At 40.1% G+C, this 121,896-nt stretch overlaps 1 protein-coding gene across 4 annotated transcripts; it reads right to left on the reverse strand.

Moving 5' to 3' along the window:
* Nucleotides 1-27,223: 27,223 nt before the first annotated feature.
* melk (maternal embryonic leucine zipper kinase) lies at nt 27,224-121,517 on the reverse strand. Of its 4 annotated transcripts, none has more exons than XM_060846594.1 (18): nt 121,290-121,517; nt 109,442-109,525; nt 107,049-107,134; nt 105,876-105,992; nt 104,851-104,994; nt 96,762-96,830; nt 88,855-88,947; nt 85,455-85,553; nt 83,565-83,633; nt 77,044-77,142; nt 65,202-65,288; nt 61,159-61,287; nt 58,780-58,899; nt 57,760-57,991; nt 56,530-56,626; nt 46,768-46,936; nt 35,981-36,084; nt 27,224-28,202 (listed from the first exon to the last, which is right to left on the reverse strand). In XM_060846594.1, exons 2-18 carry the CDS (start codon nt 109,500-109,502, stop codon nt 28,025-28,027), a joined length of 1,953 nt encoding a protein of 650 aa, XP_060702577.1. In that variant the 5' UTR covers nt 109,503-109,525; nt 121,290-121,517; the 3' UTR covers nt 27,224-28,024. The 4 variants fall into 4 exon arrangements, with proteins under 4 accessions (XP_060702577.1, XP_060702585.1, XP_060702593.1 ...); XM_060846602.1 differs by having other exon boundaries at nt 121,234-121,517; XM_060846610.1 differs by lacking the exon at nt 121,290-121,517 and adding an exon at nt 121,146-121,208.
* Nucleotides 121,518-121,896: the final 379 nt, after the last annotated feature.

The raw sequence follows: 121,896 nt of genomic DNA on the forward strand, positions 1-121,896 counted from the left end.
GTTATGAGGGGTCTGGGCAGAGTAGTGAGTAAGAAGCTGTTCCTATTGGGATAAGGATCGAAACTAAAGGACACTGGTTTGGGGTGATTGCCAAAAAGCAGGAAAGACATCACCCTTTTTTATGCAGCATGTGGCCAGGCACAGGAATGTACTGTCTGGATACAGACTCCAGTAAAGCATTCAAAAATAAATGGAAATTGTATGTTGAGAAAAATGTGGAGGCTAATTTGGGATGGCAAGGTGGCTCAGTGGTTAGCACTGCTGCCGCACAGTGCTAGGGATCTGGGTTCAATCCCTCCCTCAAGTAGCTGTCTTGGTGGAGTTTGCACATTCTCCCTGTGCCTCTCACTTGTATCCTCCAGATGCTGTGGTTTTCTCCCATGGTCCAAATCTGTGTGGATTGGCCGTGCTAAATTCCCCCATGAGAAGTGCAGGGATGGGTCTGTGAAGGATGCTGTTTGGAGGGGCTGAATGGCCTGATTCCACACTTTGGGGATTCTAAGATGTTTTGGAGAAAGGTAGGAGGAGTGGGACCAAGTGAGTTATTTTTCGAGAGATCTGACACAAATATGAATCTGTTCGCCAAGCTGGGAATTTGTGTTGCAGACATTTCGTCCCCTGTCTAGGTGACATCCTCAGTGCTTGGGAGCCTCCTGTGAAGTGCTTCTGTGATGTTTCCTCCGACATTTATCGTGGTTTGTCTCTGCCGCTTCCGGTTGTCAGTTCCAGCTGTCCGCTGCAGTGGCCAGTATATTGGGTCCAAGTCGATGTTGATAGGATCTGTGGATGAGTCTCTAGGAATTCCCTGGCTGTTCTCTGTTTGGCTTGTCCTGGACCCAATATACAGGCCACTGCAGCGGACAGCTGGATCTGACAACCGGAAGTAGCAGAGACAACCCACTATAAATGCCAGAGGAAACATCACAGAAGCGCTTCACAGGAGGCTCCCAAGCACTGAGGATGTCACCTAGACAGGGGACGAAATGTCTGCAACACAAATTCCCAGCTCGGAGAACAGAACCACAACAATGAGTACCCGAGATTACTTACAGTGTGGAAACAGGCCCTTCGGCCCAACAAATCCACACCTACCCGCCGAACGCAACCCACCCATTCCCCCACATTTACCTAACACTACGGGCAATTTTAGCATGACCAATTCACCTGACCTGCACATCTTTGGACTGTGAGAGGAAACCCATGCAGACACAGGGAGAACGTGCAAACTCCACGCAGTCAGTCGCCTGAGTCGGGAATTGAACTCGGGTCGCTGGCGCTGTGAGGCAGCAGTGCTAACCACCGTGCCACCGTGCCGCCCATCTTCTCACAGACTTTGAACAAATATGATTTAGTGAAATGGCCACACTGTACTGTAGCAATTCTATGATTCTACGTTGCTTGTGAAAATCACTGGATAACTTCAAACCTCTCATTTTATTATTGTGCTTGTAGAGTGCAGTATCTTATTGGTTTTGTTGATTGCGGCTCTGCACTGATCACACATAGCACTCAGCATGACTCTCTGAAGTCTGCCAGGCCTCTTCCAACCTCGGCAATTCCAACATCCTTCATGAAAGAAGTGCATTTTCTCTCCACGGGCAGCTGCTCACGCCTTCCTGGTCAACCAGTATTCCAGCTGCTGTTCCTTCACCATGAGCTGTTTCTTGGGGTAGTTCCAGTTGCAACTCATCCATCGCCAATACCTTCAGCATCTCCAGGATTACCTCACTTCATGCTGCTCCATTGTCAAGCCTTGAGGTTTCTCAGGACTCACTGACTTTGTTCAACAACTGCCAGCCCGATCTATTTGCTTTGTGTTATCTGTACAACCACAAGTCCCTTGTTCAAATATCTCTTTAAGGTAATTTAACGTGTGACAATTCATTAAAATTACCTTTTATTTCAGCTTTTCCTGGTGGATCTTTTGTTATGTTTGAGAGAGAATGCATGCAGCAGTAATAGGAAAAAGTGAGGACTGCAAACACTGGAGATCAGAGTTGAGAGTGTGGTGCTAGAAAAGCACAGCAGGTCAGGTAGCATCCTAGAAGCAGGAGAATCGACATTTCAGGCATAAGCCCTTCATCAGGAATGCAGTAGTAATAGCAAACACTGCTAACTTGTCCATTACACTCTCCAACCCAACCTCAACTTAAGTTTATCTTTCTGTTAATATCTCCAAACAGCATAACATTGCCCATAATGAGTCCAATTGAAGTGCTTGATGAATTAACCAGTGCTTATGATCCTGGTTCAAACTGACTTCTGGTTTAACAGTAACCACCAAGGCAAGTATAATCTAAAGAGCCTGCGGCAAGGTTGATTAGCTGCATTTTAAATGGTTGAGTTATTGGAGGAACAGGGCAAACTATCCTCCATTTGCTGAGTTTGAGAAGTCTTTGTGCACACGAGGAATTGGATTGTTAAAATAAATTCCGTTAAGGCACTAGGCTCAGACGTCGCAACTCGTCTAGCCCTGACGGTGACAATAATTATTAATACTGGAGCACAGCTTCAGCAAAGATCACATTCAAACAGTGCCATAAAAATAAGGTTTGAAACATCAAGGCTATAATCAGAGACAACATAACAAATACCAATACAGCTAAGAATATGAGGATAGATTGTATGAATTATCACTGGCTTATATTCAGGATTTGGGATTATAGGTCAGTGCTTTCCGTGCTGTAATACAGATAGTAGGTCACGCAGGATGAACCCTGACTTCTGCCCTATATTCCCCATTGCTCACTGCTCTTAACCAAAGCTCCATAAGTGGATCACTAATTTTTTAAATCAACAGCACAGTCCAGGTCCAGCAGTGCTGAAGTTAGGCCCTTAAACTCCAGAGCTGATCAGAGTTAACATGCAAGATCATTTGAGGTATCCCCCCGTGAAAAGCAGCAGGTCATTTGCAGCTATTGGGACAAAACTGCAAAGGATCACCAGAACGGAGGTAGGCTCCTGCTCAGAAGATTAGATGGAACGGCCCAAGTGTATAACGTTGGTTATGGACACTTGTTTCTATAATGTGTTTCATGAAAGCTTTTTTATCATTCTATGTTGGTTGTGGAAACGTTATGATGAGGGGTATGAGATAGATGAGTCAAAGGTGATCAGCGGCTCCATATTTAGATGGAGAAACACCAAATCCCTCAATCTCAGGTCCATCCACCGACAGTCTACCTTGCCTGTTATGTTCTTCTTCCCCTTTGCTTACTTAGTAGATGGCAGGCACAGTAAGGGATTGGTTAACACAAAAATAGATATGGCTATTTATTAAGGATTTGAAAAGCTGGTAGCATCATTATACAAAAACGTTCAAAAATGTCCGAAGATGTGCAGGTTAGGTGGGTAAGCCATGGGAAATGTAGGGTTACAGGGATAGGGTAAGGGGGTGGGTCTGGGTGGGATGGTCTTTGGAGAATCAGTGTGGACTCGATGGGGAAAATGGTCTGCTTCCATATTGTAGGGACTTTATGGCTCTATGATACAGTTAGAGAATATTATACACATGCCTGAGGTAGTAGCATCTTCAGAACAATTACAACTAAGGCCCAGATCCTTACCCTCTATTAAGTTAGAGCTGCAAGGAAGCAATGACAGGTTAAGTGAAGGGGCAAAAATATGGCAGGAAAAATAAATCAGGGATATGCAAAGTTATCTTGCACATGTTGTATAATGTCATGGTTCTGAAGGGTGAAGAAGGTGAGTTCTATTCTAATTTTGAAGGAGGGAGATGCATTCTGTACATCTGAGAGTTCTGGTAGTTATGTCTAATTAGTACTGTAGTTATAATTATTGTTTTTCCATGTATACTTAACTGATCATCATGCAGGCCCGAGAAAAAGATTGGTGGCAGCAAACTACCTAAAACAATCCTGCTATGACCAGATGAGGAGGAAGAATCAACTACCTGCTTTTAAACACCTCTCAGACAATCACAATGAATAGTTTCTTTGTAGCAGCCGTCACATTTCAATCAAACATCAATTTAAAGATTTTCTTGAGTGAAGGTAAGAGTTCTTTAAGTATGCTGTATACTTTGAGAATACATTTTGTTGAAGTTATTCGTCTAACATATATCAGAACAATTCACAGGAAAACCAATTCAAGGGAAAGCCAACATTATATTGCATGAAAGGAATGGTCCAAATAGTTGGAAACTGGACTCTGAATATTGTAAAGAGGACTTTATTGCCTGCTGATCCTAAGAAAATACAATAAAATGCAATATCATATCCATATAAGCACAAGAAGTAGGCTTAAAAAGAAGAGTGTCAGGAAAAATAAACTCTACACTATTTAAAATTCTTAAAGTTTTTATGATTTTTAAAGTTATGTTCTAAGATCACAGTTGTTTAATTGTTGACTGGTGTCCTCAGCAGTAATAAAGTATGTAGATATCTTTGAGTTCTTGGTGGACAGTTTTCCCAATTTGCTTTTTCATCGGTATCTGTCTTCTGAAAAGATGAAAGACACTGGGACAGAGACAGTCTTCCAGTCCTTTTTGCTACTCAACCATATTCCTTTTGCCTTTTGCTGCTCAAAAACAGCTATTTAAATACAGTTTATTTATGGATTCCCAAGTCAAGTCTCTTTATCATTCCGAGTTGGATACTCCACAGGCAACCTTTCACGTGTGAAATTATGATACATGTCTGAATTGAAACATTAGATATGAATTCTTTGATGCTACCCCATTCGCCTGGCTTTTATGACTTCAGACAAGGTAGCAATTTTGGTGCAGACAGTTTGGTTTAACAAGTCCAACCATGGATCTCTGACTTGCCTCTGACAATCTATGGGCAGGTGATCATGGCAGTCATTTTAGGAAAATATTTGCCCTTTTTAAAATAAAAATACATTTTAGACCATTAAATGTCTCAATTGTAACAGCCAGATAATGCAAAGTAAAACATGATAGTCCACCTTTACCAACATCACCACAACCTTTAGTCTGAACCACAAACAGGCAGAGGTGGCAAATAACATAAAATGCCTGTAATAGCAATCACGCTAATAAAATTATGCTGAAGTGGCACCAATTTGAATTCTGTGCAGATACATAGAACATAGAACATAGAAAAATACAGCGCAGTACAGGCCCTTTGGCCCTCGATGTCGCACTGATCCAAGCCCACCTAACCTACACTAGCCCACTATCCTCCATATGCCTATCCAATGCCCTTTTAAATGCCCATATAGAGGGAGAGTCCACCACTGCTACTGGCAGGGCATTCTATGAACTCACGACTCGCTGAGTAAAGAATCTACCCCTAACATCTGTCCTATACCTACCACCCCTTAATTCAAAGCTATGCCCTCTCGTAATAGCTGACTCCATACGTGGACTCCATACCTTCTCCCAGAAGAAGATCCAAAAGAGAAGAAAAATCTGAAGAGGTGTGAATTTATCACTTTCAGGACATTGCTGCTAAAATAAGATGCAAACAGACTTTCGGCAGCTGAAATGCAACAACCAACAAAGGGAGACAATAACATGGAAGCTGCAACAGGGCAAGTTCGGCACTCAAAACGCAAATCATCTCCAAGAAGCTGGTAAAAGGGGTAGAGACAAAAATGTGGCCTAAGGAAAGATAGAAACATTAGCCAGGCTTCGAAACACACCGCGGCTTCATGAAGGAACAGGAGAAAGTTCTATGAATAAAAGTAGGTATCCCAATGGAAAAAAGGGGATAACTTTATTAGTAAAATGCAAAGACCAGAAAAGAAGAAAGATAAAAGAGAATTCTCACCTCTTACAATGAGCATTGCTGCCTTTGAGATGAGGCTTCATGGGGCACAGATGCATGGGACAGTAAAAAGGCCAGAACTAAATTTGTGGTTAGGCTGGAGAATCAGGAAGGCCTCAAAATTAACAAATTGGAAAAGAGCAAAGTTAGAGAAAACTAATGAAGGGTCTAGCAGAAGAAATTTCATTAGAAACCAAAGATGTAAAAGGATAAGTCTCAGTAAGTAAACCAAGAAAGTTTATAAAGCCCGCAATTCAACCAGTTGTTGAACAGCAATGCAAGATTCTCACTGGTGAGTGGCAAAATACCTATTTACATTCATTAGAATATATTAATATCTCATTATCAGTCTGTTTTATCTCATTACTATATAGTTTCCAAACCACCCAACCATCAGAAACAAACTGATGACTACATCTGATATGAAATTCAGAGCAGTTACCTGGTGACTCCATCTTGTCACCTGCTCCTCCCATCCTGCACCTTGGACACCCAACAGCAACATCTTAGGGCATGCTACATGGGCAGTGACTAAATGCAGTCTCTATCCATACCAATTGGTATTTGATACGTACCAACCTCACCACAGCATCAAGGTACATTTCCAATCCACTTCCAACACAGTTCTGCTCCTGTTGAATTCTGCAGTTTGGATTGCACCAGTAGTTTTCATTGTAACGCTGCTGCCACGACACTGTGTGCTCAGGGACACACATCCACCTCATGGATTGGACCAGATTGTATCCCCACTAGGCTCTCTGCTTTCTAGTGTCCTGAGCACTCATTCACTGGCTATTTCAATACCCACAGTATGCTGCTGTCCATAGGACTTGATGAATTTCTGCAGTGCATCTTGTAGATATACAAACTGCTGGTATTTATCGTCCAGAGTGGAGGGTCTGAATATTTGTGGATATGGTGTCAATCAAGTGGGCTGCTTTGACCTGGATGGTTTCAAGCTTCTTGATTGTTGTTGTAGCTGCACTAATCCAGGCAAGTGGGGAATATTTCATTACACTCCTGACTTCTGCCTTAGAGGTGGTAGACAGGCCTTGGGAAATCAGGAGGTGTGATAATCTGACATGCTCTTGCAGACACAGTATTTATCTGGTTAGTCCAATTCAGTTTATGATCAATGGCAACCTGAAGGATGTTGATAGCAGGAAAATCAGTGATAGTAATGCCTTTGAATTTCGAGGGGTAAAGGTTACAGTCTGTCTTGTTGGAGGTGGTCGTAGTCTGGCGTTTGTGTGCCATGAATGATACCTGTCACTTGTCAGCCAGCCCAAGCCTGAACTTTGTCTAGGTCTTGTTGTATTTGAACATGGACTACTTCAGTATCTGAGGATATGAATGGCGCTGAACATTATATAATCTTCAGTGAATATCCCCACTTCTGACCTTAATATGAAGAGAAAGTCATTGATGAAGTAGCTGAAGATGGTTGGGCCTAGGACACTACCTGGGGAACTCCAGTAGGGATGTTCTGGAGCTGAGATGACTGACCTTCAACAAATGGGAGAAAATAAGGATTGTAGATGCTGGAGATCAGAGTCAAGAATGTGCTGCTGGAAAAGCTCAGCTGGTCAGGCAGCATCTGAGGAGAAGGAGAGTTGATATTTCAGGCATAAACCCTTCATCAGGAATGAGGCTTGTGGGCCAAGAGGGCTGATCTTCCAAAGTGCCAGGTATGACTTTAACCTGTGTGGAGTTTGCTCCCTGATACTCCATTGATTCCAGTTTTGCTCAGGCTCATGTTGCCAAACTTGGTCAAATGTGATCTTGATGTCAAGGAATGTCGCTCTCTCCCTCCACTCTGGAATTCAGCTCTTTTGTCCATTTTGAACCAAGGCTGTAGTGAGGTCAGGAGCTGAATGGCCCTGGCGGAAGCCAAACTGGGCGTCACAATGAGCATATTATTGCTGATGTCTCTTGATAGCAATGTTGATGATACCTTCCATCACTTGACTGATTATTGAGAGCATGCTGATAAGACGGTAATTGGCTAGGTTGGAGTTTTCCTGATCTTTGTGTACAGGGCAATTTTCTACATTGTCAGGTAGATGCCAGTGTCACAATTATACTGGAAGAGCTTGGCTGTGGGTGTGACAAGTTCTGGAGCACATCCCTTCAGGAATATTGCTCTTAGCCTTTGCATTATCCAGTACCTCCTTTCTTGTTATAAGGTGGAGTGAATTGAATTGACTGAAGAATGGTATCTGTGATGCTGGGGATCACCTGAGGAGGCAGAGATGGATCATCCACTCAGCACTTCTGGCTGAAGATTGTTATAAATGGTTTATGTTTTGCTCTGATGTGCTGGGCTCCTCCATTAATGAAGTTCAGGACATTTGGGGAACTTCCTCCTGCAGTGTGTGGTTTAATTGTCCACTATCATTCATGACTAGATATGGCAATGCTGCAGAACTTAATGCTCATCTGTTGGTTGTGGAATTGGTTAGTCCTGTCTATCGCTTGTGGCTTACACTGATTGGCACATAGTTAGTCTTGTTTTGTGGCTCCACCAAATTGACATCTCATTTGTATAGATGCCTGGTGCATTCGCCACTGAACCAGGTTAATCCCCTGGCTTGGCAGTGTTGATAGAATGGGACGTATGCTAGTCCATGAGACTGCAGGTAGTGTTGGAGAATGATTCTGCTGCTGCTGATGGCCTACGATGCCTCATGAATGCCTGGTCATGACTTGCTAGATCTGTTTAAAGTCTTTCGCATTTAACACAGTGTTAGTGCCATATAACTTGATGCTGGAAAAGTGCAGCAGGTCAGGCAGCATCCAAGGAACAGGAGATTCGACGTTTCGGGCATAAGCCCTTCTTATGCCTGAAACGTCGAATCTCCTGCTCCTTGGATGCTGCCTGACCTGCTACGCTTTTCCAGCAACACATTTTCAGCTCTGATCTCCAGCATCTGCAGTCCTCACTTTCTCCTCCATATAACATGATATAAGGCTCCAGACTGGCAGCACTTGACTGAGTGTACAATGGCCTTTTATACATGACATTGGCACCAGGAGTCAGGAAATGTCCCTGCCTACAGCAGGGCAGGTCCCTTAGGGGTATGGTGTGTAGGTAATGACGTAGGTTTGGGATGATAGCACAAGAGAGGACCTTGCGGAGAGAAACTCTCCATGAAATGCACCAAAAGTAATTCCTAGCCAATTTCTAATAAGATTCAGCTTGTATTTTCAAAGAGGTCAGCAACTCTGAACTAAGATGTGGAGAATTTACTTCACTCAAAGGGTTGTGGATGTTTGATCATTTACTGCATTTAAGTTGGAGCTAGATAGGTTTTTTTGAGCCCTAAAGAACTGAAGGAAAATTTAGATAATGTGGAAAAATGGAACATGATTGCTTTCAATGACTGAACAAGTTGGTACTCATACTCCTGCTCCAGGTTCTTGTGAACTCCTCATGACAGTGACAGGAGGGTTGTTCTGGCAGGTCTGCCAGTTTGCCCAGTAATTCGGTGTACATCCTTCTCCCATACACTACGGGAATCTTCATCTGAGGCACCTTTTTCAGATCTTACTAAACACTTTTCCCTTGTTGAGTTGTCTAATGAATGTTCCTCTGCCCCAGTCTGACTGAGATCCCTGGTTGAGTTCAGTGTTCCTGGGGACAATTGCTTTCAAGCTCATCTGGGAGGCTGATCGAAATCCAGCTGACAGTAACCAGCCACTCACTAAACCATGACACTGTTGTCAGGGGCACTTTGGTAATTCTCCAGCTCACCTGCCTTCCATCCCCACCAGCCGGTTACATCAAATTTTACCCCTGTGGTTGCATGTGATTAATCTATTCCCTAAAGCTTGGGACCAAATTATTCACAACCTTTATATCATGTTAGGCTGGAGACACAACTCGGACTAATTACTTTAAAACCTCCTCAGCGTATATTTTCCTCAGTATCAGGAGAGTCTTTGGACTGGCAGATCATTCACGTATCTTAACAGTGCACCCTTGACCTGGACCAGTTTTCCCACTGCAGGGTGCATTAACTAATTTGGCTGAGATTCACCAAGAAACTGCAGCAGTTCTCACAAGGTCTGCTCCAACATAGCGTTGATGGCCATTGAATAGTTGAAGATCATTTACATTGTTTCAAAAAGAATTGTAAATAACTGGACTCCTTTTAAAATTCACACTCAAGGTATGGGCCTCATTGACAAGCTTCCACTAATTACTCATCTCAAGTTGCCTTGAAAACATTTTGTAATAATGAGTGGATTGTAAAATAGGTGTCCAATTTGACCCAGTGAGTTTCCCGCAAGGTAGATCAGGTTGAACTATCCCCATGCCATTCCTAAATGGGTAGGTAATGCTTGGTGTTGGGATGGTTAGTTTGGATCAGTCTTTTGACCCAACTGAGACACTGCTGTAAGATGCCTTTTCTAAAGATCTGCACGCTTAGATGGAAATGTTGAAGCACAGGAAAGCTCTGGTTGTAGTAAGTGCAAAGAAAAGATGCATGCCTGCAAGTTGGGATGGATTTTCAAATTAACACTTCATGTATCAAGACACCACACTGAGAACTGGAGCGCACAAGTCATGATCTACATTTCTTACCCATATCTTTATTGATTATGATGCACATGTGTGTACCTAACTATAATAAATACTCAATACCATACTGTCACCTAACCTCAGAATTCACATGATGATTGAAGGCACATTTTCTAATATCACTTGGATATAGTCAATTGGCTGACTGAGTAAATCATTTCCTAAACAGCAAATCCCTATTATATGTGAAAAATAGGGCTGTGAGTTTGACAATTTTTTTTCTGTTTCTGTGTAATGTTATAGTTATGAGGTTTGTGAGATTATTATACTTTGTTAGTAATAGCTTTAAATTTTGACAGATGGTGGGAGGTCGTGTGGCATGTTCTGAAAATAATAAGTCTGGATGCATTTGATTATCAAAGATGAAAGTAAGGCTTAGATTGTTTTAATGTGCAGAAGGTGCAAGGTGTTTATATTTGGAAACAGTAACAGTCTCTCAGATTACAATGAAATCTTCCAAGGTCTCAGAGATGTTGGAGATAACAGGTTAAAAACCTTTGTGCTATTAACAATTACTTCTAAGAATGAAATGAGTTTGGATTAAGAATGGCTAATCAGCATCTGTACCTGGTTGCAGAGTTAATGTGTTGAATGTTGCCATGGGGAAGAGTAAAGAAAACAAAAAACTTTAAGATCAGGTTACAGGCTTCCCTAAAACTCAACGAATATCACGGAGAGACAACAGCTCTGCGTGGTTGGCAAAAAGTAGAGGCTGCTTAACTTTGTGAGTTACCGTAGCCTGATATGGGACAGAGACAGACCATTGTCAAAGTGACACATCCTGTCGCCAACTCGGGATCCATGGGAAATTCATCCTGGCAAGGGTGAGGTGAAGAAGGATCATTCAGATTGGCTTTACTGCTACTGGTAAATTTAAGAAACTGAATGAAATCTGAGGAAAGCCCCTGAGTTATGGGAAAAGTTTTAATAAATGGGAATTTTGTTATTCTTTCAGCCAATTGTAAATTTATTTAAAAATTATTGCTGCCCACAGAGATCATAACAGTGTGTGTTTGTGCTTACAGTACATGAGTTGCTTATAATATTGCTGTACATAAAAGTACAGACATGAGAAAATTGTTCTTCTGCATTAATTTCACACAGACTGTATTTGAGAGCCTTCATTCTAGCTGGAATAATCAGCTTCACACACTTCAAAATCTCTGAGCACTAATTGCAGATATTTTGGTGATCCTGACAGGATCCAGGTTCACAATTAATCCAATTTCCTGGTGAAGTTGTTTGGCATTGAATTACTACACACTTCTTGTTTTCTGCTTGTTTACTGGTATTCTTGACCTTAAATCGTCTGCAACATTAGTCATTTTTATATAAGTGAAAGAAAGACATGAAGAACATGTTTTTAGCAACACTTAATTTTTTTTTATTATGAACTAAGTAATTCTGGAGATTCTGGACTCATTCTCTGCAAAGACAATCTCTGAGCCACTGGGGACCTACCTACAATATCCAGCAGTGGCCAGATCTGACGGTTTTACCATGCATGCTAAGAGTCGAGATAATCAATTCCCTAGTCGACACTTTACATCGAATACTCACTTTTTCAGCTTGATAGCAGAGCTAAATTAGTTGTTTAGTGACTCGGTTCTCATTTAGAAGGGATGGGTGCTGTTGAAATCATCACACGGCCTTCCTCCTTCACTTTGTGATAGGCAGCCTATGAGGCCGGGAAGGTGATAAATAGACAATTAGAAAACAGATATATTTTGCAAAAGGAACAAAGCTCCTTGCAGTGACAGCCTCACAAAGAAGCAGGTCTCCTTAAATTGGTGGACGATGAAAAGCAGCTGTACTATCATCACTCCAAGAGACACAAAGCCATATGTGGCCATTTACAGAACAACTTATGGAATAGACTATACCAATAAGACCAGAAGAATCTACAAATCTCTGACAGTCTGCTATTCATCATTAACAAGAATAAAACATCTTATAGTGTGTAATGTACACAGTCAATCATCAAGTGCATCTGCTAACTCTCTGAATATCAGAATGTAATCACATTAAAAGTTGCTTTTGAAAAAAAGATGGGTTAAGAAAATTCTTCCTTCTTGTTCAGACGGTTGTCTGGCAATGAAATTTTTAAATTGCATTTTATAAATATTTGATGATCATATTCTGGCAGAACAATGTGATGCACATTTTTGCTAAGGTATACAAAATATGAATGGAAATGAGGGCAAAATAATTATAAAGCCCTCATGCCATTGTATTAGAGAACATTACAAACCTGGAACATTTTTTCCTGGTTTGGTGATGATCAAACATTGCCACTTTAACTGCATTCAAAACTGTTGAAATGAAAATGACGTTGCGTTTGAAATAACCAAGCAGAATTTATGCCTTTGTATATTGCCAAATCTAAAAAACATCTCTATATTCCTTCACATGATGTTATGGTGAAGCACATTTTAAAGGTGGTAAATGGCGTAACATTTAGACAAAACGACATTTCTTGAAATGACACAATGGCTGAGATAGCTAACTTTCAGGCATGTCAAATAGGCTTGAGGGGCTGAATGGTCTTCCTATCTTAGGCAGCAAGTTTTAATTGCAAATACAGATCATAATTTTCAATATCATGCCCATGCCATCACAACTGCTGCAAACCGGGATAGCAAGTCTGCTCGGAGCGGGCTTGATTGACGTCAGGTTCAAATACTGAGAAGAAGCATTTTACACACAGAGAAAGAATTGGCAGATTGTGATCTGCTGACTCGCAGTTCAGACAGTGGCTGTCTCCCCCTGTCTATCTCTCTTACAGCTGCTGTGAAATTTGAAAACATAACCATCTGTTAATAAGGAATAACTTCAAACAGATTATTTACAAAGGACAAATCATTTGGCATTGTAACAAAATTAATTGCAGAAAGAGAAAACAGAAAGGATTGCAAATATTGGAATCTGAAACAGAAACAAAAGGAAACTCAATGAAGGTCAATCAGCTTCTGAATAGAGAAAGCCTAATGATGGTTTTGGGTTGGAGTGCAAGGATAGGCTTGGCTTCATGAATATACAAACTTTATTTAAAATGTTATTGTCAAGTCCATGCAATTGAAAGGGGAAGTTGAAGCATGGAACAAAATTAGCTTAGAGACACAAGGTAGGCAATAGTATAGCGATGTATAAAAAAGTATACTGTGACATCACCTTGGAATTCATGTTAGGATTACGCTGCCCTATCAGATAGATAGTAACTAACTTTGTTTGGGTGTTTCAGGCAGAATCTTAACATTTGCAGATGAAACGAAAGATGTGGGGTAATTCTTCCGTGAGTGCTGAACAAAAGAACAATGGTGTAAGATGTGGTGAGGACAGTAGAAGACTTAAAGGGGACATAGTCAGTCTCTTGAAAATGAAAAGGTGCATAGGATATGATGTTTAATATGAATAAGTCTGAAATGATTTAACTTTTTAATGAAGAATGAGAGGCAGAAATATAAATGAAATGGCACAACTTTTAATGGGACTGCAGGAACAGTTCTGGGGTTCACATGTGAAAATAAAACAATTAGAGGGTTATGGGGATACAGCATGGAAATGGAACTAATTGGAAGCTCTTTTAAAGAGTTTGCACATGCACGCTGAGTCAAAATGTCTCCCTCAGTGCTGTAGGATTCAATGACAATGTAGAAGAAAAGGAGTGACTCAGTACAATATACGCAGGCAACTAGTCATTGAGGTAAAGATCTATTTGCAAAGTCATTTTCTCCCCCAAATGAAAACCTGGATCAGAAAACATAACTACAGTACGGATCTATGAGTAAATCTCCTGTAGTGAGTGAACTATTCATATAGCGGAGGGGGGTGGTTTCTTGTTGTATAAAACAATTTCTGTGATACTTTCCTGCTACTGTATTGTTCTGTGAAAATATACTACAGATAAGGTATTCATTCAGTTTATCAGGGCCATGCAGCTAGTTTACTCCTTATATCCAAACTAATGAAGTAGCCAGACACATGGCAGGCACAAATCAATGAAAAGAAAAATGAAGAGATTCATTTTTGTGGGAAGGACGAGAAGTAATCTGAACTAATGGTACAATAATAAAGAAAATGTAGGAACAGAGAGACCGGAGTATGTACAGTCACACTAAAACTCCATCAGCAGCACCTTCCAAAGGCATATCTCAACCACTTTGATGGACAAGGGCAGCAGATGCATGGGAACACCATGGAAGTTTCAAGGCTAAGGGCCTAGTGTGGGAATGAGAAACCAATGTAAATTGAGTCTTATTTTTTGATGATAGAGATTCCAAGGACCTCTTCTACACTGTAAGCATTGATAACAAATAGTCATTTAAACTCCTTTTGGACCTGATACTGATGATGCAAGTTTGTGGTTACAACGTATCTGTTTGATTCAAACCCAATTTCCAACCTCAAATAGTGGTTCCCTTGTACTCGTGCATTTACCTTGTCACTTGGCAATTACATCTGCTCTTGCTGTGGCAATCCTGTTAACCGGTGGTGACCACTTAAGAAGAGTCAGCGGTGGGTGAAATTGACCTGACATAAGCTTGGTTGGTGCCTTTCCAGTCAGTGTGGGGAGATTGTCCTTTATCACCCTGTTTTTCGATTGTTGGTTGTAGTGTGATTTAAGGTGGTGATGAATTTGCTGCGAATTGACTGGAAACTAACTGCAGCCCATGGTCTGCATTAATCTGTATTTTGTAAATAACTTGACTAGAATGTCAATGACAGAAATCATTGTTTTGGAGTTGTTAATAGTGACTTCTGGCTATTTGCTATGTAGAGCATGAACAATAAATATAAACATTGTTGTCTGGGAGCTACTTATACTTCTTTAAAGACATCTATTTGGAGTTGTTGCCATGGTGTTGCTGACTATGGGAACAGTTGCAGAGATGTTGGACACAGTTTAGCCGATTTCATTGTGCACTAAGCTGTGCAGTTACTAATGAACTCTTCTGTTCAGCAATCTACTGCAGGCCACTAGACTGCTTCATAGGATCATTGTTTCAATACCTGATGTCCTTCCCTCTTTCAACTTGAAAATATGTTTGAGCGGGCTATTTTCAGGAATTTCTGAATATTTGATGGTATGCCTTGGGTACCAACATTTGTAACATTGAGGAATGTACTTAAAATGCCGGTTTTTTTCTGATTCTAGTCCAGAGAATTTCCTCTGATGTTGAGAGATAAACTTTGCAGGCTCTTCCAACAAATTCACCTGCAGAAGTGCAAGGCTCTTTTAGACATTTTAACCTTTGGCAATATTCTTAAATGTAATGAAGTAGAATTCAATCTCCTCTTTATTAAATTTGGATACTAGCCATAATTATTTTGAATCTGAATCAGAATTTCTGGTGACCAATTTCAGTTTTACCTTTCAAACTCAAATTTCCAGATGTTCCTCTTGCTGCATCTTTCTCTCCTCTTTTCGCATTCACATTTGCATTTCTTTCCTCTCTTTTTCCAATACTTTCTCTTTATCCATTTTTATATTTGAAACTGTAATTCCATTTCTCACTTGGCAATTTCCACATTGGATTCTTGTTAACACAACTTTGTTACTTACTAATGTTATGGCTCTGAGGGGAGGAGCGGACTGGAAATGAAGACCTACTACTCTATGAGCCATTCCAAAAGCATAAATATCTTACTTTATATATTTATATATTTCTGTTGTCCACAGCAAAAGAGAGTTTTGTAAGGTTCTTCGATAAACTCAGAAATATCTTGGTTCTAAGAAGCAAACCCACGCTTGATCTATGTTGCCCCTTTGATTATCAATTCAGCTACCATGCAGAACTAAACTAGTCCCATTTTCCCAAACATACCTGCATCCACACACAGTAAGGATAAGATGACACAGTATTGAGTGGTAAGAAATAGGCAAAAAAATGAAAAAAACACCTATGCAGGTCAAGTGTTCAACTCCACTAGACTGGATTGACCTTACAGTTCCTTTGGTTTCCTGTTGACGAGATCCAATTGTTGTCAGTGTCAGAGCAATGAAAGAACCTTATTTCAGGAAGGAGATCAGTTAAACCCAGATCCTTGCAACGAGTTAACAGTTCAACATTCAGAACTTACGAGGAGCTCAGAATTACTGATTTCTGAAACTTTCTTTAGTAGCCAGAAAATACTTCACTGAGATACAAAACCTTAAATGGTTGGAAAAGCTCAGCAGGTCTGGCTGCATCTGTGGAGAGAAATCAGAGTTAACATTTCGGGTCACGTGATCCTTTCTCAGAACGATCTGTTTGGCAACTTTTCTTTCATGGTCATATTTTACTCACTCAGAGAGAATTACCTGCTTGCAAACCTCTCCTGACTAATTAACTCTCATGTCTGTGGCAAAACAGAACTCAAAAATCCAAAGGCTGTTTTGAGGCAACTTTCAGCCCAATCCAAAACTCAGACTGTTCATCCATCAATTATAGCCCATTAAACATTCTCTTTCCTCTCTTTTCGATCTTTTTCTCCTAAAGTCAGTTTCTTTGAATAGCAGACAATCCTCAGTGTTTTGAGTTCCACAAAGTCACATGGTAAATTATTTCCAACCCAGGATTTGTTAAAATCTTCCATTTTATAATTCTCATACCCATAAATGCTTGCTCCAACACTAGGTCTATATTTATTCATTCTGCTGCCAAATCTACATCAAAATTATTAGCAAGAATTTGGATGATTTTGGCCTTTCTTGTTTTCATATTAGGATCATGTTTAAGTCTATGCACCTAGCAACAGCTCTTAGTTCCTCAATATTAATGCGTTCAATACTGCCCAAGTTATCTCATTCTGATCTACAAAGATTTTTGTGTCAAATGTTGCCATCTTAAATACTTATCATAGATAGAAGACAGTCTGCTATTGATTTTTCTTATTGTGCTTTTTAGTTCATAACAAAATTTACTTCCCACTTCCAGTTTATCAAACATTTGGTTGTTTCAGTAATTGATTTGAGCCCCAAGTGTTTTGAATGGGAGTATTGTGGAATAATATCCCCCATTTCTTAGTTCTTGGCTGACCACAACAAAATGTGTTTTGGAGGAGTGGTGTGATTTTTGAAGAACAGACCCAAATACAGGTCGCTCTGTTATAACGCATGTTTCGTTTACACAACTTCGCTGTAATACAATTGACAAATTGGGGACACTATTTCTAAAGCATGAACTTTTAAAACGTGTGTTGGCTGTAACGCGATTACATCGCTAACACTTTAAGTGCTGTTTCTGAAGTGCGATTTTTCTAGAACATGGGGTTTTGAATGGGAGTATTGTGGAATAATATCCCCCATTTCTTAGTTCTTGGCTGACCACAACAAAAATTAATTGTTACATTAATTGGCCTCACGTCTTTTAAGATCACATACAAACTAACATTTATTTAATAACATAGTTGTGGGCAGCACAGTGGCTCAGTGATTAGCACTGCTGCCACACAGTGCCAGGAACCGGGTTTGATTTCACCCTTGGGTGACTGTCTGTGTGGAGTTTGTACATTCTCCCTGTCTGTGTGGGGTTTGTCTGGGTGCTCTGGTTTCCTCCCACAGTCCAAAGATGTGCAGGTTAGGTGGATTGGCCATGCTAGATTTCCTGTAGTGTTCAGGGATGTGCAGGCTAGGTGAATTAGCCATGGGAAAAGCAGGTATTACAGGGATTGGGTAGGATAGGTGTATGGGTGTATTGCTCTTTGGAGGTTTGATGTGGACTTTATGGGTCTGCTTCCACATTGTAGGGATTCTATGATTAAAGATTAAAACCAGATCTCCTGTATAGTTATCAGCTCCCTGCAATTGGAGAGGGTAGCAAGTAAACGCAAACAGGTAAACCATGGCCAAAATGGAGATTTGTTAATGAATGGTACTGGAGATCCCTATGGCTCGTAGTAGAAGTCCTGACATTAATTCTACCAAGAGTTGGTCAGATGGGAACAACCAATTATCAATTGATTTTGTTTGGATTGATAGATCTTTTCTAATGACCTCAGTTCTTTGCTGAAACAAGGAATCAAAGAATTAGGCTTGAGCAAGCTGAGCTTACTTGGTTCAACTCAGGTGCATCTTAGCTAAAACCATCAAAGCAGAATAAATCATCATTTATTTCAATTGCGACTTGTGGAATCTTGCCAAGTGCAAATTGACTGCTGTGTTTGTAAATGGATTTTTGAAGTTACTTCACCTTCGGTTTACCAGTCTTAAGACTGTCAGGTCTGACTGGCACAGGGATTTGCATGCACGAACACTGATGGAGAACTTGGTTGAGGGGAAAGACTCAGACATTTTGTGCGTTTTACAACTTCCTGAAATTTAATTTTAAATGGAAGCAAAATTCTGCAAATCTTGATTACTTAACACTGACCCCTGCACACAAAGTTTGGATTTACGCTCCTCTGTCTGCAATGAAAGTATACCCATTTTGAATTTGTTAAGCTGGGCTCAATTCAGGTGCAACTTAACCAACACCATCAAAGCAGATTAATTGATCATTTACCTCTGTTGCTGTTTATGGAACCTTGCCATGTGTAAATTGGCTGCTGTGTTTGTTTTAACATGGTAATTGCACGTAAAAAGTAACTAATTGATTCTTATATGCTTTGTTAAAGATGCTGTAGAAACATAAATTTCTATTAGAAATTGCAGAAACTGCACTCATAGTTATGTAACATTGTCCAAGAAAACCAGCCAAAATTGGATAATTTCTGAAGATGAACGAGGAGCAACTGAGTCTTTTAAACAGAATTGACAGCAGAAATGTTTTAAACTAGATTCAAGCGGATTTTTATCACCTTGTTTTATTGCCTGAGGAGTAAGAATGCAGATGACCTAGCCAGAGAGGCTCTGCTGTGCATCATGCAGTGAGTCTGATTGACCTACATACTAATTATATTTATAGTATGTGGATCTACTACGGTTGGATCAGCTCTACCATTCACATAGGTCAGTACTCATGGAACTGTCACTTCTTATTGTAGTTTATGTGCCTCAGTGCTCTTACATTTCACAACATGCAAATTGCAGCACAATCAATTTGCAAATACATCATTTAACTTGTGAAGTTGCAAAGGATTGAAACAAGGAACAATGAAAGAAAGGAATCAAAACAGTGAATTGTAAATTACATAGGTAAACAATACAAAAACTTGCTTTATTACCAACACACCATTAATTATATCAGCAAAGCAGAGTAATCGGTTACTTTAGTTTAACAAAACAGTGAGAGTTCATCTGACACGTAATAACCAAAGTAGGATATTTGGAATCGCTGATACTTTAAATGTTATTGAGAAATCACGATCACGGTAGACAACAATAACTCTTAAAAGAGATCATTTTCCAGCAATTAGAGGAATGAATCAAAAACAGGATTTCATGTTTTAAGACATTTTCTGTAAAGAAACTGTAAATACAAGTGGATTAAACAGGCCACTAATTGAACTAAAAATGAGGTATGGCAGACAAACAAAGGTAACTGAAATACATCTATTATAGAACAGGTATGCAGTATAATAGGAGCTGTCCCACAGTCGCTCCTGGCTTGCCAGCAGGTACCCTTCTCCCTAGTGTACTGGTAGAAACATCTACTGTCTTTTGATGATCACCCCATAATAAGGCAAGATCTTAGCCTAATGGTATTATCACTGGACTGTTAATTGCAGAGACTCAAGTAGTGTTCTGAGGATCTGGGTTCAATTCCTAACATGGCAGATGGTGAATCTAATGATGATCATGAATCTACTGTTGGCTATCAGGAAAAACTCATTAGGTTCACTAATGTCCTTTAGGAAAGGAGCTGCCATCCTTACTTGACCTGGTCTGGCCTACATGCGAGTCCAGACACACAGCAATATGGTGACTCTTGAGGGGCAATAAATGCTGGCTGAGCCAGCGATGCCCTCATTCTGTGAATGAATACAAAAAAAACTTTGTTTGAATTTTCTGGATGTTATTTCACTTGAAAGCCACCTTATGGCCATTGTCCAGTCCTCAAATATTCAAAAGCCCTAAATTGCTTTGATGCTTTTTTTGAAAAACAGAAACTGATATCATCAGCACCCTGCTTAGTCAGTAGCCTAAGACACATCCACTGTTCTCCCACAAAGTTTCTACATTGCCTTTTCCATCTCAAAGCATCAGTTATCCTTCTGCTGTGAGACACCAAGGAAAGGTGTTAAAAATGGAATCCAGTAATTCAATAGGTTTTTGGTTGGGTTTCTCGGTCCATAGAAACCAACTTACACAGTTATGTCTCTCTGAGCAGAAGTGTTTTTTCTGGAATACACTATTCCCTATTTTAAGAATGTTCTGTTTCACCTTCAACTAACGGAACATTATAAAACATAGCCGGCCTCTAAACAAAAGTTCATAACACAGGTTCATTCGGTTATTACCAAAATCTCATTTATGGACATAATAGTGTAGACAAAAATCTGCTCAATGGCACAGGGTTAAAGTATTTTAACATAATGCGTTCACTGTAGTGTATGTGACACAATCAGAAAGTTAGAGTTTGTGGGGTAGAGCTTCCTAATTGCATGGTTTAAATTCTATCAGTTAAACTTCATTCACTTGATCACCAATATAAAATCTCACATGTACTAGTGCAACTGGGCAGCATCATAGAATGCAAATTTCATTAAAAGATACTCCATAAAGCATTTAAGAGTAAAATAGTGTACTTTTATTAAAATCAAACATTGATTTATCATTTTAATCTCTCAGCAACTGAGTTTAAAATCATGAAAGTGGTGAGAAACAACTAAACCATTTAACAGTTTTTATTAGTATACACTAATCAGTTTCCCAGTAAATTCAATATTTTCTGATGTTGACAAATGTTTAAACAGACTTTACTAATGCTGACACACCCAAGTACATGAGTGCAATGTGAAGAGGTTTCCTGAACAAATGCTGCCAGCAGAACTTCACAAAATAGTGAGATATATCTCTTGCTGGGAATGTTACACACCTCAGTGTTAGGAGCTTTGCCTTACCATCAGATTAAGTAGTCACTGCAACAGGTCACGTGGAAATGGTAAAAAATAGTTTTCATTTGTGGTGGGAACTCTTAAAAGATCACGATCAGTAGCCATATATTTCTTGTCCATCACATCAGCCATTTTTATCAACATCGTTGACAAATTTAGCTTAGGAAAGCTTTCTGAAACAGAGTCATGTGCATTACTGTTCCTTCCCTGCCTCTGGATCTCTATCTTGGAACTCCCTGCCTAACATTGCTATGGGTATACTTATATCAAATGGACTGGACTGCAGCAGATGAAGGCGGCAGCTTAGAATCACCTTCTCAATGACAATTAGGAACGGGATTGTAAATGCTGCCCCAACCATTGATTTGAGCTGTGCGTTCAATTTTTAAAAGTTGCTAGTATTTTCCAAAACAGTCTTTAAAAGAAAATGAATAACAATGTTTTAGAACACCCAGAAATTAACCTCCTCTCACCAACTGAAAATAAATGAGTGAACTGGAGCCAGAATTTCTATTACCTAAAGATAAATAGATTAAAGATAAAAGCCAAATATTAATAAGGAGGTAGCACTCAGTGATAGCTCTGAAGACTGGGATAAATTCAAACATCAGCAAAGGAGGTCAAAAAACACAAAAAGAAAAGAGAGAGAATATAAATCAAGAGAAATATAAAAGCTGACAAGAGCTTCTTTAAGTCTATGAAAAGGAAGCAAGAGGTCAAAGTGAACATGGGCCCCTTTGACAATTAACTTGGGGAGATAGTTATGGGAATTAAGAATTGGCAGAGGAATTAAACAGATATTTTGCATCAGTCTTCACAGTGGAAGATACTTCAAACCATTCATTCCATTAATACAAAAGAACATAGAGGAGGAATTAAGTACCATCACAAGAGAAGTAGTATTAGATAAACTAATGGGTGATAGGCAAATAAGTCCTCTGGTCTTTACATCCTCAGATCCTAAAAGAAGCAGCTACAAAGATACTAGATGCATCGGCTGTAACTTTCCAAAAATCTTTAGATTCTGGATATGTATTGGAGGATTGGAAGATTACTAATGTGACATCCCTGTTCAAAAAAGGGAAGGAGGCAACAAGTGAGTAACTAGAGGCTGCTTAGCCTAACATGTATTGTTGGCAAAATGTTGGAATCATTTACGAAGGTAGTAATGGCAGAACATTTGGAAAATCATAATCCAATCAAGCACAGTCAGCACGGCTTCTTGCAAGGTAAATAATGTCTGACTAATTTTAGTTTTTGAGGAAGTCTCAACCAGAGTAGATAAAGGGGAACTAGTAGATGTATTGTATTTGGACTTCACGAATGTATTTGACAAGGAAGTTCACAATATGTAAAATCATGAGAAGAGCCCATGGGGCTGTAGATAGTATGTTAGCTAATGGGCAGGAAACAGTGAGTGGGGCTCATTTTCAGGTTGGCAACCTGTGACCAGTGGGGTTCCACAGGGATCAGTGCTGGGACTGCAACTGTTTACAACATATGTTAATAACTTGGAGGGAAGTAAACGTATTGTAGCAAGACAGAAAAGCAGGTTGTGAGAGGGACGCAAAAAATTTACATAGAGATGGGTTAAGCAAATGGACCAAAAAAAAACAAATGTGGGAATATGCAAAGTTGTTCATTTTCAAAGGGAGATCAGAAGTGTATTATTTAATTGGGAGAGTGCTACAACACAAAGGGACTTGGGAGTACTTGTACATGAAAGCCAGAAAGCTAGCACACAGATGCAGCAGGTAATCAGAAAGGCTAATGGAAGTATTGACCCTTATTTCAATGGAGTTGAAATATAGAGTAAGGAAATCTCACCGCAACTGCCTAAGGTGCTGGAGAGAACACACCTGTAGTACTGAGAACAGTTTTTAAGATAAGACATTCATTTCACTAGAGGCGGTTCAGAGAAAAATCACTGGGATGACCCCTGGTATAGAGGAATTGTTTTATGAGCAAAAACTAAACCATTTGAGACTCAATGAAATATAAACGAACACGAGATGGAGACAGATGTCCAGGAAGGGGAGGAAAGTATCAGAGATGATCCATGTAAACTTGAGGTCAGAATCGAAGGTGTTGGTGAAATTGATGAACTGGAAAGAATTTACAAGGATATTGCCAGGAATTATCAATCGGAGTTATAGGGAGAGGTTGGACAAGTTAGGACTTCGAAAGAAAAGAGCATTGGAGACTGGGGAGGGGGAAGTGGGTGAGATCTTATAGATGTGTATAAGATGAGAGGCATGGGTAGAGAAAATGCACTCTGCCAGTCTCCCAGGGTGAGAATATCAAGGACGAGAAGGCATCAGTTTAAGGTAAGAGGGGAAAGAATAAAAGATAACCCTAGAGGCAACGTCTTTTGCACAGAGGGTGTGTGGATCTGGAATGAGCTGCCAGCGGAAGTGGTTGAGGCAGGTACATTAACAACATTTAAAAGGCATTTGGACAAATATATGGATAGGAAAAGGTTTAGAAAGATATGGGCCAAGTGCAGGAAAATGGGGCTAACATGGATGGATATTTTGGTTGGCTTGGACCAGTTTGAGCCAAAGGGCTGTGCTGTAAAACTATGAGAGGTGGTCTCAGTGAATATAGGATTCTTAAGATGCTTAACAAGGTAAATGCCAACAGGATGCTCCCCCTCATGGGAGGGTCTAGTGCATAGTCTGTGAATAAAGGGCTGCCAATTTAAGACTGAGACAAGGAGGATTGAGATTGTCTGGAATTTCTTTCCACAGAGATCTGTGGGAGCAGAGTTCTCATGTATATTTTAGGCTGTGATAGATTTTTGATCAGTGGGTTATCAAGGGCTATGGGGAAATCGCAGGAAAACGGACATGAGGAATGTTCGATCAGCCATGATCTCATTGAATGATTAAGGAGACTCACTGGGCTGGACAACCTACTTTTTTTTTAGAAACGATCTTAATGTTGAGGTCTGATTTACAGTCTGCAGAGTAAGAAAACAGGTATTTTTGCTTTGCAGCAACCCTCACCAAAACCTTCAATTGGGGGTTTTGTTAAATAATTAAGTGCACCTTAAATAACTTGCAATTATCTGTATTTTTAACCAAATCATAATTGAATATCAGGGTTATGATGTTCAAATTTGGGTATTGCACACTAGTGCTGTACTTTGGAAAGGTCTAAAGGCCATGGAAAGAATGCATAAGCGCTTCAATGATGGAGGACTTAAATTATGGTTCAAGAGATGTTTTGCCTTTTCATTTCACTTTTGTCGTCATTACAGTGAATCTGAATAATTCTGAAATTGGAAAGTCATATTTCTGACTGCTCTTAGTCCCAGTAATTAGATGGCCAAAATACCTGACCTCCAAAGAACAGAAGGAAGTTTGGAATATTTTAATGCTGAGATTTGGTCAGTGTTGGAATACCTGTCCTGAAACAATTAGCTTTTAAAAAGAAAACGTGTAAATACTGGAAAGAGAAAATTTACAAAGTGTCCAAAGAATACGAGTAAATGACTAGCTCTCAAACAGCTGAATGGAATCCTAGGTTCCAGTTGTCTTTAATTCTAAAAAGGTATCAATCAGCACAATATCATTAAAATTCGTTGTGGTTCTGCAAGCAGCAAGGACAGACCACTATAAATACCGGAAGAAACATCAAAGAAGCGCTTCGCAGGAGGCTCCAAAGCACTGATGATGTCGCCTAGCCAGGGGACGAAACGTTTGCAACAAAAACTTCCAGCTCAGCAAACAGAACCACAACAACGAGCACCCGAGCTACAAATCTTCGCACAAACTTTGAATAATTAAAATTCATTAAAATATCAACTTTAGCTTTTAGATTTAAACACTTTGCAGTGCTCAATGTTTTTATAAATGTGACTAAGTATATAACCAAATTAATAGTTCTGAGAGGGTTAATGTTGTAGACCGCACTTAACTCCATTGAAGTTGATAACATTACAACCAGAGTGGAAGGCAGAACATTACAGGATTGGAAAGGTGCCGCCTATTACCCTAGGTATCCTCAGAGAGGCGCATACAAAGATTATGTTACTAATTTAATCTATATCTAGTTGGTATTACACACTGAACTACACCTTGTTTAAAGAAAGAGACTCATCTCAGCCATGAGTAGCTTTCTCCCACCATACCATAGATCAGGTAGGCCTTCAGACCCAGCAAAGGGGAATAATGGCAGCAAACTACCTGAACCACAAATTGTTAATTCTTGGCACCACTGCACATATCTGACAATTTCACAATCAGAAGATTGGAATTGTTTCACAAAGACAAGGATAAATGTAAGCATCTTGGTGAAATCAAGCCTGCTTGCGTCAAAATTGTCATGGTGTTTAGTAGATACTCTCAATCAAGTGCATTACAACGGACAAAGAAACAGGATGGAAAGTGAGAGTTGACCTCAGAAACAGTTTGTGCATTTAAGATAGAGGGATAGAGGGAATCTACAGGTTTTATAATGACCCTATCAGAAAAGGATAGGCAGGTTAGGTCTGTATCATCTGGAGTTTAGAATAGGCAGAGGCAACTTAATTGAAACAAAAGCCTGAGGCAAATTGATCAAGTGGATGTGGATTGGAGGTTTCGGCTTGGGGGAGAATCTAGAATTAGGGATATTATTTAAAAATAAAGGATTGCCAGTTCAAGACAGGAATAAATAAACAAATTCTTAGAAGGTTAAGAATGCCTTTGGAATTCCCTACATCAAAAGGCATTGAGTGCAGAAACTTCAAATATTTTTAGGCAGAGGTAGCTAGTTTCCTGATTACCAAGAGGATGAAAGGTTATTGGGGATAGATATATATATATATATATATATATACGTACAGAAATGTAGAATCGAGATTAGAATCTGATCAGCCGTGATCTTACTGAATGGAAGAGCAGGTTCAAGGGGCTGAATGGCCTACTCTCTTTCATATGTTTGTGAAGAAAAAGGGTACAAGCATGGAGTGAAAGCCCTGTAATGTAAAGATGTCCTTCATCAACTGTAGTGTATACTTTTTACCTTTGTGGACGAAGTCATAGATTATGCAACACAGCATCGTGTCTATGAAAAAAATACTCAGTGCTACTGGATATTCATGCCACTGCTGGGAACTGTCACACACTAAATGGCCTTGTGCTACATGTTAAATATATGTAAATTGGTGCGTTCATTCATCACTTCATTGATTGTCATAAAAATCAGATTTATCTTAAGTTTATAGTTGCATGATTAGCTGAAGTATGCTTGAGGACTGTAAATAGATCTCTATACTGTAAATTTAATCAGACACTTTGATATCCCCTTCCAATTGCCTCAAGACCTTTATGATGTTTTCTTTTGGCTAGTATGCCTGTCAATTTATTGTGCATTGTTTTAATGAAACAAAGTAAAAAATGCAATCAGGGACAGGGAACAACTGAACAGCAAAAAGGAAAATTAAGAAATATTCTACAGGTCAATGTGCTTTGTGCATCCTTATTGTGTTTCCCAATTGTTACCGTGACAGGTTACTGATAAGCTGTAAATGCACACTGTTTCCAGAGGCAATTTCCTTGTGTCACATCAGTCCATTTTAGATCATTAGTTTGTAAATACAGAATTTCATTTAACATTCAGAAAGAGAGGCAAGTTATTTAAATCAACTTAATTTTATGCAACATACTGAGTGTATAGTTCAACTGTGGTAACCGCAGCTGTGACTCTTTTAACGATCTCAATAAATCCTCTTTAAATCACAGACAGGAAGAGAATTATGCAAATGATATATTAAGCAATCCTTGAATGCAGGGCTCTGTGAATACTGGATTCTCCAAAAAAAAAAAGATAGTCACATCTGAAAGTTAATTGTTAAATTTTTAATTAAGATTTAAAATGAAAATTGTGCATTAAAACAAAAATTACAAGTTTATTCAGGAATAACACCATAGCTACTTCATATGGATACAAATGAATGTACTATATACAAATTGCATAAACAAGCTACATGATGAAAAGTATACGAATAAAAATGGAGAACTGAATGTAAACATAACTATTAGAGCTCTCTCTTATACATTTATTCATGAGTTTTCTTTATTATGAAAAGCTAATTATAGCTCAATTTTCAGACAGTGAGGTTGTAGTGTAACATGGCCATGGCACTTTACAGTTTAAGAGAACACTATTCTGAAGTTTATGATGATCCCAAACAATTCCCCGTATAAATACTCCCTTTTTATCCTTCATTATATTTTGATGCATAAATGAGTTCTTAAAACTTACTCACTTGTGGCTAATTCCAGTCAGAAAGCTAACACTTTTATGTAATAATATTTCAGGTCTAGGGAGTAGGAATACAAACATCTCAGAACCGAACCTAATCCTCCTTCATTCTCCATAGTTGGTACTTTTAAAGCAGTGTCTCAGTTGACAATCTCCAAAAGCAATTTTAAAAATTTAATTAGCAGTCGGCTCTTTAAGAGAGTCACTAAAAGAGATCCCCTTACGTATGTACACAAACCTTAAACGTCATACAACACATTTGCCTGTAGCCAATGCATCTTGAAACCGTTGTCTCCAATTAGATGAAATACATTTTTGCAGGGAAGTAGCAAAACAGACTTTCTAAAATAGAGAATACCTTGGAGTAAAGCCATTATAAGAAAGCAGTCCTTTAATAACCATGAGATGTTTAAAGCTATATATTCACACATGTTTAAATTTCCAATGTAAACATTGATTAAACGTTGGAACTGGATAAAATATCTTCAACCAAACGCTTGTAAACCCAGGCATCACCCTTTAGTCGCTGTCTTCTAATTCCAATTACCTCAGGTTTGCTAAGCTGACATATCTCCAGTTCAAACTGCATTGTGACCTTTCCAAAGTCTGATCTAGTCCGACATTTTAAGGTATAGCTGTTAGAAAACAAAAGATTATACACTGAATATGCAACATAAAAATACCATGTTTATTAATGCCAAATCAAGGAAATTAGCTTTTGCACACAAAATAGGATACCTTTGGTGTGAATATCAAATCTTCTCTCCAATGTAGCGCACACACTCAGATTTTTTATGTTCTTAACATGTGAAATTTGATAAAGTCTAACGGAAGGTTGATTTTTAGAGATGGCAATCTTACCACATGGTTCAATTAAAAAGTATCATTGGCACACATGAACAAATGATATTACTACTTTAAACTACTGTTTAAAAAAAGACAATTGGACAATCAATTAGTGTATTTGACTATCAGATTTAAACAAAAATTATATTTTACACATATGGATAACTCAGGCTTGTCTAATCTAGGGGATGGTGGTTCTGTTTGATGCACAAAAGACAATTCTGGCATTAATTAAACATACTTTGAAAATTGCTGCTCTCAAAATTCACCAAAGTTTCCACACACTATCTGCATATCAAATACAAAACCTACCAAGCAGCACGCTGATCTGTGCTTTAAAATGTAATAATTTCAAAATTTCTTCTCACAGAATCAGGATTTTGTTGTACAGGCAGCCATTCCAGCCCATTGCGCCTGCACTGATTCTATTGGCTGATGCCAATCTCCTGTCTTTCCCCCACCCCTGCAAAACATTTCTCCCCAAATAATCATCCAATGACATCTTGCATGCCTCAATTCAACCTGTCTCCACATTTCCAGGCAGTACACCCTGACTACCTGCTAGGAGAAAGAGCTTTTCCTTACAATACTTTTGCACATCACTTTGCTGCAAACTTTGAACAAAATAAGAGTCAAAAATTGCAGAGCTGGAAAAACACAGGTCAGACAGCATCTGGTGAAGGGCTTATGCCTGAAACGTTGACATTCCTCCTCCTCCTCCTCCTGAGATGCTGCCTGACCTGCTGTGTTTTTCCAGCGCCACACTTTTTGACTCAATTCTAGCATCTAAAGTCCTAATTTTCTCCTGTGAACAAAATAAGTCTATTTTCTAATTATACCAAGGGTTATTCAGCATTTTTCTTGTAAACTAAAACAAAGATCACATTTAAAAAGCTTTTACATGTTGCATTTTTAGTCCCCAAAAGTACAAGTCTAAAATTAAAAACTTAAGGTATGGGATGAATGTAATTAGTAGAACTTCCAGTGGTGTTCAATTTACTCTGGGTGGGTGACCAATTCTGATGGCAAGGTGCATTTCCAGTGTGACATATTTGAAACTCGTGCAAAGAAAATAGTAGAAACTAGATTTGGTTAGACGCAAACTGCGGTCCAAATTCAACTACGTTTAAAAATATTTCAGTGTTATTTGGTTGAATTGTGCTGAAAGAAAACCCTCTAAATAAATGGGAACTCCAGGCAAATGGCTTTAATTTGATAACAATGGGGAGAAAATGCATTTAGCAAAATTAATTTTAGGTTCATGTAGCGCAAAGTGACCTTCACCGGATGGTGGGAGGGGGGTTGCAGTGGGACATGGTGGTGGCGGCGGTGTGGAACATTATCCTCTTGTGGGAAAACTGATTGTGTTTCTGCAGAAACAGTCACATTTTGAGAGTGGTGATATTTGTTTAAAACACTGGCACAAGTATACCAGACAAAACTGTCATTTGTGTATCCTTGACTTACCTAAAGACAATGTGACTAAACTGGCAGAATGGCGTGCAATTGGCAAATTAATTTCAATGTAAGATTAGCTCTTGTGGTGCACAGGTAACGTTCCTAACTCTAAGCCAAGAGGCCTGGGTTCAAGTTCCAACTGCTCCAGAGATTTATATGAATATCTCGGAACCGGTTGATTATAGAAAATACCAAAAACAACCAGCTATTGTGAATTTCAGAGAGGAATAAGACGACCACTTACTTCATGGATAATGGGATAGAAGAGAAAAGGGGTTTAGGGTTAGAAATACACAAATCACGAGAAGTAAGGTTAAGGTGGCCATTAAAAAGCAAACCAAATACAGAGGTAATTTCTTGAGAAAAAAAAAACAAAATTAGAAGTTATTTAAACTTGCATAGAAACATTTCAGGCCACCGTTGGTGTATTGTGTACAGCTCTGGTTTCTTTATTACAGAAAAGAAACCACTGGAAAAGGTGCAAAATAGATTCATGAGGGAGATTCCACGTCCACAAGGAACTTTTTATAGAGGAAATGCTCACCACGTGCGGGGTTGTTTTCCCTAGAATAGAGAGCAAAGTGCGTGGGGAGGCATGCTAGACAAAGAATTATGAAAGAATAGGTGTAGATGATGTTTCCGTTTGAGGGGAAGATCTAAATTGGAAATCAAAATATAACCATAGGTAAATACAAGGAGGAATTCAGGGGAAATCTACTTTCTCAAAAAATTAGTAAGAATATGGACTGTGTTACTGCAAAAAGTAGTTGAAGTAAATAGCATAGATGCATTTAATGGAAAACCAGATAAGCATTGAAGAGATTTTTTACAAATGACTATACTGTTAAGGTTATAAAGTGAGTGGACGAGGCTTTTGTGGAAGCAGCACTGGCACAGACCAGTTGATCCAACCAGCCAGGTGGTGTTGTAGGCTCTATGCAATTATGCTGACAGACATTTTGAAGAGTTTCTTAAAGCAAGGTCAACCATACATAATGTGCACAGAGCCAATGCTTCCAGAAAACCACTGTCAAGTGAGGAAAAGGCAATGCAATTTGCATGAGATCCATTCACCCGGCCAGTCATACTAATGATCTACCAGACCGTTTCAGCTCAGTACGCTGTCAATAACATTTGGAACATCAAGAGATTGCCTTAAAATGTCCATAGGTAGAAATCAATGGAAGCAACAGACATAGGCAGCAGGTATTTTGTAGAAGTACTTTGCAAATCAAACCAGTTTAATTTTGGGACAGCAAGCTATTAATGCAACAGCACCATCTAGAGGAAAGAAAACAAACTGAATGATGGAAACCAGAAAATTAGGGCCAAATTTTCAGAGAGGCAGTCAGTTAGATGGCCACTTTGCTTCTATGTTTTTTTTAAAACCTGAAGACTCAGCTCAGCATTTCTGACTAGGACTTCCTTCAATGCCCTTCTTCATACGGCTAAAAACAAGCTATATCCCATGCTCCCTTTTTGTGGAACAAAAACAGAAAGTGCTGGAGAAACTCAGCAGGTGTGCCAACATCTGTGGAGAGAAAGTAGAGTTAACTGTTGAGTCCAGTGACCCTTCTTCAGAACATTCCCTTTATATGGCACTAGTTTGCCAAGTCTTCATTCACTGACACGCGGAAAAGCTTTGTGAAGTTTAAGTAATTTTTAAAGAGTAATGGTGAATGATGAGAAAGATAATTGGATAGGGCAGGGTGGAGCACCAGATTTGGGTGTGCATTGTGGGGGGAGGGGAGGGAACAATAGAGAAAGTCAGAGGGGTCAGTGGTGTTGGTTGGGCATTGGGGCCAGGTGAAGAGTGGGGGAGTAGAAGAGATACACAGTCAGTAGTTACTCAGGAGTGAGATATAATTTTGATCTAACATTTCCTGGGTAACTATCCAGGTAATGAAATAGGATCTCTCTCAAGTATCTAACTAATCCAGAGTTGGAAACATTCACAATGGAGTCCAGGGAGCTAGAGAAATGTCCACTGGATGTTCAAAATTCATTACAATTCCTGCAGAATCAAAATGTCAGGTTGGGGGGTGGGGGGGGGGGGGCTCTTCAAAATATTTAAACGAGCCAACAGTACAATTAATTGCATGTTGAAAGTGTGCAAGACAAAAAGAATCTCCAAATACTGTTTTCTCAACATTAACAAATTAACCTAGAATGACATGGTCTTACAGCAACACATTTTCAGCTGACATGGTCTTACAGTCATCTCAACTCTTTCCAGAATGGATCATTCTAAGCATCTCCACCCTATTGGAGTCTGTGGCGTAAACTCTTCTGTTTATGGTAACGTCCACATTTTAAATTGTGGAAAGGTGGCCCTGGGGTACATAGCAACAGTATGTTTTCTACAGTGATGCTACCAAATGTTAACATTATCTAAAGAGCATCCTTGTTATTGAAGAAAATAACTATTCAAAAGTCTTAGCTTTCTCAGTGAAGAGAATGATTAAAAATTTGAGCTATTGTCTGCATGTATATCTTAAAATGAGGCCATGCCTTCCTTAATCCATTTGTGATGGTCCCACTTACTCATCACTTCTCAATGAAGCACAACTTGCACATTTTGAAATAGGAATGAAAAAGTCCCACAATCAGTTTGTTTCTCATTTTAACCCGGCATGCTAAAACTAAACTTGAAACAACCAAACAGCAGAATTTTAGGACTGCATAGTAGTAAGTTGTATATTATGTTCAGTTTGGTTTACTGTGTTGGTGCCAGGTCTAAGCTGTAAGAATAACCTCAGAATGGGTATTTATACTTTACAAGCATAGATTCAGAATGACTTGATTTAAGTTTATGGAAGTGTGAAGGGATTAGATTGCATCTATGTGGATCAATTACTTCAATTGCAGAAATAGAAAGGAACCAGAGCCATGCTTACAAGTTACTGGAGAAGTCCAGCTAGGCTGGAGATTCTGCAGTTCCTCTTCTCTCAGAACAGTGGTCAGTGAATCAGGTAACTCAATGAATTTGCTGTGTGCCTTTGAGTGCACACTGGAACAGTTCTGGCTGGGGCAGAAACCATTTGTCAAATAAGGACTCTTTACCCAATAAAATCAGGATTAATGTGATCTCCTGGATGAACCTCAAACAATTAAAAAGCACAAGAGGAGGATTTGAGGTGGCTTTCCTAATTTTCCTGTGATTTTTTTTCCATTGTTCGAGCAGGAATTACATGGCTTCATATTGTGGTGAGGAGTGAATGCATTATGATGCATCTGTTATCACAGCCACGTGGAACAAGCTGGCTGACTAGTTGGTCTCTTCTTGAGCAATTTCATATGTTCAATTTGGAAGAAAACCAATTAGTTCTCAGTGGAGCTTCTCTGACTAGAGATTTACCTGGCCTTGAAAAGAAATATAGGTCACGCTTTTATTTACTGTAACAAAAATAATGCCAAATACTTCAAAATCAGCATGGTGTCTAAATCATGGTTTGAGTATCTAGAAGACCAAATTTGTCTAGGGAGTTAAAAACATATAAAAGGAATGAAACTAGAAATGTTACTCACTGAATCCAGTAAAAATGCATTGTTTTTGGAAAGCCTCAGACTCGTATTCAGGTATAATGCCTTTCCATCCTTTCCAACCTCACTTCCTTTAAAGGATACGGATTTATACATGGAAGCAAACTTTTACAACTGAAATTTCAAGCTGCCAGTTGCCTCTCTTTGGCTGCATTCCCACACTTTAAGAGTTAGCTAATCTATATATCAATCACATGACCATGTTATTCTACAGTAAAACTTATTTTTCTCCATCCCAGTTGGTCCAAATGATACAGATGCTATTTTGACCTCAACTTGTAATCCCAGCTGATGGTAACACTGGACAAGTCAGATTCCAGAGTTAAACCTGGCTTGATAGACCATGAAAGTTTTATTTTTGCAATTTAGTTACCATGACCATTCATGAAATATATTAACACAAGGTTGTCAATGAATTTTTCAAAGAAAGAATGTAATTTTGTTACACAAAAGAAACAAAGCCTATAGATCAGATTGACTTAACACTCTCCATGCCTCTGTCACCCCCAAATAATATCTTTCACATTCTCTCAACACTAATGAAGCATCATTCCCAGCCTCACTTTAAAAACAAATCTCAATGAACCGAAAAAGTCACAAATATTTCCTTTTGCTGATTTTTGGCACATTCACCAGATGTAATTTTCTCTGTTACTGTTGCTCCCCTAGACACGCTGACAGGCTAACCCACTGACACTCCTGACTTCTTGATTAAAGACTTAAACTTGAAGATACAAACTAAAAAAATTACCCTTCTGCTCAAAAGGGTATTTCTTCTGAATTTGACCTGTGCATCGCCCTAGCCATCTAACTTTTCTGTAGGTCACAAAATCTCTGCTTAATAAACATTGCAGCAATCATCTCCCCAGACACCTTGCCAATCATTTAACACAGGTCATAGCCTTTCAAAGAAAGTATGTCTTTAGCTTACTGTTCTAAATGTCTCTGATCTTTTTTTTAAAAAGGAGAATCAGAACTTCACAGCACAAAAACATCAAGTATCTATTTAACTGTACTTTAGAATCCAAGTTCCCAAAAATAACAGCACATTATAAACTGCCATCACAAACTTTATGTCTCCGTGAGTTATATGCAGGGGGTGTGGGGGGAAACAGTGAGAGAAGGAAAACAGGAGTCACCCTGGTGAACCTGCAACAGGATTACATACACACCAAGTAGTATAAAGAGCACGTGTATGCTGAGCTAAATTATTGCATAACCTACAGATCAGATCAAAGCTCTGCCACACTCAATTATGGCTGCGCTGTAAACATGAGTGTGAAATGAAAGACCAAAGGATTTGCAATCACCTTTAGAAGTACCAAGCGGATGATTCACCTCTTGGTCCCACGGAGATCTCTACAAAGTACCTATGTGATTACACAGACTGCATCATCTGTGCCCCACCATCCAAAGTCAGAATAAACCTTTTGGTATTTTATTCCTAGGGCCTTGGAGAATGCTAAGCATGTGACCTTGTTACCACAGCAAAGAAGAAAAACACAAGATCTGCAGCCAGTTTGATTCACTCTGTATGATATCAGGAAAAGATTGGGACACTGGATACAGCAAACACTGACAAGATTCTGAATATAATGTTGAAAACTTTATACTCCAAACCAAGTTGTGCCTTAAGCTGTTTCAGTGCAGCTGCATTGTCAGATAATAGTGGTTTCACCATTAAGAAACACCACAATCCTGTGATCTCACTCCATGCACACTGCCTGCACCAACTGCTTTATGGTATGAGGTAGCCATTAACTGTACCCATTAGCATCTATTCATTCTCCCAAACTGACCGTTACCCATTCCATTGTCTGCCCAACTCTCTCTCTCTCTCTGGGCTCCATCTCCTCTTATCGTTTACTCTCTTTCCCACCCCCCACGTCTAGCATATTACTTCTTCCTATCTACACAATCAACTCTGAAGAAGGGTTACTGGATCCAAAACATTAACTCTGCTTTCTCTCCACAGATACTGCAGTTTTGCTGAGCTTTTCCAATAATGTCCGATTTTGTTTCTGATTTCCATCATCTGCAGTTCTTCTGGATCTTTTTGATTTAAGGTCATATTAGGGTCAATAGAGCTTTTAGTAAAGCTCAGTTGACCCTTAATTATTTACTTACATTGGTGGCTGGGTGTGAAGGCGATGGACAATCCATCTGACATTTTGTGCATCTCTGCTGAAAACACACCCAGGACATATGTGCTTGCCAGCCCCATTTTTCTAGCTAATGAGATCATGCAGCAACAAACAACCAGTTGCTAAAAGAAAGTGCACTTATACAACTATTATAATTATAATATAATTATAAACTATTATAAAAATTATACAACTGCCAACTTCTTTCATCTGTGACACTTGACTATTTCCAGTTACCTCACCTGCCAATTCCTCTCCAATGGTACTATTAGGCACTTTGAACTAGCTCCTGCTGAGTTTCCAAACCTATCATCCATTTACTCCCTCTCCCCCATTCCATCTCTTTCAACTGAGTACTGCATATGGTCTCAATATCACATACCACTACCGGAAGCTGACTAATATTACATAAAACAACTTACCCTTTTTGCACAAAATCAACACGTTTTGTGGGCAAAACCAGCATTATTTCATTCAAAACTTCATCTGCATTCAGCATGGTTGTTGTAGTTACATTATATTGCGCCTGTGAAAAGGTGAACACAAATTTTACCATTTGATGCAGTTTTTTTTTTTAGACTTACAGTGTGGAAACAGGCCCTTCGGCCCAACAAGTCCACACCGACCCGCCGAAGCGAAACCCACCCATACCCCTACATTACCCCTTACCTAACACTACGGGCAATTTAGCATGGCCAATTCACCTGACCCGCACATCTTTGGACTGTGGGAGGAAACCGGAGCACCCGGAGGAAACCCACGCAGACACGGGGAGAACGTGCAAACTCCACACAGTCAGTCGCCTGAGTCGGGAATTGAACCCGGGTCTTCAGGCGCTGTGAGGCAGCAGTGCTAACCACTGTGCCACCGTGCCGCTCATTCGCAATTGATTATTATGGCACTTATGAACTTGTACAATGGTAATAACAATTTCCCATGCTTCAATCAAGAAAATTATGAGACATTTCTTCTTAGGTTAAAATACTACAGTTTAGAATTGTACATTCAAGTATACATTAGCACATAGTGCTTTGCATAGTGGAACAAAAAGTAAATATTTAAGGCTCAGGTGATCGCTCAGTGACCCAGATCATTGCAATTGGAAAAGTTCAGTCTGGGTTTATTAGATCTAGCTAAAAATAACAATTTGCCATGATAGTGATATAACTTATTGCATACCAGAAATGAAATAGAAAAACTGACCAGTTTTCAAAGAGAGTATGGAAGCAGCTTGTCGGTCAGCATTTTACAAAGAGAGTAGTCAGATAAAACTGTAGCTTTCACTGTTATTGTCTGGGATATTTACAGTCGTACAAGGATTGATTTAACACTAGGCACAAGTAAAAATAACAAGGGATGCTGGAGTAAGCATATCACTGAGGATACATTCCTGTTTGTTATAAAAAGACATTTCATTTACTCTAATAACTGATTTAAAACACAAAGCTAATCTGCTGAAGCCAACATGAATAATGATTCTACCTGCTCACATCACCATTTTGAAGGTAATTCAATTCTAGTTTGGATTAACCTTTCAGATCAAAAGAGAAGAGAGATTTTTCAAAAGCTACAGGATTTCAATTCTTGTTACAATCCCCATGGAAACGGTTAATTTTTAATAAAAACAATCTACATTTCTAACAGCCAACTTAAAAGGAACTGCATGACAAGATTGAGTTAAGATTAGATTAGATTACTTAGTGTGGAAACAGGCCCTTTGGCCCCACAAGTCCACACTGACCCTCCGAAGAGCAACCCACCAAGACCCATTCCCCAACATTTACCCCTTCACCTAACACTATGGCCAATTTAGCATGGCCAATTCACCTAACCTGCACATTTTTGGACTGAGGGAGGAAACTGGAGCACCCGGAGGAAACCCACGCAGACACAGGAGAATGTGCAAACTTCACACAGACAGTTGCCTGAGGCGGGAATTGAACCTGGGTCTCTGGCGCTGTGAGGCAGCAGTGCGAACCACTGTGCTGCCGTGTTTGAAATAATACAAATCAAGGAATGTGAACTAAACACTTTTTCATTAGCCAATTTATACAATAAAGGACAGAAAAATCCCTATATAACATACAAAATGATAAACTGTCCTCCTGTCTCCATCACCCCCTCTCTAGTTATATTTAACTTGGCACTTGTTCTGGAAGAATATTGTGTCATTTAAGGGACACAGTGTTGCTTCCTCCTGAGGGCTTGCACCCCCACCCCTCTTGTCAGCTGGTTAGATTCGACTGCTTGAACTGACTTTCACCTGATGAACAAATTGAAGATTCATCCCCTCTAGCTAAAGTTAGGCTTTCAGACTCATTGAAATTCTCACAAACCTGGCCTTTTTATTCTAAGTGTGAGCTGCAACCTGCATCCTTATGAACAAGAGACTTGTTCTCTGTATCAGATCATTGCAGACTGAACTGATTTGTGAAATTCAATGAATTACTTCAGCCTTGAATCAGATGGAAATGTTAATAGCTATCCATTAAATTCCCAGTACATTCAATCTCGGAATTAAACATGGCAAGTTCCGATTTTAAGCCACTCTGCTTCAATATCAATGGGTTAACAGAGCCTATTTTTGCTCGGTTTCACATCAGTGGCTTTTGCAGTAGCTCTGATATTGAGTTGTGGTCCAATTGGTGCTAACCTGGAGAGGCTTCTCCCACTCCTTGACTCTCTTGCCAATCCTCCCTCTTGCATTTCTTCCATCGCTCATGGCTTAGTGTGCAGCATGAAACTGCTCTTCCTGCCTGTGGCTGCTCATAAATGAGGGCTGATGAGTTAGTGGATCGGTGAGAACTATTGGAGCAGGAGAGGCAACAAGCTGAAGAACAGAAGAGCATGCTAGGTGACAAGCTGGCGTTAGTAGAATTGGATGCTACTTTCAGTTTAGGAACTAATTTTTATTTTTAAAATGTTATTTCATTCACAATAGAGGATTATTGTAAATTAATTCAACCTATCAACCCGAATTATAGATTTGATAAGGGTATAGTGGGAAAATCCAATTTGATTCATATTGTTTAATTTAAAAGTTGCACAATTTCATTAAACAAAACCTTAATGTCAACAGTTTTAATAATAACCATTTACAAATGTTGGGGGCAGCAAGCAGGCTCAGTGGTTAGTACTGCTACATCAAAGCGCCAGGGATCCATTTTTGATTCCACCCTCAAAAGTCTCTGTGAAGTTTGAACATTCTCCTGTGACTGCGTGGGTTTCCTTCCTGTGACTCTGGTTTCCTCTCATAGTCTAACTACATGCAGGTTAGGTGGATTAGCCATAACAAATGCAGGGTTACAGGGGTGGGTCTGGGTGAACTGCCATTGGAGGGTTGGTTTGGACACCCCTGAATAGCCTGCTTCCACATCAAAGATTCTATGATTCAACTGTGATTGACATCTTGAACAGGGACTTGAGACGAAAGGTTTATTATTAGCCCAGATGCTGTTTCCAGGTGTGAACATCTTACACTTTCTACCTTGCAAAACCATCTGGACCCCATTTAAGTCTTTAACATTCAGGCCACTCAGATTTACTATCAACAGAAATCAAAACAGACCACAGGATCCTCTTCATTCTTCACTTTTACTGAAATTAGACACAGCTGGAACATCTTGTAAAGCTTTATATTTGTGAAAATATAGAATACATTTTCTACAAATTAAAATTGTAAAATAAAATATATACAAAAGACATTTTATTGTATTCTAAAATGAAGTTTAGCACATAATTGTTAAAGCTTCAGTAATTATTTTTATGACAATTACCTTTCATGCTATTACGAGTCTAGAGACTGTTAGCATTTAAGAAATCAGAATGCCTTGATTTAATGAACAGAACAATGCCACAAGATTTAACTTTTTAAAAAAATAATATAAACTGTATTATTTTTAATGCACTATTAGTGGTGATTACCTTGAAGCCATGTATATTATTTCTTCAGATTTATTTCTCAATTCCAAGAATCCTCTAATACACAATTTTATTTCCTTCAGTAAGAACCACCCATAAGCATTTCACAGTCGTCCTAGTAATGTTTCTTAGCTCCAGTTATTCTCAGGAAGAAAAATTTTCATTTAGTTTATTGCCTGTGGATGGTCAGGCTCCTTTTCTGGTACTTTCAAACTAATCTGGTCACTTTCTTGTGCAATAAGAAACAGAGGCTGAATGCAGATTTCCCCACTGACTTCAAGCTTCAAACGGAGATTAACCTCACCTCCCTACTCTGCAGTTGAAGTAGTAATTAGTACTTTTTAAAAAAAACACATACTGCTTATAGTAAGGCCAGTCTGACAATCATCTGTTTTAACTAACTTCTGTCAGTGAGCTGCAAACCACAAGGCCCAATCTGCAAAGAATAATCTCTCGCAGCAAACATCCAGATAAATTAGAACTAGTGAACCTTCCTAAGCTCTACCCATCTCTAAGTCAGTGTTTTAGGTACCTTTTAAATGTAATTATCCTTCTAGTGAATGCTTTTAAACTAATTTACTTTCAACTCCAAAATAAAAAATATATTTCTCTGGACTGCCGTTACGAAAGGCTTAGCAGACAGCACGTCTTCAGCTCTTTAGCTAAGTAAGCCTGTGATGTTTTACTGCTCTTTAATTTTGACCTTTATAACCCAAACCCAAAGGCAATATTCTTAAAACCACTACACCTGCAACCTCACGTCCCTGCATATCCTCCACTGAACCATTACCATCAAGCCAGAGGATCAACCCTGCTCCAACAAGGAGTGCAGGAGGGCATGCCAAGAGCAGCACCAGACATACCTGAAAATGAAGCGTCAACCTGAAGTTACCAAACAACTGCACGAGAAACAACATAAGCAGAAAGTGATAAACAGAACGAAGTGAGCTCAAACCAAATGGCTCAGATCTAAGCTCTGCAGTCCACAGTATCCACTAGTGACAGGTAGTGGACAATGAATCAACTCACTAGAAGAGGCAGCTCCACAAATATCTCCATTTCTCAATGATGAAAGAGCCCAAAACTTCAGGGCAAAAGGTAAGGCTGAAGCATTCGCAGCAATCTTCAGCCAGAAGTGCTGAGTGGATGATCCATCTTGGCCTCCTCCAGTAGTTGCCAGCATTGCAGATACCAGTCTTCAGGCAATTCTATCCTCTCCACGTGATATTCAAAAAAAAAACCATTGGAAGCAGGGTATGGCAAAGTCTATGAATCCTGATAACATTCCAACTATAATACTGAAGACTTGTGCTCCAGAACCTGCTGTTCCCCTAGCCAGTAGTTACAACACCTTGAAATGTGGAAAAATTGCCAAGGTAGGTCCTATACTCAAAAAAACAGGACAAATCCAACCCGGCCAATTGCTGTCCCAACAGTGTACCCTCAGTCATCAGTAAAGTGATGGAAGGTGACTGACCTCATTACAGCCTTGGTTCAAACGTGGAAAAGAGCCAAATTCCAGAGGGGAAGTGAGAGTGCCAGCCCCTGACATTAAGGTCACTTTCAAACAAAAGTGGCATCAAGGAGCCCTAGTAAAACTGGAATGACTGGGTATCTGGTGGCAAACTCTCCACTGGCAGAGAGGAAGATGGTTGTGGTTGTTGGAGGTCAGTCAGTCATTATAGCTCCAGGACAGTTCTGCACTAGTTTCTGAGGATCGTGTCCTAGCCCCAGATATCTTCAGTTGCTTTATTAATAACCTTTCCTCCATCATAAAGTCGGAAGTGACGTTTGCCGCACAATGTACAGCACCATTTGTGTTAGATACTGAAACACTCCATGTTCAAATGCAATGAGACCTGAGCAATATCCAGACTTAAGCTGACAAGTGGCAAATAACATTTGCGCCCAGGCAATGACCATCACCAATCAGAGACAGACAGACAGACAGATAATCTAATCACTTCCCCTTGACATTGGATGGCATGACCATCACCAAATTCCCCACTATCAATATCCTGGGGGTTATTAGACAAACTCAACTGGACTCACCACATAAATACACAATGGCGACAAGAGCAGGTACGATGCAAAGAATACTGCAGCAAGTAATGCACCTTGTGACTCCCAGAGCCAAAGTGCATCAGCTGAAGATGTATATGGCAATATTTAATTAGTCATCAACACCAATTTGTTGACCAAGTGAATTAGAATACACAAATTTTGCTTCAAATTACAACCACTTAGTTGGCTCAACTAATCCTAGTGGACTGCAATAGGGGTTTCTACCTTGAAAATTAAGAACTTTTCTAAAAGGTCACAGATAAAAAAAAATCCTGTAAAGATTGAAGCTATGGGAATACAGTGGACCATGGAGGTGCTAGGAAGTGATAACAAAGAAATACATCAATTATTGGGATAAATTTAAATGTGAAAGCTGCAACAGGGGCACAGGATATCAAGGATGAGAGAAGCAGATTTGGTCAGGACAAATGTGAAAGTGGATCAAGAGCAAAGACAAAGTAACTACATTTTAAAGTCAGCTGCAGAGGTGTTCATGGATGCATGGTTTAATTCAATTCAGGGAATCACATGGGAGGGGTCCAGCCAGAGTTGTGAACAGATGGAGGTTTTAAAACATTAGAAGTGCCAAGAGTTTAACTAAAAGTGATGGGAGAAAGATTCCAGAAGGGATGGCAGAATTTCTTCAGTCCTTAAATCATAAGTATACTTCAAATAAACGCATAGACGACTGCACTTACTAGCTTTTGATGCAGTAACATTACTGAAAATGAACAGTTAATGGTTTGCAATCACTGTTATCAAGAAAGCTTCAAGTGAGTGGTCACAATAAAAGTGTTCAGTACCAGACTTTACACAGTACACATAGTTGGAGCACTGAAAGTTGCCAGAGGTCTGTAAAAGGTTCAGGATGAGAGCATTAGCAGCAGGCAACAAGGGCAGCCTTGTGGTGTAGAGAGAAGTACAGCCTAAATAGTTATAGCAGTCTTAGCAGCAGTTCAGGGCAGAAGGCAAGAAAGGGGTTGGCAAAGTTAGAATTGGATAAACACTGATTAGGAGAATCGACGTTTCAGGCATGAGCACTTCTTCAGGAGGGCTTTCCTGAAGAAGGGCTCGTGCCCGAAACGTCGATTCTCCTGCTTTTTTGGATGCTGCCTGACCTGCTGCGCTTCTCCAGCAACACATTTTCAGCTCTGATCTCCAGCATCGGCAGTCCTCACTTTCACCTTAAACACTGATTAGGCAATGCAGACTACAAAACCTGCAGATTTGGTACTTTGGCTAGGATTCTAAGTAATTAAGTGGCAGGGAGAAACTGGCAAGAACCCCGAATTGAAAACATACAACTCTTCTTTCACTGTATTCTATAATTTAATCTGAACTGCTACGATGTCTGATAAAATGAAAGCAATGCGCTGGACCAGACATTGTCACTTCTTGTGCCCTGACTAATGGCACATGCAGCACTGTCAGCACTGCAGAGTTCTCCTAACATCTAAAAGCTTATGTTGAATTGGAAGAGCTGCCCATAGACTTGTTGAGCAACAATTCGACAGTCATTCTCTCAGAATCATGCCTTGCAGCCAATGATCCAGAAAACACCATTACCATTCCAGGCTCAATCCTATCAATAAGACAGATTCTCTTGCACCCCAATTTAGTTCTCCATTTTGAATACCAATTGGAATATACATCTTGTGACAAGACCACAATGTACTCTGGATCAGAGCTTTCTAATGTTCATCATTAAGTATCTCAGTAACACCACTTCTGATCAAGGTGACCAAGTCCTAAAGGACATTGCTGCTAGATTGGCAGATGATGAGAATGCTAACAATTGAGTAAAATGTATTTGACACCACCTTCACCAACCTACCTGTAGCAGATATACCTGTCCATGACAGTCAGAAGGAGTTACCACCACAGTGCTTTTGTGGAAACAAAGTTCCACTTTCATACTGAAGACCCCCTCCTTTGTCTTGAGTAGCTTTAGCATGCTGCTATTGGTATAGATTCTGAACAGATTTAGCAACTCAGGACAGGGCATCCATGAAGTGATGTGAATCATTAGCAGCAACGCAATTGTATTTGAACACATTCTCCAAATTCACAATCCCAGTGTATCCTCCAAGCCAGGGATTTAACTTTAGTTCAATGAAGAGGATTGGATTGCATGCCAGGAGCAACACCAGGCATACCTTAAAACAAAAACAAGGTGCCTTACAGCAGCTTTTCAACATAGTTTGCTGGTATGCCCTACAACACCAGTCTATCCTTCCAAGCTGCCTACCAGTGTGTCAGAGACATGCTGCGATGGTTGTGAGGATTTTGCAGAGGTTGAGCGCCAGTGTCCATGTACTCTACAGAAGGCCATGACGGGGGCAGCCCTAAACAGGTGCCCACCAAATGGAGCTACTACATAAGACTATTTGCATGCCAATTAGCATAAACAGAATGGAATAGACAGAGTTAAGCAATCCCACAACCAATAAATTAGATTTTTATTCTTATCATATCCAGTTGTAAACTGTAGTGAATTAAAACAAGTCACTGGGAACAGCAAGCTTCAAAAATGTCCACAGCCTCATATGAAAGGAGGACCCAGCAGCTCCAAGACGAGGACACTTGCAAATGCCTCATCTTTAGTCAGAAGGGCCAAGTGGATGATCTCCCTCAGACTCCTGAGGATCCAATGTCATGGAGCGAATCAAATTAATTGAAGGTTGGCAACTACAGGATATCAATAAACTGAAGACACTGGATACTGCAAAGGTTTATCATTAACCAAAAGCTAAACTAGACTAGCCATGTGAATACACTGGCTACAAGAGAAAGTCAGAATCTGGGAATTGTGCAAAGAGTAATACGTCTTTTGACTCCCCAAAGCCTTTCCATCATCCACAAGGCAAGTTGGAAGACTTCCCACTTTCCTGGAGGAGAGCAGCTCCATCAACACAAGCAGCTCAACATTATCCAGGAAAAAGCTGTTCACTTGATTGGCAATCCATCTAAAATCTTTAACATTCATGCTCTCCATCACCAATGCACAGTGACAACAGGATGCGCCATCTACATGTTGCACTGTAACAACTCATCAGGGCTCCTTAGACATCACCTGCGAAGCCAGTTTGTCCTCCTTCATTATCAATGGGTCAAGATCCTGGATCTTTTTCCTTATTAGTGTTGTCAGTGTCCCACGTGGACTCTAGCAGTTTAGGAAGACAGCTTGCCATCAAACTTGAAGGCAGCTATGATGGGCAATAGATACTGGTATAGTCAGTGACACCCACATTCTGAGATTGACTGGACATCATCCAAAGACTAGTCAACATTTGGCTCATTCATGAATGGGGTGCCGGGCAAAACTCTGATAGCCTGACATTCGACCACAATTTAAGTAGTCACTATCTGAGAGATCCTGTGAGAGAACTAAAGTATTTTGGGAAATTAAAAAAAGATCCAAATCAAATTGTGAAGATTAAGCTTGCAAGCTAAACATTTGTTCATATAATAATCTAAAAAATATTCTTGATCATTTTTCTACCAAAAGCTTCAATCACAGATGATAAATAGTCAGCAATTTTCTCTTGGATTGAGATTCTTATTCAGCAATTTCCTAAAATGTACTGTTTTGAGTCACTTTATATAAAAAAAATCAAATCAGATTTGAAAATATCAGAATTGAATGTACTGACATTTTCTTCTTTTTGTTTAGAATTCATTGGTTCACAGAAGAGGCAGATAATATAACCTCATTTAGCTCCAGGATGTGTGATAGCTGAATTTTATCAGTCTCCAGATAGAAGTCCAGAGTCTTAAGAGCTGGATGTCATTAACCTGGTAGATCAAAGTTCAGTAAATTCCTTTATTCAAACTATTTTTCCCTGGTGCAGGGCAAAACTTATCTGATTCGAGTACATTTGGAAACAAAATTACCTTTTGCTTTACATTCTATACTCATGTTTTTCAATTCATAGAAACACTGCAAGTTTTACAGCTTTTGAACATAGCACAATGAAAGCTTCTAATCTTAGGATGTACCATAAGCTAATCAGGACGTAATTCAAATGTTTGATTCAGCACTATAAAAATTAGAAATTTTGGAAAAGTAGTGCTTTGGTAACCATAATCACATCCTTACAAAAGCAAATGAAAAAAAAGTTTCCCAACGCACCAGCTTTTCAATGCTACGAAATTAATTGAAAGCAAATTACCAAAATGGACAAAGCTGACATGCACTACAGCTTGCAAGTATCCTTTATGTTGAAAGAAGCTGATGTGAGAAAAATGAATACCAAGCCAAGGAAAGATTAAAAGGCAACCAAAAAAGGTTGGTGTAAAATTAATTTTAAAGGTCAGCCTCAAAGGAAGTAGGAAGACAGGCAAATTCAAGTTCAAGAGAAATTAATCTGACTTTTATGTTCTCAGGTAGACAAAAAAAATGGAAGTGAAAGTAAGCAATTTTTCTAACAGAAGGGAAATGGAATTAGAAATGCTGAAAAGTATGCCAAGATATAGCAGAAATTACTGGAAAAACATAGCAGGTCTGATAGCATCTGTGGAGAGAAAGCAGAGTAAACAATTCAGGTCCAGTGACTCTTCTTTGGAACTGAAGAAAATTTCTGATTTTGTTGCTGATCTCCAGCATCTGCAGTTGCATTTTTTTTTCCTGTCAAGATATATATGGAATCAGTCACATAGAGCTTGCACTGTCCGAAGACAGCAGCTTTGGTTTTTTTCAATGTTTAGCTGGAGAAGTTAAATTCAAAGTCTGATGTCACAGAAGTCATCTCACTGTAAAGAGACAGCGGAGGGGTTGGGAAAGGTGATTGAGTGGAGCTCGGAGTCAGTGCGCACACACACAGCTGATTAATATCTGCACACATCGTTGGCAAGTGTAAGAGATTACAAGAAGAAAAGGGGGACAGAAATGGTTCCTCAAGGGATTGACTTGTGGCACAGGGGTGGAGAAAGCCAAGTAAGATGATAAAGGCAGACCTCCGAAGCTGAGCAATGGACATGTTAAACAAGGTTTTCAAATTAGAGAGAAGAGTAAGAGTAATGAATGACTACTGGAGTACGTCATTCATGACTTTGGTCACATGTAGATCAAAGCTCCATTCAAGTACAAGTTGTCAATTGATAATTAGAAGAGGCTGACTCGACACATATGACTACAATAGAGCACATTCAGCATAATTGATTTCATATTTTTATATTTGATGTTTAACTTCTGAACTGATCATATCTAAGCATAAAACCAAACCTTGATTCTCCTTGGTCCATCCTTAAAAGACTTTTTCAGTTTGTTAGGCGTTAGCATTGTGATCATCTTATCCAAGCCCCTTTCTAAACTTCCAAACATCTTGGCACCTTTCTTCTTCTGGCCACTTTCATCATTAGCCTGATTCAGATCCATGTCCAATGAACGGGTCCTGTAAGTATCAACACTTAAAAGATCTCATTGTATAATGGATGTGGCCTCATTCATTACAAAGCATGAAGGTTTTTATTATACATTGTATTTCTATATCAGACAACAACACTTCACAAAATAACGTAGAGAGCTTGCATTAACAAACAACAGGCATGGAACTGTTGCCCAACTAGGCCCCTGCGGTCATCTTCCTCCAAACAGGTATATCATTTTGGATATTGTTCGGGGAGATGGCTCACCAGGGGGGCAACAGTTGCCAGGATCATGGCACCATGGCGGGCAGTGCTGTTCAGAAGAGCTGGAAAAAGACTTGTAGGGCCATACTCGTACGGGATTCTATTGTAAGCAGAGTTGATAGGCAGTTCTGTGGCCAAAAACAAGACTCCCGGATGGTATGTTGCCTCCCAGGTGCTCGGGTCAGGGATGTCACTGGTCGGCTGCAGAGTTTCTCAAAATGGAGAAAGATGACCAGTGGTGTTCCACAGGGATCAATGCTGGGGCCACAGTTGTTTGTGATATATAACAATGATCTGGAAGAGGGCATTGTTGGTCTGATCAGTAAGTTTGCAGATGACACGAAGATTGGTGAAGTAGCAGAAAGCATAGGGGTCTGCCAAAGAATACAGGAGAATATAGAGAGACTGGAGAGTTGGGCGGAGAAATGACAGGTGGAGTTCAATCCAGACAAATGTGAGGTAATGCATTTTTGGCAAATCTAATTCTAGAACGAACTATGCTGTAAATGGAAGACCCTTGGGAAAAGTTGATGAGCAGAGAGATCTGGGAGTTCAGGTCCATTGTACCCTGAAGGTCACTGCACAGGTGAATAGAGTGGTCAAGAAGGCATATGGTACGCTTGCCTTCATTGGACAGGGTCTTGAGTATAAGAGCTGGCAGGTCATGTTAAAATTTTAGAGGACTTTGGTTCGGCCACATTTAGAATACTGTGTGCAGTTCTGGTTGCTACATTACTAAAAGGATGTGGACACTTTGGAGAGGGTGCAGATAAGGTTTATGAGGATGTTGCTTGGTATGGAAGGTGCTAGCTATGAACTGAGGTTGAGTAGGTTAGGATTGTTTTCCTTAGCAAAAAAGGAGATTGGGGGAGACCTGAATGAAGTCCACAAAATCCTGAAGGGTATAGAGATAAACTTTTTCCCCCAGGGTGAGGGATTCAATGATGAGAGGTCACGTATTCAAGGTGAGAAGTGAAAAGTTTAAGGGGGATACTCGCAGAAAGTACCGCACAGAGGGTGGTAAGTGCCTGGAACACGTTGCCAGCAGAGGTAGTAGAGGCAGGCATGGTAGATTCATTAAAAAGGTGCATCCGGACAGATGCCTGAGTAGGTGGGGAGCAGAGGGATACACATCCTGAGGAACTGGGTGATAGGTTTAGACAGTGGATTTGGATCAGTTCAGGCTTGGAGGGCCGAAGGTACTGTTCCTGGGCTGTAAATTTTCTTTGTTCTTTAACACCATTCTCATCCTGGTCATGATCAGGATGGTGATGCATATTAACTGCTTTCAAACATGCAACCACACAACAGCCCGTGAACCAGAAGACCAGAATGTCTTATTGTGTTTTCATGAATCAGTTGGAACTGGAAGTACAATGACTACAAAACTAATGAAGGTGGCAGACTCAATAGCTGAACAGGATAAGCTACAGGAGGATTTGAATATAATTTGTCAAATAGGCAGACAGGTGGCAGATGAAATTCAAATGGAGAGAAATACAAAGTTTTAACAGGGACAAGAAATTCAGCAAGGATCTATTCTTTAAATGGGGAAAAAAAAATGTACATTTTAAAAGGAAAAAGGTATCTGGAAGTCCTGATTGACAATAAATTGAAGCTATTATGACAATGCTCAGGGGCAGTAAGTAAAGGAAATCAGGGATTCAGTTGAAACGAGGTAATCCTGTACAAAAAAGGAAATTGTAGCTGTTGAGGGTACCAAACAGAGCTAGCCGAATAATCACAGAGAATGAAAGGATTACATCATGAGGAACAAGTACATAAACTGGCCATATTCTAACTGAAAGACAGAAATCCAAAGTGTACTGTGGTTGCTGTTTTTAGGATTCTAAATAGGACTAAATAATGTAGAACATAAGGGGTCAGTGGAACCAGCCCACATGGAGGAGAGTGAACTCAAAACTAATCTGTGGAAAGATTAACCACTCACTGGATTAATATAAGGAACAAGCTCACGATGGCACAGTGCAAGCAAAGTTTTGATCCAAGTTTGCTAGATTTTTTTTTCTCAAAGATAATATTTTGTACACATTTGCACACAATTTATTTCCATGATCCAGAAAGGACCAAAGGGAAGATAAATCTTATTTATAAAAATGAAAGTGACTAGCTACCATTAACATCCGTGGGCGGCATGGTGGCACAGTGGTTAGCACAGCTGTCTCACAGCACCTGAGACCCGGGTTCAATTCCCGACTCAGGCGACTGACTGTGTGGAGTTTGCACGTTCTCCCCGTGTCTGCGTGGGTTTCCTCCGGGTGCTCCGGTTTCCTCCCACAGTCCAAAGATGTGCGGGTCAGGTGAATTGGCTATGCTAAATTGCCCGTAGTGTTAGGTAAGGGGTAAATGTAGGGGTATGGGTGGATTGCGCTTCGGCAGGTCGGTGTGGACTTGTTGGGCCAAAGGGCCTGTTTCCACACTGTAAGTAATCTAAATATTTTGATGGCTTCTCCATTCCCACCTGAGTGGATGTCAGAAATACTAATCTCAGTCATGTGGCTGAACCTGGTTACAAGACTGTAGCTTAATTACTCCAGAATCAAAAGGGAAAAACAGACGCTTCATTGCCTTCAAACATTAGCTCATCAGCAGGTAGCCAAACATGCTGTACCTATTCCAACTACAAGTTCATCTCAGAACCAATCACCTGATAACTCGGCCACCAGAAGTCTAATAACTCTCAGAGAATTTGCTAATTTTAGAAGAACCTCGCTTGAGCCAAAGCATCAATTCATCTAAAACTACAGGCCTGCTGTAAAAGGGAATGAAATAGTCCTAAGTGTAATTATATTGTTTTATTCCTCTTTTGTACCACTTTGAGAGAATGCCACATTTATGAAACTCTGGGGCAAATAAAAATCTCAAGGCTGGAATTATTTAAATTGGGATTATTCAGAGGATAAGAAAATATACAGATCTTGCATGTCAAACGTGTTGATCACAGTTAAAAGAAAACGCTAAATTCGGTCAGTGACAGATGCCCAGAATGCAATGCAGTAATCCAACTGGGTTCAAACATAATCGGTCTATTTCTTCCACCCTTTATACTATAGCAGTCTTCAGATAATGGATTCCATTTCATTAGCCACTTAAAATTATTTTTTGTCTCTCTCCCTGACCCTTTAAATGATTTCTGCACTCAGATTCCCTAAAATTCTGACACAAAGTCCCTAGCTGAAAAGCACTCCAGTGTATCAGAGTTCAAAGTGATAGTTGAGGGAGCTCAGGAAAATTGTGAACTGCTAATAAGTGCACAGCTTATTTTAGGCTCCTTTTCAAAATTAAATGAACACCAATTTCATTTGCAGTTAAAATGATGACTTTCAGTTTTTGTAAATGCCATTTGATAGTGATCAGAGAACAGTCTAAACTGAGTGGGCTTGATAAGAATTCAAAACATTCTGCACTAGGTCACCAAGTCTTCAAAACAGCAGCTTATCTTGGGAGGAATTGAATTTACTTTAGTATTAAGCTGTTGGCATTCACAAAACCTGTGCACTATCAGATACAACCCTATAGCATGAAAATCAAAGTCTAATCAGAAGCCAACAATCTATCCTTATTACTTAGTCTCCAGGCAATATCTGTGCTGAGTCTTCATTTGTAGAAAATCAGCAATTGAACAACATTTGCTGAATAATCCTGAGAGACAGTAATTATGCTGCTAACCAATTTAGGTTTGTCAGTCAGACCTGCAGTGGGGCACGTATTTGTCCTGATAGTAACACACAGATCCAACAAACATGCACCTGTTGAAACACCAAACAGGTAACAGCCATTTGTTCGTTCGTTGCAGACCAAAGTCAACCTGTTTGGTTTGAAATCTAAACAAAGCTGTCAGTTAACAATCAATCATTAACACGTATGCTCCACAGTAATGGATCAACCACAGCCCACTTGCCAACCATCAACACACTCCTCGCTTGTAGCATAAATGTTGGTTTTCCCCATTAATGGTATGCTTGGGAAGTGCACTGTATTACATTATGAAAAGAAAAATGAGATGGCTATAGGTCATTTAAAATCAAAACTAAACAGGACAGAGATGCAAAGAGATCTTGGAATGCAAATAACAAAATTGTGACTTAAGTCTATCGAGATTGTGTCGGGAAAGAGTTGAGTTTTGAGAAACAAGATAATCAGCTAAACATGACTCAGATTAGCTAAGAACTTAGTGAACAATGGGATGCTGAAGACAAGAGTAATGGGTGGAAAAGCATTCATTGTGGAGAGCCATTTAACAATATTGCAAGCATTCAGTATGTAAAGTTAGTTTAACAATGTGAAAAGTATTGATTATGTGAAGCCAGTTAAGGTGAAGAACATTCATTGTGCAACACTAGATGACTTAATCTGTACTATTGACACTCGCTGATTGTAATGGTCACCCAATCAATATGTATGTTGCCTTTATCTGGATGCTCCTCCCTGTAAAATGACTAAAATAATTCATTAAGAAACTGCTATTCCAGAGAAGACTGTGAATCCATGTCTCTGTGCACATGGGCAATTGTTCTCTCTCCCTCCAGGGTCCGGAATAAAGATGCAGGTAAAACTATACTGCGTCTGAGCTTTTTGCTTTGACTGAGTGGGGGGGGGGAAAACGGGACGACAATATGGTCATAGGCAGCAGGATCCAAGTGAATAGTTACTATCAGACAGTGTTAGTGACCACCTGGAACATCAATGTCTCGAGATGTAAGGGCCCACAAGGTAAGATTTTAAACCTTGGTCTCTCTTTATATTCCCTTGTGCCAGTAACTGTTTTGCCTTGTTTGAATCAGGATCTTAGTTCAATGTGTTGTGGGCGATGTAATGGGGCAGATCTTGTTTTTACATTGAAATTGTACAACATTATGTCCTTTATAAAGTGATCAAACTTGTAACCTTAAAACAAATTAATTGATTGCCTTGAGCCTCTGATTTGTTTGATATTCTACAATACCAGTTTAAAAGAAAAAGCAGTTGGGTCAGTGGTTATGCTGGAGTCAGATGAGAGGATTGTATTAAAATATCTTTACTGCTGTGATTTTAATGCAGAGTGTTCACAAAAAGAAGAGAGCACTTGGATTTTAACAAAACATCAAACTCAAAGAGAATATCAGCACTTGAGGCTGAGCTGTTTAAATTCTGTTAATTATTGTTAAGATTTCATTGGCCCCCTTCATGTTGCTAATTCAAAGAATGTTGATCTCTACCAAAGTTGCCACTATAATTCCGAATGTTTTATTTGGGAAGTTTCTTTGGTGAACATTTTAAAATTTGTTTTCCACGAATATTTGAGATTTAAATCTGAAAAGAAACTGCCTTTTCAATTGCTAAAGCACAGGAAACATTTTCTTGTTTTCTTGCTGTTCCAGACTTTTGAAATAATTTTCCTGACAGCTTTCATATTTCAGGCCATTTGTTAAATGCAAAATAATTTTTGAGTAACCTGAATGAGGTACCGAGGGTTTGATTGTTGTTTAGAAGTGACTGAATTTTTTAGGTAGTACAATTTAGAAGTTTATGGATTGTACAAAACTTGATAATGTCATAAATAGTGAACAGAGTAACAGATTTCAAGAATTCAAAGAATGTTGAAATAGGCAGACAATTTAGTGTAGTTAAAATGTGTGACTGTCTTCATACTGATAACCATCTTGGTAAGGAAGGAATGAGAGAGGAAATGCAAAGATACTTTCAGCAGCTAACATTGTCTCTAGAGTTTCTCCATTCACAGGTAAAGCAAACCTTTGGACTACTGCCCACCTCTCCACAACCAGATCCAAAAGATTCAATCAGTTCCTCAGTCATGAGAATGAAACAAAGTGAAGAAACTAACAACAGTGAAGAGGAGGTTGGTACGCTTCCAGTCAGTGGCCTTCCTACAGACATTAAACCACGTGAGCTTTACCTTATCTTTCAATCATATCAACGAATATGATGGTTCACTGATCAAGCTAACATCAACAGCCACTTGGATTTGTTCTATTTAAACAGCAGAGCGGGAGCAGAAGCAGCAAAAAAAAAAAAGGCTGCATTCACCTAGCCTGCTGCTGCACTGCACACTCAGATACGCTGGTATCCTACATCGGAAGCCGGAAGGATGGAAGTCTCGTCAGTTTTGTTAAATATTTAACTACCATTATCCAAGAAATCAGATTTCTCCATGGAGTGATGCACAAGGACAGACTGAATTTTGTTTTCAGGTTGGCCTTTACTGAAGGAGGAGATTTTGGAGAACTGGCTTGTTTCCACTTGACTTGGAGGGGATGGAATGGTCACTAATGACTGTGAATTTAAGAACTTTACCAGTGAATCTTTCTTTCCACATGAGAGGATTCTTCAAATTCTAATTAATGTAATGAATTAGTAATTCTTGTGGTTATAATCACTGCATATTGTGTCAACATAACAACAACTTGCTTAAATAGTGGCTGTCAGAGTCTTATGAAAGCTGGTAATACTGTTAGTTATTACAAAATAAAAGGAGGGAATGAGGTGGTGTGTAAGGAAAGAGCTAAGTTTGAGTTTTGTGAAGCAAGAGGTTCAGCCGAGCATGACTCAGACTAGATAAGAACTTAGAGAACAATGGAGTGCTGGAGGCAAGGGTAATGGGTTAACAAGGTGGAAAAGCATTCATTATGTAGAGCCATTCAACAATATTGTAAGCATTCAGTATGTAAGGTCAGTTTAACAAGATGAAAAGTATTCATTATGTAAAGCCAGTTAAGGTTAAGAACATTCATTGTGTAACACCACATGGCTTAATCTTTACTATTGACACATACTGGTTGTAACGGTCTCCCAATCAATCAATATTTATGTTGCCTTATATGTATGCTCCTCCCTGTAAAATGACAATATAGTTTATTAAGAAACTGAATTATATTTAGAGAATATTCCAGAGAAGACCGTGAACTCATGTCTCTGTACACATGGGCGATCGTTCTCTGTCCCTTCAGGGCCCGGAATAAAAAGGGAGGTAAAATGATACGGTGTCTGAGCGTGTTGCTTTGACTGAAGTGGAGGTGGGGAGAAAGAACGGGACGACATATAAGCACAAAACAAATTACACACCATGATTCATTTCTAAAGGAATAGAATCGAAAAGTTGAGAGAGCCTATTCTAAACAAGGTATAGATCATACATAAATTACTCTATACAGCTCCAGCTATTATTTAAAAAAAAGACATTGGAGGGTTGAAAGATGTGCAAGGACGATACTAGAACGGAGAGTTTGTATGCATTCGGAAAAATTGGACAGCCTGGGTCTCTTTTCATCTTAAACTGAGACCAAAGGTTGGCACATAGAAATCGTTAAAATGATGACAGGTCTTGATAGACTAGACAGAATGTGTTCCATTTGTAGGAAGAACAAAGCTAGGGATCATAAAAAATAATATCGTGAAAGAGAGATGGTTTGTAGCTATGACATAGAAGGAAATTTGGTTGAGCTGCATTAGAATCAAAGAATGAAATTCTTGGTGAAAGAAGGAGCTTTGAAGTAGTTTAGGAATGACAATGGAGAGGCTGGAGGGGAATTCTGTACCTTGGGGATTGCTAGCTAAAGGCATGGTCACCAATGATATAGTGAGCAAATCCTGCAGTGTTCAAGGAAGTTTCAAGTGGAGTACTGCACATATCCAAAGGTTGTTGGGATTAAAGAAATCACAGGAACTGTGCAGTGAGGGGAATTTGAAAACAAGTATAAAAGCTTCAAGATTAGCTTAACATTAAGTGATAAGTCAATGTAGTGAGCACTGAAGTGATGGCTGATTGGGACATGGTGCAAATTAGAACATGAACAAATTTTTGAATTACCTGAAGTTTGAGGGCTACATTGAGGGAGTGCAGAACTGTATTTGATTAGTCAAGTCTAGAGCTAGATACTACTCAGTAGTAAGGATATGGAATGTTTTGCCTGCAACGGTAGTAGATTCGCCAACTTTAAAGTACATTTAAGTCATCATTGGATAAGCATATGGACGTACATGGAATAGTGGAGGTTAGATGGGCTTCAGATTGGTATGACAGGTCGGCGCAACATCGAGGGCCGAAGGGCCTGTACTGTGCTGTAAATGTTCAAATGTTCTATACAATGGTCTGATTGAGGATTTCAGGACCACTTAAATCAAAACAAAGGCAGATGATGTTATGCAAGTGGAAAACATATACTCTTGGTGGTGCTGTGGGCATATGGTCAAAATCTCAACTTGGAGTTAAATAGGTTAAGGCTAAAGACAGTTGAACACCATTAAAATTGGCTACAATAATAACACTACAACAACTTGTATGATATGGGTGGGGTCATAAGCATCTCATCTACGAAATAAGTCAACAGGCAAGGATCTGACAAATGGTGTATAATGGCATGGAAAAATGTGATGTTGTCTATTTTGACTGCAAGATTAAAAACCATTTTATCTAAATGGTCAGATTGAAGAACTCTGATGCAGAGTAATCTGGATGCCCAGTAGCTAATTCACAAAAGGCTAGTATGCAGGTACAGCACACAATTAAGAAAGCTGACAGAATGTTAATATTTATTGAGAGGGAAATTGAATACAAGAAGTAGGAAATTATGCTTCAGCTATACAAGGTATCGGTGAGACCACATCTGGAGTATTGTGTACAGTACTGGTCTCCTTATTTAAGGAAGAATACAAGTGCATTGCAAGCAGTTCAGGGATATTTACTAGATTGATACTTGGAATGGGAGAAAGTGAGGACTGCAGATGCTGGAGATCAGACCTGAAAATGTGATTCTCCTGCTCCTTGGATGCTGCCTGACCTGCTGCACTTTTCCAGCAACACATTTTCAGCTCTGATACTTGGAATGGATGAGAAAAAAAAACTGGACAGGCTGTAGGTTGTATGCATGGAATTTATAAGAGTAAGTGGCAACTTGCTTGAAGGGATCTAGGTGGTGTGCATGTTGAAAGGGGATGCTTCCACTTGTGTGAAAATATAGAGCTGGGGGTCATCATCTTTTTAAAAAAAACTGTTTTTCTTTTAAATAGATGAGGAGAATATTTACACTTAGTGGGTCATAAGCCCTTGGAATGCTCTTCCTTCAAAAAAAAAGATGGTGGAGGCAGCCTTTGATTATTTTTAAGGCAAAGGTATATTGAGAATTAAAAAGCAATGGGGTGAAAGGCTATTGGAGGTAAGCAAGATTGAGGAATAATCAGATCAACTATGATTGTATTGAATGATGTAACAGATTGAGGGGTCTAATGACATTCTTAATTTGCATGTTCAGACAATAGAAAATTATTCAAGATTAAAAGAAATACCGAATAGCTATAAGTAAGCGTTCATTTCTAAAACATTCATTCCGCTACATACCGTCTTTCTGGGCTAAATGCTGTGCCTGTTAATTCCTCTGAGAAAAGCTGATTTGTAGTATGTTTTATAGGCATCTCCTTGTTGCAGTTGATCATGGCTAACGGTTAAAGAATGGAAATAATTTAAAACCTGACATTTAATACATTATTTTATAGTAAACTCTAACTTGGGGGTTTCTACAGTTCTGCAATGAACTTTAACAATTTTGCAAAGAAAATTTAATTAGCAACCATGTTCCAACACAGTCAGCACTGGAGGACATACAATGTTTTACTGTGACATGGATAATTATTGTTGTAACCATTTAGTATCAGCCAGCAAGTAACCCTTGAACTATTTAAACATAATATTGATCTGTTATAAGTGAACACAGTATTTTTCAAAATCAGAATCATGCAATATCGCAGCACATGCCACATAGAAAAGGCAAGTGGAGGGCAATGCAAATTTGGGATCGCAGATAATCTTGAATCAGGAGGGATATGCAGGCAAGTAAACCAAAACAAAAAATGTTTGAAACTTCCAAATCTCTCAATTTTTGTTCATTTCAGGGATAAATATTCTCACAGAAGGAATTAAAGATTCTGTACTTGCTTGCTTGAAGTTTGAAATGCACAATGGTCTAAAGTGGTATGATTGAATATATAATTTTTCCTGCATTTTACTCCATGGTCTAATCCCACGTCCACACTAAATTTGTTTCAGCTTATCCCTGCTTGGCTGCTCATGTGAAATAGGCTCCATTGACTAATGGGAGTCAGCTCTTCCAGTTCGCGGTCAAGTCCAGAGGGGAGGAGAAATTTATTATTGGTTGGATGTACTGCAAAACACATTAGAGGGCTTTCTAAGGTCAGGCAGCTCAAGATTGACCTCTTATGATTAACAGAACATGATCAGAAGTGATAAAAGGTTATCAGATAGTAGCTTTAATTGAGCTGGAAACTGTGATAAAAATGTGAGCCCCCAGTTCAACTCACTTTGCGGTGTTTTGTACAACATGTGCACCGGGCAACTGTGGCAAAATGGAGAATAAAACACAAATGATTGATTGTGATATTTGACCTGAAGACACACTGGCATTAAACTGTTTAGTTGTTAACACATTATGCTTTATTTTGAAAGTATGGCATTATTTTAGTTGAAAAACATTGTGACACGCTAGCTGTGCAGGATGTTTATTATTCTAAAATGTTCTTATCTGTACATTCCAAGATTTAACAACAAAGTTACCTTTATGATGAATATCTGTATATTCTTTGGAACTGAACAGATTTTTCTTTCCATAGTTTTTATTAACAACTGGCGTTTTGGCTTCAGGTTGCACAAAGTGATCGTCTGTTTTCACAATTTTTACTTGCTTTTTATTTTCTTTGTTTTCAGATTTCTTTGAAGCAATTTTTTGCTTGCCTGAAGATTGTAAATTCTCTTCTGAAGAATCTTTAAGTAGTCTGCATCGTGGTCGCTGAAATACAAAAGATACCAGTTATTTACAGAAAGTTTTGTCATTGTTAGCATATTCACAAGGGATACTAAATAGTGCAAACAATGCAATAAAAGAAGAAACATCAGCGTACCACTATGTAAAATTTAACAAGAGACCTTGAAAAAGCAAGTTTGACAAAAAAAAACTCCTTTTGAAAAATACATGAAACATTGCATATTTACATGAATTGCATATTTACACACAAATTTAACTGGGCTACAGTCTCTAAGCCATACGTTATATAACAAGTAAGTAAACAGCCTTTCAAACTGGTCACTCCAGCTGATGTAGAGATGATATTTGTGATTCAATCTCAAATGAATAGTAGTGTTTTGAAACATTCAATGCCAAAAAAACCCAAAAATTTCAAGAATCTGTACAAATTACCTGAGGACTTCACGAAAAGCACATACATATCAACTTCCTGATAAGGACATGACTAATGAATAAATGTAATACAAAGAATGACAGCAATGGTAGCAACATATTATAAAACTACATATTTTGCATTGTTCAAAATATTGGAATGCTCAATATCACTCTCTATAGGATCAAAGGATTGACTTAAATATCTACATTCTAAAAAATGGATGAAGTAATATGCCATATGTATAACTCAGTTCCTATTGTAAAAAGGCAGCAGATATGTAACTTAGAAGAGATATAGATCTCAATACTAGATTTTATATTTCATACAATCGTTCAAAATTTATAAGCAGTTGCGGCAAAGTAATACAACACGATAATGAAGAAAACGTTCTGCAAACCTCTGTTTGGGGTGTCAAAAAAAGTGGATCATATAGGGCACATTCATCTGCAAATTCCACAGATCTGCACACATAGCGACCATTATCTTCCACATCTTCAAAACTTACATTCCTCTTGGACTGAAAGAACAATTAAAAAGGTTAAGTTTGCTTTTAAAAAAAAAGTAAAGATTAACCAGTAATTAACCAGAAATTTAACATTTTCTTCCATTACCAAAATATATTTAAAAGTTTCATCTAGAATCCACTTGATGGAATGACTAATCAAACAGGTTTACTTGGAAGCACTAGCTTTCAGAGCACTCAGGTGATTGTGGAGAATTAGATTGTAAGATACAGAATTTATAGCAAAAGGTTACAGTGTGATGTAACTGAAATTATATATTGAAAAAGACCCAGATTGTTTGTCAAGTCTCTCATCTTTTAGAATGACCATGTTGGCTTCAGTTCTTTCATATGTAAATCGCAAAACCTTTTTTTAAAAAAGGTATATTCTCAAGTGCTCTTGAACAATTGGTGTCATGTTGGCCCAGATAAGGTATTGAAGGTATTAATTCCCTGTGTGAGGCTGTCTGTGCCACAATGGTCAGACTGATTCTAATCTAAAAAATGGATTTACAGAATGTTACATGGAATCATGCAATTTTTGAGCACAGTAAAATGTAATTCTGCAAACTTATATGTATATGTGAGCATGTGGGTTTGTTTGTGCGTGTGTGTGTGTGTGTGTGTGTGTGGGGGGGGGGGGGGGGAGGCCCTATGAGTGTCTGTATGTATGTGAGCGTGAATGTAAAGGGGTTTAAAGTCTGTGAGAAGGTATGTGGGAGTGTACGAGTGGGGGTCTGAGTATGCCCGTCTGTCCGTGTGTGCATACAGAGTAATGGATTCGCCTGTAGTGTGACATGAACCCAAGGTCCCGGTTGGGGCCATCCCCATGGGTACCAAACTTGGCTATCAGCCTCTGCTCGGCCACTTTCAAAGCAGCTGTTTGTAATACTTACACTGATAGCATAAATATTTATATATGCAGATTTCTAACCAAACATAGTTGATCTGAAAGTTTTCACAAACTACAATCCTCACAGATAATTTCTTTCTAGAAGAACTTGCACTTACTCCTGACTTCAGTCTTCCTTGGAAATGAGAACAAAAAAGCTTACCCCGTCTCTGGGTTTTTCTTAGCTTAAAATCAACACGCTGTGATTCTAAATAAAACGCAAGTTAATTTTTCAATAATCTCTTTCTCCCTTAAAATCCCACTATTAGACAAAATTCCATTCAAATTCCAGGGATTCACACTGGTTTAATATCACGGCTCCAGATTGCTCCCCTCATTTTTAGGTCAAGCTAAGGCCTGATAGCTAAGACAAAACAAAGATAGGTAAGAAAGTATGTTGTGAAGAGGACACAATAAGCTTGCAAATCGAAGTAGAATGTATGAGTGGACAAAAATCTAACAAATGAAATTTAATGTGGACAAATGTGAAGTCATTCACTTTGGCAGCAAGAATTTTTAAAAGTCAGAGTATTCTTTACATGGAGATTGACTGGAGAATTCAGCAGTGTAGATCTAGGTGTTCTAGTGCAAGAGTCACAAAACAGGAGCCTGCTGGCAGTGCAAGTAATAAAAGCTGCAAAAGGGATGCTATTGTTTACTGCAAGATAAACGGAATAGAAAAGTAGAGAGGACCTGCCTCAATTATATAGGACATCTGGTGTGCAATTTTGATGTAAATGCATTGAAGGTGATTCAGAAGAAGTTGACCGAAGGGCTTATGCTCGAAACGTCGAATTCCCTATTCCTGAGATGCTGCCTGGCCTGCTGTGCTTTGACCAGCAACACATTTTCAGCTGTGATCTCCAGCATCTGCAGACCTCATTCTTTACTGAATGAGCAGGTAGTTCTAGAAGGATAAATTGGACAGATTGGGCTTAATTTTGCCAGAGCTTCGAAAAATGAGGGGATGAGTTAATTGAAGCATCTGTGGTCTTCAGTGGTTTGACAAAGTTGACATGGAAAGCATGGAATTAGGGGCGGCCCTTTTAGGACAAACAAGAGGAGACAGAAATTCATTTTATCTCAGAGTTGTGCAAGTTTGGAATTATCTGCCTAAAGTGGCGGAGGAGGTGGGGCAGTTGAAATTTTTTTAAAAATATGATTGACTTCAAAAACAGAATACCAGTGATCTAGTGAATACCAGAGTAGGGCTCTACCTCTGCTTCAAATTCCTACTTTCTTACAATTGCATTAAAATCCCCTCCTTCCAAAGTATGCTCTTTATAAAATTGGCTTTTCAAATATGGTTACCACCTTTACATTGCAAACAAAGTTAACATGATGTTTAGATTCATGCAAAATTTTCAAAATGGATTTCTCACCTGCAATTCTCCAAGGGGTGTTGAAGGCATGCTATGGTCTTCACTGCAAGAAAACAAGCGAACAGGCTTGCCATGGTTCTTCTTATGCAACAGCAGCAGATACGCAGCTGTTATTCTATCATATTTCCACTAGACAAAAGAACACGGCAGAGGGAGTAGAAAGCTGTTGTACCTGAGCAAATCATAAACTATTCAAGATAACTAGCAGCTGTAGGAGCAGACCATGGGGAGGACAATTTACAGAAGTAACCAGTAACAACCTTTGAAAAGGAGCAAAAGAACTAATTATTAGAAGGACAGAAAAAAACATGTTAAACATAGTTGGACATATAACAATTTATATTAGCTACTAGCAAAAGATATCTTAGAAACGTTATCCAAGGATGCTTCAGACTCATTGAAGCTTCAGATGAAATTGGGATTAGATTACTTATAGCTTGAACAGGCCCTTTGGCCCAACAAGTCCACACTGACTCTCCGAAGATCAACCCACCCAGACCCCTTCTCCTACATTTACCCCTTCACTTAACACTACGAGCAATTTAGCAGGGCCAATTCACCTAACCTGCACATGTTTGGACTCTGGGAGGAAACTGGAGCACCCGGAGGAAACCCACGCAGACACTAGGAGAATGTGCAAACTCCACACAAACAGTTACCTATCTGTTGCCTGGATGTTTTGTAAGAGCAGAAGGAAAGGGAGACTCAACATAAACTTTAATACAAACCCTTCCATTCTCGCTATATCAACAACAACAATGACTTCAGTGGCATGCAGGGAGGTTTGGAGGGGGGGGGATGGAAAAGAGGAGTGTGGGCACAGGGGCGAGGAAATCAACAGTAAAAAGGGAGCTGTTGGGAAAGGGCAAAGTAGCAAAAATTTTTCATCGACTATTCCTACAAAGGCTAAGTATGTTCAAACCTTGAATTCATTCATGCAAGGCGCCCCTCCCCCCACCGCCACACACACACGCACATTCCTGAGCACCTTACCAGATCACCAACTTGTAATACCAACAATTTCGTTCTTGGCTGTAATTTAATATAATTACTTCATCAAAATATTAACTGGAAGCTAAAATATCCTGATTAAATGATAATTCCATGCTACCCTCTGACCTGCTGGTATATGAATTAGCTCTGAAACAGTTCAGCATACAAACAGAACTAAGCTTTAAATATCCTTTAGCAATTCCCATGCAAACAAGATAGGTAGAATTTTACCATCCCATTGAACGAATAAGCCGAGCCTGAGGGCATCAAGGGAAATTTATACTGAACTGGCATCTCTCTAAAGCATACATTCTTTATTGCATTTTTCTTAATCTGTAATGCAGCACACCTAAATCTTTCTTTGCTTTGTGCATAACGACTATAATTTGAAATGAACTTTTTTTTAAGAAAGCAGGCATCATTGAAGCTGGGGGAAAAAAAAAGTGTTTAAATAAAAAAAAATCTTCAAATTAAATGAAGACCACTCTTGGATTTGTTATTTCAAAGACACATCTGCAATAATGATCAGATAAAATACACAAAGCAGAATACAGCTTGAAAAATTTACATCCAATCCATCTGTCCACCCAGCAGGAGCTAAGCGAAGCAAATATGAAAAGGTAAAGTTGAACGCACCATCATTTTACTTTGAAGAGCTGGACAAATATCTGGTTAGAACTGAACTTCAAGAAACAGTAAATTTTGAATAGTCTAATTGTTCTCAGGCTACTAAGAAAGTGAAAATGAAAAAGAGAAAAATAATGAAAAGGAGAGAACTGGTCCAGGATTAAATATTTAAAAATAAGCAGCAAAATTTGATTGGATTGGATTATATTAGATTACTTACAGTGTGGAAACAGGCCCTTCGGCCCAACAAGTCCACACCGACCCGCCGAAGCGCAACCCACCCATACCCCTACATTTACCCCTTATCTAACACTACAGGCAATTTAGCATCGCCAATTCACCTGACCCGCATGTCTTTGGACTGTGGGAGGGAAACCGGAGCACCCAGAGAAACCCACGCAGACATGGGGAGAATGTGCAAACTCCACACAGTCAGTCAGTCACCTGAGGAATTGAACCCGGGTCTCTTACGCTGTGAGGCAGCAGTGCTAACCACTGAGCCCCCAATGATTTGCCAAACATAGATTTATTCTTAGTGCAACCAAGAAGCAAATGTTTGAACATTTGTGCAATTGGAGGTTGGGGAAATGAGTTTCATCCATTGGCTTGCGTTTTGTTGGCATAGGATTCAATGAAAGGGGATAACTTTCATGCACACCCTACATGTGCACTGGATGTATGCAGACTAAGCAAGTCATGACATCAACTAGCAAACAAAGCCAGGACCAAAGCTCTGCCAACCTACCACAAGGTCAAGCATTCCTCCTCTCTCTCCCTCCCCCCTCCCTCCCATAGTTAGGATATGGAGGTGCCGGTATTGCACCAGGCTGGACAAAGTCAGAACTCACATGACACCAGGTTACAGTGCAACAGTATTATTTTGAATCTCAAGCTCTCGGAGCACTGCTCCTTTGTGGGGTGAAGTAGAGGGAAGCACACAGGTACAGAATATATAGGGGGAAGAGATTATGGCAAGATAATTCCAGGTAATTAAGATGGCACTAGAGACAAACCAAACAGCTGGAACATAAGCACAAGTCATATGACAGGTCAAACCAAAGTAACAAGTAATTAAAAACTGTACAAACTAATTAAGTTAGAGAGATAATAACAAGTAATCAAGGTAATGCGTTTTAGGGCAGCCAGAAATTAAGACTCATTCCCAATTATCCTTGAGAAGTTGGTTGTGGGCCACCTTTGTGAACTTCTGCTGTTTGTATGATGGAGGTTAACAAGCATTGCTGTTAGAAAAACAAGTGCAGGACTTTGGACCCAGTGTCAATAAAGTAGAAACAGGGAAATATTTCAAAGTCAAGATGGCATGCAAACTGGACTGAAATGTGTCACTGAATCGGAGGCCTACACCACAGAATAAGGCTCTCCAAACTCCCACGTAGCTGCTGCCCCTGCCCTGCAGGACAAGGGGCAGAGGGGGAAATGAATGTTGAAGGCACTGACCATGGTATGAACCAAACAGGCTGCTTGTATTTTGGGTGGTGTCAAACTCAAGTTTGTTGGATCTGCATTCATTCAATTAGAGAACCTCAACACACTCCTGAACTGTGAGGTGTAGACAGTAGACAGGCTTTACATAGTCAATTGAGTAACTTGCCCAAGAAACCAGTATCTGACACAAATATTTATGCAACTTGTTTAGATGCTAGTGATGACACCCATGATAATGATGGTGGGGAATTCAACAATAGTAATTCTGTTGAGTGTTAAGACAAGTTGGATAGTCCTTTTGTTGAAGATACTCATTACCAGATATTTGAACGGAAAATCTTCACAAGATCACAGTTCAGTTATGTCCCAGACTGCAGACATGATAGGAGTGGAAATACAGACATGTTAACATTTTATCCTTCCAGCAATACACAAACAAAAGGGTTTAAATACCAACTGCAACTCTTGATCTGTGTGCAAGAGAACTAATAAAATACAAACTACCGCACCAGTAAAAGTTCCATCAAGCAACAATGTGCTATGAAGGGACAGTTGAGAACTTCCACTAGATACACCAGCATGTGGATATAAAAAAAGAAAGAAATGTTGTCTCTGATTTCAGAAAACAAATGGTTAGCAAATTCATTGTTGAAGGAAACTGGACAGCTCCTTTCAGTTAACTGTAGAAGCAAAGCAACCACTCACCTACCAAAGTCAACACTACTAGAATCGCCCACCTACTGGAAGCAATATTTCACAATCTATTGCCAAAGACTAATTTGGATTATTTTAAATACTTACTTTTTGGACTTTCCTATCAACAGATATGAGCCCCTCTCTTCTGGGAAATGTCATAACACAGAAATAGCTCAATTGTAGCATGAGACATATAATGGTTTTCCTGTACTAATTTACCTAAAATGTCATCTTGACATGTTTATGTACAAGGATTATTAATCTGGAAGACAGATTCTTACCTCTGTCACCAAACTGGACATACTCTTTTTTGAACGCTTGAAGAACACAGATAATTCTGTAAGACAGTCCTCATCAAGATGGCTAATCTGCAAATTAAAGGACGCATGCAGGAAAAAGGATTAATGTATTACAGCCAGCCCTGTACAGAGTGTGCAATGACTACAAAGTACAAAATACAATCTAGAGTCAATGAATTATTAAAGGATTGACAATATTCCTGCATTATTAGAATATTGTTCAATACCTAGTTGCTGCATTGAAAGAATGAATATAAACATGGTTTGTGGCCTTACAATTACAGGCACAGTTCTTTAAATTTTGAATGAACAAAGTTGATGAAACTGTAAAATTAAAGGCTTGATTAAAACAAAAAAGAGAATTTATAATTCCAGACTTCAAAAACTATGTATCCTCTGTTGTGTTCTTCTTAACCTAGAGATTTACTAAGACACTGCGACAGAGGAGATGCTCTTGTTATGACTAAAGCAAACAGAAACTCTAGTTCCTTTCAACAGAAAAAAGGGGTTAACAGTAGGTTTGTTTAAAACTTGGAGGCTTTAATCAGGTAAATTGGAAAAATCTATTTCCACTAGTACACAAGTGGAGAACAACAAAATGTTTTTTATGCAACATCTTCATGAAAGATAAAGCTTCTGAGACACTTCAAAGTGTGAACTTTAGAACTTCTATGTTCAAAAAGATTGGTTAGAACACAAAGCCCCACATGGAATCCAAACGAGCAGAATCTATAGGAATTTTCAAAAAAAGTTAAAAGTAAAAGAGGTAGGAAAATGGAACAGAATGAAAATTGTACATTGAGCTAATGTATGGATCATGAGCTGAACAGCCACTTCCCTCCTTGATTTTTTGATTCGATGACCACCTCATTTGTTTTTACTCTCAGTTGACTAAGAAAGTGTGCCTAAGGAAGTTGCTTACTCAGAAGCTTATAGAACTTTTCCATTCACCTTAGTTTTTGCTGAAACGTTGTTCCAATATTTCTTCTTCAAAAACAAATTGATGCCAATATCAAAGGCACAATATTAGTATCACGTTGCTGGAAGTTACAGTTGGAGTTGGGAACATTTTACAAATTCTTTAAAATCCAACAGGGAGGATATGGTACTAAAATGAGAAAGTATGCTTCTAGTCTCAACCACAATCTCACAGAGGGTTGACGAGTTACTTAGCAACTTCAAACCTTTTTTTCCCCTTATGAATGTATTTCCATTTCCAGGTGTTTGACAAGATAATGTACATTAGATACTTAAGATAAGAGGCCATGGTGTTGGAGGTAATATATGAGCATGGATAGAGGATTGGCTTACTGAAAGATGACAGTTTTGGGAGAATAGAGGCAGATTCAGGATGGCAACTTGTAATTAATGAAGTGTCCAAGTGATTATTATTTGAGCAACAAATATTTACAATATGCCACAATATTTAGAACATCCAACAGGAGGTATATGAGGAAAATGAATGTGCTACAGCCAAGCTTACAGATGAAAAAAGTGGAAATGCAAATGACACAGAATATAATGTGTTAAAAATTGTGAGCTTTTGTACCTTGACAGGAAGAATACAGCAGCTGAATATCATTTAAATGGTGAAAGACTGCAGAGGGATTTGGGAGTCCTTGCGCATAAATTAAGCAAGTTAGCAAACAAGTTCAGCAGATAATAAAGGAAAGCAAACAGAATGTTGACCTTTAAGACAATGGTGTATAAAAATAACGAAGTTTTAGTGCGTTGGTGGGCAACCATGATGCCAATGGGTCCGAGTTGTCTGGCAGTCAACTAGCCACATAAAAGACATGACCCTCTCTCACTAGTATCCTCACATACGGATGAGGAAGGACACCACTTCGACTGGATAACACAAGCCAAACAGAGACACGCATGAGAATTCCTAGAAGCACAGCATTCCAACCAGAACTCTATCTATGAACACATCGAGTTAGACCCCATCTACCACCCCCTGAGAAAAGAACAGGAAGTGACTTCACCACAGGAAATGACATCACCAACCCCCAAGAAACCCAAACAACATTTAAATAGAAAGTAGGAACTTTCAGCGTCGCTGCGCCTGAGGCCCACTGAAAATGTTACCTAGTAAAGTAACAAAATGTCTGAAAATAAACCTTGCAGTTCAACGAGCAAACCTACATCCAAAACCCTTAAATACACCTTGGTGGTCTCCTAAAGCAGCAATGGGGTTACTTTCTGTACCCAAGTTGATGTCCCACAAGGTCCTAAACTCTCTTGTGAAGTACTCTATAAATTTGTTATCCTTCAAAAGAAATAGATCCATGTGCCAGCGCTGAGTGTCTATTCCACTACCCCTGATCTTAACATCCAAGTACACTACCGCATGGTCCAAAATGGCTGTATTCCCAATCCTGCAGATTAGCATCGAATCCAGATGGTCACTGGAACAAAGAACATATCAATTCTCATGTGGCACTTGTGTGTACTGGAGTAAAAAAGGTAAAATCCTTCCCATTTGGGTGGAGACATCGCTACATGTCCCAACTCCCCACACAAGTCCACTAGCTGTCTGGGTTGCAGGAAGATACCAGAGACCCCCCTTTGACATCCTGTCTATCTTGGGGTCTGTGAGATACTTGAAGTCTCCTCTTATAATTGTGTGGGGCATCCTAAAAGCCATCAATTTGGAGACTGCGTCAATTAGGAATTTAAGGGGATGTGGTGTGGGGGCAATAGACATTCAGAATGCCACACTCTTCCCCATGCATTCAGGCCTTAAGGTTGATGAACCGCCCATGTTCAACCTTAATTTGTCCTATTATCTGGAATGGAGATTCCTCTGTACTAGTATGGCCACTCCTCTGCTTCTAGAATTGAAAGAGAAGAGTACCTGAACAAATCCTCCCTGTTGTAACTTAAAACACTCCTCGTCATTCAAGTGCATTTCCTGTAATAGGGCAATGTCTACCCTTTCCTTTCTGTGGTTTGATCGGGGAATGGCTCCCTTTTATATTTCAGGTGCACCATCTAAACGAACTACTAGTCATGACTGCCCAGAGTGGCCTGTGTGCCCCCCCCACCAAGAGGAAGAAGCTTATTCATGCTGCACAGAGTGGAGAAAACACAAAATTTATGAAATCTAAAAACTACCACTACTAAAAAAAAACTGACCACTACTCAAATTAAAAACAAACAAACAAACAACAAATCGCTCTAGATTCACCCCACCTCACCCATTGGGGGCACTCGTCCCAAACCTTACAACCATCCTGGTTCCTTTCAGCTACAGCCATGCCCCAAACCCAAGCAATACAGAAACAAAGAAAACCTATTTTTTACAAGAGAGAGTAAGAGGTGTACATCCATCCCATGCATCAACCCAATTTGTCCTCAATAAAAGAAATAACCACCTCTCACCCAGAAGAAACAAAGAAATAACAAATATTACTGAAAGAGAGAGAGAGAAAAAAAAAAGAGAGAATGTTACATCAAAGCGATGCTAGGCCTGTAGGACCAACAACCACAAAAAAGAAAGGATATGCCATTGTCTAGAACATTTCTCCCCACCCCCGACCCAGACTATTTATTTTAGAGTCCAAAAAATCCTTTGCTTTCTCTGCTGAGTCAAAATTGTAAACAGGCCCTCCATGGTTGAAGTGCAGTACTGCCAGGTACATCAGAGTATTGGATATTCAAATCGCTCGATCATTTCCTGACTTAATCAAAAGATTTCCTCCTCTTAATTAAAAAAAAACAATTTTCAAACCTTTTGTACTCCAGACTCAGTCTTTTACCAGTCTTCTGGAGGCTTCCATTATCAGTTGCTTGTCTTTATAACACTGGAGTCGTACCAGGACCAGACAGGGGCGCTGATCCAACCCGGACCTGCGCATCACAATCTGATGGCCTGCTCCATATTCATCTGGCCCAACTCCCAACAGCAGAAGCTGCGGGAACCACTGCTCTAGGAAGCTGGCCAAGCTCTCACCTTCTTCACATTCCAGGATTCCGATTATCCTTTGACCTTGATTCTTGAAGTCGTCAACCTGGTCCGGCTGGGCCTGAACCTGACCTTCCAGTGTTTGGATTCACACCTCCGAATTCTCGGCCGCGGCCCTTCTTTCAACCGCCTCAATGTGTCGATCCAACGTTCAGATCTCCTGCTCATGCCTCTGTAGCATGGTAGAGATCAGTTCCAGCACTGATTTGGTTTTCTCTTGGAGTTTTACAAACTGGTTCAAAGGCGCTGCCATGGGAGTCAGGGCCGTGGCCATGGGTGTGCCTGACACTGTAGGGGACTGCCCAGTTTGCTGCGATCCTCTCGCTCCCTTTCCTTTATTCATACTCTCTTGTTCCCAGAATATTAGAATCAAAATTTAAAAGGTTATAGCTATTTTGTATTGTTTTGTTTTATCGATTTTTCTTATGGATGACTAGTGGGAGGAGGGGTCAAAGCCCACCCCATTTGGGTTTTGGTGCAGAGCCCAGCACAGCCTACTTATCAGATCGCTGCCATCTTTGATTACCCCCAAAAAGATATATTTTTAACCAGTAAGGCAATCAGGGATTATGAAGAAAATCAGATCAACTGTGATCTCACAGAATAACCGAGTAGACTGAATGGGCTGAATGGCCTACTTCTGCTGCTATGTCTTACGGGTCTCGTACAGTCCTCACTTAGTCTGCTTCAGTCCCCTGACACAATGCTACTGGGAGTTAGGAACAAAATATGCTGAACCACAAGGTTACAAATTACAGTGAAATACAATTCTGTTGCTGATGATCGAGTGTGCTTCGTGGATGCCCAATTTAAATGTTGAGATTTGTTTCAATTATATCTCATTTAAAATGCTGGTAGCGCCAAATGTATGACAAATGAACCCTCTGTGTAGGCAGAAGTTCATCACCACTTGCCCTGTGCAGTAACCATAGTACCCAAAACTTGAATGCAGATACTTTGACAGAAGCTTTCAGACTACTCTTTTTCATTTGATACGGTCAATTCATCTTTCAAAGGGAACGGTGTAAGGTGTGATGCCCAGAATTGCCCTGAGCTCTGCAGGTGCTATGCTTTCTGCAGTTGGAATCATGACTTCTATTCCCTACCTTTGTACTCTAACTCTCTAGAAATGAATTTCAATATTACATTATTAGTATTGAAAGCAAGGCTATACTAAACCTTTTTAACTTTTGATAACACGCATTACTAAGAATGTAAAAGCATCCAGAATATTGCAGACTAGTTCTGGTCAAAAAGGAACTAATAGTGTAAGTGCACCTAAGAGGAAGCTGGACAAAATACTTCCAGAAGAAAATAGATGGTCATGATGGTTGATGTGAGCAGAAAGGAAGAGAAAGATCCGGAACTAAAAGGTCACAGTTTAAGTGCATGGGGTCAGCCATTTACTAAGACGAGGAGACATTTCTTCACCCAGGGTGATGAGCCTGGGTGAATTCTCTGCCGCAGGAAGTGGTTAAGACCAAAGCATTTACAAGCAGCTAGATACAGTTCTTAGAACAAGGGATATGGTGAGAAAGCAGGGACGGGATACTGAATTAGATGATTAGCCACGACCATACTGAATGATGATGCAGGGTCAAAGGGCTGAATGGCCTACTGCTGCTCCTATTTTTCATGTTTCTATGGGAGGTGATTGGAGTGGAAAATAAACATTGGTATAGATATGGTGGATTGAACAACTTGGTTCTGACCCATATATTCTTTATGATCCTATGGAAATCTATTTGTTCAACTTTTGCATCTGATGACGACATTTTAATTATGTAAGTATTTGGAACCCTCCCAAGTCATCTGTCATCTTCACTGTTTCTAGCTTTTGACCATTTAGAAACAACCTTGCTCAATCCTTTAAAAGGATAAAACGAACAATGTTTCTGTTGAATACAGGGGACTATGGAGCTATGACGGAGGAGCTGGCCAAAGTTTAATGGTGCAATACCTTACTTAGCAGGGATGACAGTGGAGGAACAATGGCGGATATTTCTGTGTATAATGCAGAAGATGCAAGATCAGTTCATTCCAAAAAGGAAGAAAGATCCTAGAAGGAGGCATGGGTGGCCGTGGCTGATGAGGGAAATTAAGAAAAATATAAAGTTAAAAGAGAAAAAGTATAACATACCAAAGATAAGTGGGAAAATGGAGGACTGGGACGCTTTTAAAGAACAACAGAGGATTACTAAGAAGGAAATACGCAGAGGAAAAAAGGGAGGTACGAAGGTAAACTGGCCAGAAATATAAAAGGAGGATAGTAAAAGTTTTTTTAGGGATGTGAAAGGCAAAAAAATGGTTAAGACTAAAATTAGGCCACTTGACTACAGAAACAGGGGAATATATTACAGGGAACAAAGAAATGGCAGAAGAATTGAATTGGTACTTCAGATCTGTGTTCACTGGGGAAGACACAAGCAATCTCCCTGAGGTAACAGTGGCCGAAGGACCTGAACTGAAGGGAATTTATATTTGCCAGGAATTGGTGTTGGAGAGACTGTTAGGTCTGAAGGTTGATAAGTCCCTGGGGCCTGATGGTCTACATCCCAGGGTACTGAAGGAGGTGGCTCCAAAAATCGTGGATGCATTGGTGATTATTTTCCAGAGTTCAATAGATTCGGGATCAGTTCCTGCAGATTGGAGGGTGGCTAATGTTGTACCACTTTTTAAGAAAAAGTTGGTCTGACCTCAGTGATGGGAAAGATGCTGGAGTCTATTATAAAGGATGAAATTATGACACATCTGGATAGTAATAACAGGATAGGTCAGAGTTATCATGGATTTATGAAGGGGAAATCATGCTTGACTAATCTTCTGGAATTTTTTGAGGATGTAACTCTGAAAATGGACGAGGGAGATCCAGTACATGTAGTGTAGCTGGACTTTCAGAAAGCTTTTGATAAAGTCCCACATAGGAGGTTAGTGAGCAAAATTAGGGCGCATGGTATTGGGGGCAAAGTACTAACTTGGACTGAAAGTTGGTTGGCTGACAGGAAACAGTAGTGATAAACGGCTCCATTTCGGAATGGCAGACAGTGACCAGTGGGGTACCGCAGGGATCAGTGCTTTTTCGACATATATTAATGATATAGAAGATGGTATTAGTAATAACATTAGCAAATTTGCTGATGATACTAAGCTGGGTGGCAGGGTGAAATGTGAGGAGGAAGTTAGAAGATTACAGGGTGACCTGAACAGGTTAGGTGAGTGGTCAGATGCATGGCAGATGCAGTTTAATGTGGATAAATGTATGGTTATCCACTTTGGTGGCAAGAATAGAAAGGCAGATTACTACCTAAATGGAAATCAATTTAGGTAAAAGGGGCAGTTCAGAGAGATCTGGGTGTTCTTGTGCACCAGTCAATGAAGGTAAGCATGCAGGTACAGCAGGTAGTGAAGAAGGCTAACAGCATGTGGCCTTTATAACAAGAGGGATTGAGTATAGAAGCAAAGAGGTTCTTCTGCAGCTGGACTACTGTGTGCAGGTCTGGTCTCCAAATTTGAGGAAAGACATTCTGGCTATTGAGGGAGTGCAGTTCACGAGGTCAATTCCAGAAATGGCGGGACTACCTTCCGTTGAAAGACTGGAGTGACTGGGCTTTTATACCCTTAAGTTTAGAAGACTGAGAGGGGATCTGATTGAGACATATAAAGATTATTAAAGGATTGGACACTCTGGAGGCAGGAAACACGTTTCCGCTGTTGGGTGAGTGCTGAACCAGAGGACACAGCTTAGAAATACGGGGTAGACCATTTAGGACAGAGATGAGGTGAAACTTCTTCACCCAGAGAGTGGTGCCTGTGTGGAACACTCTGCCCCAGAGGGCAGTGGAGGCCCAGTCTCTGGATTCATTTAAGAAAGAGTTGTATAGAGCTCTCGAGAATAGTGGAATCAAGGCTTATGGAGATAAGGCAGGAACAGGATACTGATTAAGGATGATCAGCCATGATCATATTGAATGGTGGTGCAGGCTCGAAGGGCAAAATGGCCTACTCCTGCACCTATTGTCTATTGAACACTATATTTGCTTTTTTAAAAAAAAGAAGCTCAACAACTGTTGATGCTTGAAATCATAAGGACAGAAACTACTTGAAAAACAGTGGTGAGGCAGCACCTGTCAAGAGGAAGCAGAGTTAACGTTTCAGGTTCAGTCACCCTTCAGAACAGTTCCAATTCTGAAGAGGGGTCACTGGACCAGAAACGTTAACTCTGCTTTCTCTCCACAGATGTTGCCAGGCCGACATTATATTTGCTTACATAGAAATCCATTTAGTAGTTTCACCCAACCACTGATAAAGATTTGCAATTTGTGCATCATTGCTTATGTTTGGAGTAGAGAATGTGGTACTGGAAAAAGCACAGCAAATCAGGCAGCATCCGAGGAGCAGGAGAATCGATGTTGAAGGGCTTATGCCCAAAACGTCAATTCTCCTGCACGTCAGATGACCTCAAGGTCCCAATCGAAACGTTACATCAAAGAGGCAGTTCCAACACTGATTGCATCTTTTGATGGAACTTGCCAAAACATTGAAGTGAAAGAAAATGCTCATGCTATTTGGAGACCACACATCCTCAAAAAAAAAAGGCAGCAGCGGTCTTGCTGTTGGTGTTCAGTCCAGCCTCCGGGTGGGGGGCTGCCAGGGGCTCACATGCAGTGTGCCGCTGCCTCGTCTCCTGAACGGGGAGCGGACTTAGCAAGTGCTCACTGTGTCAATCCCATTGAACTGATGTGGGGGGAGGGGGAGAAAAAGAGATCAGCAATGCTGCAGGTCCCTTATACACAAGCGTGTGTCTGCTCAGAAACAAACCCTGAGACAGAGAGGAGAAGCAAGGCAGGCAGAGCGAGGAAAAAAGAAACTTCAGAAAACTCCGAGCCCCAGAGGGGAGGTATTGAATCAATTAACCGAATAGTCAATTATCTGAATGAAATACTGCCCGTCCATCTCATTCGGATAATCAAAGTTCCTTTGTATTTGTATGACTGGCAAATTTGGATGTGAATCTCTACTCCAACATTCAAGTCATTAACAAATAGAATGAATAATTCAGGACCAAGCAGAGATCCTTCCACAACTTCACTAGTCACATTGAGAGAATTAGTGTCATTGCCCATTACTCTTACTGCCTCCTGTTACGAAGATGTGGGTATACTGTACCTTTAACAAAATTAAAAGCTAGCAGAACTATCTGACAGCACCAAGTGTTTTGAATAAGATATAATGTGGTTCAATAGCTAAGGTAGCTGGTTGCCTAGAGACAAAAATAGATTTGAATTAGGCCAATCAGTTTAAATTATACCCCCCTCCCCAAAAGAAATACCAAACTCCAATCAAGATTGGCTTTTAAGATTTGTCAATATACTAAATCCAATGACAATCTGATGCTTTGTAGTACAAGAACGGGAAAAAATTGAACAGTTGGAAGGAGAACTGCCGAGCCAGCATGTAGAGACTGCCTGAAAAACAGCTCTCAAGGTACCTTTATTAATCAGTGACCTGTGAAACAGAAATCCCTAAGAAGAAGAAAAGATGACCGAGAAAAGATACGAAGGGAAGATTTGACATCTGGCTGGTTTTGAAAACTTGAAGTTTTGGTAAATCTTAATCGGGGGGTTTTAAACGGACTAATATTCTAGAAGAGGAAGATAAAAGATAGGTTAGAGGAAGGAGTTGTAAATAGTTGTTAGTTAATTATTCTCTGTTACACTTTATTCCTTAAAGTTGTTAATTTTCACTTTAAATAGTTCTTGGTCTCTCGAATTTTATTAGGTTACTGCACAGGATAAATCTTTTCTGTGTTGCTGGTTTAAATTAAGCAAGAGTGTTTACCCTGTGACATAACACTCAGTCAATTTCTTAACCAATAAATGAGCTGCTTTAGTAACAGATTCTTTTATAAGTGACTTTACCAAATGTTGTAACAAAGTGCAATAAAAAAAAACAGAAATTCTCTTATACACCACTATTGCCACCATTGTAAGTCATCAAACATGACCTTACCTTTTCAAATTGATACTGGTTCTATTTTGATCAGCTGAAAGTTTTCATGGCGTTCAATCACTCGATTATAGATATTAGCAATTTCCCAACAAATGTTAAGCTAACTTGCTTATAATGTTCTAGTACCCCTCTTACATCATTCTTTATGATAGAACAATATGTACAATTTGCCAATCTAAAAGGCAAATGCCTAAATCAAGAAAAGAGAACTTTGGAAGATTTTGTTCAGGCATCTACAATGTTCTCATCTGCACCCTTAAACTCTGGAATGGAAAGCATCTGGTTTTGGGATTCATGTCTATTTAGTGATTTTATTTTATTATTTGCAGAGTTCCTGACCTTGATTTAAATGTTAAATTTCCTTGGGATGTCTGGCATACTAATCTCATCTGTTAGGAAAATGCTGAAGCAAGTAATTTTTCAGCACACGATCACTTCCTTGCTTTTGTTAGTGAATCATCATCATGCTTCTGGGCCATCCTTCTCTTGCTAATCAAACTATAAAAGTGGTTTTTAAATTTCAATGTCCTTTGGAAGTTTTTCATACTCTCTATAGCAGTTATCTGTTTTGATACCTTTTAACAATCCTTTGTATCTTTTCGGGATCTACATTTTTTGAATTTTTAAAAATGTTTGCTTTTATTTTTAAAACTTTAGCTATTCATGGCACTTGTTGGCGAGTAAACATCTCCAGTATATAAATTGGTTCTGTATTTTAAAAAAAAACACACAGATTTTCAGATATGTTATTTTACTCATTACCAGATTTGCTCAGATTACAGCCTCTGTCTCATACCATTAAAGTCACTTATCCAAATCCAGAATCTAAGGAGTTGTTTTACATGTAAACCTTTCAAGTACTATGTTGAACTCTATCATATCTATTTCTCACTTAATAAGTGAAATATTCACTCAAGTTCAGATTGTTAACCGTACAGACGTGGTTTCCAGGTCAGCACGATTGCCTTAAATATTAGAAGGGTAATAAACATCGACTTCTGAATATATGTTTGTTCATTGGTAAATCTATAAAAGACATACCCCTTTCTAGTTTTGGCTTACTTCATAGAAACTTCAGTACTCTAAATATACAAAACAGTTCATTTCAAGAGGAAGGGAAAAAAATCCTTGAAATTCAGGCACAATGTTATTTAAGCTATAACTAGCAGAACTAAATGAAACATTACTTGTAATCCTGCAACTACAATAAATGTTGTTAAATGACAAAATGATACCATAATTTATAAATATTATTCCTTTTACCTGCCCTCAAAGATCAATAGATCTTTGAAATAAAAGCAAGGGAAATGAACAGCTTAAAGCAAATGAAATATTCCAGTTGTTAGTTTACAAGCAGGTTGCATCCATTAGTTTTTGAAATGACAAGTGCTCCTTCAAGTGGCAGAAACAGGTAACCTTCAATAATCTGGGAAATGAAATCTGCAAAATATTGGTGCCCAGCTTGTGACAGTTAAATAACTGTTCATCAAAAAGCACAAACATTTCTTCAATATTAAAACGATGCACTTTTTTTTGAGGAAAGCTTGGCATGCACTCAACTATCAATAAATGAAGTCATAACGATGGATGTATTTCTGATTTTGGAAAATTTCTTACTAGTCAAGCAAGGCTTCAGAAAAAGTATTTCCCAAGTCTAACACTAAAAATATAAACACTGACCAACTAAGATTGATCACATTTTGATTTGTAGCAGAAAGTTTAAGCAAAATTAACTAAATCCTAGGTAGTACCCAGTAATAACCATTAAACTTAGCTCGAACTCTTAGCAAGGATTAGTAGCTTTAACACAATAAAAAGGACCACATTTAACTTTAAACCACTCACTGGATATTTAGTGTGCCAGTCAACTGGGCAGCTGTAATCTTGTATTAGCCAAGGGTGGCTTAGAAGATGTTTAACTGTAATGCGCTTCTTTGGATCCACCTGTTGGAAGGAATGAGAATTGTTATGCAATTAATTTGTTAAATGCAAATTAAATCAAACAGCACATCTTTAAGGTCTAAACCAGTGGCAGTATTTATGCTCCAATACAATGATAACCATTAAACACTCAAATTTAAGATGATCTTTAAAGAATAGTTCCTCCTAAAATGTGCATTTATCAGTTGAAATAGCTGGTGTTTACTTGCATAAATCTCTATACCAACAGTAGTTCACTGTGTGAACTGTTGAGAAGCTTCAAAGAAGATTTTAATATAAATTCAAGCTTATCACAAGTTTCAATATTTTATTCAATACATATTATATCCTCTAATTTCTTATAAATTGACTAAATGAACAATTCTAAATGTTGACAGGGCTAACGAAAAACATTTAACTGCATTAAACATAGCATCAATAGATTATTGTTTGAAAAGTTGTAACTTATTGTCTAGTTGTTGGAAATTTAGCAAATGTTCAATTGTCATGTTTGATTTAGTGTCTGACTGAATCTTGTCGATTGTTCAAATCATTAATTAGTTTCAAGCAGTTACCCCAATGATCATCTTATTTAGTTAGCATAACTACTAGAATGATCCCCAGAATGCTCAGGGAGGCAGGTGAGGAAATTGCAGGAGCCTTGTACGAAATCTTTGTATCCCCTTCAGTCACAGGAGAGCTCTCAGAGGACTGAATAGCCAACATTATTCCTTTATTTAAAAGAGAGAGTGCAACAGGAATACTCTGGGAAAATAAATAGGCTGGTGAGCCTTATGTAAGTGGTAGGGAAATCATTGAAGATTCTTAGGGATAGCATTTACTAATTTTGAAAAAAAAATGGACTTATTAGTAATAGGCAGCATGGCAATGTGTGGGAATGATCATGTCTCTCAAACTTAATTCTGTTTTTTGAGGAAGTGTCAAAGATGACTGATGAGGATGGGCAGTAGTCATTGGATATGGACTTCAGTTTGGTCTTTGATAAGATCCCTTGTGGCAGGCTGATACAAAAGGTGAGGTCATAGTGAACTAGTAAGATGGATGTAGAACTGGCTTACTCACAGAAGACAGAGTAGCTGTGGAAGAACGTTTTCGTGACTGGAAATCTGTGACCCTACAGATGTGTTCTACAGGGATCAGTGCTGGCACCCTGTTTGCAATATATATACGATTTGGAGGAGAATGCAGATGGCCTGATTTGTAAATTTGCAGACACCAAAGATTGGGGAAGGTGTGGATAATGAGAAGGATTGCCAGAGGATACAGCAGGATATAGATAGGCTGGAGATTTAGGTGGAGAAATAGCAGGTGGAGTTTAATCCAAAGATATGCAAGGTGAATGTATTTTGGAAGATTGAATGCAGGACGGAAGTACACAGTAATTGGCACAACGCTTAGTAGCACCAACATACACCTAGAGGGATATAGGCATACAGATCCACAGTTCCCTGAAATGACAATACAAGTGGGTACGGTGGTCAAGATAGCATATAGTATGCTTGTCTTCACCTGTCACAGTGTACAGCGTACAGCGTAAAAATTGGCAAGCTTTGTTGAAGCTGTACAGAAATTTTAATTAAGCTACATTTGGAATATCGAGTACATGATGTCGAGGCTTTGGAGATTGTACTGAAGCGGTCCATCAGGATGTTGCCTGGTTTAGAGGGCATTAGATATGAGGAGATAATGAATAAACTTGACTTTGAACTTTGAAAGATGAGGGAACAACCTGATAGAAGTTTACCAAATTATGAAAACATTGATTGACTATCCATTCTAAGTCTTTTACCCAGGAGGGAAATGTCAATTACAAGGGGGCAAACATTTAAAGTAAAAGGGGAGAAGTTTAAAAGAGATGTGCGATGCAAGTTTTTTTTAAAAATATAAAAACAGAGGCTGGTAAGCGTCTGGAATGCACTGCCAGACGAGATGGTTGAGGCAGATACAATATTAACATTTAAGAGGCAGATTGTTCCTCGCTTAGTCATATATCTGTCAGAGGGATACGGACTACATAGAGACAATAGGTTTTTAGTTTAAAAAGGCAGCATGTGTCTTAGTCAAAAGGGCCTGTTCCTGTGCTGTACCATTCTGTTCTAATTTGAGTGGACACAGCTGCAACATTAATATCAGAACGACTAGGGCTTGAGAACAACTCAACAATTCTTGTGTTCAGAAGATTCTGGCATTACTCAAGAATCGAATCCAAGTGTTCTTTATTCATTCTCAGGGATGTGGACATTGCTGATAGAGATGGGCAATAAGTGCTTGCCCATCCCTATGTGCCCCTGAGAAGCTGCATTGTTAAACCACAAGTTCATTTCAAATAGGTGCACCAACAATGCCAGTCAGAACATATTCACTTCAGAACAATCCACCAGGCAAATTAACTGGGGTGAACCCTGAATTACTAGTTGGTCTTTCATTTTTGGTGGGTTATTCAATCTCAAGACTACCATAGCTGAACCAATAGATGAACCGTTTCCACATGTCTGATCATTCATTCTCTCAGCAGGATTGGGCAGAATCCAACTCTGATGTCAACATTGCTGAAAATCAAGTGAATTGTCATAACTGTATAAAAAAAATGGATTATTGGAGTGTTTCAATCATGACAGTATACTCTTGAACTTACAGACGATTCTAATTGGTCATCTGAATCCTACATGTTTTTCCAAGAGTGATATTTTCCCCAAACTTTATTAATGGCTGAGTAAATATTCTAGACAAATATGAATGTCAGATTTTTGATGAAAGGTCTGAAACTCGGTTTGTCTCTTTATAGATGTTGCAAGACCTGTCGAGTCCAATTACATATTCGATGCAGAAAATCAAGAGTGAGGAAAGGATAGGAGATTGGTACCATCTTGCCAAACGTTTTGCTCTTCATAAAATAGGATTTAAAAAATATCATCTTTAAGCTAATCCCCCAGAAAAACAGTAAAGTCCCAGGCAGCTTGCCAGTTTCAAACAATGCATTTGAAACATTCCAAGTTTTAACACCAATTCAGCATATCTTTTGTCAAATGCTGACTGAATCATAAGTAGATCTTCCTCACGGCAAGTCACACTACTTTCCACCTTTCTGCTATATGACACTGATTGAACCCTAGAGTCAAGAGAGTGTGATGCTGGAAAAGCACAGCAGGTCAGGCAGCATTTGAGGAGCAGGAAATTTGACATTTTGGGCAAATGTCCTTTATCTGGAAGGGCTGATTGAACCCTATGACACTCAACATAATGTCGCACAATAAACACTGTGCCCAACATAAGAAATCATTGATGGTTGAGGATTCTGAAATTGAGTAGGTCAAATAAATTTTCTTAGAACTTGATATACCAGAAGTGCTTGATTGAAGGTGCAGGATATGGACCTGTATGCAAGTTTAAGCCATTAAAATGTACATTGCTTATCAATCTTTCAGATACTGCTTATATAATATGAACTTCCCTTCAGAGGAGGATCTTTAAGAACTGGAAATCGTGATTACATGATCATTCTCAGAAGTACAGATGATTAGCACAACATTGGACAAGCTTTACTGCCTTGGTAGTTTATTTTTTAAGGCTGAGGTGAAAATCACCTGACATGTGCCAATGGAGAAAAGATAACAGATCAAATAAATTACATAGAACACAATATAACCAAAACATTTCCAAAGTTATTCAATACAAACATCAAAACATGCTAAAGAAAATCCTTATGGATCATTTCATCATTCACAAAAAAAAGTTATTTCACTATTGTTGAAGATTCAAAAATCAGGAAATGGAGATCCAAGATGGCGGCGACTCAGCAAGTCTGAGTCTACAGAGCCCTTCCCAAAACCTGGGAAAAGTGGGTTTCCTGCCCCCACCACACTTGCCAAACCACCCAAAAAAATTCTTTAATCTTAATTAGCTGCTGAATATTATATTTAAACAGTCTAATACTGAGTGGATAAAGAGTAAATCAAAGGGACCCCGCAGCTCTCAGAAAACAAAGACCCCTCCCCCACCCTCCTCTCCTCCGGCTGCAGCTGATGTAAAAACAGGCCTTATAGAGATGATTGCTAGATTGGAATCGACACTCGTCAATTTCATCGCAGAATCCGGACAGAGATGGAATGCATTCGAAGAAAAGCTGCAGAAACAGAATCACTCTATCGGAGAATTGCAGGGCCGAGTGGAGGGGGCAGAACTAAAGGCCACGACCTCCGAGGCTGCAGCTCAAACAGCTGCAGAACAGGTGCGAGCTCTGGAGCAGAGAGTCCGGGCCTTTGAAATTTACATCGATGATATTGACAACAGAAATCGGAGAAAAAATATTCGGTTGCTGGGCCTTCAAGAGCAAGAAGGGAAAGGACAGTTAGCAGCATTTCTGGAGCGATGGCTGCCCCAGCTTTTAAACCTGGGGGCTGAAACTGACCGGGTAAGGGTGGAGTGGGCCTACCGGGTCGCAGTATGCGGATCTGGCCCAAACCAGCGCCCACGCCCGGTCCTGTTCCGGCTGCAGAGTTATAGGGAGAGGCAGATACTCCTGGATGCCTCCAGAAAGCTTGGAAAGGATCCTAAAGCTATGATTCATGAAGGATCCAAGATTATGTTATTTCAGGACTTCTCCCCGGCTTTGGCACGAAGAAGGAAGGCGTTTGATGAGGTGAAGAAATGTTTAAGGGACTTAGATATTCAATACACCTTACGCTACCCAGCGACGTTATGCTTTACCCACGAAGGATCCGAGTATAATTTTAGATCATCGGAAGAGGCCAAGAAACTTTTAGACTTGGTTAAATAAATCGTAAGAGACAATTTATGTTGGCTTGCCTCTCCCACACTCCGTGGGGAGAAATGGATACTTTATTCTACTTTACTTTTGCCTCTGGGAGCGGGGTTGTCTTCCTTGCTATGTTATTATACTTAACTGTAATCTGTTGGAGTTGTAATTTTATAATTATGTGTGTTTGTACGTGGCATTGATGCTAGCAGATATACTCAGGTATGGGTGGGGAGGGGTGGGGGTGCGGCGCTCACTGTTAACTCTAGCTCGGTATTATATCTAAATCCTATTAAGGACCGCCCGGGTTGAGGGTGGGACACTGTTTGGGAGAGGATATGGTGGAACGTTGGAAAGGTAGTAAGGCCCCCTGAGAACAAGGGGGAAGATCTCCATTCAAACATGTTTAATTTTTTTTTTTGTTTGTTCTTATTGTTTGGAAATAACTTCCTTTTTATCATACTGTTATGAGTGTATTAGAGAACATTTTCTCTTATTTGAAGGATGTAAGCGACTCAACTATACACTCTGGATGATTGTGGATTAGTTGAATTTTGATGATTATATATTTAAGATCTATTTTTATATTAATGTTTGTGCTTGAAAATTCTGCTTATTTTTGTAAATTTGTCAAAATGTTAAATTCCCAATAAAAATATCTATATAAAAAAAAAATCAGGAAATAAAAATGGATGACTCAAGTTGAACTTCAATCTAATTCTTAAAAAGAGAATGCACCATCACACTCCTTAAAAATGTTTGGATCTACAAGACCAGAAGTTCACTCAGAATCTGTTGAAAGGCACTCCGATAAAATGCATTTGATACCCATTTTTCCAGGATTGTATCTGGAATTTAAATTTCAACTTGATGTACTTGTATTCAAGCTTCCAGGCGCTGTTCAGACCCAATGCACAATGTATGGTACCCTCTCAATAACATTAATAATTGGATAGTACTCTTGCAAATAGGGTATTTAAAGAAATAAGAAATTAAGTGTCACCTACAAATAAGGCAATTCAAATAGAAACTGACCTAATACACTATGGAGAGCTTCTTTTTTGACAAAACACAATCCTAGTCCAATTTCCAACACAGTCACTGAAAAGAAAATGGATAATCTAATACCAGTTCTTATACTTGATTGATAATTGTAATCAGCTTGAGGTCAGGGAAGTAATGACACAGTTACTGACTATGAAAAAAATAGATTTTGTATTAAAAAGTATCGAAAATGAAAAGTTGATCAGCACTTGAAGTTTAGTAGTAAAGTCTCTTGAACCCACAGTCTTTGAATGTTAGATATCTAACCTTAGATTAAATCACCTTGCCTCAGTTACACTAGAGAAGAGAATTCCACAGAATAAAGACTCTTAAATCGAAAAAAAAAATCCTCTTCTATTTGGGTTACATACGTATTCTTAAACGTGAAGTTCACAAATGACATTCCATTGTACTTTTCTTAGCGAACACATTTTATGATATGGTGCTAGCTGACTCAGTGGTCATTATTTTTGCACAGCTACACCAACAAAAAAATACACAGCAAATAACTTTGCAAATTGATCAATTTTTCAGATCTTTGGAGACAATGTTTTAAGACTCAATTTTTAAAAATCAATTCCAAAATAAAATCGTTTCAAAAGTAACTGATACAAGGGAATTCTACCTGCAACATCTGATTCAAAACGAGAGCACTTGTCGGTGAGAGCCATTTAGGTACATTATATTTTCCTCTCTGTGGGGAAAAAAAAAGTTAGAATTTTTATAATATTGAGTCTCTCTCAACAAATAGCAGCTTCAAATTACAGTAGAAGTAAAAATCAACCAGCAACATTGGTCATTCAGTTCTTCTCATTTCATGCTTCACAAAATGTAATTACATTCAGCATGTAGAATTAAAGTGCATGCAATTGGGGGTATTGTACTGGGTAGAGAAGTGGCTGGCAAACAGGAAATAAAGAGTAGGCATAAAGAAGTTGTTTTCTGAGTGGCAGCTAGTGACCAACATGTAACTGCAGCGATTAGTGCTTGGAGCCCACTGATTCACAATCTATATTAATGAATGAGATGAGGGAACCAAATGTAATATCTCAGTTTGCAGATGACAAATCTGGCTGGGAGGGTGAGCTGAGAGAGGATGCAGAGATGTTTCAGTGTGTTTTGGACAAGTTGACTCAGATGGCAAATGAAGCATAATGCAGATAAATAAGGTTATCCCATTTGGTAGAAAAACAAGAAGCCAGATTATTGAATGACTGGAAATTAAGAGGTGGGAATGTGCAACAAGGACTGGGTGTCCTCGTATACCAGTCGCTGAAATAAGGATACAGGTGCAGCAGGCAATCAAAGCAGCAAATGGTATGTTGGCCTTCTTAGTGAGAGGATTTGTGTACAAAAGCGGTCTTGCCATAGTTTTACAGGATCTTGGTGAGACCACAGCTAGGAGTATTGTGCTCAATTTTTGGTCTTCTTATCGGAGGATGAATGGGCTGGCTACAGAGGAAGTGCAATAAAGGTTTACCAGACAGATTCATGGGATGATAGGACTGACATAAGAGATGGTGAGCAAGCTCAAAAGAGCCAAGTGGCCTACACTTTTTCTATGCCTAATTACTTAGAAACATAAGAGACAATGTTAGAAGCACACATTGATGCGTAAATAAATATATCATTTTTGACAAAGGAGGGTGATAAATCAATGGGAAACAGGATAGAGGTGAAAAATGTGATTAAAACTGCTCAAAGGAAAATTGCAGAGCTGCAAGTCAGGTTGGCTTCCTGTCTAGCTAGGCCCCACAAAAATTATATTCTGGCAAATTAATATCAGAAAGAATGTGCCATGGCCATACATTTGGCATACAGTGTTCTTTAAACACTATGTTCCAAATAAGACAGTGACCAACTCAGCACAATTTACAAGATAAACGTTTATAAATCAAGTGCATCCTTTTAGCACACATTCAATTTTTCTAAAGGAAGGAAGACTAACAAATTCTGGAAAAAAAAAGACTTCAGCTGCACTCCATAATCTGACGAGGAAGTACTTCTTGCAAGTGTCACATTCTGAAATCATTTATTCAAGCCAAACTCTTACATTTTTAAGAAAATGACAACTTAAACAAATTTTTGGCCTTGACCAGGATGTGATTTCTTAGTGGGATTCTGTCCCATGGTGTTGTACAGATCATTTACCATTACACACAAATTAATCCATGATAATGGAAATTCTAATAACATCCTTCTGCCTCATCAACTGAACTGTAAATTAAATGGTGACTGAACAACTCAACTTTACAAAAGCGCTGCAAAAATTTGTGTCTACTCCATTGGCCAAAATAAAATACTATGGACATGAGAGGGGGAGAAAAAGGAGGGAGAGTGTGAGAGGAAGGAGAAGAGCGTGACAGTAGGGTGGGGAGGAGGAGAGAGTGAGTGAGCGGGATTGGGGGAGTGGGGGAAGGAGAGAGCATGAGGAAAAGGGAGGGATGGAGAATGTTGACAAAAATAATATTTATGCAAATACATACAGATAGCAAAAGAAAAAAAACATTCATACCATGATTTTCTTATACAGAGTCATCACATTATCATCATCAAATGGAAGAAATCCACAGAGAAGTGCATACAAAAGAACCCCCATACTCCAGATATCTGCCTGTTAAAGAAAATCATAAGAGTATAAATCTTAAATTTAAAGCAAAAGATGCAAGCAGTTATACCACAGTTAAGAAATTTCTAGAAGTATTTTAAGTGATAATCATAATATAGTGTAGCTCCCCAAGTCCCCACCATACACAGTTAGATGTACAGCACAGAAACAGTCCAACTCATCCATGCCAACCAGATATCCTAACCTAATCTAGTCCCATATGCCAACACTTGGCCCATATCCCTCTAAACCTTGCTCAACTGAAGTAAAACTATGTAACTATTTGAAAATTCATTGTCAAGATAAGTATATCAAGGAGTTAGTTGTGGAACTATTTGACAAAAGAAAACGCAAGTTCATCCAGTGTGATTGTGCTTAAATCTTGGGACATAGGCATTGCTGGCATACCTAGTTGCCCTTGAGAAAAAGTTGGCATTTTAAGACAGATGAGGAGAAACATCTTCAGTAGGTTAGTGAATTTATGGTATTCTTTACTGCAAAGAGCTTTGGAGGCTGGACATCGGAGGATCTTCAAAGCTGAGACAGATGTTTGAATGAGTGAGGGAATCAAGGATTATGGGGAAAAAAGACAGGAAAGAAGTTGTGGATCAAATTAGCTATGATTTAATTGAAACATTGAGCAAAATTAGATTACTTACAGTGTGGAAACAGGCCCTTTGGCCCAACAAGTCCACACCATCCCTCCGAAGAGCAACCTACCAGACCCATTCCCCTACATTTACCCCTTCACCTAACACTACAAGCGATTCAGCATGGCCAATTCACCTAACCTGCACATTTTTGGACTGTGGGAGGAAACCAGGGCACCTGGAGGAAACCCACACAAACACAGGGAGAATGTACAAACTCCACAGTAAAGACGATTGCCTGAGGCGGGAATTGAGCCCGGGTGTCTGGTGCTGTGAGGCAGCAGTGCTAACCACTGTGCCACCGCGCACTGAGGTCTGGACATTGGTAGAGACCACTTCATTATCTGAAGAATAACAAATAGGACTGAATATTGTGCAATCATCAGGGAACATTCTACTTTAGTCTTTATGATGAAAGAAAGGTCATTTGTGAAGAAGCCAAAGATGGTTCAGCTAAGAGTAAAACTGAAGAACTCTTACAGCCATGTCCTGGGGCTAAACATTTTAGCCACTGATCAACCATCTTCTATTAGGCAGGACTTCAACCAATGGAGAGTTTCCTTCAATGCTCCATTGCATCAATTTTACCATGTCTTCTTGAGACACACTTGGTCAAATTCGGTCTGGATGAGAAGGAGAGTAATTTTGCCCTCACCTCTGGAATTCAACACTTGACCATCTTTGGACCAAGGATGCAATGTGATCCGGAGCCAGATCTGTGGCAGAACCTAAACGGAGCATTGGTGAATAGGTTTTTGATGACAAAGTATTGCTGAGCAGTACTGCAAATAACATCATTTTGATTTTTGAACTGTTTAAATGGATAGTAAATGCCCAGATTGAATTTGTCTTTCCTTTTGTGGACAGGGTATACCTGGGCAATTTTCTGCAATTATGAGTTTATGCTAGTGTTGTAGCTATATTGCGACAGTTGTATAGGGGATGCCTACATCTGGAGTACAAGTCTTTAACACAACTGGAGCATTGTTGATGCCCACAACCTTTGTAGTATCTCATATACTCAGCCATTAAATATGATCCTCAAAAGAAATGAAAGAAAATTTACTACAATGGTTCCAGTTGAGGTTGGAGATGTTGGGACTCTACTTTGGGGTAAAGAAGATATGATGGGAACGTACAAGATGAATGATTAATTTAGAGAGCGACATAGATAGGGCTTAGGAGAATGGGACTAGCTTTTTCAGGAACCAATACAGATGTGATGGGCTGAATGACCTGTTTATACTGTAAAATTCTGTAAATTTTTTTAAGACAACAGGTTAGGATAAGGTAGACATAGAAAAAATGTTACTATTAGCTGACAGTACAGGGACTAGATAAACACACATTTAAAGGATTTGGGTTAAAAACAAAAAAAAAAGAGGGATTTTGAGGAAGAAGTTTTCGTTCACAAAGCTCAACAAGTGGAATAGACTTGGGAGTCGCTGCTTCGTGTTGGCAGCAAAGAAAATCAATGCTTTCAAAAGGAAATTGTACATGCATTAGGACTAACTGGATTGCTTTACAGAGGGCCTTCATAGCCTTGGTAATGACTCAATGAATTGAAATCCCTTCAACCTGGGATGGGAGAAGCTACCGACTTCAAGAGTGAACTGACAGGAATCATCCACTTGGCACTTCAGGCTAAGCCCAGCTACAATAACTTCAGCCTTATTTTTTGCACGAATATGCTGAGTTACTCCCTCATGCTTGTAAAGCGTCCAGCTCCTGTAGCTTAATTGTCCACATTTATAACAGAATGCAGCAGAATTACGAAAAGAACATTGAGAATCTGCTACATTGGAGGCTTGTTAATAAAACTAAAGGCATATGATTCCACGGCTTCAAAGTTGGCGAAATGAGAGAAAAGATTTGTACTTAACAGGTACACTCTGGAGAGATCTAAATGGGCTATTTGCAGTATGAATGTTGGGATCCTTGTTAATTATCTAGATATTAGGTTGACAAGACCATCAAATTTTGAGGAGGGCACAAAATAGCAGCTTAGTGAATGGTGAAGACTACCTAACTTCATTTCAAAGAAAAGTTATAAGATGATCAAGAGGATTTTGAAATTTAGAGATTTTGATGAAGAAAATAAGGAAAATTTATTTCCAATCATCTCTGAATTAGTAACCACAGAACAACGTCATCCAAAAAAGCAAAAGGACTAGAATATTTTATCGTGTGCAGAGTTTAAAACCCACCTAGCTCACTAGTACCCTTTAGGAAAGAAAATATGCATTGTGGTATACTCTTAATTGCTTCTGCGAAATTATGGATTGGCAATAAATTCTGACCAAGCCATTAATATCCACATCCCATGAACAAATTCAAAGTCGTTAGCTTTCACTTCTTAAGGATATGGGAAAGGGTAATGGAATGGAGCAAAAAAAAAAGCAAAAATCAATTCTTCAAGGCAAAGGAGTGATGAGCCAAATAGATGACTTCTAATTCAGCTCAAAAGATGAATAGATAGCAACAAGACATTGGATTAACACAGTCAGCTTGTATTCCACATTTGAAGAGTCTCAAAGTAACAAATGCATGTTCAATTTCTCGCGTAGGAGCAGACTGAGGAAGCAACCTGCTTAAGACAGCCCTTAGAGATTTAAAACAAATTAATTACTGCTTACTATTCAAAGAAAATACCTCACCTCAGAGCCAATGTAAGTTTTCCCTTGGATAAGTTCAGGTGCTGCATAGGCTGGGCTACCACAGCATGTTTTTAAAGGGTAATCTAAACCACCCTGCAACAGATAAAATTGAAACTGTAATAGGTCTATATAAGCCAAATGGAAACCATTTAATTCGAGCAATGTTCAGTTACTTAGCTAAATTTATACTTTATTTCAACTCTCTCTCCTAAATTCATTAATAATAGACAGCACACTGATCATTTTTGCAGACATCAAAGTTGCTGTTCTTCAAATTTACTGATTATTTTATCCAAACTCTCCAGGGTCCAGCAGCAACACAAAAATCTAACTAATAACTCCCCTCTATGTTCTTGAAATGCCAATATCAGTACATTTTATTTTTAAAATAGCCATAAATAAACATTACACTTGTAAATTTTCAGATACTGATCAACATGACATCTTTCTAAGACAATCAAAGCGTGATTGCCTTTATGCTGAAAACAACCACTTTGATCGAATTAAATCATGGATCTGAAGACAAACTTCAAGTACATTTTTTTAAAATTGCGTTGAAAGAGTTAAATTGCAATCAACCTAATCCAGTTGATTGTTTGCTCCACTGTTTGCCATAGTCAAGTGACATCACAAAGACACAGTGTTCAATTACCTCCGAATTACTAATTTCATTGCGATCAGTTCTTTCTCACTGTCACCAAGTGCTGAAATCCCATTAGTTTAGCACTGCTGCCTCACAGCGCCTGTAGACCCGGGTTCAATTCCCGACTCAGGCGACTGACTGTGTGGAGTTTGCACGTTCTCCCCGTGTCTGCGTGGGTTTCCTCCGGGTGCTCCGGTTTCCTCCCACAGTCCAAAGATGTGCGGGTCAGGTGAATTGGCCAAGCTAAATTGCCCATAGTGTTAGGTAAGGGGTAAATGTAGGGGTATGGGTGGGTTGCGCTTCGGCGGGTCGGCGTGGACTTGTTGGGCCGAAGGGCCTGTTTCCACACTGTAAGTCTAATCTAATCTTAAGACTAATTACAAAGGCTCTTCTGGCAAAGGAAGCAGCGGCCTGGGTTCAAATATCACCCACCCTAGGAGAAGTCATCTGAACAGGCTTTTTATTATTATTATTATCATCATCATTATCATCATCATCAAAAATAAACCATAAATGCCACCAGACATCTCAGCACCTTGACATACTCAACGGTGTATATTTTTGTTAGGCTCATATTAATACATTTTAGTTGTAAGAGGGCTTAGGATTTTGAGGATAGTTGCCAAGAGAAGTTTTTTTTAAAAAAAGGGAATTGTGTAGCAAGTTCAGTAAAGTCTTCTTTCTAAGTGCAAACACCTGTTTTAGAGGCAAGGTATATATGCTATTTTATGAACAATGTCCCACAAATAGCAAATTTGATTGAAACAATATGTTAGAGAAACAATTAACCAAAGAGGATTGGTCGTGAGGCTATTGGCGGGACTCACTACATTTTTCAGAAAATGCTAATACATGTTTCATGGTCACTGAGATGAGACATTTTGTTCCAAAGGCAGCACTGCCCAACAATGCAGCATTCCTTCAGTATCACATTGCAATGCAAGATCCATTGAACTGGTTTAAATTCAGATGTGGAGCTTTTGAAAAATGTATTTTTCATTATATAAAGAACTAACTTAAATGGATTATGGACTTTTGGCAGATTATGACTGCTGATACCCCAGGGTAGCATTTTAAATGTGAGCGAGCCTAGAAGGCCACAGCACAAAGTCAACTATTTGGATAAAGGATCTTACGGTATGCTTAGTTGGGATTAGTCTTAAAGATGTTAGTGGGTGAACATTTTGGTGATGGTGACCACAATTCTGTGACTTTCACCTTGGTCATGGAGAGAGATAGGTGCGCACAACAGGGTAGATTTTACAATTGGGGGAAGGGAAATTATGATGCTGTAAGACAGGAATTGAGGAGCATAAGTTGGGAGCATAGGCTGTCAGGGAAACATGTGGTGGAAATGTGGAACTTTTTCAAGGAGCAGATACGACGCGTCCTTGATATGTATGTATGTACCTATCAGGCAGGAAAGAAATGGTCGTGTGAGGGAGCCTTGGTTGACGAGGGAGGTTGAATGTCTAGTAAAGAGGAAGGAGGCGGCTTACATAAGGTTGAGGAAACAGGGTTCAGACAGAGCAGTGGAGGGATACAGGATAGTCAGAAGGGACCTGAAGAAAGGGATTAGGAGAGCTAAGAGAGGGCATGAAAAATCCTTGGCGGATAGGATCAAGGATAACCCCAAGGCATTTTATGCGTATGTGAGAAACATGAGAATGACGAGAACGAGGGTAGGCCCGATCAAGGACAGTAGTGGGAGATTGTGTATTTTGAGTCGGAAGAGATAGGAGAGGTCTTGAACGAGTACTTTTCTTCAGTATTTACGAATGAGAGGGACCGTATTGTTGAAGAGGAGAGTGTGAAACGGACTGGTAAGCTAGAAGAGATACTTGTTAGGAAGGAAGATGTGTTGGACATTTTGAACAACTTGAGGATAGACAAGTCCCCCGGGCCTGATGGGATATATCCTAGGATTATGTGGGAAGCAAGAGAGGAAATTGCAGTACCGTTGGCAATGATCTTTTCGTCTTCACTGTCAACGGGGGTGGTACCAGGGGACTGGAGAGTAGCGAATGCTGTGCCCCTGTTCAAAAAAGGGAATAGGGATAACCCCGGGAATTACAGGCCAGTTAGTCTTACTTCCGTGGTAGGCAAAGTAATGGAAAGGGTACTGAGGGATAGGATTTATGAGTATCTGGAAAGACACTGCTTGATTAGGGACAGCCAGCACGGATTTGTGAAGGGTAGGTCTTGCCTTACAAGTCTTATTGAATTCTTTGAGGAGGTGACCAAGCATGTGGATGAGGGTAGAGCAGTGGATGTAGTGTACATGGATTTTAGTAAGGCATTTGATAAGGTTCCCCATGGTAGGCTTATGCGGAAAGTCAGGAGGCATGGGATAGAGGGAAACTTGGCCAATTGGATTGAAAACTGGCTAACTGGTCGAAGTCAGAGAGTGGTGGTAGATGGTAAATATTCAGCCTGGAGCCCAGTTACAACTGGAGTTCCGCAGGGATCAGTTCTGGGTCCTCTGCTGTTTGTAATTTTTATTAATGACTTGGATGACGGAGTCGAAGTGTGGGTCAGTAAATTTGCAGATGATACAAAGATTGGTGGAGTTGTGGACAGTGAGGAGGGCTGTTGTCGGCTGCAAAGGGACTTGGATATGATGCAGAGCTGAGCTGAGGAGTGGCAGATGGAGTTCAACCCTGCAAAGTGTGAGGTTGTCCATTTTGGAAGAACAAATAAGAATGCGGAATACAGGGTTAACGGTAGAGTTCTTAGTCAGGTGGAGGAACAGAGGGATCTTGGGGTCTATGTACATAGATCTTTGAAAGTTGCCACTCAGGTGGATAGAGCTTGTAAAAAGGCCTATGGTGTATTAGCGTTCATTAGCAGAGGGATTGAATTCAAGAGTCGTGAAGTGATGTTGCAGCTGTACAGGACTTTGGTTAGGCCACATTTGGGGAGTACTGTGTGCAGTTCTGGTCGCCTCACTTTAGGAAAGATGTGGAAGCTTTGGAGAGGGTGCAGAGAAGATTTACCAGGATGTTGCCTGGAATGGAGAATAGGTCGTACGAGGACAGGTTGAGAGTTCTCGGCCTTTTCTCGTTGGAACGGCGAAGGATGAGGGGTGACTTGATAGAGGTTTATAAGATGATCAGAGGAATAGATAGAGTAGACAGTCAGAAACTTTTTCCCCGGGTACAACAGAGTATTACAAGGGGACATAAATTTAAGGTGAAGGGTGGAAGGTATAGGGGAGATGTCAGGGGTGGGTTCTTTACCCAGAGTGGTGGGGGCATGGAATGCGCTGCCGGTGGCAGTGGTAGAGTCAGAATCATTGACGACCTTTAAGCGGCAATTGGATAGGTACATGGATGGGTGCTTAATCTAGGATAGGTGTTCGGCACAACATCGTGGGCCGAAGGGCCTATTCTGTGCTGTATTGTTCTATGTTCTATGAGATTTGAAATCAAGGCCGTCTGCCACTTCAGCTGGCCCTAAAAGCTCTTACAAACAGAAGAGCATAGAACAGTACAGCGCCCTGGCCCTTGACATTGTGCCAGCCTTTTATCCTACTCTAAGATCAGACTAACCTACATACCCTTCACTGTACTGACTTTCATGTGTCAATCCAAAAGTTGTTTAATGTTCCTAACTTATCAGACTCGACCACCACTCCATGCACCCAGCAATCTTGGTGGGAAGAACCTACCTCTGACATCTCCCCTAAACCTTCCTCCATTTACCTTAAAATTATGTCCCCTCATGAAAGACGTTTTAGCAATAGGAAAATGTCTCTGACTATCTACTCTACATCTACGCATTTCACGATATTGTACACCTCTATCAAGTCACCTCTCTTCCTTCTTTGCTCCAATGAGAAAAACCCTAGCTCCCTCAACCTTTCTTCATAAGATGTGCCCTCCAGTCCAGGCAGCATCCTGGTAAATCTCCCCTGCACCCTCTCTAAAACTTCTACAACTTTCCTATAATGAGGCAACCAGAACAGAGCACAATATTCCAAGTGTGGCCTAACCAGGACTCTATGGAGCTGCAGCATAACCTTGCAGCTCCTAAACTCAATCCCCTGCTAATGAAAGCCAACACACTATATGCCTTCTTAACAATCACATCAACTTGGGTGGCAACTTTCAGGGCTCTATTGACATGGATCCCAAGATTCCTCTGATCCTCCACACTGCCAAGAATCCTACCTTTAACCCTCTATTCTGCATTCAAATTTGACCTTCCAAAGTGAATGACTTCACACTTTTCCAGGTTCAACTCCATCTGCCACTTATCATCCCAGTTCTGCATCCTGTCAATGTCCCATTGCAACCTACAACAGCCCTCCACACTATCCACAACTCCACCAACCTTCATGTCATCAGTAAACTCATGAACCCACCATCCCACTTCCTCATCCGAGTCATTCATAAAAATCACAAAGAGCAGAGGTCCTGGAACCAATCTCTGTGGAACACCACAGGTCACAGATTTCCAGGTTGAATACTTTCCATCTCACCACCCTCTCTGTCTTCTATGGGCTAACCATTTCTGTGTCCAGACAGCAAGATTTCCTGTATCCCATGACTTTTTACTTTCTCAATGAACCTATCATGGGGAATCTTATCAAATGCCTTGCTGGACACCACATGCAGTGCTCGATCTTCAACGTGTTTTGTCACACCCTCAAAGGATTCAATAAGGTTCGAGGCATGACCTGCTCCTCACAAAGGCATGCTGACTTTCTCTAATCAAACTATGGTATTCCAAGTAATCATAAATCCAGTCTCTCAGAATCCTCTTCAATACTTAGCCCTCCACTGACTCAAGACCAACTAGTCTGTAATTCCCAGGGTTATCCCTATTCTTTTTCTTGAGCAAGGGACTAACATTCGCCACTGTCTAATCATCTGTCACTATGTCCTCATTGTCCACTGGAGTAAAGATCATCGCCAAAGGGACAGCAATCTCTTCCTTCACTTCCTATAGTAACCTAGGGTATATCACGTCTGGCCCAGGGGCATTGATCTATCTTTATGTTTTTAACAATTTATAGCACATTCTCCTTCCTATCGTGAACCTGTTCTGGCATATCAATCAATTTCACGCCATCCTCAGAAACGCCAAGGTCCCTCTCGGTTGAGTGTAATGAAGCAAACTTTTCATCAAGGATCTCTCATCCTTCCTCCAACTCCAGGCACAAGTTCGCTCCACTATCCCTGAACGACCCAAACTCACTCTGGCCATCTTCTTGTTCCTCATAACTGTAGAACACCTATGGTTTTCCTTAATCCTACCCGCCAAAGCTTTGTCATGCCCTCCTCGTAGCTCTAAGTCCATTCTTCAGTTCCTTCTTGGCTACCTTGTAACCCACTAAAGCCCTGTCTAATCCTTGCCTCCTTAATCTTAAGTAAATTTCCTTCTTCCTCTTGAATAGATGTTCCACATCCCTCGTCATCCAAAAGGCTCTTTCAACCTATCAGCCCTTTCTTGCCTCACTGGGACAAACCTGTCTAACACTATCAGCAAGTGCTTCCTAAACAACCTTCACATTTCTTCACGCATTTCCCCGAGAACATCTGTTCCCAATTTAGGCAATCCAGTTCCTGCCTAATAGCATTCAATTTCTCCTCCCCCAATTAATTTTTTTTCCCTATATTGTCTGCCCCTATCCCTCTCCATGAGTATAATAAAGGTCAGGAAGTTGTGATGATTATCATCATCAAAACGCTCTCCCACCGAGAGATCTGACGCCAGGTATGGTTCATTGCCAAGCACCAATTGCAGTATGGCCTCCCCTCTAGTTGGCCTTTTTGCATATTGCGTCAGGAACCCCTCCTGGACACATCTGATAAAAAACTGCTCCATCCAAACTATTTGAATTAAGGAGGCTCCAATCAATATTAGGGAAGTAAGTGTCACCCATGATAACAACCCTGTTACTTCTTCACCTTTCCAAAATCTGCCTCCCAATCTTTTCCTTCGTGCCTCTGTTGCTATTGGGGATCCTGTAGAAAACTCCCAATAATGTGATTGCTTCTTTCCTGTTTCTGAATTCTACCCATACTAACTCTAGACAAACCCTCCTCACCAACCTCCCTTTCTGGAGCTGTGATACTCCTCCACCTCTTGTCTCTCTCCTCCATTCCTTTTGAAACATCTAAACTCTGGAACATCCAACAACCATTCCTGTCCCGGTGATATCCAAGCCTACGTAATGGCCACAACTTTATAGTTCCAAGAACTGATCCATGGTCTGAGCTCATCACCCTTATGCCTGATTATTTTAATGCAAAAAGTGTCACACATCAACCCATTATACGGACTGCACCTTTGGCATATCAAGTGCCTATCCCTCCTTACAGACTCTCTGCATGCTGTATCTGGCTGTTTACTACTACTCCATCACCTGATCTATACCTCAGCTTCCCACACACCTGCCAATCTAGTTTAAACACTCCGGAAGAGCTCTAGCAAACCTTCTGCTCAGGACATTGGTTATCCTCCAGTTCAGGTGCAACCTGTCCTTCTTAAACAGGTCCCACCTTCCCCAGAATTGGGGACTTTTCCCTGTGCACTGCCTAATGCTAACTCTTTCACCCATACCAAACAGAAATGATTTGTTTAATTAATTAATTGCTGGTATGGGACTTGGCTATGTGCAAATTGTCTTTCACCAATTCCATATTGCAAAGAGTAACACTTGGAAAAAATGTATAATTGGTTACAAAGTACTTTGCGTTGTCCAGATTGCGAAAGCTTTATGTTCAAAACATAAATAAAATAACTTAACAGTAAAGCAGAAAGATTAATGAATTAACTAGCAGAATTAATAGTTTGTGAAAATAAAAATATACTATGTTGAACTGTGAAGAAGACAATATTTCAGACTTATTCTACAACTAGTTGAACCAGTGGCCAATAAAATAAAAATTTTCCAGCCAGAAATCTTTATTGTTGTCAACTCTAGCGAGGTTAGCTTTCAAAATACTTCGTCACAATGGGTCACAATAGCTGCAAATAACACATGAACACAAACTTTTCAAAGTACGAAAGAAGTTAATTGCCTTCAAACTCCAGGCTGGTCAGCAGGTTGTACACACAAATATCATCATCTGGATTGCAGAGATAGCATCAGCATAGAAAATCCATTGGACTTTGATAAATAAACTATAAACCCTGCCAATTGAATTGTTTGTTCTGGAATATTTATTGTTGCTAGAACTTTGAAATTAAAATAGGCCAGCTTCAGAAAATTAAAGTGGATAACACAAACTTCTGTAGTGACAACTGCACTTACCTTTGGTTTTGCACATAGACCAAAATCAATTAGCTTTATATTATGATCTTCAGCTATCAGTAGATTTTCCTACAGGGAACAAAAAAAAAGTTACAATATTTATTATGAATACTGAAACTGAAATGCTGACCTTGCCACCACGATTAATAACTGAAAGAAAATCAGGAGTTGAATCAGGAGTCCTATGAGAGGACAGAAAACATATCTCAAACCCCAAGAGAAACATATGAACCAGAATGCTGGTCAATCACTGCAGTTCCAACATGCAAATCCCCATCTTAGTAAATCTGCTTGGCAAGTTGATACATTTTATTAAATAACCTGCATGCAGGAGCCACATATTACTTTGCAAATGTGCTGCAGCACAGTAACAATACTGGGAACCTAGAGGCTGTGAATACAAACAAGAAGCAAAACAAGCTATATTCTGGTTGCTGGAGATCATAATTATCTACCCAGGGAATTAAACAAATGATAAAATTACAAGTAAATAATATTAAAAATCTTGTTTGCTTTGTTCTTAGAAGCAGACTTCCTACCACACTTCATAATTTTCCAGTATTTCATAATTGCACAGTTGAAATTTCATATGAATACTCACCTCTCCCAACTACATTCTACTGAAAGTCAGACTCATTCTACCAGAAGCACATTAAAATGTGTGCAGCTAAACCACAGGACAGCACATTGGCTCAGTGGTTAGCTCTGCTGCATCACAGCATTAGGGACCGGGTTCGATTCTAACCTTGGGCGACCACCTGTGGAGTTTGCACATTCTCCCAGTGTCTGCACAAATTCCTCCAGGTGTTCCGGTTTCCTCCCACAGTCACAAAGATATGCAGGTAGAGTAATAGGTGTAGGGGAATAGGTCTGAGTGGGATTCTCTTCAGAGGGTTGGTGCAGACTTATTAGGCCTAATCCTCTGTTTCCACACTGTAGGGATTTTAATTCACAAACTAAATCCAATCTGGCTAATGCATTAAAAAAAAATTAATGAGATGCATTATATAAAAATGTTCAACAAGACAACTCTTTGAAGCTCAGAATTAAAGCATTTCAAAAGGGTCAGTCTAAATACATTTCACCTACAACATACTATTTAAACAACTGTGATATCAAAGAGAATGCATTTTTTTTTCTTCAGTACCTTTCAGTAAGTAAAATAATCTCAGTTGGAATTTAGCAAAGAACATTACTTTTTTTCCCCCTGCTTGGAGAGTTCCAGTTGTTTAAATAGGCAGCATGCTGAATTAATCTAAACCTGGACTTGTCTATTTGGCATCAATTGATTAACATGCACAGGATATTACTTACCTTGCTATTACATAAGAATACAAGAAATAGGAGCAGGAGTAGGCCACCTGGCACCTTGAGCCAGCTCTGCCATTCAATAAAATCCCAGCTGATCTTTCTGTGAACTCAGCTCCACGTATCCACCCGCTCACCGTAACCCTTAATTCCCTTACTGTTCAAAAATCTATCTTTGCCTTAAAAAATATTCAACGTGGTAGCCTCAACTGCTTCTCTGGATTGGGAATTTCAAAGATTCACAACCCTTTGGGTGAAGTTCCTCCTCAACTCAGTCCTAAATCTGCTCCTCCTTATTTTGAGGCTATGCTCCCTAGATCTAATTTCACCCTCCAGTAGAAACAACCTTACCCACTCCCTTCATAATTTTATGTTTCTACAAGTTTCAAACAGTACAGTCCCAGTATACTCAATCTCTCCTCATAAGCCAACCCTCAACTCTGGAATCAACCCAGTGAACCTCCAGTGCCAGTACATCTTTCCTCAAGTAAAGAAACCAAAACTGTACACAGTACTCTAAGTATGGCATCACCAGAACTCTTATACAGCTGCAGCATAACCTCCCTATTTTTAAATTCCATCCCTCTAGCAATGAAGCAAGTGAAGAACAGAACTCACTCACAAATCAATCAGCCTGAGACAAAAGCTGCTACCTGGGATTGGGTTTCGGCCAACGCATCAGCAGTATTGTTGACCAACTCTTCCAGGGAAGCAGCCAACTTTGCTTCCTGCTCAAGCGGTCCCATATATAGGTACCAAAGTCCAAAGGAGGAGATCTCCTTCGGTTACTTCCAGGTTACTCGCCTTCCTCCCTGTTTATTCCGAGGTATTTTTGGGGCTCTCATTAACATCCTCAAGTGGGGAATTACATAGGTAAGGTAGCAGCAGCCTTTCTGGCTTTGAGGCAGTGTCTGAACTGGATGGCCCCAGCACCCTTCCCGTTACATCCACCACTCCAAACGTACTTCTCGCCGGGGATAAATGGGTAGGCCTTTAAACCACACTCCCAATATGTCCCATTTAATATTCAGGGAATGGTCATGGCAGTGGCTTGACTGGTGTAGACACAAGATGATTTTCCAAATCGGAAGGTGCGGTATCATTCTGATTACAGAAACAAGTGGTATTTACTGCTCCTTTTGGTGGGGGGAAGAGACTCTAAGGCCATCGATAGCACCCAGAGTTTTCGGGGCTGGTTGAGGGAACCATTCCGCAAAGTTATAATTACCCCTTTCAAATCTCCAAGTTGTATCTTTTGAGCCAGAGTCAAATTGTTGTACATCGTACACTTCTTCGTTGGTAAGTGGTATTATCGTGAGAGGAATTCCGGATTCCCCATGGTGTGGGATCTCCATGCATACCCAACAGTCGGTATGCCCCTTTAGTTTAGCATAATTCTGACACAGTGGTAAAATGATTTTCCCACCTCCCTTGGCAGCTAGCCCCAATATTATCGTGACAACATAAAGATGACCATTCATTTCAGCTCACAACCTTATCTGTCTATTCCCTAACCCTTTAAATACCAGGGAGGAGTGAGTCCATGCAACACTTATAATTGTTTTGGGATAGTTTTTTTAACCAATACTTAATAGTCTCCTATCTCAGCTTGATTTTCAGAGGGTTGTCTGTAGGATGAGCTTGCCACTCTGCCGGAGGTGAAGGAGCGTCCACCGGGCCCTTAACAAGAGTGTGATGACTCCACCATTTTTCAGCAGTTCAGACAGCTGTTTCAGTTGTCAGGAGGGTTAGGAATGGTCCCTCCCAGCTTGGGTGCAGTTTGGTATCTTTCCAGGTCTTTTTATCAGGACCCAATTACCCGGTCGCATCCGATGTACGGCGAACTCAAGTAGAGGTGGCTGGGTCAACAGACCCTTCTTCCTAAGGACAGACAAAGAGCCGAGCGCCACAATATAGTTCTTTAAAAACTTATCATTGAACTCTACAGTTGGTAATTCCCCTCTTCCACCCAAGAAAGGTAATCCAAACATCATCTCATAAGGACAGAGGCCAATATCACGTCTAGGCGCAGTCCTAATGCGTAGCAACGCAATAGATAAACATTTTGTCCATGGTAATCTAGTCTCTAGGACTAGCTTAGACAACTACTTCTTTAAGGTTTGATTCATTCGTTCCACCCGTCCAGAGGAAGGCGGGTACCAAGGAATGTGGAATTCCCAAGAGATTTCTAATCCCGCCATTACTTCTTGTAGGATCTTAGAGGTAAAATGGCTACCTTGGCCTGAATCTATACTTTCCACCACTCCATAATCGAGGAATATGTTCTAAAAAGAGTTTTCACTACTCCCTTCAAGGTAGCTGAGGACATTGGAAATGCCTCCACCCACCCAGTTAGGTGATCCATTAGGACTAATAAGTTCATTTGTTTCCCTACTGGGGGTAATTCTGTGTAATCTACCTGAATTCTTTGAAAAAGGTCTTACCCCAGGGCTTCTTCCACCTCTTGGCCCCCTTCTCGTTACTTCCTTATTAATCTTTTGGCAAGTCGGGCATCCTGCTCATACTGCTTGGTTAATGTGTATATCCCTTTACACCCGTACTTCCTTAACACTATGTCACACATAGCTTGGGAGCCCCAATGACTGCCTTGGTGCAAGGCGGTTAGGATGTTTCTCAAGACTGATTTACTTCATAACTCCCTTCCATCCAGAAGGATCCATCTTTCTTGGGTTGTCTTAGCCATCGTTACAGTTACTGCACTATCCTCCACCCCAATTTTTAAGCCAAGCAATAGAATCAAATCCCTACCTAATAGATTACTTCCAATGTCAGGAATATATAGTAATTGTCCAATCACTTCCTCATCATTTCTTCTTATTAGGGTTGACTCAAAAATAGGCACCAAGAATTCTTCGCCTTTTACTCCGGAAACCCCGAGATTCTTGTTAGTCAATTTAACACCGGTAGGTATAAAACTTAGGGATGACTGTGCCGCTCCTGTGTCCACCAAAAATACTGCCTACTCCCCTTCAGGTCCCACCTTTAAATTTATCAAGAGTTCCCGGTGGGTCTCAGGAGGAAGGAAGCCCTGACTCCCCTAATCTTCATCTAAAAGGTCATTAGGGAAATGGCTTCCCTTTCTCTTGTTAATTCCAGGCATTCCCATTTAAAATGCCCCACTTTCTCGCAATGGTAACATCCTGCCTTTGCCTCTTTTCCCGGGTGTCCAACGTGTTCTCTCCTATCCTTCCTGTTATCCCCTGATCCCAGTCTCCTTTTTGTTATTTCTTCTACTGCCTCCACCATCATTTTGGCTTTCTGCTTCTCGTCTTCCCTTTTCACATACACTTTCTGTGCCTCACATAACAGTTCTTCCATCTGTCTTTCACTCCATCCATTTAATTTCTATAATTTCTTTTGTATGTCTGGCCATGACATAGTTACAAACTGGACCTTCAAGAGTCCCTGTGCTATCAGATTATCGGGATCCATTCCCGAATGCTTCCTTGTGACATCCTTGAGCCCTTTAAGAAATGCAGAAGTGGTTTCATCCTTCTCTTGTCGTACTTCAAAGGCCTTAACAAAGTTTTGTGATCTTGGTGCCGCCTCTTTAATTCCTAATATTACCATTTCTCGTAAATCCTGCATTGACTCCCTATCTCTTCTGTCATTATTCTCCTCATGAGGGTCAACATTTGGGAATTTCTGTTCTGCTGGAGTCGCTTCTTCCCCAACTGGGTGCTCCTTTTCCCATTCCTATAAAGCTGCTCTCCTAATCTTACCTCATTCTTCCCCTGAAAATAACGTTCCCAAAACTGCCATCAGTTCTCCCCAGGTATATAAATTAGGCCCTAGTAATTGCTCTAGTTATTCGGCTAGTCCAACCGGATCCTCTATTAAACTTTTCATTTCCCTTTAAAAGACCCTAACTTCACTGCTAGTTAAGGGAGCGTTTACATATCCGATTGTACCTTCCCCTATCGGAACCTCTCGTAAGGGACATAATTTTACATTTTCCATTATCTCTGCCCCTACTTTACGTGCGGTGGCTCGAGTGACTCTGTCCCCCCCATGTTCTGAACTAAAAGATGCAGAGTCCGTTCCCTTTTCTGTGTCAGGACTCTGTTCTACTTCTGGAGCTGTAGGCTTGTTCCGGGGAGTAGTATATGGGGACGGCAAACACGTTAGGGGATCCCATTGTGGCTTCCCTTTTTCATTTTTTTTTCTTTCCCTAATTCCTCCATATTCATGGGACATAATTTTACTCCCGCACTCCCTATCCAACAAGCCGCATATTCTGACTCTTCTTAACTGTATGTTTCTTTCCCATTGACGTATATATTTAGATCTTGACATAGCCAATCCTCATCGGACCCATATTTGGGCCAAAAAAATACCAGGCGCCTTAATACTTTCTAGTCCAAACGAAACAACAATAGTTTTTCATTTTAGCATTATCTTTCTCCTGCGTCCGGGAGTTGGTGTTCCCAATTACTCAACGGTCTCCCCAAAGAACTGCCGGGCGGGATATATCCCCTTTAACGTTATTTACAGATCGATCACTACACAGGCAACTCCCCGTGCCTCCCATTGTTGCTAATTTAATTAATGAGGTCCGGTATCACCTTCAGTTATCAAGCAGAATTGAGATAGGCAGATTCTTAACCCAGCAATGGAATCAAGGGTAATGGGAATAAGGTGAGAAAGTGAAGTTGAGCATTATCAGATCAGCTGTGATCTCATGAAAGGCAGAGGATATTCAATGGGTGAATTGACTTACTGCTGCTCTTACAAAGTATGGCTTTATACTGTTCAAAGCCAAAAGAAAACCATCCCGACCACAGTCCAGACATTCATTGCCTGCAACTTTAGCTCTCAAATTTACCTAGGCTACATGCAGATTGAATGTCTCCCATGATTACCGTACTTACTCAATATACTTGCTTGTCTATTCTAATTAATACCATGTCATCCACGACCATTATTGCTTAGTGTCCCATGAAGAACTATCAGTGTTTGCTGCCCCTTGTTTCCTTACTGCAACCCCTCACCTAAGCAGATTCCCTATAATATTCTTCTGATCTGAGATTTTCCCTTACTAATTTATTGATGTGCCTTTAAATCATCTACCTTGCTGTGAATAAATTTCCAAATCACACAACACCAGGTTTAGTCCAGCAGGTTTAATTGGAAGCACTAGCTTTCAAAACTTGTTGGACTAGAACCTGGTGTTTTGTGATTTTTAAACTTTGTCCACCTCAGTCCAACATTGGCTCCTCCACATAAATTATGTGAATACCTCATGCTTTCAGGTAAAGTGTCCTTATAATTGTCAAAATATCAAAGTTCTGCATTCCTAGTTGATGCTCACAGAATAATAAAAATTTCAGGGAGGAACTTAGCAGGTCTGGCAGCACCTGTGGACAGAAAGCAGAGTTAAATATTTTGGATCTGAAGTAGGGTCACTGATCCCCAAGTGTTGGTGGGGGGAGGGTGCTTTAGATTGCTGGAATAGGGTCACAATCTGATGAAGCAATAAAATATAAACTGAACAGAATCATCATGCAATTGATACAGCAAAGTCATCCCACAACCAATGTACATCAGATGAATCAAAGAATCCCTACACAGTGAGAAAACAGGCCTTTTGGCCCAACAAGTCCACATTGACGCTCTGAAGAGTAACTCAGTCAGACCCATTTCCCTACCCTATTACTCTACATTTACCCCTGACTAAATGCACCTAACGTACACATCTCTGTACACTATGGGCAAGTTATCCTGGCCAATTCACCTAACTTGCACATCCCTGGATTGTGGGAGGAAACCAGGGCACCCGGTGGAAACCCACGCAGACTTGGAGAGAACGTGCAAACTCCACACAGACAGATAATGTCTCAGGATGGAATCAAACCAACGTCCCTGGTGGTGAGGTAACAGTGCTAACGAATGAGCCACCATGCCACGATGAAGAGACATAAGCTTGCTTTCTCTCCATGGATGCTGCCTGATTACTATGATCACCAGTAAGTTTTTTGTTTCAGTACAAATTCCACCATCTGCAGTAGTCTGTTCCAACAATGCACAGAGCTGGGCTAGATGGGCATGTGTTGCACATCCCTAATTGCCTTGGAACGGAGTGGCTTCCTGGGCAATTTCAGAGGGCAGTTAAGAGTTGACCACACTGCTGTGGGTCTGGAGTCGCATGACCACCAGACAAGAATGACAGATTTTCTTCCTTGAAGGAAATTAGTGAAACAGATGTATTTTCATGACAATTGATGGTGGCTACCTCATCATTTGGCTCACTTTTAATTTCACATCTTATTTAATTCATACTTGAAATGTTTGCCATGGTGGAATTCAACCCCACGCCCATAGAACATTAGCCCAGGGCCCTGGATCACTATTCTATTGACCTTACCAGGTGGTGGAGTAATGGTAATTCTTCTGGAACAGATGTCAAGTGTCCTGAATTCCAATATCAATGGTGACAAATGGAGTTGAGTAAATAAATCTTAATTCATGAGCAGACTGTAGATAAAATATAAAAGCTATGGGACTGATGTAAACTTCCATTAGTTCACAATTGGCCTTTGTGGGTGGATGTCTCCCATGACCTACATGCAACTCCAACAGTTGGTAATAGTTGGTAGTCCTTAATGTAATCTGACACTTTGCAAGCCAGTGTAATATAGGGAATTAATTAAGTCTTTCTGCATATGTTAAAAAAAGTCTGACAACACATTAACTTCACTTATTTCAAATATCAGGTACATAACAGAACAGAACAAGTAATTCCTTCTCTGGCAATACATACCGGTTTTAGATCACGATGAGCATAGCCCTGGCTATGAACATAAGCCACAGCTGATACAATCTGACGGAAAAAGATCCGAGCTTCTTCTTCCGACAATCGATCTTTTGCAATAATATAGTCAAACAGCTCTCCGCCAGGGCAGTACTGGAATAAAAATATTTGTATGCATTTAAAAACTGCTTCGATAAAAGCATGCAGAGATAAATCTTAAATGCTCTCAAATCATACATATTGATTTTCATCTCCAATTAATTTCAGATTAACTTCAAAGTTGGACTTATTATAGGGGATGAATAATAATTTACATTTGTGGAATATCTTTGACTTTGCATACATACTTCACGGGAGCATCATAAGGAGATATTATGCAGGTAAACAAAAACTCAGGCTCGATTTAAATCGGCATCTTAAAACGTTTGCTTAAAAGAAGCTGACAAGCTTAAGCAGGGAATTTCGGAAATTAGGGCCCAGGCAGATGTAACTGCAGCTGTGAATTTCTGTAGCAATTAAAATTGTTGATGTGCAAGGAGATGCAAAGATCTCAAAAGTTTAGAGGGATGGAGGAGGTTATGAAGACAGGAAGTGACGAGTATGCAGCAAATGATAAGTATTGTAGCTCCGCCAGTTCGATAATCAGGAAGGAGGAGATTATAGGCGAATGCGATTTGGTGCAGGTTAGCTCAGTAAAACTTCTGCTCCTCATTCCCATTCAAGATTGTATGCTCCATTTGCATTCAAGTTACTGATCAGAGACTAACAGCTGGAAGCTCAATTTGTATCTATTACCTAACTGAAAGATAAGCAAGCATAAAAGAATATTTCATTCTACTTTTTAATTAAAAGCATTAAATAATTAACTTGGCTGAAAAGGCAAGGGGACAAAATAAAGGTCTAGATAAAATCTTGGATTAGAATTAAAGCTCATCTTCAACGGCTTTGTTAAAACGATCAATACAGGATGAAAATTTATTTCACAATTTCAGTCAAAAATATACATATAATTATAAATTTATTCAGCCAGTCACCTCCAGGATGATAAAGATTTTCTGTGCTGTCTCTATAACATGGTATAATCGACAAACATGTTGGTGACTCAAATTCTTCATTGCTTCAATTTCCGTTTGAACTCGAGGCAAGTCTTCCTACCAAAAGATGAATACAAACATCAAGAGCATACTTGTTTTAATTGCTCATAGTTTGATAAGCCTTTCTTATTTAAGATTAGAGTTTAAAGAGAAGTGAACAGGCAGTAAAAACTGAAGTTCATAATGATACTTTAAAATCCTGTCATTACTAATCAAACTCTCAAGCGAGTGAACTGATTCAGCTTACGACATCCATCCATTATTGTGGTTCTGTTCGCCGAGCTGGAAGTTTTTGTTGCAAACGTTTCGTCCCCTGGCTAGGAGACATCATCAGTGCTCTGGAGCCTCCTGCGAAGCGCTTCTTTGATGTTTCTTCCGGTATTTATAGTGGTCTGTCCTTGCCACTTCCGGGTGTCAGTTTCAGCTGTCCGCTGTAGTGGTGGGTATATTGGGTCCAGGTCGATGTGTTTGTTGATGGAGTTTGTGGATGAATGCCATGCCTCTAGGAATTCCCTGGCTGTTCTCTGTCTGGTTGCCCTATGATAGTAGTGTTTTCCCAGTCGAATCTATGTTGCTTGTTGTCTGAGTGTGTGGCTACTAGGGATAGCTGGTCGTGTCGTTTCGTGGCTAGTTGATGTTCATGTATGCGGATTGTTAGCTGTCTTCCTGTTTGTCCTATATAGTGTTTTGTGCAGTCCTTGCATGGTATTTTGTAAACTACATTAGTTTTGCAACATAAATTCGACTGGGAAAACACTACTATCATAGGGCAAGCCAGACAGAGAACAGCCAGGGAATTCCTAGAGGCATGGCATTCATCCACAAACTCCATCAACAAACACATCGACCTGGACCCAATATACCAACCACTACAGCAGACAGCTGAAACTGACACCCGGAAGCGGCAAGGACAGACCACTATAAATACCGGAAGAAACATCAAAGAAGCGCTTCGCAGGAGGCTCCAGAGCACTGATGATGTCTCCTAGCCAGGGGACGAAACATTTGCAACAAAAACTTCCAGCTTGGCGAACAGAACCACAACAACGAGCACCCGAGCTACAAATCTTCGCACAAACCTTGAACATCCATCCATTATTTCAGGCAACTTACCCCAAGTAATTCTTTATCCATGATCTTTATGGCAACTTTTTCCCTCGTCAATATGTGGCGAGCTAGTTTTACTTTAGCAAACCCCCCTGTAGGGGATAAAGAAAATTCAAGCTATTTAGTTGATGTTTCTCCAAAAAAGGACCAGCAAGCTTTATTCTGAAGTTGCTCTTTAACCCATGAAGCTCATCACTTTCTAACCATACACAACCTATCCCTCAAATAGTTTAATTTTCCTAGGATATTTTGAATAAACACTTGCAAATTCCAAGCCGCACATGTTTAGTAAGAAATCAGTGAAATTTTTCATGTTAAACAGAAATGACGGGGGCGGGGGGGGGAGGTAGGAATTATTGATCCAAAAAATGGGGTTCTTGAAATGATGGAGTATAATTCAGATCAGCAGTTCTAGTGAGAAGATCTAGAAGAGCCAGTTATCAGGAGAAGGGAAGGAGCAACTTGGTTGGATTTAGTGATCAATGGGAAAAAGAGGCTTACTGCAAAAAGATAAAAGAAAAGCTTCTGTCATGTTACAATAGGAGTAAATATGAATTACTGAATTTTAACTTCCAACGTTTGTTTGTTATACTTGAGACCTTAATGGCCGAGTGATTTTTAAGAAGCGTAAGTGATGACCTAAAGTGGTAACTGTGATCATCTGATGGTAAACCAACAAAATTCACAAACATTTCAGCACTAAAATTGTCATTTCATACAAATACATCCAAAACATATGCATAAAATCAACATCAGCAATCATGATGACAATTGGAATGTTAGCATTTATTACGGAATAGAGTATAAAAATAGGGAAGTGTTGATGCAACCATAAAAAGCTTTGGTGAAATCACATCTAGAGTACAGCATACACAATTTTGGTCCTCTTGAGAAAAGATGCAATTGCTCTGAAATGCCTCCAGTGGAGGTTCTCTAGTTGAATTCCAGAAATTAGGGGCTTTTCTTGTGAGGAGATATCAAGTAGTTTAGGACTGTACTTGCTTGAGTTTAGAAGAATGGAAGGAGATCTAATTGAAGCAGACAAGATGCTAAAGAAGATCCAAGTAGGCATAGAGCAGTTATTTCCCCTTCTGGTTCATTCTAGGAGGAGGAGCCATAATTTTAGGAAAAGGTGTCGCAGATTTAAAACAGGGGAGGAGGAGGAATGGTTTCTCTCAAAGCATTTTTGTGCATCTGTGGAATTCACTACAACAGAATACAGTAGATGCAGGGACAGTGAATAAATTTGAGGAGATAGATTTGAAGAAATGGATTTTTAATTAATAATGGCATAAAGAATTAATGTGGGATAGACAGGAAAAATGGAGTTGAAGTGAGATGACCCATGATTGTAAAGTAGGCTCAAGGGTTGCTCCTGCTCCATTTCTTTTGTACAAAGGCCGAGAACATGAGCAGTTTGAAGTAAGAAACTATTCAGGCTAATGAGTTTACAAAATTAAAACCCTGAATCAGAGTTATCTTTTTTCCCATTTCAATTCAAAAGTAGTCTAAACTAGGACTAGTTGAACAGAGAAATGCACGTACATCCTGCTGGATATAAAAGAAAAACAAATTAAAGTGCCAAAAAAAACAAAAAGTATAGAGGGAAAGAGAGAAGACAATATGCAAATAAGAAAAAGCAAATCCAAAAAGGAAAACAAAACTAAATATTTAGATGGGTTCATAGGGCAGACAAACTATGAAAAGAAAGCCAGTTCCATAAAATACTTGAGAAAACGTTGAAATAGAATGGCAGTTGGGAGACATCTCAGGAGAGTGTAATTTTATTAAAATCAAGCCAGCTACAAAACAGAATACACCTAAAAAAGATCTGAGATTGAGAACACTGTATTCAGAGGACAAAAGATCTTTTGAGGGCTGAACACTCAGGGCAAATCCATTTGCGGTCACCAAATTACATGTACAAAGTAGTCGGCGCTAGACTGAGATCAGAATCAGGAAATTTGGCATTATAATTGGTGGTATCTGGAGAATGGGTGCAAGATGTGAACAGAATCAATGCTCCTGTTGAGTCTCTGATCATGATGAATAATGATGTGCAGACTCATTTACAGGCTGAAAGCCAAGCTGTCAGCTTTGGAAAAAATTATGCAGTTTCCCTAATAATTGCTCAACAAGTGACACTGAAAATGATCGCCTTTCCCAAAAAAAAACAATCACGCTGTCATAAGTTCTCTTACTCAAGAGCTCTGGGTCATGTTATGCCAGATACCACATTAGGCTTTAAGAACTGTCTTGAGCATACATTTGTCAAAACTTAAAATCAAAACTCCTTATGCCAAGAACACATCAGTGCTACATCTGTGCTCCTTTGGTTTAAAAAAAGCTTCACTTCAAACAGTGTCATTCCAATGGCAATTGTGTATGGAAATACATACCTGTACCAATAGTTTCCTGTAGTTCATAGTGTTTCAGCAGCTCTTCATAATCAATGGCCATAGTCAACAAAAAATAATCAGCACCTGCAATATTTTTGCGGATATGTTAGAATAGTTCCATGCTGCAGAAATTCTATTTTTTCTCAAAATGTCTAATTAACACAAAGCCGCAGGAAAATGGACAAAATTGCCTCAGAAATATTAGATAGTTCCTGAAATAAACAAAGTGGTCAGCATTTAGTTGACTTTAAAGCCAGATCCACTGTTTAGTGGATTTGTCCCAACAGTAGGGTATCCTCCAAATAATAAATATGACAGGCCAAGACTGGCAATGTAAAGGCAAATTATTACTACAATGAATTATCCACCTTACTCAGTTACTTTTGTTTTAATATACACTAATGTTATCACAATATTAAACATTTTACAGCACACACTCCTTTCAGGCTCTATGCCTGTGTTGTCTCTTTGAAAGAAATGCTTAATTAGTCACTCCCTTAGCTCTTTCACCACACAGTGTTTTCTTTTGGCATGAAGTATATGAGTTTTTTTGAAGTTAACTAAATTGGCTCCTACACCTTTTCAAGCAGTGTTTCTAGATATCTTACCACAAAAAAAAACTCACTTCCCCTCAGATTCTTTGCCAATTTCAAATCTGTATTGTCTCACCATAGGTGAGTATCATGCTGCTCTAAAGAAAATGTGGTTATTATGCTAATTGGAAGCTACTTGTCGAGAAGCTAAACCATAAGGAACGTTGTTGGCTTATATACATTGCCAGTGAGTGCTTTCACGATCATGATACGGACTGTTTAGGACACATGTTAGGAAGCATTTCTAACCAAATGATGGTAGAGATTTGGAACTCTCTTCCACAAATGACAGCTGATGCTAGATCAGTTCATTTCAAACCAGAGAGATCAGTATTTGTCAAGCGAAAGTACTGAGGGATAATAGGTCAATGCTAGGTACATGGAGTTAAGTCACAAATCAACCATGCTCTCATTGAATGGCAGAAGAGGCTCAAGGGGCTAAGTGGTCTACTTGCATTCCTAGCATTCAAATACTAGACAGGGTGGAAATTGATCATGGTTCATCAATGGTAAAAAAATGGGCAATGCTGGAGGACTTCAGTTTGAGAGATGACAAGAATACTGAACAGTTTGGATTATTCTACTGCATTGGATTGCTGTACTTGATTTAGACTATATTCCTCTCTTCAGACCTCTAGCAGTTAGCCAGTTACCTTCTCAGTTTGTAAACATATGGAGTGATGGGGAAGTGGGACACAATTCAAAAACAGACAAGTTTGTGGTAATCAAATTCTAAGTCTAAAATGTGAGAAATCAGCCAGAGGGATATACAAATTACCAAATCCAGAAAAAAAGACAAAAGCTTGTACACGAGCAGCAGTAGATGAGGCAGAACAAGAGGTGATTGAATAGCAGTGAAAACAGGCAATCTTAATGATGCTGTGGATATGAAAATATAAACTCATCTTGGGATCAAATATAACACCATAGTTCCAATTTCTAGGCAGAAGCAAGAAATTAGTAGCTAGGAAACAGTTTGTAGCAGGGACCAAAGTTCAATCTTTGAAATATTTAATTAGAGCAAATTTCTGCTCATTGGTCAAGATGTCTTTTAACACCAGTAGAGATGGTGATAGTCAGATAATAGGAACTTCTAAAAACGAATGCTCTGTTTTACAGATGATATCAACTCTAGAATATAGATAAGAAATATTGGCAAGGTTAGATTCCTGATGTCCAAATGTCGATTCGCCTGCTCCTCAGATGCTGTCTGACCTGCTGTGCTTTTCCAGCGACACACCCGCGACTCTGATCTCTGCAGTTCTCAGTTTCTCCTAATTCCTTGGTAAACCCCAGTAACTGATAGATTCAAGAATAAGGTGAAGTAATGCAGGAAATTTTGACTAGAAACTGGTTAATAAAAAAGAACCATGTCAGTGCAGTTCCACTCAGCTGTAGAACAGTGAAACAGCATTTGTTACAGCCTGATGAAGGACTGTTAACATCTGAAGAAATATTCTGAGAAAAGTAGCAATTAACCAACAGAATTATAAATAAAGTCATAGATAGAAGAGACACAACAATAAAATCTCAGCTTGCACAGTGACCAGAAAAGGAAACCCATTTCCCTTACCTGCTCCAAAACATAGACAAACGCTTCCATAAGCTGACAGAGTAAGCAGATTCTTACAACTGAAACCTGGCTTCGATTTATCCAATTGCGCAATTGGATAGTATTGACAGTCACCCAAGCTTAAAACAGGATAAAGGATAAACATCTAAACCACCAAATTCAGTCCCAAGAGTTCCACATTCAGCTTCATTTATCACCCAAAACAATTGCATTGTGGTGCTTTTAAGAAATGATAATATTGGATACAATATTGATGTGATATTATCTAGGCAGTTGTAACATTTCTAACAGAGCTAAAGCTGACAAGAACAAGTGGGTAATGTCAAATTTGTGGAAGGGCTTAGTTGATCCACTGCAAGATCATAACACTTTGAGCCAGATGCCCTTATTCTGCTCCTTCAAGTTTGCTCTGCTATTCAATCACATTTGATATATTTCTTAAACCCATTCTCCCATAACCCTTGATCCAATTACCAAAATCAGGAACTCATCGGTCTTAGATACATTGAATGACGTAGCCTCCACATCCTTAGGCAACAATGAGTTCCACAGATTAACCACTCTCTGGCTTAAGAAATTCTTCCTCAACTTAGTTCAAAAGGTGCAGAACATACAGAAGCTTAAACACATTTACCAATAGATTCAAGAACAGCTTCTTCCCTACTGAATAGATCTCTAATTTCAAATCCAATGTTGATCTTGCTTTTGTGCACCTCCTATGCAGCCCTAACCTACCTAAACACCCCATGATCTGTATGTCATTGCATGTTCTGATCCGAGTAAAAAATGAGGTCTGCAGATGCTGGAGATCACAGCTGCAAATGTGTTGCTGGTCAAAGCACAGCAGGCCAGGCAGCATCTCAGGAATAGAGAATTCGACGTTTCGAGCATAAGCCCTTCATCAGGAATAAGCTTATTCCTGATGAAGGGCTTATGCTCGAAACGTCGAATTCTCTGTTCCTGAGATGCTGCCTGGCCTGCTGTGCTTTGACCAGCAACACATTTGCAGCATGTTCTGATCCACCTATACTGCTTGCACAACAACAAAAAAAACTTCTCTGCACTTAGGTACATTTGATAACAATAAATTAAATCAAAAATCAAATTGTTCTTTCATAGAGGCTGTGCCTTCAGGTACTAATCTCTTCTACTAGTGCAAACATCATCTTGTTCACTCTACCCAGGACTCCGTATTATGTAAATTTCAGTTAGATCACTCCTTACTCTCAAACTCAGTCAAGTACATCCTCAACCTCTCCTCATATGACTAGTGCTTCATCCCTGCAATGATTCTTGTAAACCTCCTCTTGACCCCTCCAACACCAGCACATCCTTCCTTAGACACAGGGCCCAAAACTGCTCTCAATATTTCAAATGCGGTCTGATCAGAGTATTATAAAGCCTTGACAATACATCTCTGCTCATACATTCTAGTATTCTTGAAAGGAATGTGAACATTGTATTTGCCTACCGAACTGTCAATTGAACGGGTTTTTTAAAAAAGTTCATTTGTGGGATGTGGGCATCGGTGGTTGGCTAGCATTTATTATCCGTTCCCAGTTGCTCTTCAGAAGATAGTAGAGGGCTGCCTTCCTGAACTACTGCAGTCCACCTGCTGTAGGTTGATCCACAATGCCACTGGGGAGAGAATTTCAGGATTTTGACTCAACAACATGGAAATATATCACTGTTATTTCAAAGTCAGGATGGTGAGTGGCAAAGGGGAACTTGCAAGTGATGGTGTTCCCATGTATCTGCTGCCCTTGTCCTTCTGGATGAAAGTGGTCGTGGGTTTGGAATGTGCTGTCTGAGGATCTTTGGGGAATTTCTGCAGTGTGTCTTGTAGATAGTATACACAGCTGTTATTGAGTATCTGTGTTGAGGGAGTAGATGCTTATGGGTACAGTGCCAATCAAGTGGACAGCTTTGTCCTGGATGTCAAGCTTCTTGAATGTTGCTGAAGCTGCACTCATCCAGGCAAATAGGGAGTATTCCATCACACTGCTGACTTGTGCCTCGTCAATAGTGGACTGGCTTTGGGGAGTCACTTGCTGCAGTATTTCTAGCCTCAGATTTGCTCTTGCAGCCAGCTTTTACATGGCGAGTCCAGTTGCATTCCTGGTCAATGATAACCTCTGAATGAGGTCAATGATATTGACAGTGGAAGTTTCAGAGATAGTAACACCACTGAATGTCAAGGGCGACGGTCAGATAGCCTCTTATTGGTGATGGTCACAGCCTGGCATTCGTGTGGTGAGAATGTTACTTGCTGCTTGTCAGCCCAAGGCTGGATTATTCAAATCTTGTTGCAATTGAACATGGACCTCTTCAGAAAATATGTCAGAATTTGATCTTGATTAAGGAGCTGAAGTTGGAGGAACATTAGGGGGCAGTGACCAAATATGATAGAATTCATCCTGCTGTTTGAGAGGGAGAAGCTGGAATCTGATGTAACAGGATTACAATTGAGGTAAAAGTAACAACAAAGGCTTGAGAGGGGAGCCGAGTAGGAAAGACGGTGGTGCTGCACTAACAGGACTTTCTGCTCTGCCTCTGAAGAGGAACCAGTGCGCCCACTCTAACCTTATGATAGAGGGAAAGTCATTGATGAAGCAGCTGAAGATGGTCGGGCCTAGGACACTTCCTGGGGACACCTGCAGAGACGTCCTGGAGCTGAGGTGACTGACTGACATCCAACAACTAAAACTATCCTTCTTACGTGTCAGGTATGACTCCAACCACCGAAGAGTTTACTCCCGTTATCCATTGACTCCAATTTTGCAAGGGTTCCTTGATGCCAAATTGTCTAATGTAACCTTGCTGCCACTTTCACCTCACCTGCATGTTAACTTGGGACTCCTAGTTCAGGATTTTCCTAAGTTCCTTTGTGCTTCAGATTGCCTCTTCTTCCTACAGAAGTGCAAAACCTCACACTTTCCCCACATTGGATTCTATCTGCCACTTCTTTGTCCATTCTCCTAACCTGTCTGCCTAAATCTTTCTGCAACCGAGTCACCACCTCAACACGCCCTGTCTTGCCACCTAGATTTGTGTCATCTGCAAACGGAGCGACAATGCTCTTAGGTCTTTCATCCAGATCAATGCATCCATGAATAGTTGTGAACAGTACTAACCTCTGCAGCTGCCATCCAGAAGAGGCCCAGTCTAACCGTACTCTCTGCCTCCTACTATTCAGACAATCCCCTATCAATGCCAGCACCTTCCCCCCTTCCCCCCCCCCCCCCCCAACACCATGGACTATTATCTTATTTAGCAGCCTTCTGTGCAGCACTTTATCAAAGGCCTTCTGGAAATCCACATAGATGACATCCACTGGCTTTCCTTTGTCTAACTTGTTTGTTACCTCCGCAAGGAATTCTAACAGATTTGTCAGGCATGACCTCCCCCTTGATGAAGCTGTGCTGACTAAGCTCTTTTAATGGACTGTAAAATCTTGCCAGCGACAGAGGTCAGGCTAACTGGCCTATAGTTTCCTGTATTTGCCTCCCACCCTTCTTAAAACAGGTGTGTTATATTAGACATTTTCCAATCGTCTGGGACCACTCCAACTCCAGTAATTCTTGAAAGGTCACCATCAATACCTTCACAATCTCTTCAGCTATCTCCCTCAAACTCTGTAGACTACCTTCAGACTTTTCACCTTCCCAAGCACCTTCTCTCAAACCCTCCATCTCCCTACCCTTGTCAGCCATGGTTGCCTCATCCTCCCCTTAGTATACTGTTTCTTCCTTGGAATGATTTTCTGGGGGTATTTTGGGAGGCAGAGCAGAAAGTCCTGTTATTGTAACACCGCAGTCTTTCCTACTCGGCTCCCCTCTCAAGCCTTTGTTGTTACTTTTAGTAATCCTGTTACATCAGATTCCAGCTTCTCCCTCTCAAACAGCAGGATGAATTCTATCACATTTGGTCACTGCCCCCTAATGTTCCTCCAACTTCAGCTCCTTAATCAAGGTCAAATTCTGACATGTTTTCTCTATCTTGTGATTTGTTTTCTTCTCCAAATCCTGACTACTGCGAAGAGGCCTGTACACAACTCCCATCATGGTCCCTTTTCCTTTGCAGTCCTTCAACTCTACCCACACAGATTCTATGCCTTTGGACTCTACCACTTCTTGTTATTTAAGTAATTTCATTTCTTGCCAATGAGGCAACCTCATCGTCTTGACCCATCTAGCTGTCCTTTCAATAGGACATGGAACCTGGGAAATTTAGTTTCCAGCCCTGATTCCCTTACAGCTTTCTATGTTTCTATGATCCCCACAACATCATACCTACCAATTTCAATCAGCGCCACAAACTCATTTACTTGTTTCATTTACCACATGCATTGAAGTACAACAACCTCAGACTGGTGTCGACTGTTCCCTTTCTCACAGCTGTCCCCATATCCGCAAAAGCAGGGTGTACATGATATAAAAAACCAAGCTTCCACAGAATCATAGAGTTTTAGAGAAGTACAGCATGGAAACAGACCCTTCGGTCCAACTCGGCTATGGTGATCAGATATCCTCACAGAACATAGCCCCATTTACCAACACTTGGGCCATATCCCACTAAATGCTTCCTGTTCATATATTCATTCAGATGCTTTTTAAATGCTGCAATTGTACCAGCTCCACCACTTCCTCTGGCAGCTTATTCTATACGTACACCATCCTTTGCGTGAAAATGTTGCCCCTTCGGTCTCTTCTATATCTTTCCCCTCTCACCCCGAACCTATGCCCTCTAGTTCTGGACTCCCCGACCCCATGGAATAGACTTTGTCTATTTATCCTTCCCATGCCCCTCATGATTTTATAAACCTCTATAAGGTCACTCTTCAGCCTCCGACGCTCCAGGGAAAACAGCCCCAGCCTATTCAACTTCTCCCCATAGTTCAAATCCTCCAACCTGGCAACATCCTTGTAAATCATTTCTGAACCCTTTCAAATTTCACAACATCTTTCTGATAGGAAGGAGACCAGAATTGCATGCAATATTCCAACAATGGCCTAACCAATGTCCTGTACAGCCGCAACATGACCTCCCAACTCCTGTACTCAATACTCTGACCAATAAAGGAAAGTTTACCTAACGCCTTCTTCACTATCCTGTCTACCTGTGACTCCACTTTCTAAGAACTTATGAACTTGCACTTCAATGTCTCTTTGTTCAGCAACATTCCCTAAGTCCTGATAAGGTTTGCTTTCCAAATATGCACGACCTCTCATTTATCTAAATTAAACTCCATCTGCCACTTCTCAGCCCATTGGCCCATCTGATCAAAATCCTGTTGGATTTTGTGGTAACCTTCTTCGCTGTCCACTACAACTCCAATTTTGGGGTCATCTGCAAACTTAATAACTATACCTCTTATGCTCACATCCGAATCATTTTATAGAGTTAGAAAAACGTAGTGGACCCAGTACTAATCCTTGTGACACTCCACTGGTCACAGGCCTCCAGTCTTAAAAGCAACCTTCCATCACCACTCTCTGCCTTCTACCTTTGAGCCAGTTCTGTGTCCAATTGGCTAGTTCTCCCCGCATTCCATGAGATCTAACCTTGCTAACCAGTCTCCCATGGGTAACCTTGTCGAACACCTTACTGAAGTCCATATAGATCATGTGCACCACTCTGCCCTCATCAATCCTCTTTATTACTTCTTCAAAAAGCTCAATCAAGTTTGTGAGATATGATTTCCCATATACAAAGCCACGTTGACGATCCCTAATCAGTCCTTGCCATGTACATGTAGATCTGGTCCCTCAGGATTCCCTCCAACAAGGGCCGAAGGGTCTGTTTCTGTACTGTACATCTCTATGACTCTATAACTTGCCCACCACTGCTCACTGATCTATAGTTGTCTGGCTTTTCCTTACCATTCTTAAACAGTGGCACCATGTTAACAACCTACAGTCTTCCGGCACCTCACCTGTGACTATCGATGGTACAAATATCTCAGCAAGGGGCCCAACAATCATTTCCCTAGCCTCCCACGAAGTCCTAGGTTACATCTGATCAGGTCCTGGCAATTTATCCACTTTTATGCGCTTCAAGACATCCAGCACCTCCTACTCTGTAATGTAAACATTTTTCAAAATGTCACCATCTATTCCTCTACATTCTACATCTTCCATGTCCTTCTCACAGTAAACACTGATGGAAAAAAACTCATTCAATATCTCCCCCATCTCCTGCAGCTCCACACACAGGCTGCTTTGCTGATCTTTCAGGGGCCCTATTCTCTCCCCAGTTACCTTTTTGTCCTTAAATGTATTTCTAAAAACCCTTTGGATTCTCCTTAATTGTACTTGCCAAAGCTATCTCATGTCCCTTTTTTCCCTCCTGATTTCTCTCTCAAGTATACTCATACTGCCTTTATACTCTTCTACGAATTCTCTCTATCTATCCTGTCTATACCTGACATATGCTTCCTTCTTTTTCTTAACCAAAACCTCAATTTCTTTAGTCATCCAGCATTCCCTACACCTACCAGCCTTTCCTTTCACCGTCTCTGCACTCTCATCTCATTTTTGAAGGCTTCCCCCATGTTCCAGCCACCCCTTTACTTGCAAACATCTGTCCCCATCAGCTTTTGAAAGTTCTTGCCTAATACTGTCAAAATTGACTTTCCTCCAATTTAGAACTTCAACTTTTAGATCTGATCTATCCTTTTCCATCACTATTTTAAAACGAATAGAATTATGGTCGCTGGCCCCAAAGTGCTCCCCCACTGACATCTCAGTCACCTGCCCTGCCTTACTACCCAAGCATAGGTCATGTTTTGCATCTTCTCTAGTAGATACATCCACATACTGCATTAGAAAATTTTCTTGTACAAGCTTAACAAATTCCTGTCCATTTAAACCCTTAATACTATGGCAGTCCCAGTCTATGTTTGGAAAGTTAAATTCCCTACCATAACCACCCGACTAATCTTACAGATAACTGAAATCTCCTTACAAAGTTCGTTTCTCAATTTCACACTGACTATTAGGGGTTCTATAATACAATCCCAATCAGGCGATCACCCCTTTCTTATTTATCAAGTTCAGCCCATATAACTTCCCTGGATGTATTCCCAGGAATATCCTCCTCAAATACAGCTATAATGCTATCCTTATCAAAAACACCACTCCCCCTCCTCTCTCGTCCCCCTTTCTATCCTTCCTATGGCATTTGTATCCTGGAACATTAAGCTGCCAGTCTTGTCCATCCCTGAGCCATGTTTCTGTAATTGCTGATATCCCAGTCCCACATTCCTAACCATGCCCTGTGTTCACCAGCTTTCCGTCAGGCCTCTTGCATTGAAGTAAATGCAGTTTAATTTAGCAGTCCTACATTGTTCTGTTTTGTCCCTGTCTGACGTGACTGTTTGACTCACTCCCTTTCCCAACTGTACCAGTCTAAGAATGATCTCTCTCCTCACAATTTCAGTGGGTCCCACCCCCAAACTTACAAGTTTAAATCCTCCCAAGCAGCTCCAGCAAAACTCCCTGCCAGTATACTAGACCCTTTCCAATTCAGGTACAAATCCATCTTCTTATACAGTTCACTTCTACCCCAGAAGAGATTCCAATGATCCAAAAGTGTGAACCCTTCTTCCATGCACCCGCTTTTCAGCCATACATTCATTTGCCTATTCCTACTCTCATTAGCTCATAGCACTGGGAGTAATCCAGATATTACTACTCTCGAGGACCTCTTTTTAAATTCCTACCTAACTTTCTATATTCTCCCTTCAGAATCTCATCCTTTTGCCTTCTTATGTTATTGGTTCCAATGTGTACAATGACCTGCTGGTCCCTCCCCTTTGAGAACATTCTGTACCCTCTCAGACATCCTTGATCCTGGCACCAGGGAGGCAACACACCATTCTGATTTTTTGCTGCTTGCCACAGAAACATCTGTCTGTGCCTCTGACTATCACAAATCGATTTCTTGGAACCTGCCTGGATACCAGAAACTTGGCTGTTCATGCTATACTCCCCTGAGAGTCCATCACCCCCTACATTTTCGAAGACAGCATACTTGATTTGAAATGTGGATAGCCACAGAAGACTTCTGCACTACCTCTCTTACATTTCCTGCAGTTAAAGTTTTTAAAAAAGCAACACAAAGCTGCAACATAGAATTATCCAAGAAAATCTACAGTGTCAAGAAAGTTTTCAGTGGTCAAGTGTTTTGTCCCTTGGAGTGCAAGATTGAAGGAAGACCAGAGAGCGATCTCAGAATGATTGACAGTTTTCAGTTGTCCAAAACGTAACATCAACAAGGCACCAAAGTCAGGATAAATGCAAAAATGAATATGGCAAAAAAAAAGAAGTCAAGCAGAATGTAAGATTATCTGTTTTATACCTTTGTTGCATAGCCCGTGACCAATAAATGATCCCAAAAGCAAAGACTAGCTGCTCGAACAGGAAGGTGATTTATGTCCTGGAACATGAACAGAAATTGCTGGAGAAACTCAACAGCTATGAGGAGAAAGCAGAGTTAAGTTTTTCCTGGCTGCTTTATAAAACAAATTCTAGCTGCTAACAGTTCGGATGAAGAGTTACCAGACTCGAAAGGGTAGTTTTGCTTTCTTCCTACAAATGCTGCCAGAGTTTCTTGAGCAAATTCTGCTTTTGTTTCAGATCTCCAGCATCCACAGTTCTTCAATTTAGAATAACGCAACATTTTGGCAAAGACTAGATGGGCTGAAAACCCTGTCATTGTGTAAACATGCTATGAATTCAGGGTCATTATTGAACTTATGGCAGTATCATTCATGGTTAGTTTTGATTTGGTGGTATTCAGTGTATTATTGAAGGATCCCGATTAGATCGAGAGCCCCTTCACCCTCTCTGGTGGATCCCATAACACTAACATAACAGCTCTCCAAAACGGGCAACTCATACATTATACAGTACCGAAGGTGCGATAGACAACAAGCCGCGAACAAGACACTCCTGACAGAACGAAAACAGAGCCAGGTTTAACCCATCATTGCTAAGCCGGGATTTCATCCGCCCACTTCAAAAACATACCGGGGTAGAGCCGCTTGGGCCTCAGATCCTGCTTCACTATAGATCGAGTGCCCCTGTCTCTCTCTCTCTCACCCACCCCACTCCCCAAGCAACCACATCCATAAACCGAGAGCAGACCCATCGTCCCCTCCCTGTGCCCGGCACCAATGGCCGAAGGAAAGTAACGCTCCTATGCTCATTGCCCCTGAAACGCCACCGCACCCCAGCTCGGGATGTCTCTCTGTGTAGGGTCGAACGGGACATCTCAGGTCCAACCTGACCCGTTCCTTTTGCCTGGCTCCCGGGCTCACCCCGCTCCGTTTACCCGGTTCCCCGGGCTCACCCCGCTCCGTTTACCCGGTTCCCCGGGCTCACCCCGCTCCGTTTACCCGGTTCCCCGGGCTCACCCCGCTCCGTTTACCCGGTTCCCCGGGCTCACCCCGCTCCGTTTACCCGGTTCCCCGGGCTCACCCCTCTCCGTTTCCCCGGGCTCACCCCGCTCCGTTTATCCGGTTCCCCGGGCTCACCCCTCTCCGTTTACCCGGTTCCCCGGACTCACCCCTCTCCGTTTACCCGGGCTCACCCCGCTCCGTTTATCCGGTTCCCCGGGCTCACCCCTCTCCGTTTACCCGGTTCCCCGGGCTCATCCCGTTCCGTTTACCCGGGCTCACCCCTCTCCGTTTATCCGGCTCGCTACCGCTCCAAATACCCTCCTCCCGGGCTCGCAGCGCTCCGTTTATCCGGTTCCCGGGCTGGCACCGCTCCGTTTATCCGGCTCCCGGGCTCGCACCGCTCCGTTTATCCGGTTCCCAGGCTCACCCCGCTCCGTTTATCCGGCTGTCTGACCCGTTTGATTTTTGAATGTTAACCCCAACATTCGAATCTCCCTCCTTGACCAACGTAACTTCCGGCCCACTCGCCAAACTGAAGCAGAGGCGCATGCTCTGTGCACGTGGTGACGGTTGGGATCAGATTCAAACAGATGGTCGTTTCCCGGGCGATGGCGGCTGAGAATTCAGAGACTCACTCCTCTTTGTGCCATTGTCAAACTGGTATCACACGATCAAAATGATTATACTGGAGGACGCCATTTAACTCATCAAATCTGTGTCGGCTCAATGGGGACTCATCTCATCCCCTTCCACCGTATTCTCCCCATAATTACATATCGTTTTTCATTGTTCAAATAATCATTTTGTTTCGCATGACTCAGTTGAATCTGTCACCAGGATACTCTGAGGCAGTGCACTCCAGATCCTGACAACATATTGCAAAAAG

The sequence above is a fragment of the Hemiscyllium ocellatum genome, chromosome 2 (assembly GCF_020745735.1).
Source record: "Hemiscyllium ocellatum isolate sHemOce1 chromosome 2, sHemOce1.pat.X.cur, whole genome shotgun sequence".
NCBI lineage: Eukaryota > Metazoa > Chordata > Chondrichthyes > Orectolobiformes > Hemiscylliidae > Hemiscyllium > Hemiscyllium ocellatum.

Excerpts from the sequence above, each read along its gene's own strand:
- melk (XM_060846594.1), bottom strand. The coding sequence starts at position 109,502 with ATGGCCATTGATTATGAAGAGCTGCTGAAACACTATGAACTACAGGAA. Across the intron at positions 107,135-109,441 it reads ACAGGAAACTATTGGTACAG|GGGGGTTTGCTAAAGTAAAA; the intron begins GTATGTATTTCC and ends TATCCCCTACAG. Across the intron at positions 96,831-104,850 it reads CTCATCGTGATCTAAAACCG|GAAAATCTACTGATAGCTGA; the intron begins GTATGTATTGCC and ends TGTTCCCTGTAG.